This window comes from Colletotrichum fioriniae (assembly GCF_027942845.1).
Source record: "Colletotrichum fioriniae strain IMI 355084 chromosome Unknown scaffold_3, whole genome shotgun sequence".
Lineage (NCBI taxonomy): Eukaryota > Fungi > Ascomycota > Sordariomycetes > Glomerellales > Glomerellaceae > Colletotrichum > Colletotrichum fioriniae.
In genome coordinates, this window is record NW_027076839.1 from 1,836,177 (window position 1) to 1,958,072 (window position 121,896).

The 121,896-nt window shown below is 55.0% G+C and overlaps 30 protein-coding genes and 2 non-coding genes across 32 annotated transcripts in view; 16 read left to right on the plus strand and 16 right to left on the minus strand.

Annotated features, from left to right (window-relative positions):
* Positions 1–1,579, minus strand: part of CSE1 (importin-alpha export receptor) — a gene marked incomplete at both ends in the record, with an annotated part of 3,081 nt that extends 1,502 nt beyond the window's left edge. The window contains 2 exons of the mRNA XM_053191168.1: positions 1–1,421; positions 1,510–1,579. The exon at positions 1–1,421 is cut by the window's left edge and continues 457 nt beyond it. Of these exons, the coding sequence (XP_053051593.1) occupies positions 1–1,421; positions 1,510–1,579 (1,491 nt within the window). The remainder of the gene's footprint in view (positions 1,422–1,509) is intronic.
* A 1,882-nt stretch (positions 1,580–3,461) lies between these two features.
* On the plus strand, positions 3,462–8,366 carry TSC2 (Tuberous sclerosis 2-like protein; the record flags this gene model as incomplete). Its single annotated transcript, XM_065756824.1, has 1 exon — positions 3,462–8,366. One exon carries the CDS (start codon positions 3,462–3,464, stop codon positions 8,364–8,366), a length of 4,905 nt encoding a protein of 1,634 aa, XP_065614591.1.
* Positions 8,367–15,371: 7,005 nt separating this feature from the next.
* On the minus strand, positions 15,372–16,988 carry N0V96_003394 (uncharacterized protein; the record flags this gene model as incomplete). Its single annotated transcript, XM_065756825.1, has 3 exons — positions 15,372–15,418; positions 15,469–15,612; positions 15,668–16,988. 3 exons carry the CDS (start codon positions 16,986–16,988, stop codon positions 15,372–15,374), a joined length of 1,512 nt encoding a protein of 503 aa, XP_065614592.1.
* A 4,574-nt stretch (positions 16,989–21,562) lies between these two features.
* Positions 21,563–24,060, plus strand: N0V96_003395 (uncharacterized protein; the record flags this gene model as incomplete). The annotated part of the gene is made up of 7 exons (XM_065756826.1): positions 21,563–21,644; positions 21,705–22,080; positions 22,132–22,203; positions 22,275–22,383; positions 22,431–22,607; positions 22,667–22,934; positions 23,144–24,060. 7 exons carry the CDS (start codon positions 21,563–21,565, stop codon positions 24,058–24,060), a joined length of 2,001 nt encoding a protein of 666 aa, XP_065614593.1.
* A 654-nt stretch (positions 24,061–24,714) lies between these two features.
* CAF16 (CCR4-NOT regulatory complex component) lies at positions 24,715–25,554 on the minus strand (the record flags this gene model as incomplete). The annotated part of the gene is made up of 1 exon (XM_053191173.1): positions 24,715–25,554. One exon carries the CDS (start codon positions 25,552–25,554, stop codon positions 24,715–24,717), a length of 840 nt encoding a protein of 279 aa, XP_053051598.1.
* An 809-nt stretch (positions 25,555–26,363) lies between these two features.
* On the plus strand, positions 26,364–28,132 carry cdc1 (DNA polymerase delta small subunit Cdc1; the record flags this gene model as incomplete). The annotated part of the gene is made up of 4 exons (XM_053191174.2): positions 26,364–26,407; positions 26,485–26,800; positions 26,880–27,822; positions 27,897–28,132. The coding sequence occupies 4 exons, from the start codon at positions 26,364–26,366 to the stop codon at positions 28,130–28,132; spliced, it is 1,539 nt and encodes a 512-aa protein (XP_053051599.2).
* Positions 28,133–28,548: 416 nt separating this feature from the next.
* On the minus strand, positions 28,549–30,186 carry N0V96_003398 (uncharacterized protein; the record flags this gene model as incomplete). Its single annotated transcript, XM_053191175.2, has 1 exon — positions 28,549–30,186. The coding sequence occupies one exon, from the start codon at positions 30,184–30,186 to the stop codon at positions 28,549–28,551; it is 1,638 nt and encodes a 545-aa protein (XP_053051600.2).
* Positions 30,187–32,439: 2,253 nt separating this feature from the next.
* Positions 32,440–33,536, plus strand: CHA1 (catabolic L-serine/threonine dehydratase; the record flags this gene model as incomplete). Its single annotated transcript, XM_065756827.1, has 2 exons — positions 32,440–32,525; positions 32,579–33,536. The coding sequence occupies 2 exons, from the start codon at positions 32,440–32,442 to the stop codon at positions 33,534–33,536; spliced, it is 1,044 nt and encodes a 347-aa protein (XP_065614594.1).
* Positions 33,537–33,701: 165 nt separating this feature from the next.
* Positions 33,702–34,600, minus strand: MSM1_1 (methionyl-tRNA synthetase; the record flags this gene model as incomplete). Its single annotated transcript, XM_053191176.2, has 3 exons — positions 33,702–34,379; positions 34,429–34,435; positions 34,596–34,600. The coding sequence occupies 3 exons, from the start codon at positions 34,598–34,600 to the stop codon at positions 33,702–33,704; spliced, it is 690 nt and encodes a 229-aa protein (XP_053051601.2).
* A 385-nt stretch (positions 34,601–34,985) lies between these two features.
* On the plus strand, positions 34,986–35,101 carry N0V96_003401. Its single transcript has one exon. It is a non-coding gene; the product is annotated as a tRNA-Ser (tRNA).
* A 304-nt stretch (positions 35,102–35,405) lies between these two features.
* Positions 35,406–35,506, minus strand: N0V96_003402. The gene has a single exon. It is a non-coding gene; the product is annotated as a tRNA-Ser (tRNA).
* A 356-nt stretch (positions 35,507–35,862) lies between these two features.
* MSM1_2 (methionyl-tRNA synthetase) lies at positions 35,863–37,742 on the minus strand (the record flags this gene model as incomplete). Its single annotated transcript, XM_053191177.2, has 3 exons — positions 35,863–36,171; positions 36,225–37,495; positions 37,556–37,742. 3 exons carry the CDS (start codon positions 37,740–37,742, stop codon positions 35,863–35,865), a joined length of 1,767 nt encoding a protein of 588 aa, XP_053051602.2.
* Positions 37,743–38,047: 305 nt separating this feature from the next.
* Positions 38,048–38,629, plus strand: N0V96_003404 (uncharacterized protein; the record flags this gene model as incomplete). The annotated part of the gene is made up of 2 exons (XM_053191178.1): positions 38,048–38,093; positions 38,163–38,629. The coding sequence occupies 2 exons, from the start codon at positions 38,048–38,050 to the stop codon at positions 38,627–38,629; spliced, it is 513 nt and encodes a 170-aa protein (XP_053051603.1).
* Positions 38,630–38,910: 281 nt separating this feature from the next.
* RAM2 (CAAX geranylgeranyltransferase alpha subunit) lies at positions 38,911–40,779 on the minus strand (the record flags this gene model as incomplete). Its single annotated transcript, XM_065756828.1, has 3 exons — positions 38,911–39,791; positions 39,879–40,592; positions 40,728–40,779. The coding sequence occupies 3 exons, from the start codon at positions 40,777–40,779 to the stop codon at positions 38,911–38,913; spliced, it is 1,647 nt and encodes a 548-aa protein (XP_065614595.1).
* A 457-nt stretch (positions 40,780–41,236) lies between these two features.
* On the minus strand, positions 41,237–42,811 carry ERG12 (Mevalonate kinase; the record flags this gene model as incomplete). Its single annotated transcript, XM_053191180.2, has 2 exons — positions 41,237–42,520; positions 42,602–42,811. 2 exons carry the CDS (start codon positions 42,809–42,811, stop codon positions 41,237–41,239), a joined length of 1,494 nt encoding a protein of 497 aa, XP_053051605.2.
* A 3,913-nt stretch (positions 42,812–46,724) lies between these two features.
* Positions 46,725–47,516, plus strand: N0V96_003407 (uncharacterized protein; the record flags this gene model as incomplete). Its single annotated transcript, XM_053191181.1, has 1 exon — positions 46,725–47,516. The coding sequence occupies one exon, from the start codon at positions 46,725–46,727 to the stop codon at positions 47,514–47,516; it is 792 nt and encodes a 263-aa protein (XP_053051606.1).
* Positions 47,517–48,058: 542 nt separating this feature from the next.
* RPL38 (60S ribosomal protein eL38) lies at positions 48,059–48,746 on the minus strand (the record flags this gene model as incomplete). Its single annotated transcript, XM_053191182.1, has 4 exons — positions 48,059–48,114; positions 48,296–48,424; positions 48,592–48,625; positions 48,717–48,746. 4 exons carry the CDS (start codon positions 48,744–48,746, stop codon positions 48,059–48,061), a joined length of 249 nt encoding a protein of 82 aa, XP_053051607.1.
* Positions 48,747–49,424: 678 nt separating this feature from the next.
* Positions 49,425–49,767, plus strand: N0V96_003409 (uncharacterized protein; the record flags this gene model as incomplete). Its single annotated transcript, XM_053191183.2, has 3 exons — positions 49,425–49,460; positions 49,514–49,526; positions 49,583–49,767. 3 exons carry the CDS (start codon positions 49,425–49,427, stop codon positions 49,765–49,767), a joined length of 234 nt encoding a protein of 77 aa, XP_053051608.2.
* A 274-nt stretch (positions 49,768–50,041) lies between these two features.
* Positions 50,042–51,455, minus strand: STE24 (zinc metalloprotease; the record flags this gene model as incomplete). The annotated part of the gene is made up of 2 exons (XM_053191184.1): positions 50,042–50,461; positions 50,511–51,455. 2 exons carry the CDS (start codon positions 51,453–51,455, stop codon positions 50,042–50,044), a joined length of 1,365 nt encoding a protein of 454 aa, XP_053051609.1.
* Positions 51,456–51,941: 486 nt separating this feature from the next.
* N0V96_003411 (uncharacterized protein) lies at positions 51,942–52,409 on the plus strand (the record flags this gene model as incomplete). Its single annotated transcript, XM_053191185.1, has 2 exons — positions 51,942–52,036; positions 52,094–52,409. The coding sequence occupies 2 exons, from the start codon at positions 51,942–51,944 to the stop codon at positions 52,407–52,409; spliced, it is 411 nt and encodes a 136-aa protein (XP_053051610.1).
* A 1,183-nt stretch (positions 52,410–53,592) lies between these two features.
* N0V96_003412 (uncharacterized protein) lies at positions 53,593–54,148 on the plus strand (the record flags this gene model as incomplete). Its single annotated transcript, XM_065756829.1, has 2 exons — positions 53,593–53,716; positions 53,985–54,148. The coding sequence occupies 2 exons, from the start codon at positions 53,593–53,595 to the stop codon at positions 54,146–54,148; spliced, it is 288 nt and encodes a 95-aa protein (XP_065614596.1).
* A 36-nt stretch (positions 54,149–54,184) lies between these two features.
* Positions 54,185–54,975, plus strand: N0V96_003413 (uncharacterized protein; the record flags this gene model as incomplete). The annotated part of the gene is made up of 2 exons (XM_053191187.2): positions 54,185–54,345; positions 54,411–54,975. 2 exons carry the CDS (start codon positions 54,185–54,187, stop codon positions 54,973–54,975), a joined length of 726 nt encoding a protein of 241 aa, XP_053051612.2.
* Positions 54,976–55,249: 274 nt separating this feature from the next.
* Positions 55,250–58,141, minus strand: N0V96_003414 (uncharacterized protein; the record flags this gene model as incomplete). The annotated part of the gene is made up of 4 exons (XM_065756830.1): positions 55,250–57,115; positions 57,280–57,499; positions 57,552–57,723; positions 57,889–58,141. 4 exons carry the CDS (start codon positions 58,139–58,141, stop codon positions 55,250–55,252), a joined length of 2,511 nt encoding a protein of 836 aa, XP_065614597.1.
* A 3,588-nt stretch (positions 58,142–61,729) lies between these two features.
* N0V96_003415 (uncharacterized protein) lies at positions 61,730–62,858 on the plus strand (the record flags this gene model as incomplete). Its single annotated transcript, XM_053191189.1, has 3 exons — positions 61,730–61,879; positions 61,934–62,049; positions 62,105–62,858. The coding sequence occupies 3 exons, from the start codon at positions 61,730–61,732 to the stop codon at positions 62,856–62,858; spliced, it is 1,020 nt and encodes a 339-aa protein (XP_053051614.1).
* Positions 62,859–64,102: 1,244 nt separating this feature from the next.
* RAD16 (DNA repair protein rad16) lies at positions 64,103–67,440 on the minus strand (the record flags this gene model as incomplete). The annotated part of the gene is made up of 3 exons (XM_053191190.2): positions 64,103–64,331; positions 64,388–67,271; positions 67,377–67,440. 3 exons carry the CDS (start codon positions 67,438–67,440, stop codon positions 64,103–64,105), a joined length of 3,177 nt encoding a protein of 1,058 aa, XP_053051615.2.
* Positions 67,441–69,070: 1,630 nt separating this feature from the next.
* On the plus strand, positions 69,071–71,100 carry RAD7 (UV-damaged DNA-binding protein rad7; the record flags this gene model as incomplete). Its single annotated transcript, XM_053191191.1, has 3 exons — positions 69,071–69,216; positions 69,266–69,293; positions 69,349–71,100. The coding sequence occupies 3 exons, from the start codon at positions 69,071–69,073 to the stop codon at positions 71,098–71,100; spliced, it is 1,926 nt and encodes a 641-aa protein (XP_053051616.1).
* A 783-nt stretch (positions 71,101–71,883) lies between these two features.
* On the plus strand, positions 71,884–73,690 carry PFA3 (palmitoyltransferase for Vac8p; the record flags this gene model as incomplete). The annotated part of the gene is made up of 3 exons (XM_053191192.2): positions 71,884–72,031; positions 72,085–73,529; positions 73,664–73,690. The coding sequence occupies 3 exons, from the start codon at positions 71,884–71,886 to the stop codon at positions 73,688–73,690; spliced, it is 1,620 nt and encodes a 539-aa protein (XP_053051617.2).
* Positions 73,691–74,452: 762 nt separating this feature from the next.
* N0V96_003419 (uncharacterized protein) lies at positions 74,453–77,728 on the minus strand (the record flags this gene model as incomplete). The annotated part of the gene is made up of 3 exons (XM_053191193.1): positions 74,453–74,641; positions 74,697–76,911; positions 76,962–77,728. The coding sequence occupies 3 exons, from the start codon at positions 77,726–77,728 to the stop codon at positions 74,453–74,455; spliced, it is 3,171 nt and encodes a 1,056-aa protein (XP_053051618.1).
* A 1,518-nt stretch (positions 77,729–79,246) lies between these two features.
* YTM1_1 (ribosome biogenesis protein ytm1) lies at positions 79,247–81,389 on the plus strand (the record flags this gene model as incomplete). The annotated part of the gene is made up of 6 exons (XM_065756831.1): positions 79,247–79,414; positions 79,468–79,786; positions 79,852–80,022; positions 80,072–80,229; positions 80,276–80,576; positions 80,698–81,389. The coding sequence occupies 6 exons, from the start codon at positions 79,247–79,249 to the stop codon at positions 81,387–81,389; spliced, it is 1,809 nt and encodes a 602-aa protein (XP_065614598.1).
* A 65-nt stretch (positions 81,390–81,454) lies between these two features.
* Positions 81,455–82,276, plus strand: YTM1_2 (ribosome biogenesis protein ytm1; the record flags this gene model as incomplete). Its single annotated transcript, XM_053191195.2, has 2 exons — positions 81,455–81,638; positions 81,726–82,276. 2 exons carry the CDS (start codon positions 81,455–81,457, stop codon positions 82,274–82,276), a joined length of 735 nt encoding a protein of 244 aa, XP_053051620.2.
* A 4,642-nt stretch (positions 82,277–86,918) lies between these two features.
* On the minus strand, positions 86,919–90,065 carry N0V96_003422 (uncharacterized protein; the record flags this gene model as incomplete). Its single annotated transcript, XM_053198539.2, has 1 exon — positions 86,919–90,065. The coding sequence occupies one exon, from the start codon at positions 90,063–90,065 to the stop codon at positions 86,919–86,921; it is 3,147 nt and encodes a 1,048-aa protein (XP_053044075.2).
* Positions 90,066–104,907: 14,842 nt separating this feature from the next.
* On the minus strand, positions 104,908–105,222 carry N0V96_003423 (uncharacterized protein; the record flags this gene model as incomplete). Its single annotated transcript, XM_065756832.1, has 2 exons — positions 104,908–105,157; positions 105,191–105,222. 2 exons carry the CDS (start codon positions 105,220–105,222, stop codon positions 104,908–104,910), a joined length of 282 nt encoding a protein of 93 aa, XP_065614599.1.
* Between the last annotated feature and the right edge of the window lie 16,674 nt (positions 105,223–121,896).

Consider the following 121,896-nt stretch of genomic DNA (forward strand, 5'->3'; position numbering starts at 1 on the left):
GGGAGGGAACGCGAGCTTCCATTGCTCTTTTGTCAGTTGGCTGCGGAATGTGTGCAGGTATTTGATGGCGTCGACCTTGGAGATGGGCTCAACACCTCCGCTGGCCATCAGATCCGCAGCAATGTGCTGTTCGAAAAAGTCCACAACGTTGACCAATGAGTTGACCGTCTTGACACCTTGAGCGGCGGTAACGGAACCCTTGGCCGCGATGGAGATGAAGAGGTACACCGCCGTGTCCTTCGCCTTCCAGTCGGATTTACCCTGCTCCAAGTAGTGGTTGATGTACTTGTACACGACACCAGTGACGAGTTGCTCGTACTTTTCCTGGAGTCTTCTCAAGAAGTCGGTCGCGGACCGGCGTCTCGAGTCGGTGTCTGAGCCCTCCAGATCCCTGCGGATGTACTCGATAGGCTCATCCTCAAACAGCTCCAAATCAGACTCGCGCAGGGCAACGTTGGGCAGGATAACCTTCTCGACCACCTGGCCCAGGACGTTCTCGTCCGCAAAGACACCCGAGTGTTGCGAAGTGCCGGCGACAGCGGTCAGGAAGTGCAAAGCCTTACTGACCAACAGGTCATACTTGGTCTCGGATCCTGTGCTGGAGAGCAGATTCCAGGCATTGGTGATGAAGGGCTCCGTGTATTTGCCAAAGTCCTCGTCGTACTTGAGCGTGTAGAGCTCCAGAGCCTCGCAGATGTCGGCCTTGACGGTATCGATGACGCTAACTTCGGTATCATCGTCGGTTTCGAGGATCGGGTTCGTGTATGTGAGGTACTTGTGCAGTAGTTCTGAGATGGAGGCCAGGTGTTCCTCGAAAATGGGGGGCATATCGTGGGACGAGAGGTCGTAAAAGATCTTGATCATGAGGCTCAGAGACTCGAACCAGTTCTTAAGGGCATCCTTGTTCTGGGCGTTCTTTGTGATTTGCTCGTCGGTCTGGACAAGCAGTTGCACAAAGGGTTGCGCAAACGTGCTAATGACGTGGTTGATCTCAGTGTATAGGTCGTCGGTTCTGAAGAGAGGACGCCAGCGGACGAAAATGGAGTGGGCGACTTCGAGGACACCAATGTTGACCTTGGGATCGACGGGGGAAAACCTCTCGACAAGCTCCTGGGTCAGTGTTTGCCAGCGCTCCCAGAAATCTGAATCGGCAATGATGCTGATAGCATCGCCGAGCTGGGTCTGGATGGTTGGTGGGCAAGAAATCATCAGCCCGATGAGCTGAGACTTGATGGTGTTGACCTCATCGGCGGGGAGCTTGTAGTTGCCATCGGCGTCGACCCAGTTGGAGCGGATGAAGTTCTTGAAGGCCAAGGCGGCGGCTAGACGGGTCTTGAGAGGAAGAGAATCTGAGGCAACAATGTTGAGGAGGTTGAGAGAGTATTGCGGCTTGGCTGCCTCTGCCTTGAGGGCTTGCTCGGCTGGTTTTCACGTTTGTTTATTAGCATACAAACAAGGTTGGCGGGGTACGAGGCAACGGCAACAGCAACGGAAGGGCGAGGGTGGTACCTTTTCTGTGAGTGCTGGGATCTAAAGTAGCGTCCAGCAGCTGGGCAATGGTGCCCATTTGGGAGGCCATCTTGACAGAGTTCGCAGCGTCGGGGGAATGTGTGATTGAGGAGTGGCGGTGGAAGTTTGTCGTAGTGATGGCTTCTTTTTCCAGCGCTGAACTTTTTGGGATGGGGGGAGTGTTGCTGTGGGGGACGAGGCTCCGTGCCGTACCTTAGCTGACCTTATGGAAAAGAGATGGAAGGTGCTGTGGGGCGCTTCCCATCATTGGTTGTTGACAATGACAGACACTGACAAGCGCCAGCCAAAGGCGACCGAGAGCTTTGTCAGAAAAACTGCAGGGAGAGGTAGGTACCTACGAATACACTGCCTACCTTACAGGCTGCCTGTACGTATACTGGGTAAGGTAGGCAAACGCCTAGGCACCAGGGCAAGCGTGCGATTGGTCTGTGCGCTACAGAAGATGGAGAGACCTTAGGTACCTTAAGGTAGGGCGATTGGAATGAAGCATCCGCCAGGCTTGACGCAAAACGGGATAGAGACAAAGCTGCTGCTGAAGAAAGTGTTTTACCTTACCTGTCTGAGCAGGCCGGTGAGGTTTTTGATTGAATTCGGACCACACTAGGAAGCGTGCCATAGCTGAGAAGGAAATTCTACCGCACGCCTAACTTTTGCGTTGGTACGGAGTACTGCGCCTCCCACTTGTAGAGAACAGTTGCACAATCAGTAAGGTACCTTACCTTATAATAAGGTAGAGTCTACGATCAGATGCATACTACGTATGGCACGTCTCAACCGTCGGATGCCTGACTTGAGATCTTGGTCCGGGCCGGTGCCGAGTAATACGGGGCATGTCCCGGAGTGCCCCCAAGAATCCCGTCATTTGTACGTTGGACGCCGACGCATGCTGTCACAGTCAAAGCAGTGAGGTCCTTTGGTAGCTCTGCAAACGGAACAGCATTGGTGCGAAACAAGCAGGATCAGCTGGCCATCCCAAGTGGGGCTACAGCCTACAGGTCCCTTTAGCAGCTACTAAGCTACCTAGGTAGGTAAGGTGCCTGCAACGGGGGAACTGCACATATGTTCCAGGCCGTGTCGGGGGACCAAGCAAGCCAATCTACGGAAGATTGAGTTGAGCGCCCACGAACTGTTGGTTCCTGCTGCAGGTACTTGCCGCATAATCTGCCCCCCTAAAAACCTGCGCACCTGCTACCTTCACCCCATGCCACCCGACTCATGGGATCAGCATTCCGTCAGCTTTTCTACCCCGTCATTTTTTCTACGACTTGCACCACCCGCCGAAACCTCCAAAGGCCCACGATGCGATGTGATGTCGTGATAGCGCATTAGCAACTCCCGCTACTTGGCACAACGGACACAACCCGATCAAATTTCAACCCTCCCACCCGGCACCAACATCACACAGCAGACCACTCTACGAACTAGGACCACCGCACCGTACCACTGGCACTGGCCTTGTTCTCTCGTCAGCTCCCGTCGGCAACCATTCCGAGGTCCTCTCTTCCCGCCGTCTCGCTAGCTCTCGACTGGTTCCATTTGCGCCGGGGGCCTTGCTCACCCTCACACGCTCTACGAGCCCGCCCCCTCCACCTCCCACTTCCACTTCGGGACTATCGACTATCTGGCCTGCCTGCAGCTCGCCTCGTCGGCCTCGTCTTGAATGGGGTGCATCAGACCGTGGCGCCTTCCTGATTGCCTGCTGCCACCTTTCCAGCTGATCTGAAAGCCGTTCTGCCTGTGAGTAAGGTGGTCGTCCGCAAATACCATCCATACCTTTGCTCGTTCTTCCTCTCTATCGACAAATCGCAAGCTGTGGGCCACCCAAAGACTCGCATCCTCATCATTCGCAACACCGATGACAACATCAACCCACTTTCGCTATCCGACGCTTCAAGCCGATATGAAGATTGCTGCATTACAACATAGCTAACATGCTTCGTCGCCTAGTCTCGTCCAAGAGCGACCACCCAGAGTCCGATCAAACCGACGAGCACATGTCACCTTCGCCAGGAGATGCGCCCTCTTCGCCAGACTCGAGTCGCCCGAGCGGCCTGGCGAGCGTTTTCAAGGGTCTGACCGGCGCCAAATTGACAAAATCCCCTCCGCCGAGCCTCAAGTCCGCTTCTTCGATCCTATCCCCCATTGCTGACCACGTCAACGCCACTCGAACAACCCTCGCCGGATGGTCGCCGAACCACATGGAGTCCTTGCAGGTGCTGAGAAACGGCAACGGCCCTGTCGGAGAACGTGTTGCTGCTGCGAACTCGCTCAGATTTGCCGTCGCGGAACACCCCATGAACCCAGTGCTGGAAATATGGGATGTCGCAAAGACAATGATTACGCAGAATAAATCGGATGCGGAGCGGATTGCTGGCTGGGAACTTTTGTCAGAATGCGTCAAGCACAAGGCCTCTACCGATCTGGAGCGTCAAAGTTTCTTTGAAACTCTCAAGGCCCCTGCTCACGCCAACGACTTTCATCTGCAACTCGCTGCCGTTGAAGATCTCACTGCCCACGGCCGCGACTTATCCGGGTTCGACTACCAAGTAATTCCGCAACTTGAAGTGTGGCTTCGCGAAGCCTACCAGGCAGTCAAAGCGGCAAGGAAGCAAGCTAGCCGTGATGCCAAGAAGAACGCTGGCAAGGCAAGGTTCTCTGCCGCTGGAGAAGAGAAGAACCTGCACCAGCTCTTCAAATTCATCGGCGATATTATCAAGTTCAGTTCCAATGTGGCCAACGAGAAGTCCATGACTGATCTCATGAAAGTTCTGGTCGCCGTTTGTCTTACCACGACCATCGAAGAGGATCTGAAAGCGTCCATCAACGTCATTGACACGATTGTAACTTTTGGTGCTTTGCCCACTGCAAGCTTCAAGGAGTGCGTCCTGGTTCTGGGTTCCATCTTCTGCCTCGTGCCGAGCTTGTCCAAGATCGCTTGGCACACAATATCCATTCTCCTAAAATCGCACAACGGCCCTGCAGCAGTGAGGGTGCTTGTAGACCTACTACGGAATCTTCCAGCGGATGGAACCAGCAAGGGGAAAGACACGAGAGATATTCGAGGCGTGTTGGCTGTTCTCGAAAAGCTATTGACGAAAAACACGGAGAAGGGATATCCGCCCGTGCCTTTTGCACTCCTCCTCGATGGATTGGTCGCAGCTGTCCACAGCACCGACTCCGGCCGAGTTCACTGTGCTGTACTCAAGCTGATCAATTCTCTTTTCCGGGATGGCGCCGGCAACATTCACCATCTGATCATTGAGGAGGACTGGTCGACGCTTTTCAACATTGCTGCGGAATGCTCCAAAAAGGCACCGTCGGGCATTCTCGTCAACAGCGAGATGATTGCCCTCGCAAATGAGCCTGACCGTCCAGATGGCGCAATAGGGATCGAGTTGCTGAAGCTCATTGCGCGCCTGGAGGAGTTGGCTGCGCAAAAGTCGGGTGATTTCGTTCCGCGACAGATCATCATAAGATTCTTCATCGATATCCACACTAGACTTCCAGACTCGGCAGCGCGCTGCGTTCTCACCTACTTCCAGGAATTCAGATGCTGCTCGCCTTCGGACTTACAATGGGAAGAGAATCTGGCTTTGGTCCTTAAAGAGTTCTACGCAAACAGGAGTCGCAGCTCCGAGACCCGCCTGTTATCTCTCCAGGCCGTAACGGAGTCCTATGATATGCTGGACCTCATTGGTGAAGGGCTCGGCGACGACGACTGTGTTCCGAATTTGATCAAGGACCTTCTCAACAATATTGCCGATGAAACCAACCTCCTGGTGCTCGAGTCTGTAGTGGCTTTCATGGTTTCTGTCGCCGTTTCCTCAGATTTGGAGCTCTTCAACTACATTACGGATACCCTCAGAACAATTGTTGTCAATGACCGTCTCTTATCGCCCATCGCGTCGTCCGCGTCTCGCCCAACGACTCCCGTTAGTGGCGAAACAGTGACTCCTCCCAAGAGTTACACGTCCTCCGGGGTCGTGACAAGAGGATACGTCAAGCTATTCATGCGTTGTATGAATTTGGACGGACCCAAGACCCTCAAACTCTTTGACACACTGGTCAATATCGCGAAAACGAGCCATTGCAAGACTGATGCCCGGCTGACTGCCATGAAGCTACTATTCCGACTTCGAGCGGATTGGGCAAATCGAGTTTTCCTGATAAACGACACAGAATCCGACGGTCTCGCGGCGGCATTGCTCCACACAGCTTCTTCTCGGGCGAAGAAGCATTCTGAAGACGCATCTCAACCTTCAAGACCCAGTAGGGCCGACATGGGCGCTGTCTCCCGTTCTACGAGAGGAATATCCTTCAGTAGTTCAGGAACGCAAGAGAGAGTATTTCCGATCCGCTCCGCCAGCGGGGCAAAATCATCCTATCCATACAAACAACTTTGGGCGTTGCCTGACCCTGAGGCATTGCCCGAGTCCCCATCGGCGATTGCGAGCCCTATCTTGGTATCATTCGTCGAGGACCTAGAGCCAGAGGCCACAGAAGAAAACGAACCATCCACCGTGGAGACGAAGCAGATCGCACTGAACATGGACTCTTGGCTTGACACGATTGTACACATCATTGAAAGTGGCAGTGAATGGGAGATCTACAGCATGGTATTGGTTCATCTGCCTTCGCAATTGACCAACCACGCCATTTTCCGCAGTGCGGTGCCGCAGATTCAAGAGCTTCGACGAGTAACATGCGAGCAAATCAGGACGAACAACTTCCAAGAACCGCCAAACTCTACAAGCCTGCGACGCGCCGATGTCGCTATTTGTCTGTTCCATACCTTGACAATGATTCTCAGCTACCACGAGTACTTCCAAAAGGACCAAGAGGACGAGATTGTGCAGGCATTCGTCAAGGGTATTTCGACCTGGGAGCGATGCGCAAAGTATTGCATTCACGCGCTGTCAATTTGTTGCCACGAGCTGCCTCTGTCCACCAGCAAAACCTTGGTGCAGATGTTGCAGAAGATGGCACAAATCATTACACAGCCCCACGTTGCAATGCACATTTTGGAGTTCCTCGCTTGCTTGAGCAGAATGCAAAATCTCTATGTCAACTTCAGAGAAGACGAGTACCGCATTGTGTTTGGAATTTGTGTTCGCTATCTCCAGTACGTGCGCGACAAGAAGCAAACCCAACGAGGCAGTCTACATAGCGAAACAGCAACACCGACGGGGTCCACCTCGGACCTTTTGCATCCGAATGCTGCAGACGATCTGCCTCAGTATGTGTATGCTTTGGCGTACCACGTCATCACGTTCTGGTTCCTGGCTTTGAAGCTTCCAGATCGTGCCAACCATGTCGGTTGGATTGCCAAGAACCTGCTCAGCGACGTTGACGGTGGGCAGAACCCTGAAGAGCAAGCCCTTGTCACGCTTGATTTCATGCAAAGGGTCGCCTACGCAGACGCCGATGAGTCTTGTGAGGACCTTCTCTTTACTAAGGAGCGGTTCGGGGAAATTTTGAAGCGAAGATGGTTAATGGGCAACAGCATTGTGACGATTGAGCAATCGACGACGACTGGGTGGTCACAAATCACGAAGCGGCAACCATCGGGCACGTCCTCCTACATTGTGCATGAGAACTTCCGACCACGCCCAGCCCACCAAGCCCAGTACATCTCTGATGTCTCGAGAGACGGCCAAGTGACCAATAACAATATCCTTCCCAGCCACTTGATGGTGCAGTTGATGACTTCAACGCCTCAAACGCAGGATACTGCCCGGCCTATTCCTCTCCCCAACGATGAACCGACCCAACGAACGGTCCGTCTTTTTGACCGCAGCTCAACCGTAGACGGCCACAAGGTTGGAGTGGTGTATATTGGTGAGGGCCAAACAGAGGAGACGGAGATTCTTGCCAATGTCTCGGGTAGCAGCGATTATGTGGCCTTTCTCAACGGTTTAGGCGCTCTGACGAGGCTGAAAGGGTCCAAGTTCAATACCCAGGGACTCGACAGAGAGTACGACACTGATGGCGAGTACACCTTTTGCTGGCGCGACAAAGTAACCGAAATGGTGTTCCATGTCATCACACAAATGCCCACCAACCTTGAGCGGGACCCTCAAGTCATTATGAAAAAGCGGCACATTGGCAACGACTTTGTCAACATCATTTTCAACGACTCTGGTATGCCCTTCAGATTTGACACTTTCCCGAGTGAGTTCAACTACGTCAATATCGTCATCACTCCAGAGGCAAGGGCGTCATTCCTCACCATCAGAGAAAACCCGCCGAGCGAAGGGAAACATCCGCCGTTTTACAAAGTCCAGGTGATGAGCAAACCCGGCTTTCCCGAAATCTCGCCAGCCTCTGAGACAAAGATGGTCAGCCTGAGGGCTCTGCCAGGATTCATCCGACTTCTGGCCCTCAACGCCTCCGTCTTTTGTCTGGTGTGGGCAAACCGCGAGGGTGGCGAGCATGTCAGTTCCTGGCGCAACAGGCTCAGAGAGATTAAGAAGTTGCGAGACAAACACGGCCCCAAGAATAACACTACCACCGTCCACCAATCGTCGCATCCACACTTGAGCCACCTGAACAGTATCTCGACACCTTCGCCGCCGCCTTCGTCATTGGGCGGCGCAGTCCTGGGCAATAATCACCTCATAGCACAAGGCGTAGATGCGTCCAAATCTGCGGCCAATGTGCGCGACAGCTTCAGCAGTCTACGCAGGTCCTCGGTCGCAACCTTTTTCACGAGCACCAGCGAGCAGACCAGCCACCGGAGCTCTATGCTCTCTACCACTACCAACGATACGGAAGTTTCACCAGTAAACGGACTCGATGCCCTAGTTGAATCCGTGGACTTCTCCAAGTGGGCATAAAGCACGGATATTCTCAAGCTTCTACCTTTACCTTACGAACAAAAGAAAAAAAAACCAGGCGTGGGCACAAATTCGGAATGAAACCTAATGGCGGACGAGAACACAAACGAAATCCAAAACATACGGAGTCTTTGACGACTTGATTGACAAAAAGGAGCGAGGGGTAAAAAAGGGGTGTCGGCGGATCCTTGGGCTCGAATACCATCAAAAGTTATTTTATTTTTCTTTCTCTTCAATGATTCTGCGGGATCTTCCGAGTACCCGTTTGTGTGTAGGCTACTTTGATACGAAAAAAAGACCCTTCCCACTTCTTCTTTGAGGATGGAATCCCATGTGTGTATTGTGTGGCTCCACTGCTAACCCGTACCATTATTCACTTGGTCCTTGGGCCACGGCTCTTCTGTTCATAACGAGGCAGCTGCGCTTAATTTACTTTTACAAAACCGCGAGGCTTCATTTCCATGCAAGGTGGAAGGTGTACCGAATGTCTTCAGCGCCTGAAAACCAGCGCCGTTCGCGTCATCATCTCTTTACCAGTGAGGATTATTCGGTTGATTTCCCGGGGCGGTTTGCTCTGCTCTCTCCACAAAAGATTGGAAAATTCAATGAAAGCTACCGCTACGGTTTTGGTGGCAACTGCGACTCCAAAACTTGAGAAAACCGCGTTACCACACAGTTGCCACAACATCGACAGGAGTCTTTTGTGCGACCCGGCGACGTTACTCAATCAACTTCGAGGCAAGGTCCAAGTACTATGAAGAACAAATCGAGCGCATTCGACAGCCACCTTTGACGTACTTCACAGTTTCGGATGGATGAGGGAATATAACGAAGCATCATACTCGAGTCAGCTGTCGGCCCATCAAACGGTAGAGAAGTCTGCCTTTGTATTCCCCCGCCCACGTCCAGAATGATTCGCAACAGCACACCGCGGAGGCGAAGAGCTACCAGATGTTGCAGGTTTTCAATTTCTTTCAAGCCCATACGCCAAGTAAGAAGATGCAGTAGCGACGTGGATCGCTCAATGGGGCTTCGCTTCCGCCTTGTCATCGTAGACAAAATGCGTAACCATCAGTCATGACGCGGCATCGCGATCAAGTGAAGATATTGCTTCAGTCTTCATAGAAACAGTCGTAAACATGGCTCAATTAATCTGAGTAAGTACTGGACAGACGACTGATCTGGGTAGTAACTCAGCAACGTCCGAACCCGATCGTCTGGTATAGTGTACGCTTCCGCCACATCGTCTTGGCGCTGGTCGGAGGCATACTTGACAAGGTTGTAATGGACTCGATCATAGGGGAACCAGCTCGGCTGAGACAACAGCTGTAGCTTGCCTCTTCCGAAGCCATTGTCGCGCATCACCAAAGTTCGTGGAGAAACACCTGGACGATCCGAAGTGGCAATAAATATATGCCTGCTTAGTATTCCGCATGCTCAGTTTCAGCCTTTTCGTGGCTGACAGCCACCACAATCGACCACGATTGATGCAACTTGATAGATGTCCAAAACAGATACGATCGAGGGCAGACTACCTCAATGACGGTCATCCTACTCCAATTCTAGCCCCCTCAAATTAGTGTACCGTTTCTTTGGCATTCGGCTTCAACCTAAACGTGCCCACTTCCTATGTCCTCTGGACCAGAACATCGGGTTTGGACGTTTATCCAGCAGACACACCGCCATCGATTGAGAAACAAGGGGATTGCCGCATTCAAACAATGGAGTCATGGTTCTTGGCGTTTCAATGTTTCCTACTTCAGTCTTCTAGACGCTGCTCTCTCGCGTGCTCTCTCGATTGGGGTATCGTCTTTGATCGCACTTCATCACAGTATCGCATTGTGATCCGATTGCCCATTCGATGCCTCTTTGTCTACTACCTTGATACAAATGCCGCTAGGTCGATGGAGACTTCCCACCTGATAAAGATGTACTACATGCCTATTGGCATTTTGGACCTTCTCCAGAGCCACTGACTACGAATCCACGGCGAGATGACTCGAGAAACACCATTGAAATCCGGCGCAATCGACTCTACAAGGGAGGAGAGACTATCAACATCTTTTGCATTGTGAAAGTAGATCATCGGGCCTTCTTCACAGGATGTGTAGGCTTTGAGTATCGGTCAAAAATACTGGCAACTGCGATAGCAGCAGAATCTCGCATCACAATTCGCATAGCAGGTCTGCCGATTTCGTCTTTCCTTTACAATAACACCGTCTTGTATACACAACCATAATTTGTAAACACATGGTCAAATTGTACAAACCTGCAAATCGACAGCTTGCGTCTCAAAGAGCCATCTGAACCGAAAAGGCGTCAATCACCAACTTCTGTGACCGCAAGGGTACTCAATCGAGCGACAAGAAAACCGACCAAGAAGACCTTGCTCTACAGCTTTCTCATTCCCCCGACCAGTCTCCCGTCCTTTTTCTCCTTTGCCCAGACTATATCGAAAAAGCAACGACCCGCTAGACAACATGAAGGCGTCTATAGGATCAAGTATACAGAACAGCTGGGACGAAAGCCAAGAATGCCACAGACTCCAAACTTCAAAGCTAAACGCCACCCAAATTCCCACGATCAATGTACAGGCTACCTGGCAGACCTCGCAGACCTCTCTCTCTCTCTCTCTCTCTCTCTCTCTCTCTACCCCTCCTCTCAATTACACACGTAGCACACGAACGATATCGGTCCAAGATACAATAGACCACGTTCTAGGCCCGTGGTCCAAAAAAGTCAAAATTGTATAAATCGACGTTGTGATCCCGCACCCCCCTCTCCCCTCCAACGCCCAGCCCATTTTCATCCATCACGACGCTCATTGGCTAACTAATCCCCCCCTCGACCGCTCTAGATTTCGCAAATGGTAGGACAAGGTTTTTCTTCTTTCAGAGAACGTGGCTTTCGAGATAAGACCTCCCCCTCCTTTTTTAAAAAGCCTTCTCTGGATAAGGTAGGTAGATATAATGGGGCTGTCTTTCAAAAGTGTATGTAGCGCACTAGGCGCCTTCAAACGCCCTCGGGCATATCCCACCAGATTCAACTCACGATGAAGAACACTTTCAATGTCCTACCGGCCCAACTCGATCCAGACCCAGAGTTGCGATTTTAGGCTGCCAAAAGGTCGGCAATCCTGCCACGTAACAAACCGCGCCAACTGTTTTATACGGTTCGTACCGAGTCAACACCGTTTTTCGTTGGTCCATGGGGCTTGGCGTTGGAACGTTGTATCAGGGGTAAAATCTCAATGGAACTCTGCCCTGAAAAAAATAATCGGATTTCTCATCCACAACAAGACAAACATTTGCATTTCTAGGAGAGAGAGAGGGAGAGAGAGCTTTGCGAAGAAACAATGATTCCATCACTCAACTGTCTTCCTTCTTATTCTGTTCGATACGGGGGATTGAATCGAGTCCTACCTTTACAACTAAGCGTATCTTAATTAATCCTCATGAGGGTCTCTCTCTGTAGACCTATTAACAACCCCTGCTTCGAAATTAAGTTTTGATACCATATAAATGTTGTTGGACTCGCAGTAGTATACTGCCCCTTCGCCGAGGGTTTCCTCAATACCTCGCCTTTTTCTTGACAGCTCGAAGATTCCATAGTGAGCTATCACTATCTGTTTCTGGAGCCCTCGTATCAGTATCCTCTGGCATAGACTGCCACGACGCCAAGGAAAAGAACCTCACAGCCTCCATTTGATCACGTTTGAGCAAAGATGATAACATCTTGGCGGCTTAGTATACAGGGTACGCAGTTTGATCTTTTGTTCAACCTTCTACCTTGGCAAGAGTGACTACCACTCGAGTCCATGTGAACTTGTGAAGGAAAGCCCTTCCCCCCTCTCCCTTTCTCTCGGCTTCACATCAAACCTATCAAAGTGATGACGGTCTCCTTGCATCTGAGACCTCTTGGTCATTCATATCAGCTTTGACTATCTTAATCTCCGGCACTGACTCAGTCGTCACGATGGGAGCATAGCTATTTAGATAGGCAAATGCATATGCACATTCCATGCCGTCGTCCGCTTTCAGCTTTCAGCGTCCTGCAAGGGCGTTCGGCTACTCGGCAACCCTCCGATTCCATCTTCGGATACCGACGTCAGGCCCCCATTTGTATGTATACTCTGTTCACGAGGTGATGATACAGATCGATCCCTTCTCTTAGATGATGGAAACGTCTAAACCAAGGGCAGATGCCATCCTGACTTTTGTCCGGAAGATGCGCCTCGAGGATCCAAGTATTGAAGAAAAACGGGCTTTGTGCAGTGGCCAATTACGTCCGGCGACGGTGCGACATAGGTAGGGCTCCCAGCTCCTCGGGATCTGGAAAGTCGGCGGGAATACTTGCCAGTAGACAACTGAAGATGGAAGACAGTCCCGATTCTCCTTTGTGTTTTTGTGATTGAGGGGAGGGAGGGGAGGTAGGCAGCTGGTAATTCGATAGCGGCGCAAGATCCGCGCCCACCAGCCAGCTTACCATCGGAGACTCCTTCCTCCATGTGCTTCTAGCTACCACGGCATCTCTCGATCGACAGTATTGGGGAATTATCTACACTACCTACTGCATAAATAAAGAGCCGATAACGTCGTGCCCGCTTTGCCGCATCAAGCGCCCGATCCTATGGAAGTCTCTGGTCGCACAGGCAGATAACCCAGTGGGTTGCCGAGCATTCCCATGGTGTGTTCGTGGCGGTCGCTCAAAGGCATGCGGCGGCATTGCCCACCTTTTTCCTTCCCCCTCCTTTTTCTCACCCACAGGCCGTCGCAATTTCACCCCTGGCTTTTGCGCTCCTGCGCGTCAGCTTTTCGTCAGTTTGGTGCTGGCTGGGATAGGATGGCCTTCTTGGTGCGTCGGTAAACATGAAGGAGAAGTAAGTCCGTCACACACACACACGCACGCGCGCGCGCGCGCGCGCACTAGTCCGCTTGATAGAGCCGTAGCTGGACTTGCTATTTGACGATTACACCAAAAGACGTGCTTGGATCGGCGGTGAGAGTAAGAGGCACACATCGACGACGCCCGAGGTTTATGGGGCTTTCCCGACCTTGGCTGTGCCGCTTGGGGTCTGAAAAAAAAAAAAAAAAAAAAAGAGCTTCGTCTCCAAAATTTCTGGCCTGCCTCTGCGACCACGTCAGCAAGTGTGCCTATTACGCTACACCACTCTGCGCCAACAGAAGCTGGGTTCGTCAGCCGTGTGGTTCACGGTAGGCGTTCTGGCAGGAGTGGACCGGTTTGCGGCTACCGTTATGTACGCCTTAGGTAAGTTCATCTTCATGCCAGACCACTTAGAAGACGCAAGTTGTAGGCTGTCTGGCGTTGAAGCTCGTCGAGTTGATACGGATATAAACCCTAGTGAAATCATGGTCAGCTTCCCGGGGACAAATGGCGTTAAGTCAACATTTTTACCTCGTTTTGTGCCGGATACTATATCAGGCTGCGCAGAAGCTGGGAATGTTTACTCGTTATTCGGCAAGTTTAGGCGAGGGGGGCCAATTGCTTAACAGGACAAATTTACTATGCCGTTGCTGGGTGTGATCCAACGTGCATGCATTTCTGACACCAAAAAAAGACGGTACCTGTGACCAGGGATCTGGGGAACCAGGGTAGTCGGTTGGTTGCCATTTGCCAACTTGCCATATTACTCAAAGGGACTTGTTGGGCCGTGAAACGGAGATAACCCCGCCGACATGACCGGGATAGCGGACGCTAAAGGAGTTGTCGGTTTGGTTCGGCTGCTCCCGGTCAACAATCCACCGAGTTTCTCTTCCCCCTTGAACTCTTAGTCGAAGGAAGTCAAGGGAGCGTGGAAAATCTGCAGTTTTGCATATCCTGGGCCCGGGGCCCATGCAATGGAAACCGGAGGGTCTGTGTGTTGGAATATGTCGGACCATTGAGTCTTCTCTTCCTTCAGTTGGCTTGGAGCTCGAGGGTCAATCTATTCAAGACAAGTTTCCCCGGTATTCGGTCTGCGTGATCGACGGTGCCAACACCATGATGCTATGGCGCACCTGTTTCGTGATCGTCGGTTGGGCGTCAGTGGCCTCCTACTCATTGTGGTTGACAATGTGAAGATCAGAGTTGTGCTTCAAAAGCTGCCCAAAAGGCCTCTGATAGGCGCCGGTGAGATGAGCTCTTATCAGCGCATTCAGTTCGGTATTCGAAATGCCCTCCGACTGAGACTGTGCTTCTTTTGACATCGAAACGTTCAAGAGGAAGTTCTGAGGCTGGGTGGTCCATCTTCATCGGGATAGTCGGAACAGGGCTAAAGGTTGCGAATCAACCAATTAGCTGTTTAGCATGCTTGACCAGTCGGACGTGCCTTGTGCTCTTGGACCCTTGTATTGTCGACAAGCTTCATGCATATGTAGCCCACCAAAGACTTAGAAAGAAGATCGCGCTACACGCGTGTCTTTGATCTCAATGTAACAATGAATAAAACGTGGCGCGGGGAAGGTGAGTTTTTTGGAGGGTGGTACATGGATGTTCGACTTGAGCAGAGCCAAAAAGGAGCATCTACATCCGAAAGGATGGCCATGATAGGTGCCACGAGTGCTCATGATGTGCCAGTGTCAGACATGGTCAGCAAGCCAAGAAGCGCGATTGGGCACTCTGCTGACTATCGCAAAGTCCTCTGTCTGAAGTCGCATTGAAAAAAAAGTCACGCCGTTGCTGAATTTATAAATTTTTGCTGGTATTAATACGCAGTATCTCGAACAGCAGTCCTCGATTTCGATACGCGTTGGTGGCTGGTGCCGATTTGACTATCCAGGCCTCCTTCAATACGAGCCAATACGAACTGCCAATGTTTATCAGCTTGCGTCGACAATGGCTCGGTTCCTCCATTGAAGGTGGAAAAAAAGGTTCGGGATTTGACATCCTCCGGTCTGTAATCTTGCGGCGAGGATTTCAATGACTGCTGAGTATCTCCTGCAAAGCTTTGTGGGATACCGCATCTTGGTGTAGCGTTTGCTGGCCGACGGGATTCATAGGCATATATTAAACCTTTCGCCAAACTTCCTTGTATCGCGCCCATTGTCGAAAACCTTTTTGGCCAATTTAGTAGGATGCTTTCTCGCACAATCATTGCACTTACCCAGAGATTGAAAACCATCATCCCCTCCCTTCATGCCGTCGATGAATAGTTGTCGCATGCCTTGCTCAGCCAACAACTTGACACATGTATCGAGCAGCCTGATCATCACAGAATCCCGGCTGTTCACCATTTCCGGATGGTCATCTGAATCCAGAGTCAGCAGGGAAAGCCACTAGAGATCTTCAGCGTGACCACAGACCTATGATGCAAATGCAGGTTACTCCCCCAGCATCCGCGCCAATGGATTTCGCCCACGGCAGGTCGTTGCCGGCTGGACTCCCAGAATTGGGAATGTAGGTCAAAGCAACAGCTACAATAGTATCACCTTCCATACCAAGGACGATGTCCTCGACATGAGGCGTGCCGTCCAGGTTGTAGTATTGGTCGTACCATCCCATATTGTCTTTGCGAGCCGCGTCTCGACTGACGATTTCGAGAACCTGGTGGTACTCCATCATGTCGCATCGCCTGAAAGTCAGTCCAGCTGACGAAAAGCTTTTCGCGGGCATGTCTTCAAATTTGAGGAGCCAGTCTGAGACCTCCTGCCCTTGGCCAGGTTGAAATCCATCCATTTTCCAGCCTCGGCGTGAAAACCAATCTCTTGAGAAAAAGTCAAACGGCACGCCGTAGAAGAGACGTGGAAAGGCTGATCCCAGTTGTAGCCTGTTGACGCCCCGAGTTCTCTGGAGCTGTTTTAGGGCGTAGTTATAAAGTGTTAATCCGATCCCCCTTCCGCGAAATGAATTCTTGACAATCAACACGGCTAGCGAGCCGAGCAGATTCTCTTGGCCCCCATCTGGATATGTGGTAAATGTAGCGCAAAAGCCCACAATCTGCTTGCTTTCTGGTTCGCGCACGACGTAATGCCTGGAGAAGCCATCTCTCTGAAGGAGCAGGACAAGCTGATACTGCGGAAGGTGAAATTTGGGCGGAAGGCATTCTGTCCACAACTGATGGACAGGGCCCATATCGATACCACAGACTTCGACATCCCAAGCTCTTGGGGCGATGATGAGGTTCTGTACGGGAACTGAGCTGATGGTTGGTGGACGAACGTCGTCAAAGATGATAGAAGCAGCAGATTCCAGCTCAGATGGCGAGTAGCCTGCGATTTGCACAAGCGTAGCAAAGTGATCGACGTGGAGGTTCTGGGTTTGGAGGTTGCAGCAGGCTACTATGATCTGCGGCCGCTCGTCTGCCATAGTTCGTGCGGCGTCGGCCAAGTCTATTTGCGAGACATCATCGTCCACATGGGCTCCAGAGATAACAAAGACGATTGCTTTTGCCCTTTTGATGAACTCGTAGTGAATATTGGTGATGCCGCCTCTTTTCGTGTATGGAACATGGCGGACCAATGAGTGCCGCGAAGCAATGGCACGGCCCAACGGTTCGAAAGGATCCTTGTCGTTGTCTGCGAATCTGTTGTGAGGAACAACAACAGGCGTGAGCAGGACGATTACGTCGTCTTCTGATAGAATTCTTCTCAAGGGGATGCAGTCTTGTCGGTCCCATAGTAACATGGTTGGAGTGGTTTGTGTAGACTTCGGGCTTTTCTTGGACGTGACATGGTGATCGATCTGCATTTCCGGAGAATACCTCATGGCGGAGATAGTCAAGTGCGGTCTCTTCAGCTCATCCCTATGTCAAGTCAGCGCGTGGTTACACAAATTAGCGCCGTGTAAGGTGAGTAAGCGTCAGATTAGGGATCGAAGGCTTCTGGACTTACTAGGCCAGCGTAAGAGGAATTCCGTGCGAACGGCATGAGACGATTCGTTTGCTGCTCGTCCCGTCGCTAGGTCCACCCTGCTACGATGTTACGAACCAGCGCACGATAACTGCGGCTCCTGACGATGAGCCGACCCAGAAGCGCAGTCGTCTGATATCGAAGTGGTTCTCGGCTGGTCAAAGAGACAGTCTTAGGTAGAGAGGTTTTGAGTAATGGGTTAGATGTAAGACGATAAGCACTAGGGCACGTCAAGGCGAGGAAGACGTGAGTTAGAATGGTCCAGTGTGTTCTCTGCGTTGCTAGAAGAGACCGGGATAAATGTCGATAGCAGGTTACGTATGAGAAGTATATACTCGATTGTTCGATATTGTCGCGAAACGCTGTCTGTTGTTGGCCTCCAACTTATTCAACGAGACTAAACGTCAATCAACTCGATGGCACCTGGCATTCGAGCGAGCAAGTCTTGAGGGAGTAACCAGACTAAATGTTAGAAGACACATATTTCCAAACGCGAGGATTGGTTACACATACCTCGAAGGGCTGGGAGCAGGGGCGGCGTCTAAGAGGGCGATAGACTCGACAGAGATCTTTAACTTGATAGGTGTGGGAGGAAGTGCATGAGGGCAGCATAGAGAGAGTGGGGTGTGCAGCAGAGGCGACCGGCCGATGGCACAACAAGGCCGAAGGGACAGCACAGCACAGCCAGTCAGCCGGATTTCGCACAAAGATGGGGACGGATGGGCGACATGGAGGGGGAAATCTTGAAAGAGGATATGCATGGAGGCATCATCAGCGGATGCATAACTTGAGTGCTGGGAAGAGATGGGTATGTGAGAACGAGCAAGGCAAGGTAGGACACGAGGTGAAAAGACGCCCAGTGGTTAAGGTCGAGGTCGAGGGGCCTACACGCTTTCTCACCGTGGGTGGTGGGTCTTTGTAGCAGGTTACCAAATCAAGGGCTCTGTGGTTCCTGGTCTGGGGGACACTCGTCTGACTGATGCAATAGCCAAGTTGGTTGTAAGGATAGAGTGTGTGTACCCGTGGGATGAGGAATGGTGGGAGGGAGGGAGGGAAGGATGAATGGACGGATGGATCCAATGTAACCGGCGCGGTACGGAGCGGTGATACGTCCGTCTCCCTTAGCTTACTAGGTACTCTGGATGAAGTTGCTCTTGGATCATGGATGGGAGGGGGGTAACGGAACGTTGGCGGACGGATCTTTTCCCTCAATGTGCTGACCACCAACCGAGCCTTGCAAGTGCCACTTAGCAACATGAGGGTTATTAGAGAAGGTTACACAACGTTGCCGCAGACGAAATTGGCGTCCGGCATGCGGCGCGCGGCGTATAGTGACCACCTCGAGGTAAGGTATCCCGTAAGGTGAGGTGAGATGGGCACTGCGGTAAGCAGACGCCACTACACATGGCGGCCGAAAGGTGACACAGAGCCAAGCCCATGACAACGATAGATTGGACCTCAAGGCACACTACGCTGTCATAGAAGGCCGCAAAGCCCCCACGACAGTGGGTGAAGGTGGTCCGGTCAGCCAAGGAGAGAAGTCAATACGGAACAATATCAGCTATCGGTGTATGCGGTCTGTCTCGGCCATTCGCCCAAGCAAAGTCGCTGCTACTAGTGGAAGCCCGCTTGCAGCTTGCTATCGTCGCGTACCATCCGTGGCCGTGGTTCTTGGAGCTCTCAACCAACAAATGCCCTGGACAGGCCCGCTGAAAGTAGAAGGTCCAGGGAAATATAGGAGACTGCGTAGTTCTGGCAGGGCCGGCTTTGGGGGGAGTTTGTGTGCTTGTCAGGGTGTGAAAAATAGGGTTTACCGGGAGAATCCTACCGACGAAAAGGGACGAGGAAAAGGCGGCACAAACAGGGGCGATGCCCAGGTTCATTCGGTCCTCTCTCGGCTGTGGAGACATCGGGCCGCGACTGATAATGATATGTGAGGCACAGAGCCAGAAATTCGAAAGACATATGGCGAACAGAGTCGTCGCTCCAATGATTTGGTCAAACAAGGGAAGGGAGAGACGTAACATGGCGTACGAGAAGTTGGAAGAACTGTGAAAGGCCCGGAGATGGCCAGTCTGTCCTAGGCAGACCAGTCTGTTGTAGTAGGCAGTAGTGATGCGGACCTGGAACGATGTCAGTGACCAGACCAAAGTGCAGCGAGGCGTCATGAGACCTGAATCGACACCTCGGTCACCGTGGTCTTGTACGAAACATGCGGTCAGGAGTGGAGGCGAGAATGACCTCGCGCACCCAGGTGGAGGTTTGTAAGAAGCACTGGACCTCAGGAAAGGATGTGACGGGGCCGGAGGATAGAAGGATTCTTGCGAGGCATTTGGGTAGCCGGTTTGTGGAACGGCAGGTAAAGATGGCACTACTGCGTAGATTATGTTAGGGATGAGGCGCTTCTGACGCCTCGGTCAGCGAGCTTGACCAGATGAGGGCAATGTTGGAGCCAGTTGTATTTTCTGCAGGATGCGACTGTTGGAGGTTGCAAGTTGTTTCGAAGCAACCCTGTCATCGAGAGGCAGCTACACCACGCAGTAGTTGTCCAAGGTAAGGCAAGGTAAGCAAGCAGTGTTGGTGTTACGGTGAGACCGTGAGAGAGACGTTGGCGAAAGCAAGGTAAGCAACTAAGGTAGCCGTGGGTAGTAGGCGCGAGGTAAGAAGTTACGCAGGAACTTGGCGGGACGGAGCGTCGGGATGGAGGTATACAACGGTGAGCACGGGCGTTTCTGGAACGGGTATGCGGTACGGAAACGTACGCACGTACGTACGGTACCTAAGGTAGTTAACCGTCCAAGATGTCATCTCTTCGTGCCGTATTCGTACCTATCCGTAAGATACACAAGTCTAGGTACCTACCTACCTTGGACATCAAGACTTTTTGCCTGTTCGTCGCATAATCTCACGCTCTCCTCGGACTTTCCCTGATGAAAAGAAACAGAGTCATTTGTCTCCATGCCAAAAGACGGAAAGCCATGTCGAGGTACCCTGACATACATGGGCATCATGCGCCTTAAGGTACTGTGTAAGCAAGTCCACTTTAATATCTTCCTACCTTACTGGGGCCAATGCCTCTCTCTCTCCCCTCTCTCCTCACTCCTAGTAACTAACCAGTTGCAGACCGCGGTTGCAGCAAATGATACTTTCAAGTTGCCTTGTGTAACCCCAAATAAGACCATGAATATCCCTCTTCCTTCCCTTTTGCCATTACCCTGCATGTGTACCTGCCTCTTGTCGATAGTTCTTACCCGAACCCCGTAGCCGCGAAGTAAAAGTCAGGCGCAGGCCGGGTAGAAACGACATGATTCGCATCCCGAGCCGAATCGTCCTCGTCATCTTTTTTCATGAACCTGCTGCAAGCCTGCAACTCTCGACTCTTGGATGACTGCACCTCATATCTCACATCAGTCCCCCCGCTATGGACCCCAGAGACCAAATGAGCGGCAGCCATGGCAGCCAAGACGGCATATGCGCCGCTTACGGTCCGGAAGGTTTGCCACGACGTCAATGGCAAGCAATTGGATACTCCCAGACCGATGAGCGTCTTTTGCAACTGCTGAGGCTTGTCCGTTTGCTGTTCCCCCCCGCCCATAGAGACGAAGTTTTGGGGTCCAAATCACCAAAAGGCCGTATTCGTACCGAAGCAGATATCCATCAATCAGCACGGGGGCAAATTCAACGGTGGTCAGATTCTCAGGTCATGGCATGCCTTCTCTGCAGGCTCTTCATTTACCCGCAGGACCTAGACACTGGTGCAACAACACAGGGGCTCTCGCCTGGCCTCGCCCGGCCTCGCCCAACCCTTCACCGAGGCGTGCTGCTGCTGATGCCTCCCTGTCCTGCGCACATTCGCGCTCCTTACGGACACTGCTGACCGAAAGCACCCCCACATCGAATCCGGCACCTTGTAAGGAGTACCGTTGTACGAAGACAGACTCCAGAGTAGGACCACGCATATGCTGCTGCTCCGGCTCTGGGTCTGCATCTGTTTTAGCGAATTGCTGAGGATGGAGCTTGCTCCGGCCACTGACCCCGGACGCTGGGCGCCGAAGAACGGACCCATACCGGCTCCATGCAGCCAATAGGGGAATGGTCCCACAAAAGAGACAAGGTCCGAGTGCACGGTGCAATTTTCCCGGTCTGAACGCGCTCACCTTGATCTTCACCCCCGCGACGCGTCTGTCACTTTCACTCACCGTTCAGGACAGCTCGGGCCCGTCACCCATGCTGCAACTTGACGACGCTTGACCCGCCTGCCTCATCTAATGTCGCCACACTGTATCCATCCATTGGAAATTCGGCACAAAAAGAGTGTCGCAATTTCAAGACGTCGACGTACCTAATAGAATGGCCTCGCCCACCAACGATGCGTCTATGAGTATAGACGTTGACCTTGATGTTGACCTCCTGGTTGGCGACGTCGTGGAGGGTGAGTAAAACCCTGTCAACACATGCAGTCCGTGTATTGACTCAATTTGAATTTCTATAGCGTCCAAATTGCCTACGAAACGGCGGGCGACCAGTATCAAGCCTACTGTTGAAAAGGTCGCGTCATACGCCTCTGAAAATGGCCTTCTTCCGGAGCCCTTGAGCGAACTCATTGACCTGCTCACGAGGCCAAATCTGTTGGATCAGGCAAGCTTGAATACGATACTCAAGAACCTCTACCCCGCCACTCGGCTATCCAGTGATGTCGTCCTGAGGGTTGTGGGATGCCTGGGCCATGGGGAACTGAAGCCTTCCCTGGTATTGCAGTCGAACATTCTAAAATGGCTAATCATGGCATACCATGTTATCGAGAAACCTGGCATCTTGTCACAAGCATACGCCGTTTTGTTTAACCTGCTAGATACGGCAGCTATTCGGTAGGGATTTTTCCTCTGTTGCGAACAGAAAAGGGGCTAACTTGACCTCAGGCCGCAACTTTGCCATCTGCTCGCCTTGATTACACGTAGAAAACACGTCCGGCCCTTTAGGATCCAAGCTGTGTAAGTTGGTCCCTTTCCACTCGCAAGTGGTTCCGGGCGCTAATGACACATCTCAGCCTTAACCTCTCCAGGCAAACAGGAAATGACCCAGCATTGACAGGGCTCCTTCGAGTCTTCAAAGACTACTATCCTGAAATCATCGTCAGCGATGCCTTGAGGGGCAGGGCTTCGGCATTCAAGGTGAGAGGTGCCCCGACATTCGGGAGATACTCGTACTGACTTGGTAGCACCCCGACGTGGAATGGCGCGAAAGGTTAAATGAGATCCAACGAGACCATTCTCAACGGACTGCAGAAGCAGCCGGTCAACCTCAGAACGGCTTCAGCGTCAACCATCAGGCTCTACGGGCCCGCGGCAGCCGGTCGTCAAATCTCCCTCCTGTCTATACTTCAGAAGCCACAGAGGTAAGCTGTCGGAAGAAACACAGCCAGATAATGACGTGCGTGGCTAACAAGTACAAAAGACTTCTGTTACTTTGGAAGAGATTGACAGCGCCGATCGTCTTGCTCAGACAGTCGAGAAGATTGAGCTACCTAACCAGCTTGCGGCTGTGCTAGCGGACCCCCTTCTGCAGAAATTCGTCGCACTGAAAAAGGACGATGCTGCTTCGAAGCGCGTGGTTCATTGGATCAATGCCGTGCTCGAAGACGTGCTCAACGGTAATGCCGATGACAAGTCGTTTGCGGAAACGATGGAAATGCTGAAGGAATATGTGGCTCGTGTCAAAGTAAGTATGGCAATCGACCTTGGCTGAGTCTCGCTGACTGTGTAGGAAACTCCACCGGTCGTCTTGCAATTCTTGACGAAACTATTCACGACATGGAACGGCGTCGATGCTCGGGATTCCATACTCGGCATTCTCCAGTACGCGCCTCTCGTGGCGTTTGATGGCAAGCGGTCCAACCTCTCATTTCTCATCCACTTGCTGACTATGTAACAGAGTTGTACAATGTGATTCTGAAGCCATTAGAGAAGTGCCTTCCTCCAACGGCCGAGTCACAGTTGGCACTGCTCAAACTCTACCAAAACCTCCTCCGCCGCTGGACCTTTGTTCTCAACTCACTCGACCAAATACCCAAAGATGCCCCCGTCAGTGCCTTTTTCGCAGTCATGGAGCACGCAAGCATCATCGCCCTCAACATTGTCCAAGCCTCCCCCAGCGCCGCTGTTCATGGCGGTGTCCTCGACCTGTATGAGCAGGCTGCCGCCAGCATCTCTGACCCTACGCTTCAACCTCTCCTCCGAATTGCCAATCCGCCGGCCCAGCTCATCTACCTTCTCTTCTTCAGCCACTCCCTGGCAAACGTTTCGCGCCTGAGCACCGTCCTCGCCATATACAAGAAGGGCTTTGAGATGGCCATGTCCAGGCGGCAGCCGACAACGTATGCCCCGAGCTACGTGAACCATTTCAACGGGTACCTTATGGACATTTGCAACTGCCTATGGCGCGGCAAGGCCTTCAACGATGGCGATAAGAACGCTCTCGGTTGCCTTAGCGCGGGCCCCGTCACGCAGCGGCTGCGCAGATATGTCGAAGACCTGGGTACGGACCTTGCGCTTCCGACGCTGTTTGGGTTCTCCTACTCGCCGCTGTTGAGCTTGCAGGCCATTGAGTGTATTCGCGAGCTAGAGGATCGCGAACTAGCTGCAAACGAGCAAGCCATATCTACGCGACACGCGGGGCCGGTGACGTCAAGCAGTTTGGCGAGATTGGCAGACGCAAGAGGGTTGCGCATCACTTGGTCCGAGTATAGGATCATTGTGCTGCGAGCATTGGAGGGCAAGGGATTGGGCGGCATCCCATCGCTGATGAAAAATACGATGAAGGTCCTCATGAGCTCTAAGAGTGCTACCTAGAGACATCAGGTTTCTGTAGCACGACTAGGCTCATGCCTGGCGGGTACTGTGTCAGGAACGGGCTCGGAACGCATGCATTTATGATACCCCCCTTTATCGGAGATGAGTAGCGCAACTTTTGAGTAGATGTCTCTCCGACATTCTATTGCATGACTTGTTCATATCTGTCTAGTTGAGTCGACAGTTGATCCTCCTTCCAAACGTCACGCCCCCCTTTTTCGGTTGAAGACGTAGGGTATCTCTAAAGCCGTGGAAATCCTAAAAGAAAATAAGCCCATGAGGACTGTGCCCGTCCCCTCGTTGAAGAGTTCTACTATATGACCAAACGCCGCCGTCGAGCAAGGCCGGTTGAGAGTGCCTTCTCTTGTTTTCCCCCCTTTTTTCGCTTCGTCCGTACCGTAACCTCGTTGCCTTTCTCTGTATGCCGTGGTCTAAGTTGAAAGACGCACCGATGCGGTGATCGACCCCTTGGTCGCTGCATCAAAATGTTGAAAACCAAAAACAACAACGCACAAACGCCGTCCCTGATGCAGTTGAGTGCCGTAGACGCCGTTTTCTCTAGCAAAGTGCAGACAGAAATCTTGAAATCCCAAATTGTTGAATCACACCAATCACCAGCCGAAATCGCCCGCCGCTCCGAACTTGGAACAAAGCTTATTTCAGCTTGTCAGATTCGTCGCCGTAGCCTCCAACGCCGCCAGTCGCGTACGTCTTGCCTTCAGGCGCGACCCTCGCCTGCGATCTCGGGCCGCGGTCCTTGAGATCCTTGCGCAGCCAGCCGAGGACCAGCTCGCCGAGGGTGCTGTTGCCCGTGGAGCCGTCGAGGCCCTCGATGAACTTGTCGGCCGTGTCCCACTCGCGGACGGTGCCGAGGTGCATGTGCACCAGGTGGGTGGGCCAGCCGGCGAGGTTGTCGAGGATGTGCGTCGCGTAGACGATGGTGCAGTCGCGGATGTCCGTCTCGCGGCGCAGCCAGGCGAGGAACTCTGCGCGACTGAGGACGTCGAGGTCGACGGTGATCTCGTCGAGCAGGAGGATGGTCCAGGGCCGGATGAGGCCCATGGCGAGCTGGACGCGGCGGCGCTCGCCGTCCGAGACGGCGTGCATGCGCCAGGCGGTGTCGATGTCGAGGACGCTGACGAGCTCGTCGCGGCGGTCCGGGTAGGCGTCGCCGCCGACTGACCTAAGAAGCTCGAGGACGCCAATGTCGGTGCGGACGATGGGGTTGAGGACCCATTCGAGGCCGAGGTAGGTGACGCCCTCAAGGCCGTCCTTGAAGGGGTCGATGCCCGCGATGGAGATACCGCCCTGCGGGGCGAGGCGCTTGCCGGCGAGGAGGCGGAGGAGTGTGGTCTTGCCTGCGCCGTTGGCGCCGATGAGGAGAGTGCGGGAGCGGGAGGGGACCGAGAGGGAAATGTTCTTGAGGCCGGAGCTCGAGTCTTGGAAGTTGTAGCTGAGGTTTGTCACCTCGATTGTGGGCGATTTTTGGGCCATTGTGAAGGTTTTGGGGTATCGAGGATGTCGACAATGAAATCTAACGACCGGTGTAAGAAAGTAAATACAAATGGGAGAGGAAGAGTGTACGAGTTTGGTCGTGAAGAGATGCAAAATATTCAAGGACGGGAGGAAGAGAGGGAGGTTTAAAGCAAGGGCTAAAAGATCATTCACACCGCTCACAGACTGAAGGCGTCATGACCTGACCCTCCGGCGATACTACGGGAAGACGGAGACCGAGGGGCTGGGCCCATGATCAGGACTGCAGCCCAGAATCCGAGTGTCTTAACACTTTACCGCGCATTGGATTAGCAACCAAGTTATGGGTACGGTCCGGAGGGATGGCGGGGGAAGAAGAAAAAAAAAAAAAGTGCCCCTCATTCTCATTCCAGAAGGGCGACTGATGACACACACAGGGAGCAACTTGCAAGGGAACCCCGCCATCCAATTGACTTTCAGGTTGGGTGAACCACTGGAAAGTGGACAGACGGAGGGCACAGTCCCTGAACCGTCTCTCCGGGCCGCTCCAAGCACCGGGGCGGGGCTCTTCCCCGGGGGAGCAAGCCACAGCCCAAGGCTCCTTAGGTACCTTACAGGGAAGCAACCCCTCCCAACCACAATTAACGCCAAAATTCGCGACTTTTGCCAGCCCAGAGTCGCCCGACGCGTCGGGTGTGCGCATTCAATTCACATCCCAGCTTCACACGTCCACCACGCCCATTGACGCTGCCCAAAGGCTCTATTTAGCTCAGTAACACTACATCAACCGTCAGCAAGCATCAAAAGAAACACACGACGCATTTGCTGCAATGGTCACCCTCGAAGAAGCCACCGCGCTTCTCCAAAAGCCAGCGTATGTTCAATCTGCCCCTCCCTATTGATCTTCAAACCCAGAAGTTCGCTAACCAGCTTCGTCCCCCCCAACCACAGCGACGCAACCGCATCCTCGTCGAATCTCGCCCGCGCCCCGTCATCCTACAAACCTCTCCGCACCTTTGACCTCCCTAAGGATCGCTCATACCAGCAGCAGTATGCCGACGTCTACTTCCTGCGTCTCACGTCCATCCGACCCGCCGTCGACGCAGTCGCAGCCGAGGCCTGGGACGGTACCGTCATAGGCGGCGAGGAGGCCCGCCATGTGGACCGTGTCCTTGACGTCCGTCAGGGCGAGCTGTGCTGGGTAACGGGAACGGTCTACATGGACCTTGCGCTGAAGCCCAATATCTTGGAGGACGTTTCCAAGGATGTACGTCCCATGACATCTCTTCTCCCCCTCTCCCCTCCCTGTTCAACCTAAAGTCTTGGGGACTAACGAAGAAACACAGCGTTGGATCTCTGCTCCCATCTCCACGGACCGCTACTACTCTGACGAAGACAAGGACACGATCATGCTCGAAGACGACTCGGGCCGCATCCGCCTCGTCGGCGACATCCTCAAGTCCATCCACCTCGTCACAGGCACAATCATTGGCGTAATGGGCTCCGAAAACGCAAACGGCGAGCTCGAAGTCATTGACGTAAAGTTCCCCGATGTCGCGCCCCAACCAACCCGCTGGACCCTCGCAACCGACCCCTCAGAAGACCACGACATGTCCGGCACCACCCCCTCCACACCGTCCCAAAAACGGCCCTCCTCCAAGATCGCCATCGTCTCGGGCCTCTCCTTCTCAGGCACAGACGCCTCCTACGCTCTCGAACTCTCCCTCCTCCAAGAATACCTCCTCGGCGAGGCCCTCTCCCCAACGACCCAGTCCGAACTCGCCACCATCTCCCGTCTCATCATCGCGGGAAACTCCATCGACACCACCACGGCCACAGCCATGGCCGACACAACCACAACCACAACCAACGGCAGCAGCAAAGCCTCAACCACCAACAAAAAGTACGGCTACGACGCGAGCGCCTACAACCCGCTCCCGAGCCAGCTCTTTGACGACTTCCTCGCCGACCTCCTCCCCTCCCTCCCCGTCACCCTCATGCCGGGTCCCCAGGACCCGGCCAACGCGAGCTACCCGCAGCAGCCGATCCACGCCGCCATGTTCCCGCGCTCGCGGCCCTACTGCGCCGCGCCCGACGCCAAGGAACCCGGCTGGCTCGACACCACGACGAACCCCTGGGAGGGCGAGGTCGACGGCTGGAGGGTCCTCGGCACCGGCGGCCAAAACGTCGACGACGTCTTCAAGTACGTCGACAGCGACGACCGGCTGGGTATGATGGAGGCCATGTGTAGGTGGCGGTGCAGTGCGCCGACGGCGCCGGATACACTTTGTGAGTCTTAGCCCCTTTTCCCCCTTACTCCCCTATTCGACGATGACCATTTGACTAACTGCCGTCATTTCCAGGGGCCTATCCCTTCCAAGACGACGACCCGTTCGTCATGAAGAATGCGCCGCACCTATTTTTCGTCGGCTGCCAGCCCGAGTTCTCGACAAAGGTCATTGAGGGAGGTGACGGGCAGCAGATCCGTCTCATCACCGTGCCGTCCTTTGCGGAGACCAAGGAGCTGGTTTTGGTGGACACGGAAACGTTGGAGGTTTCAAAGGTCAAGATCACGGCAACTTCAGCAGCGGCATCATGATGGGGAAAGAGAAAAGGGAGAGAGAGAGACAGAGAACTGGGAATGGCTGTGAAGGAGAGCATATAAAAAAGGTTTATGATTTGATATACCCCCACCCTCGAGCTATGAAGGAAGAAATGCAAACATCTCCATGACGGAGCGGAGATTCTGAGTTAATGGCTTCCACTTTCTTAAGGTCTAAAGATGAAATTCAACGCTGTGGAGGGTGCTCTATGAACCAATCACCCTCTCAAAGGTGCTGCAGGAGTAAAATCTCCCTGTGCATCTGCGAATCCGAAGAAGAACCAAATGCTGCCGTCTCTCTCGACCTGGCACCAAGTTCTTTCGTACGCCGACGGAGAAACGCACCGCGAACCAAAAACCAAAATCAAGAAGCCAAAGCAAACCCCTTCCCAAACGCAGCAAAACCCACGCAATCAAAAAGCCTCGTCCTGAAAAAGAAGAGAATCCTCCCAGTTCTCGTAGCAATAATCGTCCTCTTCATCGTCACCAAACTCGTCCCGCTGACGGCGCTTGAACTGCCCATTCGAGGCCTCCCAAATCTTGCGAATGGCAGCCGGCAACGAATCGAGCTTCTTCTGCGCCTCGCCCGCCTTTGCGCTGCGGTACGACTGCATGATGCGGTCGTCTCGCCAGGGATCGTTCTCGCCGCGTTTGGAGCGCCGGATGTTGGCCGCGTACTTCATGTTGAGGATGATTTTCTCTTGGCCTGTTCGTTTTCCTGGGTCAACACTACCACTACCACTACCACTACCATCACCGTCACCGCCGCCACCGACGCTGACGCCCGTGTTGACGACAATCTCGATAAACTGACACGGCAGGCCGCGCAGCGTGCGTACGACCTCGGAGGACCGCTCGAAAAAGTCGAGAAAGGAGACGTCACCCGTGCGCGGGTCGCGCTGGGGCGTGATGTCGATGGTGAGGGTGTGGATGCGCGGGCGGATAGGCTGCAGGCTGCGGAAGACGTTGATGGCGTTGGCCATGCTGAGGCGGTAGGGCGCGTTGGCGCGGTTGGCCTCGGCGACGATCATGAGCTTGCGGAACTTGTGGCCGAAGCGGCGGACGTCAATGTCGGCCGCCGCATGACCTTCAGCCAGGAATGAGGACGACGAGGGCCCGTTGGTGACGTCGTCTTCGTCAGAGTACTCGTCAGCGCTGTCTGCCTCGTAGTCAGAGAGGGCGTCGTTGTCGGTGGCGAGCGGGTGTTGGACCACGATCTCGTTCTCGCCCTGCGCGTTGAGCGCGGGGAGTTCGACGGCGTCGCGGAGGAGGTAGAGGAACGTGTTTTCGCCGTAGAGGGTGTTGAGCGCCTCCTTTCTGACTTGGCGGCACGTTCGGATGAGGTCGGTGCGGATGCGTGCTCTGTTCCGGGGGTATACTGCGGACCAGCCCTGCCGGACTCGGATGGGCTCGTCGGCGACCAGGATGTACTTGTAGATGTCCTCCCTGATCTCGAGGGGGATTCGAAGAAAGGGGCAAGTGTGGCTCTTGGGCTGCGGCTCGGGCTCCGACTCCGGGGTGGCTGCTCTTGATAAGAGGCCACTGTAGCGGCCTGAATTGGGTCTCATCTGCCAGCTTCCGGGACGAACTACCTCTTTGCCCTTGTTGCGGGGAATCGCGGGCTCATTCTTCGGATCGGACTGAGCAGATTGAGACTGAGGAGGAGGCATCAAAGGAGCGCCCCAGGTGAAATGGGCCGTCGACTTCCTCGCAAAGGTTGCTCCGTAATCACGCGGCGGAGGCTTCTCGCGAACGGCGTGGTAATCGTGAGCGTTAGTGTTGCCGCCCTTTCTGCGCCGTTTGCTGGGTTGAATCGTGCCGTCGTCATTGCTATCTTCTTCAACAACAACAATGGATCGCTTGTGGCCTGCGACGACGATTGTAGTCTCAGCTGGCTTGGGAGTCTTCGCCTTTTTGGCCGAGGCGCGTATCTTCTGTTTCTTCTTCGAAGACGCGGTCTCGGCTGTCTTGCTTCGAGGTGCGCTTGCAGTAGTCGGCTTCTTGACCACACGGGAAGTCTTGGCCACGCGGGAGGCCTTGGATGGAGGCATGTTGCAACTGAGATTAGGTCCGGGACTGATTGTGTCCGAAGTTAAATCAGGTACCCCAGGTATCGGCGGGAGAATAAATGCTTGAGATAGTTAGGCGTATGTCTGGATGAGTTTCCGTAGCAAATGACTTGAAGTTGGAAGAGCCCCCCGTCGAAGCTGGTATAGTTAGTAAATGGTAGAGCTTACAACCCTCTATCCCAATATCAAAGCCTGCTTACCTTATTAGACTGTGCTTGCTTTGACGGAATCTTCAAATTGTTGTAGAATGAAGTGCCCGAGAGGCAAGTCTCGTTGTCTTCAAAATATAAAGAGCAAGTCAACTGCAAATCAGACTGAGGCAGGAGCTATGAAGACTCTTGCTTTCTTTGAGAGAACGGTCGTTCTTGGGGCAGTAGATGGTGAGGGAAAGAGAGTTGGGGATGGTCGTTGTATCTTCGTGAAGAACAAAGCCACTCAAAGTAGCAGCCGAAAGAAAGGTAGTTGAGAGCGAAGCCGTTGCTTTGGTTCTCTGCATTGGTTGCGATGGCGATTTGCTATTATCTCATGCTTCATCAGTTGGAAAGGCTGTTCGGGGAAGAACTCTGTGAAGATGGAAGAGGAACTATTCTGGTATTGATATGGTGGTGAAATAATTGAGGTGGCAATGAGGTGTTGGTGGTGAAATGGAGTTGGAGGACAGACTCGTGAAATAAGCACTGGATATCTTTTATACGGCCCAGGGAGGAAGGAAAGAGGGATCGCTAAATGCGCAGAGAATGAAGAGGGAAGGCGTACCTCTGAATTGCCCAGAAAGAGCTCTGCCAGCTTCGTGAGTACTTTCTTGCGAGTCGATCAGATAAATGTTAACGACTTCTGCAAGAGTAGCTGGATAAGATGCTGTTGAGAATTGGACCATTGCCAGATGAGGAAGTCTTAGTCCCGCGAAATGGGTTGTTGCCAATGTAATATTCCCAAGCTACCGAGCAGTGTAAAGGTTTAAGTAAAGAGATCCTAGAGAGTCAAAAAAGAGTTCACCCCTCGGTTCTGAACTGGGGCTACATCTCTTGGTGCTCATGCTGGGAATCGAACTCGGAGCCTGTCGTCGAGTAGGCCGTGGGCGTAATTGATGATTGTTGACCTTTAACCACTCCACCACCCATCCCAGTTTGACCTGACCTCCCGACCTAGAGAGGCGCCTGCTGGTTGGTAACAGGAATGGACCTGAGGGGGTATATGAAGGCATTCCCTTGTGTATTCAAGTAAATACATAGGTACTAGGCAAAATGGGTCTTGGGAAAGTGCTAGACGGGACGAGGACGAACAATCATTCCAGTCAATGTTATACCCTGTCAGACCAGTCATATTGACAAGGCACTTGGCTCCAGTTGTTAAAATGACGCGAGGATCCAAATCTATTTCTCTGATCAAGGACTGGAAGTCGAGTTTCGTTAGTTTGAAGGCGTCAAAGGGCTCCAATGCCTCCCAAAATCCCTTCCATGCTACCGTCTCATGCCAACGCTTCTCCTCAAGTACTCAAAAGCTAGTACATTACATGAGGGCTGCAAAATACCTTTTCCTAGAACGCACGTGACGACGATGTTTCTTTGATTTGAGGACCAAGAATTATATGTTTTTCCAAGATGACGGCCTGGAGGTCGGCTCCGTTGCTATCATCATGTCCGGAGGCCGGGCATGTTAAGGTGCCCCGGCTCGGCTTCCGGCCACCGATCGGCATGGCTCCCGGTCGCCGTCGGATCCCTGTTCCGGCCCCGTGCACCCGCATCCGCAAGTGCGCCCTTTACTTGACTCAATGCAGTAACTTGACACTCTTAGTCGGGCCAGCGCGCCCTGGCAAGTTATCGAGAAGCTTCTTTACCGGCAGTCATCAACTTATATACATAAAATCCAACACAAGATTGAGGTTGTTTCCCGACGTTGCCAGAATCGTACGGATTGGTTCATTTGTTACGCACTTAACGCTGATTGAGATACATTCTTTGTCTCAACCTCATAGAACAAGTTTCTCGAAGTAGGCATCGGTAACTTTTATCCTTTACTTTTTCAACTCACCAACATCGTCGAGATCTGAGCTTCATTTTCTCATAGTTGAAGGCCCATCGAAAAAGGAACTTATGTGTGTACCCACTTGCTACTCCAACTTTGCCAAATTGTCCTTAGAATAAATCCCACCGGCTAACTCTATTCAGTTCGCAGAGGTAGTACCAGAGAAGAAGCCGCCATCACCAAGCCTCCATCTTCGTCAAATCCGCCGCAATGGGTTCCCTCAATTCAGACACCAAGAAGCCGTGGATCCAGACACCATGCATCGCATCAGCCACTCTATCTCGCGCAGCAGGATGGTCAGTCGTCCCATGACACCTGCCTACCACCCTCTCAACTGACACCACTCCAGCAACATCTACCTCAAACTTGAAAACCTCCAACCCTCAGGCTCCTTCAAGTCCCGCGGCGTAGGCAACCTCATGGTCCACGCCGCCGCCGACGCGCCCCCCAACCAAGAATCCCACTTCTACTGCTCCTCGGGCGGCAACGCCGGCCTCGCCTGCGCGACCTCGGCCATCGCCCTCAACCGCAAGGCCACCATCGTCGTGCCCATGACCACCTCCCCGCTCATGATCTCCAAGCTGCGCCTCCTCGGCGCCGACGTCCGCCAGATCGGCGCAAACTGGGCCGAGGCGGACGCTCACCTCCGCGAGGTGATGCTCGCCAACGACCCGGCGGGCGTGTACGTCCCGCCATTCGACCACCCGCGCATCTGGGACGGCGCGGCCACTATTGCCGACGAGCTCGTCGCGCAGTTGGCATCATCATCATCGCCGGGGAATGAGGTCGAGGTCAACGGGATCGTGTGCTCCGTCGGCGGCGGCGGGTTACTAGCCGGTCTCGCGCAGGGCGTCTCGCAGAATCGGTGGCCAGGCGGCAAGGAGCCGCGGCTGATGGCCGTGGAGACCGTCGGCGCGGACAGCCTCAACGCCAGCGTGCTCGCCGGCGAGCACGTCACGCTGCCGGGGATCAAGTCCATTGCGGGCTCGCTGGGTGCGGTGCGCGTAGCGAGGAGGGCGTGGGAGGTGGCGAGGGACACGCCCGGATTCCAGAGCGTGACCGTCACGGATAAAGAGGCGGCGCTGGCGTGTGTGCGCTTCGTGGATGACGCGCAGCTGGTGGTTGAGGTTGCTTGTGGCGCGACGATTGCGACGGCGTATAACGGCGCGCTCAGGAAGCATTTCGGTGCGGGCATATCGGATGAGGAGTGGGCGAAGCAGAATATTGTGCTTATTGTATGCGGCGGGTCAAACGTCACTATGGAGATGTTGAACGAATACCGTGCAAAATATGGCGATGCTTCATGAAACCATCGCGTCAGTAGGGAACAGAGAGATGGATAACATAAAAGGAGGAGCCAGCTTGGGCATACCCTGAGGATAGACTCTACCCTGAGGATTTGAGAAAGGGACAAGACTAGACACACATGATGGTAGACAGCTGCCGGGTTATATTCTTCGGCATCAAAACCCCTATCTAGAATACGAGACCTCATGATACTCATCCGCAGCCTTCCCACCAGCAGAAGACGCCACAAACTCGTCCAAGTCCCCAAGAACCATCTGAATCTCGCCAAAATAGTTCACCTCCCCCTTCTGCACGAACCCCAACCGCCGAAACAGCGCAATGCTCGCGGCATTGCCCTCCTTGATCTTCACCATCAAACCCTTTAGCTGCGCCGCCGCCGCCGCCGCCGCCGCCTTCTTGGTCGTCATCTCCTTGCCCTCCTCCTCTCTCTGGACATACTCATCGAGGATCCGCGCCTTGTTTCGATGAACGTACGTCAACAGCGTCGTCACGGCGGCGTGGCCGATGCCTTTGCCGCGGTGCTCCTTGGACGCCACCATGACGTCCACCTCGCCGACGTACAAGCCTTCGTTTGCCGCAGCAGCAGCAGCCTGGCCTTCTTCATCTTCATTGTCATCGTCGTTGTCGTAGGGATAAATGAAGAAGTTGATATCCCCAATCATCCGCTCCGATGCATCAACCTCACCAGCCTGCACGGCCTCGGTGGACGCCATCGCCGACGACGAGTCGAAAGGCTGGCAGATGATAAAGGTGAGTTTGTCGTGCGAGGTGCGCCACGACTGCTGATTCTCGCACTCCTCTTCCAACGTGAGCGGCTCCGAGGCCGTGGCTTCCTGGATATCCTATTTCATAAGAATCACACAGTTAGTCCTCTTTCCAACCCGTCTGCACCATAAATCTGTATCATCACTGGATGACTCCAACTAAGTGCACTTGTTTGCGGGCTATTGGGCTGACCGGATCGCTCATCCACTCATGATATCGCTCCACATGTCTTGCCTCGTAGGGGACAAGAGTCACCCTCGGCGTCACGATGGCTATTCCGCTTGTAAGCGCACACCATCACAACAGAACGGATCGCGCCACATCTCTCGTCTCTCGTCTCTCAAGAACAGAACTGGTGGCGCGCGGGTGCGTAGGTACATGCCTGTATGCTCATTCAACCTCATTTTGCACTTTTGCATAAATCGTTTTCAAGCTTGCTTTTCGTCCTTTACAAGTTCACAACTGCACCACTCCGCAGTTGCTGTCGCTCTCACAGGTTCCACTTCGAAAAGCCAAAACGTCGCCCCGCCGGTCTCGCCCACAACAAAGCTCCTCTTCTCTCCTGCAGGCGTCCGAAAAGAGGGGAAAGAAAACCTAGGGTACCTGCGGCTGAGACAAGTGTACGATGTGTTCAAGGATGGAGTTCTGGCCTGGACAATCCACAGTTCACAGCTCCAAGCTAAGTCAACGTGCCAGAGTGGTTAATGGGCTGCCCTGCTACGGATCCATCAGGACTTGTCCTGTTCCAGCTGTTGAGGCAGTGACTTCGGTCGCGCAAGTTCGAATCTTGTCGTTGACGGTGTTCTCTTTTTTTGCTTGGTCTCAAAGATTCTCGAGACGTTCGAGGCGGGCTGATGTGTGTATGAATGTTTTTGTACAGAGTTCCCAGAGTTGTTGCAGCTGTGAAAGCCTTGGGAGAGCTCAGAACCCGGCCCCACTCTGAGTTGGATAGCTCACTCATAGCTACCACGTAGAACCAAACAGCAAAAGCAACAACCATTCCGCGGTTTTGAACGAGAAAAGTTTCGCAAAAGAAGATTCGGTCATCGACGAACATGATAGACACAGGAAGTCATACCAAAAGCAAAAGATATATGCGCATGCGTCAAGGACAGGATTCGAACCTGCGCGACCGAAGCCACTGCCTAATCTGGAATCAAGGTTTGATAGCAGGGCAGCCCATTAACCACTCTGGCACCTTGACTAGTGACCTGTTGTTGAAGTTCCCCACTCTCTGTCGTCCCAAGTAGCGCTGGGCTCTAGCGCGCGCAAACAAACCGCCCGTAACAAACGCCCTCTCGACCACACCTCACAGCTCGCTCTCAAAAGGCAATCTCTTGGGGGCAACGTAGATGGTCCCTGAAGCAATTGGGTCGTCTTCCGGGAAATTCCCCTGTATCGCACCCCACCTGACACAGGCCATTTGGAGCTTCGTTTCGTGTAAATACACAATATCTACACACCATCTTACACACAACATCAACAGCGGAGATAGTACACAAATTTACATGGGACAAAAGTCCCCGTCTCACATAGCGTCCCGACCAAACGTCTTCCCACTCAATTCTCAGCCGGTTGGGGGGGAAATAGGCTGTTGAACTCGCCGGGACGTCCCAAGTCGACCGCAGGCGTTCCGTAGGTCAAATCCTTGCCAAACACCGCATGCTCAAAGCGGCGCTTACCAGCCTCAACGCCCATCATGTCAAGCAGCATACCCATCTTGGTCGGCATCACCGGCTGCAGGAGGATGCCCGCGGAACGAACGGCTTCCGACGCGTAGTAGATGACCTCGTGCTTCGCGGCCTGGACCTCGGGATCCGTCGAGTTGGCCAGCTTCCACGGTTCCGCGGCGGAGATGTACTTGTTTGCCTGGACACGTCGAGTCAGTATTATATCATGCAGGCATGTGTGCTCCATCATACCTCGGACAGAACGTGGAGAACGCTCCGAATGGCGGCGTTGGGATTCAGCTCGTCCATGTGCTGCGACATGGTCGGCGCCATCCCGTCAACCAACACCTTCAACTCCTCGCTGCCCTCGACCTTGTGCCTCGTCGGCGCACCGCCGCCGCTCTTCTCCGCCGCCCACACCACCGAATCCCTAAGCTTCCACTTCTTGCTCTTGGCCACCCGGTTCATCAGGTTCCCCACAGTCGACTGCAAATCCTTCTGATACCTTGCAATGACGAGCGAGTTTTCATAATCCGCATCCTTCTCGATCCCGCCGTCGCGCATCATAAAGTACCGCATCGTGTCCAGACCCCACCGGTCGACCGCGAAGAACGGATTCACCACGTTGCCCAGCGATTTGGACATCTTCTTCTTCCCCAGCGTCCAGTGCGCGTGGCTGAGCAGCTGCTTCGGCAGCGGCAGGTCTAGCGCCATCAGCAGCGCCGGCCAGTACACGCCATGGAACCGCACGATATCCTTGCCAATGACCTGCACGTCCGCCGGCCACCCGCCCTCGTGCTCGCGGCCGGGCCGCCACCCGGGGAACCCGGCCTTTGTGATGTAGTTGATGAGCGCGTCGACCCAGACGTAAATCGTCTGCGTCGGGTCGTCCGGCACCCGCACGCCCCAGTCCAGCCTCTGCACCGGCCGCGAGATGGACAGGTCCTCGAGGTTGTTGGACACCCACGCCACCACCTCCTTCTGCCGCGCCCTCGGCACGATCCAGTCCGGGTTCGCCTCGTAAAAGGCGAGGAGCCTCTCCTTGAGCGCCGTCATGCGGAAGTGGTAATTCTTCTCCTCGATCCACTCCACCTCGTTCCCAGACTCGATGGCCGCCATTATGGTGCGCCCCGTCTGCGGCTCGACCCGCCGCTCAATCTCGTTGTTGCCGTAAAAGCACTCGTCGCTGACGCAGTACCACCCTTCGTGCTTGGATTCGTAAATGTAGCCCCTCTCCTTGAGCAAGTGCCAAAAGTGCTGCACCGCCTCCTTGTGGTCCTGGTCCGTCGTGCGGATGAAGTGGTCGTTGGCCATGCCGATGGCCTTTGCCAGGTCGCGGAACTTCTCGGCCGTCGTGTCGCAGAACTCCTTGGCCGGAACGCCTTGCTTCGCCGCCGCCTGCTGGACCTTGGAGCCGTGCTCGTCCGTACCGGTGCAGAGGATCGCGGTCCGGCCTTTGAGGACTTGCCAGCGCTTCAGAACGTCTGCCAGGAGCATCGAGTACATGTGGCCGACGTGGGGTGCTGCAAGAGCCAACATGTTAGCTTTGGCCTAGGACAGTGGTCCACGGGAAGCACACATACACGCATTGACGTAAAAGATGGGCGTCGTCACGTAGTATGGCTTGTCGCCCTTGCTGTCGGAGCTCGCGAAACGGCGTCGCGATGTCTGCCCGTGGGTGCACGAGGGGCAGACCCAGGGCGATCGCATCGCCGGGATATGGCGGCGGTTGCGGAACGCCGAAGCTGGCGACAGCCTTGCTGGTCTCATTGAGTCTGTTGTTGTCGAGCTTACTGCCGGAGAAGCACGCCGTCGAGAGCTGGGATGGGCAAGTTGCGTGAGGAATCGAAAGCTTGCAATGCTCCTCGCTCCAAGTGCACCGTACGGATTGTGTCGAACGATAACGGCCCAGAGCTCTTATCGGCGCGCGATCCCTGTCTGCCCCGCCAAACTTCTTCCCGAGTCCTCTCAACACTTGCATTGTTGCGACAACACCGCCGAGTACACAATACGATTCCCAACTTTCCTCTTCCAACACAACTTGGACTGAAACACACGAACAAAGTATTGCAATCATGTCTCTCCCCTCTCGCGAAACAGAAATGAGGGCCTCGGCCGACGGTACTTTCAACCAACCCCCACCAAACTCAATCGTCACCTTATGGTAGAACTAACACAAACCCTCCCCAGCGGCCTCAAACTTCGCAGACGCCTACTACGAAGCCCTCAACCGCCGCAAACAAGGCGGCACCCTCGAAAAATTCTACACGACAACCTGCTCTAAATACCCGTCCCCACCCGACATCTCCATCAACGGCGCCGTCCTCCAGGGCGGTCCCGACGAGTACGTCGCCTTGCTGGACGCCCAAGGCGTCGACGTCCACCACGAGGTCGAGTCTCTCGATGCCCACGTCGTCAACAGTGATTTCTCGCTAGGGTGCCCGGAGCACCTCCAGCGCGGCGACGAAAAGGGCGCAAAGTGCAGCATCATGGCGCAGGTCACGGGCAGGGTGCACTATGGTAGGGGGCGGGATGCCCCCGCAAAGACGTTCAACGAGGTGTTTGTGCTGGTGCCGAATTGGGATACGTTTGGCAAGAATCCACCGAGGGGCGCGAGGCGGTGGTTGATTATGAGCCAAAACTTTCGCGCGTTGTGAGATGGGGAAGTCTGGAATGGGTCTTTTGGGATTATAAAAGCGAGAGCGATGATGACGAGCGACACGACGTGTCCTATACGGCATATGAATAGAGGTGAGATTTGCCTTGTCTTCTCTTCTTTGTTCGCCTGCTGACTCCGAGACAGAATGGACTTGACCTGGGACAGCAGGCATAAGCCTGATGGGATGTATAGAAATAGGCCCGACGTAAGGCGTCTGCGCACGATCAAAAAGGGGTGTCTCGATTCATAGAAACAGCAACGTCGATAGCAATGCAAACCTCACGCCCCAAGCTGCTGCTTGCGGTACTTCCAGTATCCCGCCCTCACAGGATCCCACTTGGCCGCCAACCGGTCCAGGTACTTGGCCGCCTCCTCCTTCTGCCCCTTCTCCGCCAACACCTCGGCCAGGAAATCCAGCGCGTGGCTGCTGCGCACCTCCTCCTCCTCCTCCTCCTCCGCGCCGACATTCTTGACAAACTGCCCCGCAAACGCCTCGGCCGTCTCGAGCTTGCGCCCTCCCTTGACCAACACGCCGCGCAGGTAATTCCACGCCGCCTGGTTCTGCGGCGCCAGCAGCGTCTTCTCCTCGACGTAGCGAATCTCGCGATCGACCACGTCGGCGGGCACCTTGGGATCGTGCTCGGTCGCGTGCGAACCCTCTGTAGAGTTGGCCGGGTCGCTAAAGACGAGGAAGAAGCGGTGCGACCATGCCGAGTTGTTGCGCACGTCCTCCTCGACCCAGTTCTGCGTCGACAGCAGCTCCTGCAGGTTCCACAGCCCCAGCTTGCGCACCAGGTACTGCCTATAGCTCCAGACGTGGTAGTTCTTCGTGTCCTCCTCGAGCATGCGCGTCAAAAACTCCGTCTCGGACCGGCCGAAGCGCTTCACCTCGTCGGGCGTCGCCTTGATGCCCTCGTAGTAGTGGTCCAGGAGCAGCTGCCGGTGGTGCCAGATCTGGTAGTTCTTGATGTGCTCGAGCGAGACCTCGTTGAGCCACTCGATCTCATCGGCGAGCGGGGTCTCGAGGGCCCGGACGATCTTGAAGCGGTACAGCCAGACGGTGTAGTGCGCCGGGTTCATGGAGATGACGTGCTCCGTGAGGCGGAGGCATCGCGGGCTGTATTCCTCGGCTACCATGACGGCGCGGAGGTAGCTCATGACTGGAGGACAACAACGGTGTCAGTGGCCCAGAATTGTAGCAGCTTGCAGCAGCCAGACAAGGATGTAAGAGATTGTGAATTATTTACCCTCGGCGTAGTCCTCCGGATAAGCAATCGTAGCCAGCGCACCCTCGGGCTCCTCAGCAGGAATCGGCACGACGTCGTCCCACTCCGGGTCCGTCGCGTACGGCCCCATCTTGTCGCCGTAAAGCTCCTTCCTAATGGCTGACATCTCTCTCCGTCTCTGCGTCTCCTCCTGGATATCCTCTTGCGAAATCTCCTCGAGTTTGCCCGTGGCGGCGTCCGTGACTCCGGCGCTCGCAAGCTCCCTCCGCTGAAGGAACCTCCTGTGCAGGATCTCGAGCGCGGTAAGCTGAGCCTGCTTGGCGGCGCGCGCGGCGAATTGCTCGAGGGGGTACTCGCCCACGTCGCGGCCGTTCTTGTCCCTACCCCAGTCGTAGACGCCGGCGGCAGCACTCGCGGCACCACCTTTGTCGGCCTGCGTCTTTTGCCGGTCGAGGCGGCGGATGGGCGGGCTCTCGCGGTTGACCTGCTTCCAGAACTCGCGCTCCGCCTTGTTGTTGAGGCAAATCTCCTTGCTCGCCACGCGGCGTACGAGGCTCGCGTTGACCCAGGCCTGTCGCTCCGCGGGTGTCAGGCTGTTGAGTCCGCCAGCCTCCTCTCGCTTTCGCTCGTGCGGGTTCGTCTGGTAGAAGCGGTGGAGGGACCGCTCGTTGACCGTCTTTGGTGGTTCTTGGGCTGCGGCTTGGGCGGCGGATGATGATGATGGTGTTTGCTTGCCTGCGTCGGGGGAGCGTAAGTCAGCATGCGGGAGGAGGAAGAAAGCTCGGAACCAGAGGTAGTGAGCGACGAGGAGGGTCCAGAGAGAGAAGCTGTATGATCCGACGAGGAAATATACGGCTGATGCCAACGTACTCTTGCTCTCAGCTTCCTTGGCTTTGGAGCTGACCTTTGATTTGGCGGGCATGTCTGCGGTTGGCTTTGGGTTATGGCGGGGTTGAGCTGGGCCAGCCGAGATCAGACTGTCTTTGGGCTGTGGAAAATGCTCTCCAACGGCCGATACCCCACCACGGGAAGATGCCCCCTGGACTTTTTGACACCAGATTTCTCCCCAAGACATATTTCAGTTGCAAAAAGTACCGCTAGGTCCAAGACAATTGCAATTGAGGATGCATCCCTCGTGCGACAGTGTCAATCAACAAAGCATTAATTTAAGCACCGCAAGGTGGACTTCTAAGCTCTCAGCGCCGATTAAAAATAGATACATGAATCCGCACCCAAAGCTGTTCCCTTCTCCTCCTCATATTATCATGTCGTATGGCAAATAACCCAATGTAGCCAGTAAATCTTCCCCGCCTTGCGCCATGGCACGGCTGGTTGGAAAAAGGTAGTGTAGAAGCAGATTGAAGCTTGTCGCAACCTCATCAATGGCTCTCGACTCGCCAGAACTTCCAGCCTTCTCGCTCGCCTACGCCCCCGTGAACGCCCACCAGCTTCTCGACGCCCTCGTTGCCGTCGGCATTCAGGAAGCTCTCTTGGTCGATTTCCATGCCGCCATCATTGTCTTCGTCCATTCCGTTCTTGAGCACTGCCGGCCAGAGCACGCCAACGCCATCACCGCCAAGCGTTGTCTCGAATTTTTCGTAGCCTTCGTCCTCCAGTTGAGTTTCCAGCCGGTTGAGCTTGTCCTTGGGCACATCGGGCTTCAGCAGAGTGATGGAGCAACCGCCGCCGCCAGCGCCGGTCAGCTTCGTCCATCCAATGCCTTCGTGATCCACCAACTCTCTTATCCGCTCCAGACGCGGGTGGGACACCCCCAAAGAGACGAGTAATCCGTGGTTGATCGTCATCAGCTCTCCCACCTTCCGTAGACTTTCTTCCTCCTCGTTGTCAAATGTTTCATTTCCAATCAGAGTGTCTGCCGCACGCGTAACTTTGTCGATGGCATCCAGGATACTGCCAACCAGCTCCGGGTGCGTCTTCTTGAGCTTGCCGACTTTGGCCACTTCAAATGCCGTCGACTTGGCCTGCCTCGTGTCGACGAGGAGAAGGGGGAGCTCGGGGAAGTCCCAGAGAGGTCGCACGGCCGGGGGTTTGTTGTAATCTGTCCGCTGGAAGACCACAGCCTTGCCTTGAGTTGAAACGGTGTTGTCGACGCCTGAAGGGTTGCCGTGTATGCACATCTCGCAGACAAACGCCCACCGGTTGATTCTCTCCACTTGCAATCTAGCCTCGTCAGGGGGCTGATCTGGGTGTGGGCCTGACAATGTGCGCAGCTGCAGCAAAAGAGCCGCTGCCAGGCAGACGGCGATCGACGCGCTGCTGCCCAGACCAGCACCGATGGGAATCGTTGATCGCAGAGTGTAAAGACATCCTGTGAAAGACTGGTGGCCAAGCGACAGGAAGATGTACAAGAAGGCCGAGGCCGAGTTCTGGTGCACTTTTCGTACTTGGTCAGACTTGTGTGGTGATATCTCGGCGAGGTTTGGTTGGATGGCTGCAACCAGGTCCGGGTCAAGCTCCGTCACAAGGTCGTAGTAGGACTTCTTCTTTGAAGGGTGCTGGAAGGTGGCCCACGGCAGGTCGTCGATATTCCATGTGTGTTGGAGGTCGATATCTGGGAAACGGAGGGAGACTGTTCTCCTCGACTTGGAGAGGGAGGTGACGAGAAGGTATGATCGCAACGAGATGGCAGCGGCGATTGCGGCCTGTTGGTCCGACGTGGGTCAGTAAGAACATGGGCCAAAATGATGCAGGGGAAAAAGGGGGGATTTTGGGCGCAAACGTACCTTGCCGTGAACGACGGCGTGCTCTCCAAAAACGATGACTTTTCCAGGTGCCGAGACCATGAAGGCCGGCATCATGGGCGTGGACTGTTTGCGTTCCATTTTGAGACGATGCGCCAGGTTGCCGTTGCCATTTACATAGGCGGCGGGTGGTATGCCATTGATGGCAATGCTGTCAGCCCCGTTTCGCGTTTCTGGAGCAAAGACAGCCATGTGACGCGTTGCTCGGTGGTGCAAATAGTCAAAAGCCAAGGTGCGCGAGAGAAGCAGATAGAGGTTATCGGTATCGTGCAGTTGTTCGAGAGCCGTGCTAGAGGTAGCGCATAGGTAGCCCAACCGTCAGGGTCGTCTAGGGGGTGCCGAATGGGTGGTGCTGTGAGGGGTCAATTGGTGGGTAGTAGCGGTAGCGGAGCGAATCGAGACAATGGCTGCAAGATGGGTCGTGATAGAAGGCTTGACGAGGCGGGTGGGTGTTGGCGCAAGTGGTGGAGAGCGAGAGGCAGAGAGAGCGAGAGAGGGTGGTGAAGCAGAAAAAAAAGTTGTTGGGAGAGAGTGTGAGAGAAGAGAGGCGGAAGCGGAAGCGGGTGACGATCAGCGGCGCGTGAGTAGGTAGTAAGAAGATAGACAGGAGGATGGATGCAGGACTCCAGGAGAACTTGAGAAGGAGTGGTCTAGCTCGTTGGTAATACAGTAATCCAAGGACTTTTATTAGAGGACGAGAGAATGGGACGCTGGATTCAGTTAGGCAATTTAGCTTTCCTAGGTTCCGGGGGGTGGTGGATGGGCAAGCCGCAAATTAGACAACGTGGTTGCGCAGCTGCTGGAGCTCGACGTGGACAAGGACAAGGAGACTGGAGATGGTCTCGACGGGTCACCATCAGACAGGAAACATGGGGAAAGACGATCACCAGAGGGGGGTAAGAGCAGGCAAGGTAGCGTGCCTACGGGATACTTTTGTTGTGATGGATAGTCCATACTTGGCGAGAAAACTGTGTCATGACCGACGGAAACTGGGGGTGTGAGGTTGATTCAAACCTGCTCTGCTGTTCGAATGCCTAGACACCCGAGCTTGGGGGCTTACGGTCTCCCTACTGCTTGGGAAGAACCTTGACGGACAGAGAAAAGACGGTATCGCAATTGAGACTTGATTTAGATGCCATGCGGGAGAACGGGGGTCCCAGTCCGGGGGTGGAATGTTTCCAGATCCCGTGGCGGTTGGTTGTCCAGCCACAAGAAAAACTTTTGGAAGCTCTCAGGGTCGACTCGATTCGATGGAACTAATGGAAGTCCACGCCCACGCCCATGCCTAGGTAAGTGCCTCGTTGCTCATTGGGCCAAGTGCACGATGCAGGTCTTGTTGGGACTTGGGACGAAACGCAGCTCCGGGAGAAGCACAATGATGTCCTCGAAACGTTAGGTATGTACTTGGTAAGTTGCTAACCTTCCACAGTAAGGGCTATGCTTCCGTCTGGCGCGTGACGGCTTTTGATGATGTTGCCCGTCAGTCATTACGCTTACTTGTCATCAATAATGTTACTTGGGGGTCCAACACAACGTAGCCAGGGAATAGACCGTCGAATGGCCTATACTTGGTACCTTGCTTCCTTGCGGCACCACGCCGTGCCAGCATGACGGCTGTGCTCCTCCATTGGCTCGCTCTCTCGTCTATCCCCTGATGACTGATTATGTTCCCGGCCTGGTGGGCGGGCAGTTTCCCGGCAAGCACCCGATTGCCTTGACAGGGATTGCTGCAGGTGGAATCCGTGGAACGGTGGAAGGAGGGCAGCCATCAATGGCGACCTGCTTCTTGCCTTGCACTAGCTCTGTCACCTGCGGTACTTGTACTTGTCTGTGGTACGGAGTACTTCGTACATGGCACCTCACGGGCAGGTTCCTTTGCACAGGCACTTCTTACCTTCAGGATACATTCTGTCTCCTGCACAGCCCTGATGGTGGGGGACATGACTTGAGTACACCAAGTTGCCCAAGTTGGGAACAGGAGCTTTTGATAGCGCCATATCCAACGCCCAGCTGCTCGAGACTGACGTTTCGCATGCGAAGCTGACAGCTTTGGAGCTCTCGAGCTACTACCTGAGTGGTTCCAAACAGCAGCTGAATCGACTCTTCTCTCAAGGCTTCGATTTAATGCTGACTGGCTGCCTGGTACCTCTATTGCCCGTAACTGTACGGTAACTGTACGGAGTACGGAGTACCTAATATGTCTTCCATTCAAAGCGATGCGAAGCAACAAGCCTCGCGGCTCATTACCAGCAGTCTCCAACAGCACCATAAGCAAATCAGGCTTGCAGGCAACAGCTATGGGCGTCTCCAAGCCACCGCCGAGAGCTTCGAGCTTACGACGGCAGAATAGCCCAGAAGTGCCAGACTATTTGACGACGACCCCTAAATCGCCAACTATGTCATTAGGGCGATCGAGCGTCGTTTCGTCTGATGCCTTTACTCGTTCGTGGTAAGGGCTGTGGTAGCACCGATCTGCTCCAAGGGCGTCCGTCTAGGCAATTCACCCCGGCCAAGAGCCTCTGACCAACATGGGCAGTCCGATGCGACCAACACCACCGATCACGGACTCGATATGCGTTCACCCAGCCACTAACGAAGAGATTGCATCGTGGATGACACAGAGAAAGAACCGAGACTCGAGGCGGTGAAGCATCGCGGCAACTACAATTTCAGGGGAAAGGGAGAACGAGCGCCAAGGGGTTACGACAACCCGTCACACGAAGCCCTCTTGTCTCTCCAATTCGTAACACCTTCATCGTTTGGCAGCGCCGTGTCTCGGATTGGGAAACGGTCTGCATCGCCGCATCATATCGAGAAGGCTCAAGTCAACTGTCTCGATGCCAGCTCTCGTGAGGCTCGTCGAGAAATGCAGCGGCGGCCGTACCTGGAGCACCGTTTTCCACCAGACATCAACGCTTACCGGCAGGCAGTGGATGCCGCGAACACAAAGGTTGGCTTATCGATACCCTGCCGTTAGATCCCTCGCCGGGCGTACCGGGGAGCTTTCAGCTTGACCACCGAGGCGCAGACTGCGCAGTGCATTTGCGGGTCTATCTCCTCACCTAAGGAGACTTGTCGATCGCCGAGCACGATAACCAGAAACAAGCAACCGCTTGGCAGGAACGGAGGCCGATGATGTTCTCATCTCGCCAATGCTTTCAAGCGCCCAATTTCAGCAATCATGGCTACATGCTGCGTTTGCGGTAGTATATACCAAGGAATGACACCGCTGTAAATGACTTCGCATGGAGCATTGTGAAGAATATCGCTCTCAGGCTCATGGACAGCCTCTACTCTGCGATTGTCAGATCTCAGAGATGACCCAGAAACCGAAAAGCTCAATATGCTTGAGCCATTGTAGGCGGATGCTCCACAACAAGCGACGAGATGCCGACTTAACCAGTGTCTGACCACATCAACGTGCCATGGGAGCCAACTTTTTCGTATTGCGACTTAGCTCAAGTAACGACGTGCAACCTTGCGTAGAGCTATCAAAGACTTGGAACCTTTACCTACAGACAACGGGCAAAAGTATAATCCATGGAGGAAATACTGCAACGGCGGGGTAATCGTCCAGGAGAGCCAAAGCATTGAGGGGAAGTTCGAGCTTGCTTGGCCTCTTCAGACGGAAGAACAATGCATGTGAGCTTTAGGCTGTCACACAATTGAGCCTATCACTAAGCTACCGGCTCCTACACTAACCTAGGACCGTCACGTCTGTGCCGCTCCTCGCCGGGCGTCAGCGTCACTCGCCCTGCAACGGTATCATCCTGCAGCCTCGCCGCCCCGCCATGTGGACTTTCATACTCCATTATCTCCTCGGATGCTCCGATCTTGACTTGAGCGGATAGAAAACACAAAGACTTTGGCAAGGCCTGAAATTCTTCCCGAGACATCATCTCGAGCAGAGAGAGGCCCTCCCCTGTATCTTTATGCTCGAAGCTCCAAAGTACCTTTGTACTATCCCCCGGCCCGCACCGAACCCCGCGCGAAGAGCTTCCCGCTGACCCCGCGAACCCCGGAATTGCCGTCTTCAACTCGATATCTCTATCTGCAGAAGAAACCAAACTCGCCCTCGCCGTCAAAATCGAACAAGCTCGCAACTATGGCTGTGACGGAGCTCGCCCTTCTCCAATTCAAGGGGCCCCTCACCGAGGAGGTCAAGGAGCTCATGGACTACTGCCAGACCGTTCAGGACACTTGGGTTCTGCGGCAGAAGCCCGGCCTGCCGCCGACCCGGATAGAGCGCGGCACCGCCATCCTCCAGCAGGTCGAGGACCCGACCGTGGTACTCCTGGCGGCGCAGTGGGATTCGCCGCAGGCGCATGGGGAGTGGATCGCGTCGCCCGAGAACCAGAACGTCATGGCCAAGCTGATGCCACACATTCACATCGAGGGCCCGCGAAGCGTGCTATTTTTTCACATTGACGCGCCCGTCTTTGCGAAGTCTACATCAGCGCCACCAGAGACGAAGGAAGGGGCTGCGGAAGCGGAGACGGACTCCAAGGGCAAGCAACCAGAAGCGACGGTGCCCGAGGTGGAAGAGAGCAAAGTAGAGGGCAAGAAGAAGGCGCAAGACGAGCCGCCATCCCTCCTGACGGCGCCGGTGCTCAGCGTCGGGCGGTTCGGGGTGAAGTCGGAGAAGAAGGAGGAGTTTGTCAAGAAGTACGCCGAGGCCAAGTGGATTGTCGAGGAGTCGTCGAAGCCGTTCCCCGTCCGCGGCGGTTGGCGAATCGAAAAGGCCGCCGAGGACCTCGAAGAGTATGTCATGTACTGCGGCTGGGAGACGGTGGAACAGCACAAGGCGATCGCGGAGCATGAGGGGTTCAAGGAGTGGGCTGGCATTCAGGAATTTGTGACGGGGACGGACATTTGGCACTACAAGCGGCTCATGTGAGGTGCCTGTGATGGCAGAAACGTCGATAAACCAGAGACACGGAGCCTTTGGCGTTTAGATGGTAGATGGCCTCCGAGAGTGTTATTGGCGCTGTCCGGTTTTTAAGGGAGCATAGCCGTTGGGGAAAGGGGGCACGGGTGGTGACAGTCCTTTGTGTTCAATGGTTTCTGCGTTGGCGGGAAATGTCTGACTAGCAACAAACGTTGACACAGTCTCCATCTCATCTCGCAAATTGCCTAGGTGATATTCCTCGACGCCATGTATGTGGTGACACAGGTTGCCTCCCCCGTTCCCGTACCATTCAAGGTACAGGTCTGAGGGAAAAACAAGCACTGCGCTTTCAAAACCTCATTTTCCCCAAGTAGACCGACCGGCGAATAGCCCCACGAAAAAAAACACAGAACCCAGGGTTGTTGGGGAACAAACAAGTCTTCATTCCATTGACCTCATGACAGGCTATCCGTACTCATGCTTTTTATATCCCCATCGAAGCTAAAAGTTTTTTGACGGTTTTTGTTTCGAAACGTTTTTACGGGAATCCCTTATGCGGAGGACTTGCCCTTGGGGTTCTTCTTGGGGACGTCCTTGATCTGGAGCTCTGTAAGGGGGGTCGCGGTTAGCATCAAGCTCTGTGATCTGCGAATGGCCCCCATCTGCAGGTTCTCCTCCTTTCTCTCTTTTCTCGACTGGGAGTAATGTCTTCCTGAAAGGCGGGACTCAGGGAGGGAGAGAGAAGAATGCGCCGGGACAGGGACGGTGTAGGAGGGCTCAAAACGTACGAGGGGGAAGGGACTGCTTGAGCTTCTCGGCCTTGTCGGAGTCCTTAAGGACGAGGGTGTAGAGGTGGCGCTGGCAGCGGACCTTGAACTTGATCTGGGAGTTCTTGGTGCTCTTCTTGATGCGAGCGGCTATAATTTCGGTACACGTTAGAAAATGCTGTTCCTTTCTTTGAGGTTTCCTCTTTTTTTTTTTTTTTCTCTTCGAAGCTCGTGGGTTCGTTGCGTTCAGGCAAACACTATTGTTTGTTCGGCTTCGTCGGGCAAGTAGTAGGGAGGAGATTTAGGTCATGGCATACAGGAAGCGTCCTTTCTCCGGGCAATCTCAATGAACTATAGAAAACAGCAATTGTTAGTCAAATTTCTCCCAGGGAATTTTCAAACGGACAGCAATTCAGCGTTGCTAAGTATTCCTGCGACATACCTGCTTGATATCACCGATTTCGCGAGGCATCTTGGCGGTATTTTTCGGGGGGGATTAGCGACAACGGAGGGGGGGGTCTTGTCTGGTCGGATTGAGTGGTTGCTGTCGTGAGACTTTCGTGGGCTTTTTTGGATGGAAAATTGATTTTGTGGGATGGACCCCTGTGGCAGCGAAGCGCACGGGCCAACGCTTTGCATCGAGTGTCGAGTCAAACTGGGGAGGGGGATGCATCTCTCGAGGCTCCGACCTTATCTTATCGGGGCGTGCTGGAACTCCCCAGGTCGTCGGGGGAGGTTTGTCACCGACCACACCGAGAAGCGGAGTCGGGTCCCGTCGGGTCCCACGGATTTTCAGTTTCCCTTTTCCTCCACAGCCACAGCCACAGGCAGCAGCAGCAGCACCACACCATTTCAGATGGGACGTCACTGTGGCACGCGTCACATACCCCCGAAAGCTCTCGGGGTAGACGTGGCGCTGCACCAAAACCCTCGGCCTGTACCTTGCGCATGGGTTGACGACGCTTCAACTCAATCCAGTTTGTAAACGAACACGTCGCATAACACGTTACCAAAAGTGTCCTCTAAGCTTTTCGCATGCCTTATATTTAGTGCTCTTTCTACTTCTGTTCGCAGCGTTGAAAACCTAAGGTTCCGGCCATTAGTAGCACAAGACCACCACACTGTCACTGCACCGCCACATCTACTCACGATGCCTACACCACTCGACAATGCCATGAGATCCAGGGTCCGTATATCCCACCGTGGTTGCATTTTGTCACTCTGCTAACACTTTATTAGAATGCCGTACTCGGTAAAGCCACATATCGTTACGCCCAACGAGAGAACTAATTGCTGACAATTCACTAGCATTCGGCGGCTTGGTCACGGCGGTAGCTGTGTGGGCCATCTACGGCGGCGACATGTTCCCCGCGGGGCCGGATCCCACAGGCAAACCTGAGGACTGGACCCGAGAGGAGATGAGGAGGTGGCTTGCGGCGGTATTTGCAGCTCTGTTCTCCGTCTCCGTCATTGTTTACTTACATGTATCATAGCGAAACCTGTTTCCGCAGGACAACGACACGAGAGAGGAGCTGCTGGCACGAGTGCTGGCCAACATGAGAGCCCCGAGGCGGTGAGCTGTCTCTGTGGGAAGGAAACATGACTGGTTTCACTGCGTAAAACGATTTATTTCATTTGCTTCCTTGACCCGAGGAGTCACCATCCCGTTCGTTGGGTGACCTAGTAGTAATACAAATATGTCTGCGGAGTGTGAACCCCGATAATGCTCTTGAAAGACGCAAGCACTCTATTCAATCAACTCCCCCTTTACAACTCGTCTCTTCCAGAGGTCTTGCCCACGGTAGGCTCCTCCGATGTGACCTTGCCCGTAGACTTCCAGTTGAGCGCATTAAGGCGCTCTGACAGGTGCGGGTGAGAGAAGTGGTAGGTCGCGTACATCCAATCGGCGTCCATGGAGCTGAGGTTCTGGATCTGGAGCTTGAGGAGGGATCTAGCCAGCTCAGCCGAGTATCCGAGCTTTTGGGCAAAGGCGTCGGCCTGGAACTCGTACTTGCGGCTCAAGATGTTCATGAGCAGCTTGACGACGGTATCCATGGGGGAGAGCGCATCGGAGAAGAGGATGAAGCCGATGATGATGGGATGCTCCGTGAGGAAGCCAAAGTCGGCATACAGGGAGTTATTGCTGATGAATACGGAGAAGAGGGCAAAGATGTAGAGGAAGTGAGCCTATCGTTGTTAGTATATGATGTTACGTCGATTCATGGTAACGGCATACCTGAGAGATGCCAAAGAGGCGCGTGGTGTGGCCGAGACTCCAATGGCCAAGCTCGTGGGCCAGAACGGCAACAACCTCCTGCGTCTCGCTCTTCTCAATGAGGGTATCGTAGATGACAATGTGCTTCTTCCAGGGGAGACCAAAGAAGTAGGCGTTGCTGTGGGCGCTGCGCTTGCTTCCGTCAATCACATAGAGCTCGTGGAGGGGAAAGTTCAGGCTCTTGGCAAGACTCTCGACACCGTTCTTCAGCTCGCCCTCTTCCAAGGGCGACAGCTTGTTGAACAGGGGCAGGATGGCGACCGGGTAGATTGTGATCATGAAGACTTGGAGACCGGCGGCGAACGCCCAGAGGTAGAAGAAGAACTGGTTGCCCGTCTTCTTCACAATGGAGAGGAAACCGGCGAGGATCGGGGGAGCGAGAACAAAGGCGAGGAGCTGAGACTTGATCATGTCGGTGATGAAGAGCTTGGGCGTTTGCTTGTTGAAGCCAAACTTCTCCTCCAGCACAAAGGTCTGGTAGATGGAGCTGGGCAGCGAGAGGACCTGCTGGATCATGATAAAGGCGAGGACGAAGACGATGGACTGGGATATCTCGCCGGTGAAGCGCGCCGGCGCGAACTTGAGCAGCAGGTGACCGGACCATGACCAGAGCTTGGGGAGGACGTCGAATTGGATAAAGGCAATGTTCTGGACCTGACCCCAGAGACCGCTGATGAAACCAAATTCTGCTTTGGCGCGACCGTAGGCTTGAGACTTGTCGAAAACTTCCTGGGAGACTTCCTGTTCGAGAACCTTGGGAGGCTTGGTGTTTTTGAGGACCTGGTACTGGCGGAGCGAGAGGAAGCTCTCAAAGACGAACTGGCCGACCGAGAAGCCGAGAATGAGGCGCTTCCACGGGAAGAGTGGTCGGTCCAAGAACCGCGCGAGGCGTTGAAGGAAATCCATGTTGGCCTCTCTTTGCTTTTCTTCGGATTCCGGAGGGGTTGCAAAGGAGGGACAAGAATGGAAAATATTGGGATTGGAGATGGAAAGAAGCAGGGCCAGGCTCCGGACCTGGTCGCAAGCTGGGTCTGACAGCTTGTGCTTGGGTACGGAGTATTGTTAGCTCAGGCAAGCTGTCCACAGTGAGCCGGCGAATGGAACCAAGTGGGGGCGGGCAGGTGCGGTTCGGGGCTTGCGGCTGCCGGCAGGGTCGATCATTGGCTGCGAGGACTCCAGCTTACCCCAACTTTAATTGGCTGAAACACCCGCCTCATGCAATGTCTTGCGTGCAGTTGAAGCCCCGTCCGAACGGTGGAACCCCGTTTGATGCATGAGCGACGGGAATTGCCGTTCGACTGCAGGAAAGTCTTCCCGCAAAATCTCGAGGCTGTCGATAGTGTCACTTTGAGCTCCACGCCGCTCGACGACAACCACACAATTGCCGCCAAGATGATGCGTCAATCCATCACAGGCCTGACGAGGGCTTTCCTCACCCGCCCGGCTACTCAGCCGGTGCGCGTCGTCACTCAATCGATATCACAAAGGTGCGTTTTGTACCCCTAACAGCAGAGGTGGAAGACAGCAGCTAACCGGCACCATAGGACATTCTCCTCCTTCCCCTCGTTGCGTCCGTCCATTACACCTCTCACATCCGCCTTCCGCCGGCCGAATGCCGCGCCGTTCACTCCCTCGACCGTCGATGGCGCCGTCGCCGACTTGGTCCCCACGAGCGCCATCACGGAGCACCCTGCCCTGGGCGCCATGCAGCTCCGCTGCGGTCCTCGCAACACCATGAACCGCAACACCCGCCTGATCCAGAAGCGCAGACACGGCTTCGTTTCCCGCATGAAGACCAAGGACGGACGCAAGATTGTTGCACGGAGGCGCCAGAAGGGCCGCACAAAGCTCGGCGTTTGAATGTGGCGTGGGAGGATAGAGCTACCGTCGTTAAAGGGAGAAGATGCCATGGCTGCAGACGAGGACAGAAGGGCACGATCGCCCCAAGCAGAATTCTCGTGGTACGTTTAGCCGGTACAGGGGATGGCGTGGCCAAGGTCGGGCTGCAGAAAAACTCAAGCATTAGAGCCTCCGCGAGAGGTAGTGTTCAATATGTATCAATATGAAGCCAATGTACAACATTCACCAGTGGGTTTCAAGAAGTACGTTGAGTTCTGCAGCAATAGTCAGCAGGGCCTCGTGAGGCTGCTCGCTCAGCGCTGACATCTTCGGTCTCGCGCAGGCCGCTGCAAGTACCGAACAGTCATTGCTACGCAACTGTCTGCAAAGTTCAGGTCGAGGCTGTGGTTCTCTATGCCGAGAGTGAAGAGATCATGTTCCCAGCGACGCCCTCAGATGCATGCTCTCGAGCACGGCGAAGGTGCAGCTGGCTCTGAGAAGCAATGAATGAAGCAACACATTCTATTCGGTCATCCTCGAATGGGCCCTGGCAAGTTCCATGACATATACCACTCTCTTGGAATTGCTAGCATCTGTTCAAAGCCATTGTGTCGTGCCCGCATCCTTTCCAACTATACCCGTACCAGGCTTAAAGGGAAGAAGTGGCGAGCAGCGGTCAATACAGGCGGTTGCCCGGTCCTAGCCCCGAAGCAAGGCGGACTTATTTCCCGCACAGCTGGCTATATCATAATGTTTCCCAGACCTGCTTATCAGTTTTTGGAAGACCTTTTGCTGGCTCTTGGGCCTTGGCTGTACTCCTGCTAGCATGGACAATACAAAAAGAAAGAAACGTTATCTCGATCAGCCTGAGTGTCACATGGCACGACGCGTCCAGGGATGGAGGGATCCGTGGACCAGATCAACATTTCGTCATACTCAGGGAAGCTCAAACGCGTTCTGCGCGCGTCGTCGGATGGAAAGGCAAAGAACTTTTAGCTCTGCAACTTTTTTGACTTTCGAGAGTGACATCGGTGGCTCGCCCCCCCCACGGACGTCCAACGACTCTTAAACACGGCTCCCCTTTCATAGTGCCATTGAAGGAGCTCTCATCCTTCCTATTTCCCACCTACTAGTAGAATAGCTATTCCTGTTAGACTCACTTATACCCATCCGTGCCACACGAAACAAAATCAGAGAACGTATAATGCCTCCTGAAAGACGCTCAACCGGAACGCCGTCCGGTGCCAACAAGAAGGCCAAGACTACTGCTCCCGAGGCCGAGGTCTCTTCACCTGCACCCGCATCTGCCCCTGCCGATGACGACCGCGGTAAGAACCGCTGGCCGGCCAAGAATACCCGCTGATTCAACCGTCTCGGCGTCACGTAACGCCGATGAGGATTACAAGAAGGCCTGCAAGGAGGTTGCCTATACCTTTGAGTACGTAGTCCGGTGTCCCTTTGGCACCAGGCACGGCAATGACGAGGACAAGGAAGAGTAGGAAGAGGAAGAGCCTCCAGTCAAGGGCAAGGGCAAGTCCGAATCTAAAGCAGCTGACAAGAACAACAACAAGAAGAAGAACAACGCACAAGACTAAGACAGCCGCGAGCAGCACCTCGCCTTCGTGGAACTCGAGAGGCAAAAGCCCAAGCAGAAATGCGACGGGGGCAAGACGTGCCTCTGCACCAAGCCGGCGGCCAAGCACCCGGACGTGCCCTATGTCATCACACACGCCGGCTTCCGCAAGCTCATGAACCAGTAGGTCCACTGCCAGCTCTGCGACCCGGACAGCTTCCGCATGTACACGTACGACGACCACATGGCCTATAACGTGCTGCAGGTGCTGCAGAACCTCGTCTTCGACTACGAGGAGGCCAAGGGGAACTGGCGGGAGCAGTGGGTTATCTGCGAGGCGCTGTGCCCGTTCATCTGGTATCTCAACGGTGGTGACTTTGCCATGTAAGTCTAAAGCCACGATGGACCTCATTCTCTGCTTGCATAACGTTACTGACATGTCTTCTCAGGGCCGACGACGGCGAGTTCGTCGACGAAACAGCAAAACTCATCGGCAACCTCTTCCTCGCAACCCTCGCCCGCCTCGAGCGCGAGGGCGTCCTGGCCCCAGACTCGGAAGTAAAAGACCTAGGCTGCGTCATGGCCGGCATGCTCAAAGTCGCCTCCGCCTTCCGCGGCTTCGACCTCTTGCAAGACGAGACCGTCTACAAAAAGTCCAAGAAGCGGCCTTTCCCCTTTACGGCGGAGAAATTTGACAGCTACGTCGCCCTCTACGCCAAGAAGCACGGCATCACCCTCAAAGGCGTCCCTGGGCTGAAAGCTCTCGTCGACAATCTCGACGATGAGGAGGATGGAGAGGAGCTGCCAAACGCCGAGGAACACGGCGAGGACCCTTGGGGGTGGGCGGATGCGCTAGCGTCGTATAAGAAGGGGAGGAAGATTGGCGGGGATAATTTGGATATCACGTCGTGGACGCCCGCGAAGCGGAAGCAGCATGCTTTTAATAAGAAGGACCCGCTTGGGAAGAAGGAGATTGATGCTATCAAGAATGGTATGGTTATGATGCTGGGCTAAGAGTTGGGTTGATCGTGTTGGATCGGGCATAGGTCTGGGAGCTGCTTCTTTGCGTTTGTAGTAATGAGAGATACCACCCTGTATTACTAGACTGAGACTACCGTGATCAAATCCGAAAAATTAATAATTTGACGACAGTCACCATTGACGCCGCTCTTTCTACGGGAGATTTGATCCTACCGTCCTGTTCGCTACCGGTTGATAACGATCAACCAACCCTGTCACATCAACAATTCTAAGGAGAGTTCAGAAGAATAAATGCACAATGACAATATCAAACAGGGCTGGCCAGTCCACCCTCACACGTCTTCGTATCCGTATAACAAGCCAAGAACAACTTGTCACTCGCCTCCCCGATCCAAATCTTATACCTCCCAGTGGGATTCGGCACGATCCAGTTCTGGCTAACCACATCCCACACGCTCAAATCCCGCCTCGTCAGCTGCAGTGTCACGGTAGCGCTCTCCCCAGGCGCCAGACTCTTCGTCTTGACAAAGTCGCGCAGCTGAATCACCGGCGTCTCGGGCCCGCCGCCGGGGAACTGCACGTAGGCCTGCGCGGACGCTTTGCCAGAGTACTTGGTCCCCGTGTTGGTCACCTTGACCGACACGGAAAAGACAACGTCAAAGAGGGCGGGGTTGCCGCCCTGCGCGCCGCCGGCGGGGGGACCGGGCTTCTGCGCCGTGCTGTACCCCGCCGGGTACGGGTACGTCTCCGTCTTGGAGGCGGCGACGGCGTCCTTGGCCTCGGACTCAGTGCACCAGGAGTAAATGTACCGGAAGATCTTGTTGAAGCCGGACGGCGCGACGCCCTCGGTCCAGTCGGGGATGGGCGCGGTGTATGTCAGGATCCCTTGCTTCGCGGGGCGGGCCGGCGGAGACGCGGTGAGCGCCGTCGCGGAGCTGATGGTGGCGCTGGTGTAGGAGAAGGCGGTGTAGCTGAGCCCGTGGCCAAAGGCGAAGCGCGGCTTGATGCCGTTCTTGTTGAGGTAGCGGTAGTCGATGTACAGGCCCTCGGAGAAGGTGTCCTGGGGCTGGCCGAGGGAGCCGCCGACAAGCTGGGTCACGGAGTCTGGGAGGTCGGATTCCTTCTTGGTCATGCTGTAGGGGAGGTGGCCGGAGGGGGAGGCCGCGCCAAAGACGATGTTGGCGAGGGACTCGCCTGCCTCCTGGCCGGGGAGATGGGCGACCAGAACGGACTTGACGCTAGGGAGATCGATCCACGAGTCGACGACGATTGGTCCGACAGAGTGTATGACGACCACGACGTTTGAATACTTTGCGGCGGCGTCCTGAACTAGCTTGTTGCCGTTGTGCCAGGCGTCGAGACCAGACGAGCTGCGGTCACCGTTGTTGCCCTCGACGACGTACTGGTTCTCCCCAGAGTCCGAAGTGATGAAGACAAATGCAACATCGTCCGTTGTTGGAGCCGGCACGGAGGGGAAGGAGTCGGTGTTGTAGAACGTCACGTTACTGGCCCTCTTCTTGAACGCGGTGATGGGATCGTCGAGGTAGACGTAGTCGACCGTCCCCGAGCCCCAGCCAATACCGAGCAGGCCCTTGTTGCAGGATCGATCGGCACAAGCGTTGGGACCGTCTGGGTTCGTGATGGCATCGGTGCCAAAGACCTTGATCGACGCCGACGTAGCGATGGGCAAAAGGCTGCCATTGTTCTTGAGCAGGGTGATGGCCTCCTGCGCGATCTGCCTGGCCACGAGGTAGTGGTCCGCCTGCACCTGAACCATCTCGTTGACGACGCCGCTGGGGGAGAAGGGGAAGGCTCCAGGATATAGATCTCCCACCCTGTTGCGAGTTCCCGTCGCGAAGTTGAGCGCGGGAAAGCCCGAGTCCTGGCCCATCTGGTACCAGCTCGCCAATACCCTGGTGGCCATGTCATTGATGCGATCCACGGGGACGGATCCGTTCAGCACCGCCCTGGTGAGATCGTACATCCAGTAGCTGTAGCCCGTCAGGGGAACTTGCTGGTCACCGGGGGCGTTGAAGTCCAGACCCGCGAGGGCGCTGCCTACGCCGGACATGTGTGAAAGCCAGTCGCTCATGACGAAGCCTTGGAAGCCGAGCTCGTCTTTCAGGATTCCATTGATGAGATAGCTATTCTGGCTGCATGCCGAACCGTTGACCTGGTTCCGTCAGCTTAAGTTTCAACGATTTGCACAGAAGACTTACCGCGTTATAGGCCGTCATTACAGACCCTACGCCTGCATGTACACCATCCGCAAAAGGCCACAGGTAGAGCTCATGAAGTGTTCGGTCATCTGTCGTTGTTAGTCAACAGACCAAGCACTGGTTCTCTCTCTGCCGTCAACGTACCAATGTTGGAGCTGTAGCCCTGCTGCAGAGGGTTATACATGCGATACATCTCCTGCTCGTTGCCGATGAGGTGCTTGATCGTGGCGATGACGCCCTGCTCCTGAACACCCTTGATCGTCAGAGCAGCAGCCTTGCCCTGCAGCGCAGGATCGGCCCCGAAGCCCTCCCAGTTTCGACCACCGCGGGGCTTTCGACTGGTGTTATGGTTAGCTTCTTCATGGCGACATCATCAAGTGCAGAACATACCCTATGGGACCCACGCTCGGTCCTAGGTAGACATTGGCACCTTTGCCTCGGAACTCCTTGCCTATGGCAACACCGCGAGCGTACATCAAGTCCTTGTCAAAGGTGGCACCAGTCGTGATGCCAGACGGGAACACCGTCACGTTGTCGGCTTGACGGAGACCGGTTGCCGAGTCTGCGAGGCATAGCTGGGGGAAACCGACACGGAGGGCGCTGCCAGAGTTTCCAACGCAGCGGCTTGGCTATAGTTAGCAGGAGTCAAACATTCTGTGGCTGATAAACGTACCCTATGCATGTCAGTTGAACTGGTTGTACCATATCACTCATAGTCAAGACTCACCCATGAAGATGCCAGTTCCGGACGTGATATTGGTCTTTTCAGCCAACGTCATCTTATCGACCACAGCTTTCGCCCTCCTATAGCTGTCTGTCCAGTCCGAGGCCCAGCCGCCGTACGGCGCTGGGTAGTAGGGCGCGGCGACATATCCGGCAGGCACATCGGATCTCACTGATATCACGGCGGCGTCGCAGGACGAGATCTGACTGGTGAGGAGCGCTACGGCCAGGGACTTGACAGAGAATGTGTTTGCCATGGCGGCGGTCGATTGGTCTCGTTACCGCAGGGCTCTTACAGGCTAGACTCGAACCAATGATATAGGTCACGAGAGAGAGCTACGTCAACACAAGCGGACGAACAAGAACTACAGAAACCGCGGCATCGCGAGCACCACCATTCACTTATATACTACGCATGGGATATCCAGCTACTGGCGGATCGGTAGCTCTCACTTATCATTATGACTATACACGCCAATCACGGGCCCTTACAGTCCGCGTGGTATAGGAGGCAAGTGACAACAGACGATCCGCTTGGCAGCTCTGTGGGCTCTACTGACCGCAGGGATATGCAGCCATACCTGACAGCTCATGATGCCCTGATAGCTACCAGAAGGGTCCAAGAGCATTAGAAAAGGGCAGATATTGCAACGTATCAAGGTTGTGGATTGCTCCCTTTGGGCAGCTGTGCTGGATTGTTCGGGCCTATGCTTGTCAGATATGAGCGTTAGAGTGGTCGATCGACATGTCGCGTAGACAAAGTATGGGTTGATACGACAGCGCCAGCGATAAGTCAGTGCAAGGCGGGGGAAATACCACCCTTTCGAGATTCTGTGTTGTAGTTTTTTTGGTACAAAGGATCGATTCGGTGTCGAACCGGATTAGCGGCCGAAACCGCCTCGCTTCGGGCGGGAGTTGGTAGGTGGGAACCTGGGACTTGGAGTTAAGCGACGGCATTCGCAAGTCCCCGGGGAACAATGACAGTTCAGTTGCCAGCGAGGGCGTCGACTCTGGTTGAGAGGAGCGGTGGGTATGACAAGATTAAGCCGTGAAGAAGACCCACGCTCGAGGCCCAAAGGGTCGACAAGACGGCGATAATAACCGCAAATGTCGACATGGCCGATCCAAGGTGGCATGCAAACTGGATGTGAAGATCTCCCTTGTTACGTGCAGGGTGGGCGCTTGGTGGGAATGCCTGGCGAGCTGTGAGCGGTCAGCAAACTGTAAAAGGGAAGAAATACTGCTCGTCCGGGCTCGGCTCCGACGCGGGGAGAGCTGTCAAATTGTGGCCGGGCGTTGCATTGCGCGCGTGGTTCACTGGGCAGGCCGCAGATGTCTATTTCCTTGAATAAGTGCATATGCAGCATGTAAATGGGTGTGTACCATCGGCGCGGTGGTACAAGACGGACCTCGTGATACCCCAAGAGGTCTCTGCTTGGGGTCTGCCTCGTCCACCAGATCGAGTCTAGGGCACTGCTGAAATTAGGAAACTCGCAAGCGAAGAGCACCAGGCGGTCGGAAATCCCAAACTCGGTCCAGCGGCGAAGATCGAGGAGCAGGGGTCAGGGATGACGGAGCGCAGATTTCGGCTCTTGTTCTGCACAGAAAACGGGAATCGATCAAAAGGCAAGGTCGATGGAAGCGGCACGGCATGAACGGCAATCTTGGGAAGAAAGAGGTCAAATGTCGGTTCGAGAGATGGCGCAGTGATGCCTGAATGAGATGTGTGGTAGTGTCCGGTATGTCGTAGCTGATGGCTGCAACATCGCCGGGTGGTCGACTCGTCGTGAGGGGGAGGCATCGAGGTTGTATTGGCCCAAGAGACCAAGACCAAGAGAAAGAGACCAAGAGACCAAGTGGTGGAGGGCGAGGAAGAGGTCTCGTGGGCGCGGACTCCGGATGACAGCCCTTCTTTCTAGAATGTCTCAACCCCGCGTTGCTAGGTCGGCATCTGATCATCAGGTACGGGTAGCCCGGTGGGAAGAAGGGACGAATCGACGATGGACCGTTGACCGTTGACCGTTGGAGGTGGGAGGGTGCGGGTGGGTGGATGAAGGAGGGAGAGTCTGCTGTAGACAGGCGTAGAGAGAAGCTGGCAAGGACGGCATCACGGCATGCGGCATGCCTGATGAAGCTGCAGCCAGAGTCTAGAGACAAGAAGGAAGCTGCGAGATTCAGCTCCGAAGCTCCCAAGCTCCCAAGACGCGGCAGGAAGCAGCATGACATAGCGCTGCCGCCGACCCCAACTCCCCAAGCATTTTCATCCCACCTCCATCTCACTCTACTGCAATCTAGTGGCTTTGGTGTTGCATCTGCCATCCATCTCAGCTGCATCTTCCCGTCTTTAATCACATCCACATGCTTTTTTCTTTGCAAATACTCTTGTCAATAGTCTGTAGGTGTACCTTAATGCCGACAACTATGGGCGTGATGCTCTTGGAACTTGTTCTGCCTGACCGACCTCCATACTCGATTGGGAGGAACGGACCGTGGTACGAGAGAGCATTCGTCCGCGTGATGCCTCGAGAGCAGCTCTCCAGCGTTAAGGGCCGCGTATCACTACACGAGAATCCCGATTCGGTTTTACGTATCATGGTCTTGGCTTTTGACTCGACTTACGACACTAATCGGAAAAAATCAAACTCGCACAAGACCATATTGGCAGCATTTTGTTGAGCTCTTGCGGGCCTCGTCCGGGGGGCCGGCGGGCTTCTTCCAGCAATCGGCCGACCGCAATTGACCACCAGTTCGTTCGGACAAGGACCATTCGGCCAGCTTCATTAACAACTTCTTCCCGGTGCGGACGCTATTGTTTCGACAGAGCCCAACAGAAGTGGGAATTGCCCAGCTTCACCCCGGCTCGTCGCCGTCCAGGGACCATCCACTCAGTCGTTGTTGTTCAATGAGCGGCAAGCCCACTATGGGGATGCTTGGCTCACGTGGCGCCAAATGACACCCCAGGATCGCAGAGTTATTGAGCAGAAACTCGCATTGCTTGTCTCTGTCAGTCTGTCTTTGCACTATCCGTACGGATACCTACCCAAGGATCGAGATGTCTTGGTCTCTGTCTGACCGCACGGGCGCTTCCTTACCACCTTGACGCTCCATCAACCTCATCACACCCACGTGGATTCTGTTCCTCATGGTTGGACTGATTCAAGAACCGATATCACTCGAGGCTTGCTACTAATCACTCCGAACCGCTGACCTGCCACCAATACTTGGCTATAGTGGCCAGGACCAGGTCCTGTCCTCTTGTCTGTCTGACGAGGCCACCCAATGGCCAAAGCCGTCTATCCCGCACTGCCGCCCCCCGGTAGGACCTCTTGAGCTTGGCCCCCTGCTAGATGGAGTATGGAACCGCCTTCTCCAAGGACGCATCTCTTCCATTCGCAACTGGCGCTTCTAGTGCCGATTTCCACCGCTCTGTGCCTGGCGAGATTGCTCCAAGAGGCGGAGGAACTGCCAGAAACCGCAAAGTCTTGCGTATTGTTTGCTTTAGCGTGAGAAGTCTCACCCTGGCTCGCATATCCCCAATATCGAGGGGAGTTGGTTTGCTACCGGCCCCCAACCTCGCCCGAGCCATGAATGCTTGAGTTGGAGGCATGGTGGACACTCACCGCAACCCTTACAACGGACCGTTGTCTGGGGTGTACGACTCGATGTTGATCCACTGGCCTCTTTACCCCGGTGCTCCGTTCGTTGCTCTCTTGATTATGTATAAGACGTTGCGGCAGCGTGAGGACGATAGCCTGCCTTGTCTCTCTGTTCGTTGTGCCCCACGAGAAAGTCCTCGAGTTCCGTCTCTGTTCCTGTTGTCTTGAGTTGCTTCGTCTACCGTCATCATGTTGGCCAAGTTGTCTCTTCTCCCTTTGCTGTCTGCCGCGATTTCGGCGTCTCCCCTCCTCGATGCCAGGGCCCCGGTGGCTGCTCTCGACGAGAGAGCCGTGACGGTGTCGAGCGCCGACCTGTCCAACTTTGAGTACTACGTTCAGGTAGGACATGCCCAGACTTTCCGACTTGACCGCATGTGCTAACATGTAACATAGATGGTGGCAGCAACCTCTTGCAACAGCGAGGCCGCCGCTGGTGCATCAATCACCTGCAGCGCCGATGCTTGCCCTGATGTCACCGCCAACGGAGGCAAGATTGTGGGAACCTTTTCGTAAGTTGACCATATACTCCTGACTTCTGACCTAAAGGTAGCTAACACACTCCAGCGGTCTCGTCTCTGGCCTCGAGGGCTTCGTCGCCACGGATCCCGTGAGAAAGAACATCGTCATTGCCATCCGCGGCTCTAGCAACGTTCGCAACTGGATCACCAACATCCTCTTCGGCTTCGACGACTGCGACTTTGTCGACGGCTGCAAGGTCCACACCGGCTTCGCCAACGGCTGGGACGAGATCAAGGACTCCCTCCTGGCCTCCGTCAAGTCCGCAAAGGCCGCCAACCCCAGCTACACCATCGTCGGCACCGGCCACTCCCTCGGCGGCGCCGTCGTCACCATCGCCGCCGCCGACCTCCGCCGCGACGGGTACCCCGTCGACATCTACACCTACGGCAGCCCCCGCGTCGGTAACGCCGCCTTCACCAACTTCGTCACCGCCCAGGCCGGCGCCGAGTACCGCGTCACCCACGTCGACGACCCCGTCCCCCGCCTGCCCCCTATCCTCTTTGGCTACCGTCACACCAGCCCCGAGTACTGGCTCTCCACCGGCAACGCCACCACCGTTGACTACGCCGTCGCCGACATCAAGGTCTGTGAGGGCGCCGCCAACACAAAGTGCAACGGCGGCACGTTCGGCCTCGACGTCGACGCCCACCTGTACTACCTCCGCAGGACGGGCGCCTGCAGCACCGACGGCTTCGGCATCAAGGAGAGGGAGGAGGACATCTCGGACGAGGACCTCGCTGCGCGCCTGACGGCCTGGGCCCAGCAGGATATTGAGTACGCCGCGTCGCTTGAGGGGTAAGGAGGACGACAAGGGCGTGCCGCATATACGAAAGAAAAATCAAATGTCATGACCATGTTATGAAAGGCAGGGAAGCGGGCTTCTGGAGTTTTTGGGGGAAGCATCATCATCATCATCATCAAAAGGATACCATCAAGGAATATCACCAAGGCATTGCGGCTGAAGGAGATATCGTCAAGAATATTCACGTACATAATTAGTATAGTACATAATCCACGCCCAGCGTCAAGCTGGGGCGTTGAACCGCAAACATCTACTCCCTCTGAACAGCTGTGAATACCAATTGATTCAATGCCGTGTGTCAATGGTGGTGACGGTTAAAAGAGCCGTACCATGACGATTCCACGAATCGACGCACCCCGGACGGGGTACCGAGTCCGAACACACACACACAAAGCACACACCCCCGTCATCGACTGACTCGCAAGTTCTATCAACCAAAAACCGCGCGGTACCCGATCGAGCAAAGTTCGTATCCCAAATTCCCAATCTAGCGTCCTTTTTACGGGAAAACCGCGTGTTTTCCGTTGTTTCAGTTCCCAGCCGTACTAAGAATGGCAACGGCGCGTTGGAACGGTTCTGTTACGTATATATTGATCGCTTGGCATCGCGAGCGAAGTGGTCCTCTGTGTCAGTATGGTTACGATGGTACAGGATAGAGTTTCCCAGAACGAACATTTGATTCACCTGAAGCTTGTGGGGATTGAGTAACCATTTGGGATATCTTTCTGGGATTTCAATACTCCGTACCCTGGTACATAACGCCCCTACATAACCCGGCACCCACGTGCGGAGTTTGCGGATCATGGTCCCATGGATGCTGACATTGCTGACCGGGCAATTCATTATACGGCGCTATATGGCTCCTCACTTTGGCATTGCGTATCAATAATTGCCGATACCTCATTTCTGAATGTATTGTCCAGATGGACCTCTTTGGGCAACAAAGAGCCACCTGGCTGAACGCTGAGAGTATCTACCTCAGGTAATGGGTCATGCCCATACACACAAAAGACGTTCCATCCGTGAACCACGCCGTATTTGCAAATCGAAAAGGGGGGTATAGGAAGAAGAGAACGACGCACGCCCGACTCCAATGATGGGGGCTGGGTACTACAGTCCCAATGTCCTTATCCTTTCCGTGTGCCCTGCCTGTCCTCAACGCCGCCCTGGGAAAGCCACAGAAACCCACTATTTGCGGGAAAACACAATGATGAAAGAAAGTTTACAGACAACCCAAAAGTCTAAGAACCACGGAACAGGAACTGCATGTCCTCGGGGCTCAGAGACTCCATGGCCTTGTCGTCGGCGTTGACGGTAGAGTTGATCATGTTGGTCTTCTTCTCCTGAATCAGCACCATGCGGCTCTCGACCGAGTCCTCGATGCAGAGACGGGTGATGGTGCAGGGGCGGGTTTGACCAATGCGGTGGCAACGATCGGCGGACTGCCACTCGGCGGCAGGGTTCCACCAACTACATGTAATGTTAGCTACCCTAAGTAGTAATAGTATTGAGACGTGGGGACTTACGGGTCAACGATGAAGACGCGAGACGCCTCGGTGAGGTTGAGCGCGACACCACCGGCCTTGAGAGAAACGAGGAAGCACTCGCACTCGGTCTTGGTCATGAAGTGGTCGATGGACGCCTGGCGCTGCGCGGGGCTCATGCTGCCGTCGAGCATGACGGTGGTGATACCGGCGCGACGAAGACGCCACTCGATGAGCTGCAGCATGGACGAGAACTGCGAAAAGATGATTGACTTGTGCGAAGCATTGTCGGAGCGAAGCTTGTGAAGCTCGTGGACGAGAAGCTCAATCTTGGAGGAAGAAGTCCATTCTTCCATCTTGATTCGATTGATAATCGAAGACTTCTTGACATCGGCCTCATTCTGCTCAATCTCGGGCTGCTCCAAGTCGATGGCCAGCGCAATGTGGCAGCGGGGACAGTCAGGCTCAGCGGAAGACAACAGGTAGCTTCTAGCACAGGCGCGGCAAAAGTCGTGCTTGCAGCGGCTCCTGATGGCATCCTCGGCCGGCTCGTCACATACGCCGCACATGAGTGTGTTCTGGCCGCCCTCTCCATGCTTGCGAAGGATCAGATCGGGATGATCGGCCACCTGGCGCATCTGCATAATGAGACCAAAGATGTTGGCGTAGTTGTTGAGCAGGACACCCTGGGCGACGTACGTCTCGAACTTGCGCTGGCCGTTGGTCATGATGCTGTTGGCGAAATCATTTTCCGCTTCACCAAAGAATTGGCGGTCAACGTAGATCTCCTTGACGGGGAGTTCCATGGAGTTGGTGTGATCCTTCTTCAGGCGACGAAGCATGATGCGATCGGTCATCAGACGGAGCTTCTGGAAGGCTTCGCGGCCCGGTCCAAAGTTGCCAAACTTCTGAATGGGGTTGAGGAGCTCCTGGTTGAATACAGACACGTGCTGCATGCCGGCGTGTCCGCACGAGTGGCAACGGTGATCGTCGTCCAGGTTCCAATCCAGGCCGGCACAGGGGCACTGCTTGCACAAGTACGACGCGAAAGGCGCGACTTGAAGGAAGCGGATCAAGGAGAAGAACTCGCCAATGCGGTTCTGGAGCGGCGTACCGGTGAGGCACCAACGGTACGAGGTCTTTAGAGCAAAGCAAGCCTTGGCCGTCATGGTAGTACGAGTCTTGATGCTGTGGGCCTCATCGAGGATGATGCGGTGGAAGTCGACCTGGTGGATCAAGCTCTTCTCCTTGTGTACACCGTCTTGGCGGGTGAAGCCTTTCTCCTGCTTTCGGTACATGGACTCCAGACTGTTGTACGACATCATGATGACATTGTACTTCTTGAGCTCCTTCAGGGTCATGTTCTTGGCGTTCTTCATAGTACCGTGGTAGACAAAGACCTTGAGGGTGCCGTCCGTATAGGACTCAATCTCGCTCTTCCACTGCATCAGAGCAACGGGAGGGACCAGGACGAGGGAGGGCTTCTTCTGGGGATAGTCGGACATGACCAGGGACACTGCCTGGATAGTCTTGCCGAGACCCATCTCGTCACCCAATAGGCCGCCTTTGTAGTCAGTCTTTTCCATCTCCATCATCCAAGCGACACCCTCGAGCTGGAAGGGCTTGAGTTGACGCGAGATCTGCTGCGGCTGAGCAATCTTGTCGGGCCTGAGGGCCGGAGACGCCTCCAAAGTCTGCCACATGGTGAGAAGCTCAGGATGGTTGTTCTCCAACCTGGCGCGTTCAAGCATGCCGCGGCGCTTGGAGCCACGTTGATAGGCGCGGCGACCACGGGATTGTGCCGCCACGGCGCTTTGGAGACCGCCGTCACTATCGGCTGCGTCAGAGTCCGAGCTGTCAAAGTCGCCGCTATCGAGGCTCGACAAAGCATCGTCATCGTCTTCAGGAAGTCCCTCAGAGGCCGGGGGCAGCGTCGAAGCAGAAGCTCTAGTCCGTCTGGCTGGCTGCTTAGCCTTGCCCTTTGCCTTTGCTTTCTTGGGGATCTTGTTGCTATCATCGTCCTCTAGTTCAGAAAAGTTGTCCGAGAGATCGCTAAGCTCATCGTCCTCCGTTGAATCTGCGGGTTCATCCTCGTCATCCGACTCAGGAACCACAGTCTTCTGCTTCTTGGCGGGTCGCTGCAGAGGGGCGGCGCTGTTGGGGGGTCTACCTCGACCCCGACCACCAAGCTTGGACCGAGAAACAAGCGGAACGTCTTCAGAGTCGGCGTCGCTGTCCTTTACCGCGGCCTTAGCAGCGGCAGCAGTCGCACGACGACCGCGACCGGTGGCAAGAGGGACATCAGACTCATCCATTTCGTACTCCTCTTCCTGGAGACGTCGAGCAAGGGCGGCATCAGACAGGCTGGTGGAGGAAGTCGATTTCTTGTTCTCTTCTTTCTGGAGGCGGCGGGCGACCAAAGCATCCCGATCATTGTCAGATGGCTCCTCATCCTCTTCATCGTCGTCGTCGTCATAGTAACCACTCCCAACCTTGCGCTTGGCTGGCTGCATGGCATACTGGCTGTGGCGCAGAGCACGCTCGTTGAGTTCACCAGAAGTGGGAAGCTGGACCTCGATTTTGGATGCAGACTGAGATGCTCCGAGACGGGGGTTTCTCAAAGCGGCAGGCAGCACGAGAGGGACATGGCCAGAGCCAGAGACTGAGGGAGCGGGTGTAGCGACGTTGCTGGTAGCAGGAGTGGAGGCTTCACTAGCAGAAGTGAGGTCGGCAGATGCCGCAGCAGACGCAGACGCAGATGAGGATGCCGAGTCGTTGGCCAGGGAGGCTCTGCTGGGTCGACCTCGACCTCTCTTGGCAGTCGAAGGGGCCGAAGTCACAGGTTGAGCCGCAGCTGTAAGGTTACGGCTCGATGCAGATCTAGTGAGACGGCCGGTACCAGCAACAGACAGAGGGTCAGGGGAGTCTGTCGGGGGTGTTAATTATCAATTCCATTTTGCGCACACAATCATCCATGATTTGATGGTGATGAAATGTGCAAGCCGAAAAATGAATTAAATCAACGACTTACTGCTTCGGGTGGAAGCCATGCTCTCTCTCTGAGCGAGAGAAGGGCGACCACGACGGCCAGTCATCTTGACGGTGATGATAACCTTTTGGTGCAATGAGGTGGATTTTGTGCACTTGCGACCTCAATTTTGAGAAAGTGAATTGAAGTCTGTCGGTAGTTTCCACACAGAGGTGAAGGTTTGGCGTCGGTTGACGTGAGAAGAAAGTTGGGATGGCCGGGACAAAGCTCGGCAAGTGGTGGCGAACAGTCTCAGCTTATCGCCGAAGAAGCTTGGAGACTGTGCACCAAGGGGGGTCGATTGGGGTATCTCGGTACCTTTTGGTGAGGGAGGGGAAAGGGACGAATTGGAATTGTAGACTGCTCTGGGGTAAGGTAGAGGCCACAGTCTGACGGTTGGTGATGTGAAAAAGGGAAGAAAAAAAAGAGGCAAGTGGTGGTGAAGATGGCCAAGGGAAAAAAGAATTTGGACTTGCCACTGGCGAACTCCTTTTCGGTCAGGCAAAGCTGAGAAGGACCGCCTCACCTCAGACAAGAGGGATGGGGAAGGAGGGGACCTGGGGAGATCAAGGACGCGCCCTTCAATGGCGGGCTCTGTACACGAAGTCACGTGACCTCTTTGTCAGGGATGAGAAGGCGCCCAGACGCAGGGGCGACTGCCTAAAGCCTGAAGCCAGTCTGGAAATGGGAAGTTTTTTTTTTGTTAGCTTGGCTGGGATCTAGGCGCTGGTCGCTGGTCGCTGGTCACTGGTGTGAACATTAACGTTCTGTCGCTAAGATGATGCACACGTTCCATGACGGGGGTTCAAACTAGCTTATCAACGTATCTACTGCGTAGCAAAGCGAATGGCTTCCTGGCTGCCATTTGAAAAAGGACAAAGGTACTTCCCACTTGGCATACAAAAGCATCGTCAGAAATAGTTTCATCTGCCAGGGGAACACATATCACGACTGAAATGGCAGCATTGGATGCAGAGGCAGATGGCCGATCTCCATATCCCTGGGGCTCCAGTGTGACGATTCGACTTGGGCGATCGATCTGCTCCCCGACGACTCCGGTACAGTGGCTCTGTGGCTCCTTCCATTCGAGTTGGCCTTCCCCACGACGGGACTGCTGTGGACCCACTTCAATTAAACCCCTGCAGCTGTCTACCTCTCGTGCCTGTTCAAGTCCCCTGGGCTGTCACTTGCATCTTCCACACGGTGCATCCTCACCAACATCCTTGCTTCCACCCACGGATTTCGAGAGATTGGCAATCACCAGTACAGTGTGCCGCAAACTTCACCCTCCAACACCTGGTCTGGGCGTATCGATCCAGGAACCAGACTCCAGAAGACACTACTTCTTTGTCGCCTCCTTTCAATTTGCCCCCGAACCAGCGCATCACGGCATTGTCAACAATTGTGATTTTCGCAGCTTGGTGTCTGCCTTTTTCTTCAACCAAAGGTCTGGACTGTGGCCTATTTTCAGCGCAGCAACCTGCCGGTGGTGTCCATCGTTCCTACCCCTTGGCTAGTCTGTGATTCAGACAACTTTGCCACACCTATCCGGAAGGGATTTCTCAGTCACGACTCGCATCAACACCCAAGGATTGAACTTCATCACAACTGTAGCTCTAAAAAAAGGTTTCGACTTAACTCGTCAGGTTAAACTCATCCAACACTACACACAGAGACTGGAAGTATCCGTCACTAAAATGGCGAGACCATCTCGTCGATCCCAGGTTCAGGCTGCCCATGCCGCTCAAGGCCAGAACCAGAACCAGACTCCTCAGCAGGGTCAAGCAGCTCCTCAGGATGGGGCCGAAGGCACTGTCCGTATCACTCGCCACATCTCTGGACCGTGAGTTCTTCTACTCCCCATGCGCATCTCATCACTGACACGAATCTAGACAATCGGCTTTGACCGACTACCTTGCCGTAAGAATCTCGACTAAACTTACCATCTGTGCAAACTGACAGTGTCCTTTCATAGGCACACAACATCTCTGCAAACCAGATTCGCCGGGATGCAGACCAGCGTCGTGCTGCTGCTGCTGCCCAGAACCAAGCAGACAATGCCAACGGAGATGACGATGAGGAGACCGAGGCCGGCCCTTCAACAGCGTCTGCCGGGGCTGCCCAGTCCGGCCGCAATGAGAATGCAGCTGAGAAGGCGAAGCGTCAGAAGAAGGAGCAGATGGCCATTGCAAAGATCAAGGCCTCCAAAGCGTTTAAGAAGCGCAAGCACCGGGGCATGGAATCAGAGGATGAGGACGACATAGCACGCGCCCTCTTCGAGCAGATGGCCCAACCCTTGCCAGGCCAGATGGATAACTGCGCTATTTGCAAGAAGCGCTTCACCGTCACCGCCTACTCTCTGAGTGGCCCTGAGGGTGGTCTACTCTGCGCGCAGTGCAGCAAGGACGAGGCTGCCAAGAAAGGCAAGGGCAAGCAGAAGCCCAAGAAACCCGTAGGTGGCCAGGGTAAGCGTCGCAAGATGCAGAGCAACATCCTCGACGGCACATACCAGACTGGCGCCAAGAACTTGACCACTCTCTGCATCGAGACTCTGGCCAAGAATGTCGATCTCGCCGACAGCTTGGGCGATTTGCCGGAGCAGGTGGTGGACAAGATTGCGCGACTCTTCTCCAAGCGTCGACTGCTCAGCCCCGTGACGCTGCCTCTGTTTGTGCAGCCGTCGACCACGGTCCTTCACATTTACGACGGCGCCAAGCTGGGCTCCAACGAATTCGAGAGCATCTTCCAGACGGCACCCAACCTCAAGAGATTCAAGGCTCGCAACTCGATTCAGTTCAAGGACGAGGTCATGGACTATCTTCTGAGTCGCGATATCAAGCTTACGCATTTTATTCTTCACGGCGCCAACCTCCTCAGCGATGAGAGCTGGACCAAGTTCGTCCAGCAGAAGGGTGCCCATCTGGAAGCCATTCAGGTCTACTACACGGACAAGCACGTTGGCGACGAGCTGCTCGCTCTTCTCCCCGAGACTTGTCCCAACCTGAATCGCCTCAAGGTCTACCACAACCAAAAGGTCACCAATGTCGGCGTCAAGTCAATCGCCGACATCAAGTCTCTGAAGCACCTCGGCCTTCATCTGCAGCACGATATCACCTCCAAGAGCCTGGCCCACATGATCCACGGTGTAGGCAAGGATCTGGAGACGCTTTCCTTGAAAAAGATGCCCACGGCCAACGACGAGGTGTTGACTGCGATCAGAGAAAGCTGCCGTTCCCTCAAAAAGTTTCGCATCACCGACAGCGAGCACATGACGGACGAGGGATTTGCGGACCTCTTTAACAACTGGGAAAACCCCGGTATCGAGATCATTGACCTCCAAAAGTGCCGCTACCGCGACTCGACCAAGCCCCGCGAGAACGAAGACGGCATTGGTCTCTGCTCCGACGGATTCCGTGCCCTAATGAAGCATTCCGGCAAGAAGCTGAAGAACCTCAACATTCACGCTTGTCGTCACATCAAGCGAGAGGCGTTCGAGGACGCCTTCTCTGAGGAGGACCAGTACCGCAACCTCGTCAAGCTCGAGATCAGCTTCATCGAGGAGGTGGATGATTTCGTTCTCGGACGCATCTTCCGAAGCTGCCCCAACATTCGCGAGATCAATGTCTTTGGATGCATGAAGGTCAAGGATGTCCGGGTCCCCAGAGGCAAGGTCGTGGTTGGCGTTCCGAACGCCATGGGAATGGTCGTTGAAGGTCGCGATGATTAACTGCAGCTTTGTAAGGGATGGTGGGAGTGCAAAGGATTGGTAAACAGTCGTCGATCGCCATGGTCTCTGGCAGCTAGCCAGGCTTCCATGTTTCTTAGGGTCAGGCTGAGGCGTTATGGTGGAACCTCGGGTACGGGCGTTCAGCCGGATTTTCTCATTCAAAAGGACAGGTCGGCCGGCATTCAAGTTCACATCAGGTAGATAGTTGGCGAATACCAAATCATCAGAGTCAGTCGTGCGATAGAAAAGCGAGGTTTTCTCGGAAGCAAATCGATATGCAGGTCGGCGCGGACCAAGCAGACGGCCCACTGTCTCCTGCGGAACACGGGCGGGAACTGGGGCCAGTGACGGGGACTAAAACACCGCCACAAGCTGCCGCAGGGCGGAGTGGGGCCAGCCCGGCTCAGCCTCAGCTCCCTGCGTAAGACGGCAGCGGGAGGAGACGCTCACAGCTGGATGCCACGGATGCGCTACGCCGCCAGCAGGTTGCCTTGCATTCCACGCATCCACAGGGCAGTTCATCCACCCAGGTCCCCTGCTCATGCCTCTAACCTCCCCCTGACTATCCGTATCACAAACCAGGCTTGTTGAGCTGAGCCAACGCAGCAGTTTACCATTTCGTGGGCCCTTTTTTCTTTTCGTGGCCATCGATCAGCAGCAGCAATTCTTCCGTCCCTGACCGCCATGGTCATTTCCCCTTCTTAGCTATCCTCTTTCTCTCTCTTTTCCCTTTTGAGTGACTGGATGGATCTCGCTTGTCCACAATCATCCTCTTCCGAAATCATGTCTCGTCGCTGGGCGCGAAAGCTTGAACGCTGCTGTTGCACTTTCGCGACCTACATCCCTCTGCTCTTCGTCTACGGCTTGACCACCTGGGCCGTCTGGGTGGATGTCACCATCGGGTCCCTGCCTTCCAAAGCTTCATGGCTCGGTAAGTAGTCCGCTCATGCATGCCCGCCGCTTCCTGACGATACATCACCATAGGATCCGCGTCTTCCGCCGGTGCCCTCCTCCTCTACGGCCTACTCAACTGGTCCTACACCACCGCCGTCTTCACGAGCCCCGGGAGCACGACAAACGATAATGGCTACAGTACGCTACCGACCGAGGCGCCCCCGGCCGCCACCTCCTTCACTGTCAAGTCCAACGGCGAGCTTCGATTCTGCAAAAAGTGCCAGGCGAGGAAACCCGACCGCGCCCATCACTGCTCGACCTGCCGCCGCTGCGTCCTGAAAATGGATCACCACTGCCCTTGGCTGGCGACCTGCATCGGCTTGAAGAACCACAAGGCCTTTTTGCTGTTCCTCATCTACACGACGCTCTTCTGCTTCTACAGCTTCTTCGTCTCCGGCAGCTGGGTGTACATGGAGGTCATCAACAACACGACGTACGTGGAGACGCTGATGCCCATCAACTACGTAATCCTCAGTGTCATCGCCGGCATCATCGGCATTGTCGTGGGCGCCTTCACGGGGTGGCACATTCTGCTCGCGAGCAGGGGCCAGACGACAATCGAGTGCCTGGAAAAGACGCGGTACCTCTCGCCACTGAAGAAGCAAATGAAGCACCAGTTCGTCGCTCAGCATAACGGCGAGGGTATCCCCCTGCCCGCCTACGGCCAGCAGCTCCTCGACATCCACGCAAACGCCCTCCCGGGCATCACGCGACCCGAAGAAGGCGAAGAATACCGCGGTGGCGGCGGCGGCTCCTCGAGGCCCGGGGGCGGCGCCACGCACCAGTCGTACGAAGAGATGGAGCGCGAGCGCGCGAAAAAGCGCTATGAAGAGTACCTCGACGAGCAGGACTCTGAGAAGCTCCCCAACGCATTCGACCTCGGCGCGAAACGGAACCTGCTGCACCTCTTTGGTCCCAAACCCTTACTGTGGTTTGTCCCCGTCTGCAACACCACCGGCGACGGCTGGGCCTGGGAAGCCAGCCCCAACTGGTTAGCCGCCCGCGAGCGTCTCGCGAGGGAACGTCAGGAACAGCGCGCACGCGAGATCAACGCCGGCTGGGGCACCGACGAGCCCCCGACGTTTATGCGGGAAGCGCCGCCCACAAAGCCCGACGGTGCGGGCCGACACTATCTAACATCGCCTCCTCCCCCTCCCTCCGGCGCCAACGGTGGATCGCGTAAGACGCCCTCCAAGGCCGACCGGGTCCTTGGCCGCGACCCGAACCTCTACGCCGACGGGTTCCAGGAGTCGATGCCCATGCGGAAGCTCAGCCCACGCGGGCGGGCCCTCGAGGACGAGCTGGACGACAGTGACCTCGACATGGAGGATCCCGCGGCGGCGGAGCACCGCGCGCTGAATCTGGTGACCAACGGCGGGTGGGGACGCAGCGGGGCCAGCGGGTTGTTGAGGAAGCCTAGCCCGTCTTCGCCGTCGTTTAGGACCAGCCCGAGAACGATGATGATGTGGATTGAGGTGGCGGAGGAAGATGAATCAGAAAGAAAGAGAGAGAAAAGAAACCTTTTTTTTCATTCAAAACAAGGGCAAACAGAATGAGCGTTTTAGAAAGTGATATCCAGAAAGCGTAATCTTCATGTTCCGTCAACAAGGACGATTGGGGTTCACTAGGGGTTTAGAAAGTGTATAACGCATTTCATGTACGGCTTTTTTTTTTTTTTTGTAACTTCACAAGGGGATCAAGGCACTCGGATTCTGAAATGTACATTCTTCAAGGTGTCTCTCTTCCAAGTCCAAGATTGGTGTTTTGGGTGTTTTCTGGGCTTCCTGGCTGAGGGACTGGGGGAGAATTCCCTCCGCCTCTGCTGGGAACGGATGATGATGTTTTCTTTGGTAGCAACTTTTTTGCGAATTGAATCTCTCTTCGTTCAATGGATTGGGAAACTGTGCTGCTCTGGTTGAAGCATGAAAAAAAGATGAACCCCCCCCCCCCCTGAACTCGAATAGGCTCTGCAAGACTATGGGAATTGATGGTGAGTCCTCAGAACTAGGTTCACTGTGGTCGTACGTTTGCCCCTTTCAACTGCATTTTTAGCAGGAAAAAAGGAGAAGAGAGAAGGAAATTTCCCAGACGTCTGGAAGAGAGAGATACGGCTGGATCCAACTTCGTGGGGATCTGTAGGAACACTCTGGAAGGGCTTACCTGGGGAGCGCGCATGTGGCTTCATTGGATTATCCCACGTCGAGAGATGATCCCCCTGGATAACAGCTCTGGCCAAAGGGGGGCCTGGCTGTTGCCAAATTCGCAAGGATGGTTGAGACTCCTTCTTGTGTCTTGAGCAGACGTCTCTGATATTCTAGCCCAGACGCGAAAGGTCCTTTGGCTACCAGCTCTATCAATGCTAGTTCTTCTTCTTCTAACATGGTCTTTTCCCACCGCCTTAATCCGACTCTTCATCACTGTATTCGCCCTCGCTATCATCCTCCTCGTCATCATCAAACTCGTCATCCTCATCTTCTTCAAGCTCCTCCTCGTCCTCGTCGCCCTTGAGGCCGTAGTCGTCGTGGAAGTAGGCGAGCTGCTGGACATCTGTTTTATACCCCATCTCCTTGAAGGCCTTTTCAATGTTCTGCAACCACAGGTCAGTAAATATTCGCTATAAAGCTATACCACAAAAAACATACCTCTTGCAGGATCGGAGCGCAGGTAATAACAACGTTACTCTTGCCCGGCTCGAAAACAGGCATGACGAGCTCCTTGAGCACCGTCTTGATTTGCTCGTCCGTCACGTCCCGGACGTCCCTCATGACCTTCTTGTGCCAGTCCAGCGGCAGGCTGCGCACGACGCCGAGCATGAAATTCTGCGCCGCCGACGACGCCATGGTCGACTGCTCGTCGGCGAACTGCACAACGACCTGGCTGATGGCGCCCTCCTTGAGGTGGCGGTCGATCTCGACCTCGCCCTCGGCGATCTTGCGGATCGTCTCGCGCGATACGGAAAAGGCCTTGCTGGCGTCCGGCGAGCGGTAGACCTTGTACTGGATCACGCCCGTGTCGAGCTCGCGGCCGAAATACGAGCCGTACGCCAGCCCCTGGCCGCGGACCGAGTTCCAGAGGGGACCCTCGGTGGTCTCGAGGTAGCCGATGGCCACCATGATGGCCGGGAGCCGGGGGTCGTCGAAGGAGGTGATGCCCTTGGCCGTGCTGACGCCGTAGGAGCTCTCGGCCGTAGTCATGGGCACGATGGTGGCGCCTACGGTGCCCGGGTTCTGGCCCTCCTTTGTGAGCAGGGTGTGCGGCTTGATGATGGGGAGCAGCTCGTTGGAGCCCTTGAGTTGATTGCTGAGGATGTCCCAGGCGGCCACGGGCTCGGGCAGGCGGGCGACGTCGGCCGTGACGAGGATGCGCACGTTGTTCGAGGTGAAGAGGGACTTGCGCAGCTGCTCGAACCAGGAGAGGACCTTTTCCGGGTCGGAGGCAATGAGCTTCTTGAGGCGGCGCAGGTAGATGGCTCTGACGAGTGCGCGCTTGGCGACCGAGTAGGACTCCTTCTTCATGTGGATGGACATGTCGATCTCAGACGCCATTGATCTGCCGTCACGCTTCAACTCAGGAATATCGGCCAAGTGCTTCTGAACGCCCGCCTTGAGGCGCTGGATGTCAAAGACGCTGTCGAACATCATGGTGCGGATCCAGTTGATGACGGTAGAGTACTTTGCAGGCTCAATCTGGAACTGGATCATGACGCCGTCGGGGTCGCCGTAGTCTCGTGTAGAGCGCAGACCATAGCTAATGGTGTCCTGCTCCAGCTCCATGACGACCTGTTCGAAGCCGACCTTCTCTCCATTGCGCATGATGGGAGTGTTGAAGAAGTTATCGTTGAAGATGGGCAGCAGCGGCTTCAGCTCGATCGGCACCTGCGATGTACCGAGATAGACCGTCAGGTGCACAAAGTTGGTCGGCACGCTCTCAAATTGGATGAAGAGGGGGTCTTTTCCTTGCTTGGCGCCGTCAATGACCTTTTGTGCCGCGTTGTCGACGAGCCCGAGGCTCTCGGCCTTTCCAGACCTCGCCGTGTCAGACTCGATGAAGTGGATCGATTCAGTACCAGGGACAGCCCACTGATCGATCACGGAGGCCGGGATGGGCTCATCGTTCTTGGCCTTGGCAGCCTCGAGGCGTTTCTTGAGGTCAGCCAGACCCTCAGCGCCAAGCTCCTCCTTTCTCTTTGCAAGTCTCGCTTCCTCTTCGGCCTTTTGCTTCTTTGCGAGCTCGTGGGACGGCTTGCCGAGGATGGAGACGTGGGGAGCATCAGACAGCCACTTGCGCAAAAAGTCTCTCCATTGGACGTCGGTCCACTTCTCGAGCTCTTCGTACTCAGATAGGGACTGCAAGTCCTTGAGTGTCGAACCATCACGCTTGCCAAAGAGGTAGTCCGTGATGATGTTGTTGGAGTAGAAGCCCTCAGACTCTTCGGCCTGGAACTTGACCTGAAGGCGTTCGCGGTGGATGCATGAGGTCAGGTATGTCATGTCCAAAGGCTTCGATGCCACTTCCTTGAGCAGGTCGACGAGCCTCTTCTCGACAAATTCCAGCTTGTCCGTCTCGACGCCAGTCGGTTGGAACCAAATCACAGAGTTGGGCCTGGCATCCCACCAGTAGGATACGGAGCTGGCAAGCTCCTCCTTTTCGACAATGACGTTCTCGAGAATCGACACAGAGGAACCGCAAAGATAGGTCAGCAAGACGTTGAGTGCAGACGTCTCGATGGTGTTGGTACAGTTGGGGCCGTAGAAAGCCACAGTGATCTCGCCGACGGACTCGTCTTCTTCCGGGAATTCAGCTGTCGTGATGATGGTCTCCTGGAGCGCTGGGGGCTGTGCTGAGTCGATCCAAGGTCTGCAAACTCACGTCAGCATGGTGTTATTAGGCATGTGGGACTGAACTACCTCTTGAAAGGGGAATCCAGCGGCGGAAGGTCGTCCTTGATGCTCTCCTCGAACTCGTCCAGGATCTGCAGCAGTTCGTTGTGGTCTGCTTCGCCAATTATGACCACGGCGAGGTTGCGGGGCTGGTACATGTCACGGTGGAACTGGCGGATGCGATCCGGGGTTAGGACCCTGAGGGCCTCCGTCATGCCTCCGGTCTCGTATCGGAAGCCCACGTTCTCCGGGTACAGCAGCCTGCGCGCGCGAAGATCCATGATCTCGGCGCTCTTGAACTGGACGGCCTGCATTTCTGAGTAGACAACACCCGCATCATTGCCCTCACCGTCAATATGGTGCACTTCGGTGATGCATGCCTCGTCCGTGATGACGGGCACGATGACGTGCTCGAGGTACACTGGCAGGATTTGGGAGAACCCTTCCCAGCCGGCGCTCTCCAGCGTGTACGCGGTGTGATCCGTCGCAGTCCAGGCGTTGGTCCCAGAGTAGGCTCGGGAGGCCAGCTTGTCGAGAAGTCCCTTGTAGCGGTAGTTCTTTGAGCCCATGAACACCAGATGCTCAAGAGTATGAGGGGCGCCTGAGTCGTCAAAGATCTCGGTTGCGAGAGTGAAGTAGCCGTTGGTCTTGGGGCCCTTGCGATCGGCTACAATCACCTGCATGCCGCTCCTCTCCGAGACATACTGGCTGATTTGGCAAGGGGCGTAGTCCGTCTTGAAGCTCTGGACCTTGCGGAACCGCGACTGCGGCTTGGGCTGCTCCTCAGGCGACATGGTATGCGGCTTTGCTTTACACAAGCTTTGGAATGATCTGACAAGATGGTCAACGTGGTGTCTTGTGTGGAGGCATTTGTAGGAGGTTCTTATAGAGGTACGGGAAGGGGCACAAGAGCACAGGGGCTGGAAAAGTCATGGGCAAATAGTTTCATGGAACTTGGGTAAGGAGACAACAAACGCAGCTGAAGCAGGGTGATACGAGTCTCCTGATGAAGCTCTTCACCGGAAAATAGGAAGTAGCTGTTGAAAACGGGAGGGAAAGATAACCAGACAGCGGATAGATGCAGTATTTCGTATGACAAACGGTCATACGTCCGTGAACACCAGGACACCCGGTCTGGGAAGAGACATACCCAGCTCTGTTGGATAAGATATGTCCATGATGGGGAACAAGACAAGCCGCCAGAAGCGCAACGGCCACGGCAAGCGCCACTTGACTGGCTCCAAACTTCAACATGTCGACGTGTCAGACACGGGAAGGATGCCCTTAGACAGTCGTGTGAAGCTTGCAGCCTCGCAATGGTGCAGCGTAATGCGCCATCGTAAACAAGCAGTTGACAGGCGAAGAAGAGAAGTAGAATGACAAGGGGCCAATCGGGGGAATTCACTTCAGCCAAAAAGGCTTGACAGAAAAGGACGAGTAGGACGGACAGAAGAAAAAGGCGCAGCAGCTTACCGTACAGAAACCGGCTTTGCCAGCCTGATGGTCAGAGATGAAGAAGACCAATGAGGCTTCCCGAAGCGTATTGACCAGCCCGTGATAGGGAGCGATGTAGCGGTTACCTAACCGCCGCCACGATAAATGCTGACTCAAGGATGGAGGGGTATCGACAGCACTGGAGAACGAGCTGATGCTGAGGCTTACAGGCGGTCCTCAGGACTAGGTATATATGGCTGCTTTGGTTTCCCGTGGGCGCTGCGTTTTGCGAGTTGCCGGGTTTGTTCGCTTCGTCGCGGGGCACGAGAACGTGAGAGATGTCGCTGGCCGTACAATGAACGCACTAATCCATCTGCCCCTCCAAAGTCCAGGGCAAGGGACCAGTGGAGTTTATCTTTATTTTTTGATTTTCGCAAAGTCATCGGCGGGGTGGTGACTCCCGATTGGCCCCTTGCCGCGGGAGACCACGTTTGGTCCAGCGCCAACCGCTCGGCACAAGGTCGGATCAGACGCGAGGTACGTACTGGGGGCCGACATTGAATTGTGACGTGGGTGCTTTCGGGACAGCTATGCAATCCAATGTCATAATTGCCCGTAGCTCATCGCCCGGTTTTATGCGGCATCGCTTCGAACACGAGGCAAAGTCCTCCTGTCGCCCGTTTCTTGGCTACATATTTGCAGAATCACGACGCTCCTGAACTCTAGGCAAACCCTCCAAAACCTAGATCCACCGCATTTCATTTCCTGCCTGCTGTCCGCCCTGACTCCTCCTGGCGCCCCCGACCGAAGCGGCCCCGCGATATTGAGAGCTTCGAGGAGCTACACGTGTGACCGGCGCACGGCAGTGGAACGAGGAGATGGCCGTCGAAACAGATCAGAATGCCTCTGCGCAGCTCGGAGAGGCCGTGGTTGCCTTTGCGCTCGAGGGGCGCTTCCCCGACGAGCATGTATCATCGCTGTCGCTGTCCTCCTCAGATCTGTCGCCTGCGATTGATGCGCTGGAACGAGCCAAGGGTGATTTGGAGGTAATGCGAGGCCCACAGCGAGCGATGCCAGCTTCTTACTGATGCATGCGCAGTCCGAAATCCACACGATAAACGAAGAGACCAAGGGGGACGTCAGCTCGTGGGTGCACAATGCGAAAACACTACAGGAAGACATCTTGCGGTCCAAGAGGCTGGCCGATGACATCGTCCGACAATCGGAAGCGCCGCAGGTTTCGGGAAAGGCCATACAAGATGCGGAGGACCACATTCAGTTTCTCGAGAAGGAGGTGCTATACACAAACCAGCTGCACGACGCCCTCAGGGGAATCCAGCATGTCAACGAGCTTTTGGGGGAGGTGGAGCAGGCGATGAACGAGCGGCGCATCATTGATTCGCTGCGGTGGCTGGAGAGTAAGGACCGAAAAATCGAATCGGCATCAAGGCAAGGGGCTAATGCTGTGCAGAATCTTGGACAGAGCTCGATGCTGTCCCAGTCAACAAGAAGGCATGCCGGATCATGAGGCTCCTCGATGTGAGAGCTTTTGAGCTAAAGTCACATGTTCACGACGTCTTCGACCACGTCTGGGCATCGCTTGTTCACACAGATATCGAAGCCGGCACCCTGGCAATCTACAACAAGTTGGATGGTATTTGGTACCCGCCTCGTTGAATCCACAGGAAGCTAACAGAAGATAGACGAGCAAATGACGCTGCCAGAAGCCATCATTGGTCTTCAGGCCTACAAAGAGGTTGAAGACCGCATGTCTAAGCTGTGGCACGATGTTGACAAGGCCATTGTTTTCCCGCGCATGGACACTCAAGCCTCATCGCTGCCTTCCATCCGCGAGACTGAGGTATGTCCTAGAGATGATGTGGCGGCCCAGTTGCTAACCTCGGTAGAACGTTGTTGAGTTGAATGGCCAAGCTGGAAGATCAATCGACGAGCTCTTTACGGATCTCCAAAAGGTGGTCGAGTTCCTAGCCAAGAGACTGACGCCCGATCTCCTCATGTTCTTCAGCCCCATCATGATGAGCGACCTGGTCCCGAGGCTCATTTCAGTCTGGCTCGACTCAGAAGTGCCTTCAAATCTCAAGGATCTTGGGAGGTTCCAGGCCGTCATCGAATCTGCACGGCTCTTTTGCGAGGTCCTTGAAGACAACGGCTTCACTGGGTTTACGGAGCTCAAGGAATGGGTCGGCAGTGCGCCGTCAATATGGCTTGCAAAGTGCAGAGAAACAGCCCTTGATTCGGTCAGGGTGCAAATGTCAAACGGTCCGTCACCCAGTGTATGCCCACTCAAGATAGTGCTGACGTTACGTAGGTCTTGGCGCGACAAAACAAGTGGAAAAGGTGGAAAAGCAAATGGTGTCTCGCTCAGAAGGCAAGGAGTTGACGGCGAACGGTGTAGCCGGTACCGTTGCAGAAGATGACTGGGGCGCGGAATGGGGAGTTGACGACGACGAAGAGCCACCTGAAGCCAAGGACGACGCACAGGAGGAAGACGACGGTGCCGATGCCTGGGGATGGAACGATGAGGAGCAAACTACAGAGAGCACACAAGAGGAGACTGCACAGGCCGAGGACAAGCCGGCAGACGATGAGGACGACGCAGCCGACGCGTGGGGTTGGGGGGATGATGATGCGACAGAGCAAACAGAGTCAGACCCGAAGCCCCAGGCACCAAAGACGCAGACGAAAAAGCACAAGACGGTGTCTGCTGAACCAGATGAGAGCAGGGAGATGGTTCTCAAGGAGACATACCATATCTCCTCCATGCCGGAGCCGGTGCTGGAGCTTATACTGGCCCTTCTGGAAGACGGCGCAGCTCTGACACAGCCCGAGTATGTTGCGAGCCCTTGTCAACACGGAGATCCTTCTAACATTTGCAGGTACGAAAGCAGCCCAGTGGCAGCCGCCGCCCCGGGTCTCTTCAGTTTGCCGACGTTCGCATTAGCCATGTTTCGAGCAGTGTCGCCGCACTACTACTCACTTGACATTGGCGGGAACATGTAAGCGCCGATCCTGTGGGAGTATACTTTCGAAGCTGACCAAAGTCAAGGTTCCTCTACAACGATGCCATGTATTTGTCCGAGAAGCTGGCTGATCTGGCATCAACGTGGAAATCACGCGGGGATCTCACCACACGCGCCCAGAATATGCTGCGCATAGACAACGACATCAAGAGCCTGCAGAACTTTGCGACGCGCGCATACACTAACGAGCTTGGGTTGCAGAAAACGGTGCTGAGAGATTTGCTAGGAGGTACGTTGTGCTCTAGCCTGGGCTGAAAGCACTTGCTGCAGACTGCCGGCAGTCAGTATGACTTTGGAGCTAACGCGAGACGCACAGGCGATCAAAGTCTCATGCAGCAGGATGAACTGGACAGTTGCGTGGACTCGGCACTAGCGCGGGTCAGATCCATGGCGGTGACATGGGAATCGATTCTGGCGCGGTCGGTGTGGTATCAGGCGGTGGGGTCGCTCTTGGATGGGCTCTCGTCCAAGATTATCGGGGATGTCATGGACGCTTCGTCCATCGGGCAGGACGACGCGTACGGGATCGCGAAGCTCATTGCCAAGGTCGCGGAGCTCGACGACCTCTTTCTGCCGTCGCGAACGACAGGCGTGGCGGGGGCAGCGGCAGTGGCAGCGGCAGCGGCAGCAGATGAAATACCGACAACGGCGCAGTACGCGGCCACGTGGCTCCGTCTCAAGTACCTGAGCGAGGTGCTTCAGTCCAACCTCAATGAGGTCAAGTACCTCTGGTGCGACAGCGAGCTCAGCCTGTACTTTTCGGCGGACGAGGTCGTGGACCTCGTTGAGGCTAGCTTCGACGCTAACCCGCGGATGAGGGAGACCATCCGGGCGATTCGGGAGACCCCAAGCCCCGTGCACGGCTAATGGAAGAGGGGACGGGAACACCGGACGGTTGAGCCGGAGGGCCCGGGCGGCCGGCGCAAGAGCCGGAGCGAGATGATATGGGATGATGGCTCCGCTTGGGGTCGGGGTCATGGCCCATACGTGACGGGTGATGGGGGGCGAGAAGAAAAAACTTTTCCGACGCGAAAGAAGAATAACATACATTTAGCGGTTTTTGTGTATTGTCCAATTTCAAGGTGCTACATTGCTCTCCGAACATCAAGCGTTGTTATCCCCCCCAATTCGATTCATCCATCCCAAAACGGGCTTGTGCTCGCCGTGCCCTTCCTCTCTACCAGTCGCTTTAATCTCACGCCCGTCCACCACTGTCTGTGCACACCCTCCCCCTTTCTCTCTGTTCCTTTCCCCCACACGCACGCCCCTTGTACACTGCAGGTTGCAGCTCGGACGTCTCCACATTCTCCAACGTGCAATGCTGAACCCTGTCGGTCTCGGCACCTTCCACCCCAAATCTCCACCTTACCCCAATTTCTGGTATTTTTTATTTTTTATTTTTTCTTCTCTGGCTGTCTATCTAAGGTATTCTGCCCCATTCTGTCTGTTTCTCATCTCTCAATTTTCCTCTCTGGCATTCTTCTTCTGGTCTCATGACTTTTTACACTTTTGCCCGGCTTCGCCCATAGCGGTTGATTATACAATTCTTGTGGTGAACCATCAGCGTGGCAGTCACACAACTGTAAATCATCAAATTCTTCTTAACCTGAAAGTCGGGTCCTTGAAACCCCCCGGGAAAGCCCATCGTGATCGTCGAGGAGGAGCCTGGCCTGGCCTGGCCTCTTGTAGCGTAGCATTCTGGCCAAAAACCTGGAATCCGTCCGCCCCATGCCCAACGTCGCGTTTTCTGAGCATCTCTCTTGTTCCTTTCTTTTCTGTCGATCACGATCTAGAACATGAAAGATTCATTGCGCCCCGGTCACCCCTTTCCTCCCCAGCAAGAGACAGGATTTCATCGACAAAATACTCCGATGGAAAAGAAAGAAGCCTGAGAAATTATTTGGCAGCAAAGGAAATTGACTTTCTCCTTGCAAAACCCTGTTTGACAACCACCAAGGCCCTGTGTACTTTCGTACGCATGCTTTTCCCAGAGCAGTTCTTCCCCCCCCCCTTGGCCTCAAACCATCTTTACCTTCACTTTTCTTCCCTTCCCCTCCCCCGGCCCCCTACCGCGTAAGGTAAGTCACAAAGAGAAAGCCAAGAGGAAAGCCACGGTGACGGGTTGCATACTCTATTCGTTCCATGCATATACTTTCTTGGCTGCTCTCGCGCAGTGCAGCATCTTTCACCACGGCACAGCTAGCTAGCTAGCTACTGATCCAGAGGAGGGGAAGGGGAAGGGGAAGGGGAAGGGGCGCAACGCAACGCAACCCCTCGAACAGGATTTGAGATTCTGCCTTGCTGCGCTGATCTCCGCTGCCCGTCAACATCCCTACCCTGTCGATTCTCGAATCCACGTCTTCTTTTCTTCCATTTTCCACCCAGGGGGCTCATCGGTTGCGACACGCGCCCAGCCCAGTCAAATCATGGCCCCCAATGAATGGCTTTCTTCCTCACCCCTCCCCGCATCGTCGCATTCTCCTTCGCTTCCACGTCGTAGTTGGCTCACCTTACGCGTAAAGGACGTTTCTCTCCGAATAAGGTAGCATGAACTGCTGCTGCTGTGGTGTATGGTGTAAAACTACATCGCGATACCTCGCATCTGGTGGAAACGTAACTATGGCACATACACACCCATTCAGGAAGACCTTCTCCGCATCTATCTTGCTTCGTCCGTCCACTTCAACGGCTCCCACATGTCCCTCTACTCTCCGCACGTACCCAAATCCCATCCATTCCTCCGTCTGGTCTTTATTTCCATCCAGCCACAACTCTGACAGTGACCTGTTTGATCGCGTCCCTCCTCCCCCTCTTCCTACCCTTCTTTAGCCCCAAAGCATGTGCAGGCAACACAAGCAGCCATGCCAAGCCAAGCGGGAAAGGCAAGTTTCTGCCCTGCCTCGATGTTTTGTTGTCTGCGCATCCTACGGAGCCCCCTCCGGGATGCAGCTCCGGAAGACACGGCAAAATCGGATAGCAACTGGGTTTGCCAACGATTTGACTTCCATCATTGGTCAATTCCCCTTCCATCCAATTCCTCCAGAGTCCAGAGTCCAGAGTCCACCACCTCTTTGGCCGAGCTGTCTATTCACTACCGACAATGCCGTTTCTCTCACAGTTTTCGGTCGGGTTGCATTGATTTCCCTCTCTAGAGTCCACGCCACGGCCCGGGGGAGCTCTCTTGTCTCTCCAAAAACCCCTGCCTTGCCTCCGTCCATCCTTCCGGATCCTTGGTCGACCCATGTCCCCAGCAAGTGAATCCCCCCCTGCAAATCAAATGGAGGAAAAAAATAAACACTGTATCTCTGTATATGAGACAAGTCTCTAGTTTTGTAGGAATTCTGGCGTGCAACAACGCCCCCCAGCAAACAGGAACACAAAAAAAAGGGAGGAACACAAGAAAATCTCCAGCACGGAGATTGCACATGTTACACCATCCAAACCCCAAGGAATAAAATTTCCACCACATTTCTCCCCCCTCCCTCCCTGTCCTTTTTTCCCCTCCTCTTCCTGCACCCCGGATCATCCAGACCACACACACATGCTCCCGTAGGTTATGCACAGATGCATGCGTAGTGTAGTTACACACCGTGACACCCAACCCACTTGGGAAAAAAAAGAAAGGGAAAGAAAAGCCCGCAACAAATCATCGAACCACCACCCATCCCATCCAGTCAACGACGAAAAAAAAGTCTGGAGAGAGCTTGAGCACGGGACACACACAGCACACACGCAACTTTGCCTGCCATCCGGCCCGGCCGCAGAATCCCCACCCACTCCATCCGGGCCCCCGTTCGCCATGCCGACCCCCCTCACACTCTGATCTTCTGCAAAAACTGCAATTGAGAAAACCCCAAGTGAGAGAAGTAGAGAGGATTGAGACTCTCAAAGCTTAGTGCCCACCCATAGTTCCATACGCACGCCAAAAAAAAGGAAAGAAAAAAAAACACACAAAGTCATGTCATGTCATGTCATTGTTCAGCTCCACACTCCTCTCCTCTCTTCTACCTTGGAAGTTCCACAGCCAACTGCCCAACTCAACCTTTCAGCTGCAACTTTACCTTACTTTTCACTTATCCGACATCGATGCTTTCGTCTTTGGTGTGTCCTCCTCTGGTGACTTTCTTCAACCCCCGCCGCGTACACGTATTCGCAAAACAGTTCGCCCCGTCACACCCAACTCTGCGACATCTCAACCCTCCCCCTTTCTCTGCCCCTATTCAGTTTAGGCCTCCCCCAAATAATCTGCCAAACCTTCTTCAACAAGGGCTAATACTGCTAAGCCTATTACGACATAAACCCTCCTGCTCTTTTCCAAAGTACTGAAAAAAAGGCAGAGTAGGCAGAAAAGATCCCACAACGACCCTTGTGACATTGTTCATGGTCCATGTCACCAAGCCGTGGTCCACACAGACATACAGACAGACAGACGGATAGGACAGCAGTGTGATCATCAGGGTAATCCGTTGACATTTGGCACCAACTTTCTCAACGAGCTTGTCCACAGCAAACTACCTTACATTCCAGTCCCCCCACCTCTGTTCGTTCGTCCGCCTATGCCCCCAAAGCAGCCAAACAAAGATAGCCCCCCGCCCGACCCCATCCATTCCAGATGATTATGCTTCATGTTCAATGCTTAAACATATTCCCCGTCCAAAACCGTGCTAACCCGGCCGGGACCGTCCTGGTCCTCCGCTTGTCCCCGTACCTCAAGGCAGTGAGCAAATTCCTCCCCGTTAATCAACAAACACCTCTCACAAACTGGCCCCTGGGGTGATGCAATGCTTGAAAAGATGAGTGGTAATGGTTCTTCCACCATCGTGTACTGTGGATCCTCTTTCAAATCGTCAGAGACAAATCGTGAGAGAAACAAAAAAAAAAAGAAAGTTTTTTTCCTATGGTCTTTTCTCGACTCTTGCTTTCATCATGTCGGATTGATCCCAGTTCTATAATATTCCTGTCCCTTCCTGACATGTGGTATATGCTGTGTCCTTTCCCGTTTCAAAAGTCGACCGCACCCCCGGGCATCAGGCCTCTCGGGGGTGGTGACGGTTATGCCCTTATTCGCCGTCCCAATGAATAATCCCATGAACAAATGAAATAATGGAGAAAAAAAAAATAAGGTGTCCCGTTGGTATCCCTAGATAAAAAAATGGTCCTCGCATCCTTCAAGGAGAGCGGGTGAAGCGAAAGAAAAATAGTCGTAGACTACACCAGGAAGTTCTCCTTCATGCCAATAGTACGCCGCAGTCGAATGCCAAAGGGGGTATTGATAGCACATTAGATCCAAAAAAATGGGGCGCGCTGGGAATTCTGTCTTTTTTGGGTTCGGCCGTGTCGTTTCGCGCCTCAGGGGGTACTCGGGCCCCCCCGGGCATATGTCGTTAATTGTCTGTCGATACTGATACAAAACTTGGGGAATAAAAAAAGGAAACAAATTTATGCCAAGAAGCGAAGGTGGTAAGGCCTCAGCATGATATAGAGAGGATGGCCATGTGATAAAGCCGTTTTAAGTCGCCTTCTCCATGCTGGACTTGGGGCTAATGTTGTTGGATCGAGTGCCGAATGTGTTAAAGACTCGTCCGACGCCACGGGACTTGCTGGTGCCCGTAGATTCCAGGTCGTCGTTGTTGCTGAGCAGAACAGTCTGGACGGAGTCAATGTTGACGCGGCAGAAGAGGGTGGAGAAGAGGTACTGTTCGCCGTTGTGATCAAACAGGGGGAGGGTTCGGTAGCCGCGCTTGAGACCGTTGAGCTTGGCAGTGTGCGTCGCCACGGGCTGGCGGTCGTTGTAGCTCTCGCCGTTGTGCGAGAGTTTAACCGACCAGCGAACAAAGATGAGTTCGGGGAACTTGGTCGTAACCTTGAAGGTGAACTTCTCATTGAAGATCGGGTTGAAGCCGTTGCCCGCCTTGATCTTGGTGCGGAACATGAGGGGCGTATCCGAAAGCGAGCCCTCGGCGTCCGTATCCTTCTTGTCCCTCTTGTCGCTGGAGTGGAACACCTCCACCTCGACGTACGGATCGACCGTCTTGTTGTTGGGCATGCCGTTGGGGCGCATGAGCTGCTGGGCCGAGATGACATCAATGGTGAAGGTGACCTCCTGGCGTTCCCGGTGATGGCCTTCCCATCCGGGGGGCATCACCTTGATCTCGCGCAGCTCCTTGGGCTTCAAGACGTAGCCGGATCTGTCGGTGCCACTCTCGTACATGGCCTGGTTGAGTTGCATGCCGAGATCGAACGTCTGCCAGTTGAGTGCGGCCATCTGCACGCCCTTGCGCCAGTAGCCGATCGGGTTGAAGTTGTTGGACGTGATTCGCGTGCGGTCGGGGTAGACGCGCATGAGGTACCGCATGTTGTGGAGCTGAATGGCTCTCTTCTCCTCCTTGGACCTGCTGTTCTTGTGGAAACTCGACTCCATGAAGGAAAAGATGTGGTTGTACGCCTTGGCCTCGGTGGCGTCGAACCCACCAAACTTGAGGCCGGCGCAGTACACACCCAAATCTCCGAGGACCTTGACCGTCTTGTTCGATGACCGTCTAGGGGGCATGCGCTCGCCGGCGCTGTCGTTGTCGCTCGTGCTGCTGCTCAGGGCGTCCTGGACCTCTCCCTCAGTGATGGTGTTGACACGGCTCTTGCTGACGAGGCGGCGGGATGAGTGGCTCGGGCTCAGGATGGGGCTCTGAGGCAGCGACTGCGAGGGGACGATGCTGTTGTCCAGCTGAACAGGCTTGGGGTACGGAGAACTCAGGCTGTTACCGCGTCGGCGACCGGTCGACTCGGCCGGCTTGGTGGGCTCCGGGGGTGGCTGCGGGCGCTTGACCTTGATGAGCACTCGTTCCTTGAGCTGCTCGGGCGACGGGAACTTGTCCGAGGATGGGTCCAGGGGTGCGGTGACGAGACGAGCGCCAAAGGTCTCCTTGATGATGCGGGCCATCTCGGCCTGTTGCGCCGGGTTGCAGTGAACCTCAAGGGAGATCCAGAGAGGGTACTTGGTCGCAACAAAGGCGTACTTGTTGATCGTGGTCATGGTCTCCTGGAAGCTAATCGAAGTGGTGAGCGTGCGGCCGTGGTTTACCGTGGGGTTGCCATCCGGTCCATCCCAACAGTCGACCTCCACACAACGGCAGCCGCGGACGAGCGCGGAGATGTAGCCCTCGACGCTCGAGAGACCGGCGACCTGTCGACCCATCAGGTAGGTGTTGTGAGAGCTGGAGACAAAGTACTCGTTCAACGGACGGTCGAGGGAATAGGTCTTGGGCTCCTTGATAGCGGGCAGGTTGTAGGTCGACGTCAGGTAGGCCGCAAAGGCGGCGTCGCCCATTCGAGGGCCGTCGCTCCACTCGGAATCTTTGGCGTGCTTGCGGGCCAATCTGTTATACGCAAGCTCCCAATACGCAGGGTCGGCTTCGACGTTTTCCCCCTGTGTGTCACGCAGAAACTTCTTGAACTCGTCGAAACTGAGGCCGGCTGCTGGGTTGGCCGCGACCTGGTAGTAGATATGGCGGATGTCGTCACGCTGCTTCATCAGACCGACAAACTTTTGGAATTCAAAAAAGTTGAGGCGACGATTCCCGCGACCAGTGTCGGTGCCAGTGGCCGCCTCAAACTTTTCGGACAAATCCTGCTGCGAGGCGTGAATGTGTAGGTTCCGGCAGACGCGCTGGACTCCTTCAAAGTCAATGTCACCGACGTCGAGAGACAGCGTCTTCTCACCACTTTGCCTTGCCATCTCGGTGAGCCAGTAGTCGCGAATGGCTCGGTCGTTAAAGGCCATCAAGGACGCCATGAGATCTTGTCGGTGCTTGGAGATGGCCTCAAGCGTAGTCACCCAGTTGTGGAAGGTGCTCTCGTCGTCGGCGACCAGGTGCATCATCTTGGTCTTTGACGTGTTGTGCTCGACGTACATGATGGAGAACCAGCGGGCCTCTTCGGTTTCCGGCACGCCATAGTCGAGACGGTACTGTCGAATGTCGGAACCGGTTCTAATCTCCTTGATGTCGTCAATGTAGAGCTGCTTTTTCGCCCAGGAGATCTTGGCGGCGTCGGGCTCCAGGACCAGGATGAAGCGCTTCTTCCAGTTCTTCTTGGAGACCTTCCTAATCCAGGTGCCCTTGAGCAGCTGGAAGGGGATGACGGGGCCGGCAGTGGTGTTGGAAGGCGAGGTGGAGCCGGCCAGAGACGCGGTGGTGCTATTCGAGGACGACTCTCTGAGAGCCCCGTCAAGACCACCAATCAACGACCTGAGATCGTCCATCTCATCAATGATTTCATCGTCAGAGTCGCTATACGCGGCAAGATCGGGTGGGGCCGTGTTGTTGCTATCACTCCTCCGGCGGAGCATACCGGGGCCAACGCTGCCGTCACGGCTGTTGGGGGCAGCGGAGGAAGTCCTGCGACGGGTGAACCTGGCCGTGGCTCGGTTCGACAGGCGCCGAATGATGTTGTTGCTTTTGCTGACGGCCTCTGACATGGCACTGGGGCTGCCAACCAAGGTCTGTCCGAGTGAGTTGTCACTCGTCTTCCTTGAGATGACAGACTCGGGCAGAGAGAATGAGCCGGCCGAGAACTGGTCGTCCGCAAGCTCACGACCCCGGTGCTCAGGAGAGGCCTGGAGCGAGCTGTTGCTCGTCATGACGGCGTTCTCTGGGGACATGACGGGCGAGCCCTGTTGCGAGCTGGAGGCCACGGAGGAGGCGCTTATTGCTGAAGCTGGTACTGTGAATTGTTGCTGTTGCTGTTGCTGTAGGTGTTGTAGGTGAATGTTGGAGGGGATGTTTGTCTGTACATGGCTTGGACGTGTGCGCCTAAACTGAGTAGACTGAGGAGGCATAGTGGGAGGTTTTGAAAGGGGTAGAGGTGAGGGCAACTGAGTTGAAGTAGAAGTGGGAGACATTGTGAGAGTTCGTGGGGGTAGCCTTCGCTACACGCGGGTTTGGAGAGGTCCCCGCGGCGAGATCCTAGGTGGATGATCTGGCGTTTTTATGAAGAAGTAGTAGCTGCTTGAGACGGCATCCTTGGAGAGTGTGGTCGTGTGGAACGGCCCGTAGAGGGATAGAGAATGCGGGGGATGCGTGGGAGGAGGTCGATCCTGAGATATGAAGGTGGGCGTTCCACACACACGGGGCTGTCTGGCAGGCAAGGGTTCGGGTCCAAGAAAGAAGCAGCAGGCCGTGGGGAGAGGTGATGATCTCTTGCTGCAGAGTCGTGTAGGTCGCCGCGCGGTGCGATGCGATGCGGCGCACCAGAGGTCCTGACAGACCACACGGGTGGAAAAGTTATGGCGCTGGTGGTTCGTACTGGTACACTGCAGGCGGACCAGCAGTGAATCAGGCGTAGACGTAGAGATGTAGGCGTGGCAGGGCGGACGAAGCAGGGTCGGACTGGGCCAATCGTGATCGCAGGTGTCCGTCGTTTCGTCTTTTGGGAGTTCCGGCCTCTGGGTTTGGGGGTTGGTCGACAAATGTGCGGGCCTGCGCAGTTGCTGCGATGGCTCTCAAGGCGAGGTGTGTGATGTGGCAGGTGTTGTATGCAAGTGACTGGTTTGGGTCTATTTCCAGGTTGGGGTCGACGGGACCGACAGCATTGGCAAGCCGCTATGCAATGATCCCGCAGCGGATGCTCGTTCGTTTTTTTTTCTCCGTGTCTTTCTTGACACCTTGCGTTCGCTTCTGGCAACTGGTTGCAGTCCTAGGTCGCGCAGGCTCGTGTCCGGCAAGAAGAATCGAACGTTGAATCGGGTGGGAGGTGGTTCGGCGCAACAAGAGAAAGTCTTGGGTGGTGGTGGTTACTCGGGAGAGTGCGCACGGCGCAACAGTTGCAGATGAGTCAATGGGCAGATTCCTCGGGTCGAGTGCCGGGCGCGCAACTATTGAACACAATGAGTTTTCTGTTATTTTCTTTTTGCAAGTTGAGTAGTGCGGGTGGTTGTGTGCGTTTGTGCGTGTGGTGAAGAAGAAGGGTTGTGGTCTGTTGTTATGTAGTTGAGCAAAGCAGCAAAGGAGCGTTGCAGGTCAGACGTCGTTGGCAGTGGTGGGTGTAGTAGTAGTAGTAGCAGCAGCAGGAGCAGCACGGGTGCGGTGCGTTGCGTGTGAGACTGACTGGGCTGGTAGACGGTCAGGACGGAAGGTGTAGTGGTGGTGGTGGCCAGTCAAGTCTTATGTGGGCGGGAGTGGTCGTTGGGGCCCGGGAAATTATGAGTAGACGGAGCGGGAAGGAGGCATAGCCAAGAGCTTTATTTTGGAGTAAGGGCAAAGACCAGCACAAATAATGTCAGGGTCAGGAGAATAGAGGGCGAGGGTGAGGGTGGAAACGAAGGGAAACGAGCAAGAGAGTACGGGAGGACGGGGGGTCAAGAGGTGTGTGTACTAATTGGAAGTACCAACCAAAGTATCCTTGAGGTGTACGGGTACGCAGGAAAGGTAAGGTCTGGTCAGGTAGACAGACAGGCGTGTGTGGACTTGCGGACGGTGGTGCTGGGCAAGGTTGAGCAGGGTAGCAAGTAGAGAGAGTCAGAGAGAAAGAGAGAAACCCCAGGTGAAGAAAGGTAGAGACACCGAGGGGAGTATGGCGTAGAGTGACTTGACAGGGCTCCTTCAGAGAGCGAGCGACCGAGAGTGGGAGAGTGGGAGAAAAGTGTGGGAGACAGAGACCAAGAGGGACTCAGTTAGAGAGACAGAAACAGAGACAGACAGATACACACCTCTCTGGGTCAGCAAGGAGAGAGAGAGAGAGAGTGTGTGTGTGTGTGTTTGCAGGGAAGGCGTGGAAGTAAAACGGGAGCGAGCCAAGATGGGCTGCCCAGATGGATGGGTAGGAATAAAGTAGCCTACATGGGCATCATCAAGTATTTCTCCGTATAAAAGTGTATAGGAAGATACATGTGTACAGCGCACACGCCGGGCGGGAGGCAGAGGAGCGTGGATGGGCGCGCAGGAGTGTGGGCGCAGGGGCGTGGTGTTCCTGATGGTGTAAGGCGAAAGAAGCCGGGGGGAAGAGCCTGAGAGAGGAGAGGTACAGAAATGGTCCATGGACAAGACAGACCAGCAATGCGTGAACCGTGAAAGGCCCCAAGGCCCAAAGGTTTGTGGGTAATGAGGAGGGCCGACGAGGAATGCGAAAGAAGGATACGCGCATACGCGGGCCAAGGGCCTTTTCCAAAGTGCAAGTTACGATGCCTTGGCTGGTTAGGCAAGGTACCTTATTTCTCAGAGGCGACTATTTCCTCCTTCACAATTCCATCCGCCTTAGTCCGTCCAGGCATTGGAACCTGAGCTGCCTTCCCAGACTTCCTGTACTGCTGTTAGGCCACTGGATTCGTGATGGAGGCAAGAGAGAGAGAGACTTATGAATCCACGACACAGACAGACCGACAGCAAGAGAAATAAAAATAATAAAAAGCGGAACACGAAAGGGCAAAAAAGGCAAAGGCAAAATAGAGAGAAGGGAAATGGGAGGGCGAACAACGCCGCGACGGGGGCGTGAACTGGGAGACGGCGCTAAGCTCTTCGAAGCATCTTTAGGTACCTTAGTGGAAGCTATCCGCAAAGATACGTATCTTTTTTCTGATCTCAAGGTGAGGTGCTGATGAGGTACGTACCCCCAGAGGTCAGCCCCACCACGTCCGTCCCGTCACTTTCATCCATCCGTCACCTCCACGGAGTCTTTGCAGTGTCTCTCCTTTCTTCCGTGGCATCTACCTAGGTAGGTATCTTGATGTGTTTATTGTTGTGTCTCCTCCGGGTTGATTCCCCTTCTGTTTTCCATTCTTCTCCTGAGATTGGACTCTCGAGAAAGCGGAGATACGAGGCTGGCCCGATGACGAGACTGGACCGGCTGGGCTGGAATTGAGGGGCGACCACGGAAGGGGGGGAAATGGAAATGGGAGAGTAGTAAAAGGGAAAAAGAAAAAAAAATCACAGTCACGTAGCCGTAGCGCACAGGGCCGAGATGGAGACGCTGGGCGTCACTTTGCAATCGCAGTTTGGGGGGGACATCAAAATGGGACATGAACGTCTCCTCCCCCAGTGGAGTACGTACCCGGGCTAGCTGACGCCCTGGCCCTGGGACGACGCAAGGTATCCTCGTACCATGGGACCTTGGGTACCTGACCAAGTACCTGGGGGAAGATGGAAGAGAAGAGTCCAATTCCGACAGGGGGCAGCAGGCTGGCAGGGAAAAGGCACGAAATTGAGCATATGGGCTGCACCGCTGCAGGGCAGAAAGCTCAACAACACCCAGTGACCCAGCGCGCATCCGTAAGAAATACCCAGGACTGTTAGTATGTACTATGTAGTGCAGCAGCAGCAGCAGCAGCAGCAAAAGGGCTCATGCGCAGAAGATGGGGAACTGGGCAGAATTCAGAAATAAAGAGGAAGCTTTCCACCGGGGATTAGCATCCGTAGGGGAGAGAGAGCACCAAGCCGAAAGACAGCAAAAGAGAAAGGGTGTGTCGTCATACAGAAGCAAAATGGGGTGTGTCGTTAACATGACGAATAAATGAATGGACGGACGGGGCCTTGGAGAAGAAAAAAAAAGACTGAGAGTGAAGGCGAAAAAGACAGGAGAGGGCAAGCAGGGAGACGCCGAAAGAGACGGGGGCCACCGGTCCTCCCACCAGCCCAAAATACAGAAAACCTAAGGGGACAGGACAAAAAAAAAAGACATCAAAAGAAGGGGCAACACAACGGCAGAAAAATAAAATAAAATAAAAATAAAACCTTCAGGAACATGGAAGTCAAGACAGGGCCCATGACAACCACCTCAGGGCAGGCAGGGAACATGGCATTCTCTACAAGTACGTACCTCTGTAATTCCCATGCTGCTGCGTCTTCTCCCCCCTTCCCGGGCTCCGTCATGTCATGGGCAGGCCACAAGCCGCAAGCAAAGCCGCAAGCAAAGCCGCAGGCCGCACGATGGCCTTCTGGGGAAACCCAAGGGAGGCCTGATGTGGAAGGAAAAAGAACAATTCCAATACCAGGAACCGCTGTTGCTCCGGCTCATGCTGGCTCTGCTCTGCTTGCTTGCTTGCTTGCTGCGCTGCTCTCTTCCCTCCTGAGGATACGCAGTAGGGTAGGTAAGGATCAGGTACGTCCCGGGCGACGACAACCTCCAAGGTACTGTACCGGCCGGATACAACGCCATGTGCACCGCTCTCGTCCAGAACAGGGGTCCCGCTGGCATGGAAAAGGAGGGAGGGTGTGCGAGATGGATGACTCCTCTGTCTCTGTCGCTGTTGCTGTTTCTCTTGGAATGTCTTGTGCGTCGTCCCCCGAGACCACCGCCCGGTGACAAGCCAGAAGCAACTGCCAACGCCAAACCCCAACGCCAGCAGCACTCCATACCCAACACACACGCCAGAATCAGACCCGGCCCATGTCCCTTCATCCCCCAGGGCCCAAAGTCCTTGAGTGGCTCTCTCTCTCTCTGTCTCGCCTGTGGCACAGTCGTTCGCGGCGCATCTCGCCACGTTTCCACCTCATTTGCCCCCCCTCAGGGGCTGCGTGCGTATTGTCTCTTATGTCTCGTCCTTTTTCTTGTATTGCCTCGCCCGTTGGATCATCAGTGACACCCCGTTTGACAAACAATCTCCTCGTCCCGTCTTTGGTAATCTTGTATTCTTCCTCCCGGGCAGCAGGATTTTGGCACGCACCCACGCGCCACGGCAGGAATAACCTCGACGGTTGCCTTGTCTTGTACTCCCGGGTTCGTACCGTAAGATGCAGGACAAAGTATGGCATGGCAGCATTCCCGCCTTACGTTGGCCTCGTCGGATCCTGCCAGCTCTGCCCTGTCTCGTGCAACCATCAACGTGACTGCGGCTGCTGCTGCGGTGTGTATCCATGTCGAATTCAGCGTTGGCGGCGCCATACTATCGCACTTTTAACTTGACATGTACAAGATGACGGCAGCCAACGATGCACTCATCCGGGTCCTGCGAGACTCGAAACTTGCCCCTTCTACGCCAACAAAAAAGGCTGTCTCCCGTGCGGCGTGCGGTGGTCTCGGCGGACGACGCAGTATACCTCGGCGCCTGGCTCGCTGTGAAATGAGTAAGGTGGGATCAAGTACTACCAAAGCTCTTTACTGTTGAGGCGACAAGTACCTGCGTCAAGCGTTGGAAATAGCCCAGGGCAGGACTAGCCCTTTGCCATGCGCGCTCTGGGGAGATGAAAGCCAATGCTCGGGCATCTCAACAAGGCTCAAGGGACCACAGAGTTGAGCAAAGGATGTTGAAAAGGGCCAACTTTCCGATAACTCGGCCCATGGACCGGTACATTTGCGATGTAGTGCCACAACGTATCTGTACGCAAATAGGCACCGTCTGTACCCAGGCATTCGATGGCAGAGATGATGCCTGGCTCGACGGCCAGAGCTTGCCATCCAAGAAACCAGTAGACGACAGCATCAACAGGTACCGTCGGTGACGAAAGGGCCTGTGAGGTCAGTCTGACATGATGATCCCATGTTTGTCGTCCGCTAAAACTAGGTGCCGAGGAACCGTAATTGGTGTCTTGTTTCCCCCAGACTCTATTACGTCGATGCCCTTTCTGCACGCGCCATGGCATGCCCGCAAGGTCGCTTTGATGCGTTGTGCTCTGTACTGTAGCCCGGTGCTCGCCATTGCTTGCCCGTACCGCCCTATCTCGACTGCCGTTGCGTCGTGCCCTGGCCTTTGGTGACGATGCGTTAATGCGATACGTGTCACCCAATTTCCCAGGCCTTCTCGCTGGTCCGTCACCCATTCAGGAAGTGTGTTTCTCGTCTGATTTTGGCATCTGCTCTCGCGTGCCGAATCCCCGCCCTTCTGCCGTAGTCCTCATCCTCGTCGTCCACAGGGAACTTGGAGCTCTCGTCCCAGCGTCTCTGCCTTTTGTCATGTCCAGCTGACCTCAACCTTTCTCCAAATGTTACAAAAGTCAAAATGTACGCAACTTTGCCCTTTGATTCGACCATCAAGGGATTTGCTCATTTCGATACAGGATCGGCGCTTGATTGTTGCTCATCAACAGTCCAAGAACCTGGTAGACCCGGTTGCATTCCAACGTTGGACGTCGCCGATGGCTCAATGTTGATCTCGGTCGTTGCTGCTCGCAGCCTGTTCTCTTCAGACGCAGCGAGCGGTCATCGTTGGCTTCCTGCGAGCAGTCCTCCGTCCGCACATTCCGCACCGGAAATATTCAGCTGGCCTGCACCACCCGCACTCGGACGGCCTGGTCAGCCGGCCGTCGCATGCGGCCGTGGGGGCGTGAGTGACATTGTGCGTACCCAAGGCATACTGAGCTGGAGCTGTCGCTATCGAGTGGCCGACGTCGATGTACAAGCTCGCTGCAAGCCAGCTAGTCCTCCACGGCGATGATAACGCTCCTCTTCCCATGACTGGCCATCGTCTCCATCCTTGAACCATTCCATCGCGATCCTGAGATGCCGTCTGTGATACGCAATGCTGAGGACCGTTGGGCAAGGATGCTCCTCCGAAGGCGCCGCAACCAGTCGAGGTGACTCCCTTATGCTCAGCGGTGACCCACGCCCCCATCTCTCGGTGTACCGGGAATGCCTCATTACCTCAGCACGCATTTGCTCTTCCCCACTACATTGTTCCTGTCCGGATCAAACGTCTGGGTGTAACGCTTCCGAGGTGAGCACTTGAAAGCAAAGCGGTTGCCTACAATGGTTCTCCAGCAGGGTACACCCTTCGGCGCTCGCTCCGGACTCACGTTGCCCTTCCCCGTAGTGCTTTGGGGCCCTCAACCCCATAGTCTGGAAGCGTCGGGACTAAAATCGCGGGAACGACGGAAGAGACTCCTGTAGACTAGTTTCCTTGTTGCAGTTTTCCCTCATCCCAGTGTCCCAGTGTCCCAGTGTCCCAGAGAGTACGTGACGGGCATTTGCAAGAGTCTTAACGAGCTCTGTAAATATGCAGCCAACGGAGGACACCCGAGACCTTGAGACGACCAAGTAGAACTCTAATTGTCCACTTGTGTTGCATCCTGTGGCAGTAGCGTGTGGCTGGTCATCGCAGACCGTGGCACACGGCCAGAGACTCACCATCAAGAAATGAGAAAAGGGCCCTGATCATCTGCGAGTCCGAGTGGTTATCGAGCCGTTTGATTGGTGTCCCCTTCTCATCCTCGACTCCCTCGACCAAAGATAGCAGCGAGTGCTTGAGGACGGCGACCCTGACTTGCCCCGTTGCGAGACGGTGAGACCTGATCAACAGAGCCGCTCCAGGGGTGCCATCTTGTGTGGTTGTTTGAGTGTGGCTTCCGGGGCCGGAACAGCCACGCAGCTTTTGGCGACAGGCGGCGCCTCCATGGGATTCCACCGATCAACATGGGATTATGGACATTACGGGGATTTCGACAGCAGATCGCTGTCCACTGGCGCTGGTGGGTAGCGGTCGCAGGGTTGGGCGGTTTTGCTTCATCCTCCCCCATCAGCCTCCATTCCCCTTGTGAGTCACGACCGTTTCTGTTTATTATTATTCTTTTTTTTTTTTCTGTTTTGGAGGTTGAAAGAAAAGAGGGTTCTTGATGCGTAGACGGCCTCTTGTTCTCAACCGACCCCATGGTTGTTGAGTCTGCGAGAACAGGGGTAATTTTAGTTGCAGCTGCTCAATCCGCCCGGTTGGGACTGCGGTGATTGTCGGGCACTTTCTCCATCTTGGCTCCATATAAGAGTGATCCATCGCTATGGATAGCAGTCGCCCGACCGCTGTATGATTTGGGTGTGCTGCACCGCGGTGCAATGCGTATGGAAACTTGCCAGCAAACCGGCTGAGCCCCGTGGTCCAAATACAGACGAGAGGATGCGTGCGAGAGAGACCACAAATCTCCCAGGCCTTGCTGTGTTCTACATTGCCATCCCAACCCTCATCCTTGGCGAATATTCATCATGCGTGACGTGGCGTCCAAGGTAGATTCAGCGGCTGGCTGATATGAAGTCAAAGTCGTTCAACGTCGGGAGGCATATCACGCAATCGGCCAGTCGTTAAGACATCCACGGGCTGAACGCGGCGGGGTTGTGAGTTTGACAATGATTCACTGCCACATCAAGGCTTCGCAATTCCTCCGTCACGATTAATCGTTCTCGGTCAGATGCAGCCGGACCCGTGATGGGAGACGTGCGGTTAGGCACAGCACGTCGTCGTTGACATTACGATTTGCTCGAGTATCATGCAGCAGAAGAGCCGAACTGCAAGCTTGGTAGGGAACCGTGGTTGCGCAGGAATGCGAGTTGTGGGGTAGGTAGCGTCGTACAGAGAACTCGGGCAAGGGAGGTTCGTTCTGACTCTGCTCTACTCATCCCCCTCAAACGTTGGTAAATGAGAAAGCAACGGCCGCAACCAGGGCGCCGGGGTCAGAGCTTGCGCCGTCATTAATCCCGAGTGCCTTGTGTAGTGCTGCCGCTATTCATGATCTTGGTGCGAAAGCCACTCTTGAGGGGCAGAAGGGGTTTCGAACGACTAGAGCAGGGCAAGCCACACACTCTCTTCCAAGAATGGGTGACGGACCGCCACCATCAAGGATGATCAGCACGCGCTGCTTGACAGTCCGGCTGGCCGCGGAGGCGGCGCCGAAGCCATTGGGGCCAAAGAGAAAGAAAAAAGTTGGTGACCTTGGTATCCGCAGAAATCGTCATACTGCGTTTGCGAATCCGGTCTGCGAGCATTGTCTCGGTTGCCTCAGCACGACCTTGGCTGGGTAATACTATCAGCTCCCTCTCTCTGTACCGAAGGCGGCTGTTCGGATCTCAAGCGAGAGCTGGGCAAGCAGTTGGCAATTGTGCTAATTCTGAGGAGCTCTGGGCGTGCCTCTGATGGCATTCTTCGAATCAAAACTTGGCCAGCACAGCAGAGGGAGGGGTGTGCGGCTATCCGAGCCAGTGCTCCTGTTTCAACGAGTAAAGATGTGGTCGAAGGACCATTGCGAATGGTGCAAGTACCCGTCCAGTACAGTACTTTGCGCTGCCTCAAACATTGAAGCCCGCTTTGCCCAGCGAAACCATTCCGCATCGGAATGGCTTGGAGGGCCAAACTGAGGTCGATCAGGAGGGAAAACAGAGGCGCGGTGGAGATGAGACTTGACAGGTCCCGTCAGATGGCTGACCGTATGCCGTCTTGTCATTGCCCGTCACTCTGGGCTTTTTTCTTAATCTGCATCGTGTTGCTGATGCGAGGGGGGGGTGGTTAGTGGCTGCTCGACGCCTCCACCAGACTCCGCAAAACTGCCCTTGCGAGTAGCACTGTCAGATGAGACTTTGGGGGAACGTCTCTTCGTGGGCACCACCAATAACGCAACGGAGCTGCAGCATCGCATCTGGGGGACTGCCATATGCAGCCTTGCCCGCGGCCCCCTGCTCACCACGCAACTCCGCATCATCGGCGCCGGAGGGGCGTCACCTGAGCAGAGGGGATTGGTCAAATGGCGCTCGATGACTGCTGCGAGGGCGGGTACACACATCTCGCAGCAAATCTGCTGTTTCTGATGTGCTGCTGGATTCTGTTGCGTTGCTGGCGTGTCTGAGGCGCGTCTTGGTTACCCTGCCCTGATGCGATGCGACGATCAAGACACGTTGGCTGTGCTGTGAGCAGGATAACCAACGAGCTGACGAGATGGCCGGCCGCTGAACCTGGTCCCTCCTGCAGATGACTGTCTTGCGGCGAGGGTGCTGTCGTCGTCCTTCACTGCCTCGTGTCTTGAGCCTTGGCTGCGCTCACCTCCAATAAGCATAACGCAGAGGTCAACGAGAAACCGATCAAAAAAGGTGTTGAGTCGGAAGCTACGGCGCTAGCACCGCGCCCGTCGGGCTCCTATGCGGCGGGCATGTCTTGCTAGTCCCGGGGGACCGACCTGCTGCGGGGTTCAAAAAACCGCGGGCTATCAGGGGCGTGGTCGAGGAATGCCGAGTTTCTCCCCAACTTGCGATTTGGCTGGATGGGCGCTGAGAAGTGCAACACACCGACATTTGCTTTTCGCGAACGAGACAGGTCATGCGGTGGTTTCTGTCAACATGCCTAAGCAGCCATTTGCCCGTACAGCACGATGGTATGCAGCAATCAGTCGCTTGGCGATGAGAACGCGGCCCGACGGTCTTGACTCCAATGGATGAGCTAGCAAGCGCTGTCGTGCCCCAATTTCCAAGCCGTCGACAAGTCAGTAGATGCATTGCACGCCAGCGTCATGTATGTCATTGCCTGTCGCACCTTGCTGCGTGTGCCAAACCTGCGATAGGGATGAGACGAACGCGGGTTAGACCGGGTGCCAATGGCTTTGCGTTGGAGGTGCAATAGCAATAGCGTGAGCATGCGATTGTGACTGCTATATCCTGCTGAGCCGGTAACCGTCTTTTCCGATCAACCGCCCAGCCGCCAGGTAACGAAACCCCACCCGGCCGAGGAGTGGATAGCCGCCGGATGGTTCCCTTAATTGCGAATGATATTGCGAACGACAATAGCTGAGCCCACACAACACTCCCTGTCTGTGTTGCATTTGGGCAGGCCTGTCGACTCGTTGCTCTTCTTTTTCATTGATTCTCCATTGTTCGTGTTTGATGGGCAGATTGACGTTGCGTCTAACATGTCAGCCGGCCACGTTGGAAATCAATCGGCCGAGACGACCCCTGACGGGGCCACCCATCTGCCTGGGCCTCTAACGTCCCTGAGCGCACACAGCGAGTCGTCTCGCACAGCGGACCGGGTGTCGGAGTCATTGATTTTTTTGAGCCTCGTCCTCTCCCGTTATTAGGGGTCCTTGTCTTGTGCTTTTTTGTGGACTTGGAGCGTGACTGGAACACAGTGGTGGTGTCTCATGGACGCTCGGAGTTTGTCTCCGTAACCAAGGGTCGGGACCGGTAGACTGCTCCCGTGCCTGGTTGTCCCTTATTTGGCGCCGAGACAGAGGGTCGGCTCAGTCAGGTACGCGTGGTCGAAGCATGGGAATGATAGGTACGGTGAGAGAAGGAGGGTCAATACGGCAGAGATCCGGGAGGGCGTGATGCGCCGATCTTGACTGTGAAGGTCGATATTGTTGAAGAAGAGTAACACCGTCGCCAGATTCAAGGTGTGCGGTCAGATGGAGGGTCGAAGCTGGTTGGTCGATTCCCTGGTCATGCTCTTTGGGCCCCTGCAATGGGTAGCGTTGCTGCTCACCGCCGCCGCGTTGGGAGCAGAGCCTCTCGAAGATGTGTGGACTTTGCAACTTTTGGAGCACTTTGTAAAGCGGTGACCACACCGGCGGTAAAGAGCGTGGGATATGGTCAAACGCCTCCGGCCACGATGCCTTGGTCGATAACAGGACAGGAGCAGGCGAGTGATGGAGGCGACTGGCGGTCCCAATCACACCACAGGGGCGGAGATAGCGTCGAGAGCTGGGGAAAAGCAGTCAGCGTTGGGCTCCCATTGGGTGCGGCCCCCTGGAGTGACGTAGTTTTCTCGAAGCCGGTTCGAAGGTTGAAGACGCGTCGAAGGGGCACACAAGAACCCCAATCCCGGGCAGGGACAAGCTGAGGCGGACAAGGGGGAACAAAGAAAAGGGCACAGAGGCCAAAAAGGGATCCGCAATCTGGGCCAGTGGTTTCTGGGTATCCGGTGCTGAGGAGAATCCCGGGCCCCCGAGCAAGCAGCAAGCAAGCAGCCCTGCGCTGCACCGAACCGCTGCCGAAGGGGCCCCCTCCCCACGTCGGGCTGGTGTTCGAGGGTCCCTTGTCGAGGGATGGTGTTTCGTTCTTGGGGTGCCGTCATCACGGTTGGGACTTGAAGGTTGCAATTTTTGAGAGGGAGGATGGTGGGTCGTTTGATTAGGTAAGTCTGTCTTATCTAAGCTGGATATGTACGTACTGTGAACTTGGTGGAAGGAAGCAAGAAGTACGTACACTAACAACGGGTAGAACGAATTTAGCAACCGCTAACTTCAGAGAACCCCTCCTTCCCGCCTCCACTGCGTGCAATACGCTACGAGGTACTTTACTACGGGAGAAATGTGCGTCGGACTTCACATCACCACATTCTTGGCTGATTACGCGCGACATAATGCCTTGGTCAAAGAGGAGAACAGTCTGTGTGATGTTTCCCGCGTGGATGGAGATGGGATTGAGACGGCAGTCCCTTTCCCGCCCACCGGCGCGGTACGACGCGAGCGGTGTGGTGTCTTGCTTCCATTGGCCGGTGTACAGCAACCATCGCGGCTTCTGAGATTGAGAATCGCACCTTTCAAGTGCAGACACCAGACGAGAGGGTGACGGCGGCGCCGAAGTTGCCCATCTCAACGGCAGGGGTGAGCCATTGGGCTATCGACATGGGAGGACGGATATGGAGGGGGGGAAGGCGCACGCAAGAGAAGGAGAAACCCAACCCAACGTCTTTGCTCGTGTCGCAACAATCATCTTGGGACCTTGGGCTCTGTCTCTGGGGGCCATGGCTCCCGTACTCCGTACCCTACGCAGTCTAAGAAAAAAATTCCAAAATGGGGTCACGAGGGCCTTTCCCAAACACAACCACGTCCCCGGTCGCCTCACCCAAGCAGACGCTGTCACACTTTTTCCACCTCGTCGCTCGCTTACTCTCTGGCTACGACAAATCGGATGCCGACAAGGCAGCAAATCTCCCGTCCTCCCTATCCCTCCTGAGGTGCTATTCTCCCGATTCCTCCGTCTGCTTGGCCAAACGCGCACACACACTCGTACAGAGAGTACAGCCATTCTTCTCCCTCGACCCAATCGCCAGGGTAGAAGACGAGGGGGGGTGGCATATCGTATCTCTGAATCGAGGCCATGAACCCCCCTGCTCTCGTCCAAATATCCCATTCCGCCCATCTAGTTAGATACTCACCATCGGACACTCTGCCACACGCGCTTACTTGTCTTGCGTCCTCATTTCTTCGGCGCTGTCGGGGGCTGCTCACATGGGCTCTCAAATGCACCTCGCACCTCGGGCCCAGGCAAAGGGAGAGGAATGGGAAGGTATCATGGTCTACGGATGGTCGTCCATTTGTCACCCTGGTCTTTGACCACAGAACTAATCACTCGCCCCCAAGTCTACTCCAATCCGCGCCGTGCCACGCCACGCCATGCCATGCCATGCCATGCTATGCGATGTTGCTTCGCAGCTTCAGTCTTCTCCCTTTGGAGAAGAAGCGAGTCCGACGAGATTGCCCACGCGCCAGCGGAAGAGGCCCAGCCCGAGTGCGTCTGGTCTGTCTTTCTGCGATTCTTTTCGGCGTGTTAGTCGGGACGATGATGCCCGAGGAAATGGCGCGGTCCTCACTTCCCGTTCGCCCTTTGGACCGCTCCAGATCACAACTGCTGGCATTTTGGGGGCAACAGCCGCTGCAAAGTCGACTGGAATCAGGCTCTTGAGCCGAACACTCTTTGAACCCTCACGGCCGGAATGGTCAGATGGGAAATGTCGCTATCGCCATGCTGTCTTTCTTCCATTCGCTGGAAGCACACGCCCACCCTGGATTGTCCATGAAGAGTCAGGCCGTGACAGCTGAAGTGCGCGCCATCTTCATCTCCTCTGTCGCAGCTTGGGCAGTCTGGGGTCTCACATTGCGAGCATCCCCTTTGCGGCTCGGCGCTTGCCCCATGCCACTGGGGCTGCCCTAAGCGGAGCAGGCATTCTACTTTAACTTTTTGCCTTTTGTGTTTCCCTTTTTCCATTTTTGGGCTGATTTGGAGATATTTCTTGTGCTACGGAGCATCTCACACTTCGCCCCGTCTCACCGCCAGCCGCCAGCGCTGTGTCTGATGTGGGGGATGGTCCATGGACGACACACGTGCTTCTCCCCTGAGCCTCTGACACGGCGCTACTGACAAGCCTCAACGAGATACACACATGTCCTCGGAAGTTACCAGGCTGTGCCGCTCGAAATTTACCAACCGCAACCGTGGAAATGCTGGAGCCTGGAGAGATGGAGTTGCGCCAGAGCCCGCGGATACGGATACAGTCTCATCGGCTGCTACCAACGAAGCACCCCGGCCCCCTCGGCCTTCGTCTACGGAGCAGTTGTACTCTGTACCGTAGTCTGTACAGTGCTCTGTGGTCTGTACAGTAATCTCCATCCATGAATGGGTTTGTGGGCTTGTGGTCCACATAGAGACAGTTTACGCTTTTGCTACACACGCGCGGGGTGGATAGATGACAGGGGCGCCTGAGATGTACGCAGTAGGGAAGTCCAACACCGGCTCTGTTAGCATTCTACCGCGTGACATTACACAGTACACATTAACGGCCATGGCACGATTAGGAGAATCTGAGCTGGCAACGAGCCCGTTTCATCCGCCCGTTGCCAAGCATGACGGCAGGATAAACCCGCTAGCAAAGATGACCAGCTGTGAAGCAGAAAACAATTCCGGATAATGGCCGCAAACCGGGCGGGGAGATGGCTTGTTGGAAAAGAGTCGAGCATCAGCCAACAAAACGAACAACTCCGAGTTCCTGTTTCTTCTGCCCTATTCACAGACTCACAGGCCCGTCATTGTCTCGGGCTCTCGACCCGCGTTTACTCCAGTTTGCCGTGGGTTGACCTCATACCGATGGACGATCCCTCCGTGGTCGCCTTGACCTCGGCCACGCTGTCGTCTTGCTGGCTACATTGGGGCGACGTCTCCGTTCCTCGCGATGCCGACTTGCCGTACCAAGCCTTGTGGTTCTCGCAAGAGCCAAGGTAATTTGGAGGCATGGTCGCGCGGGTGCAGCCCGCAGCCCGCTTGCCCTCCACCTCGCTTCTGCCGCCACTTTGCAGTCTTGACCTAGGAGGAGTTGCGAGGGACTGCACGGCTCACTCGTCGTCATCAGCGTCGGTACAGTCTTGCATTGTCTGGTTTTGTTCGGCGCCCTGCCCGACGCAGTAGTCAGTACCTCACCCTGTACAGACAAGTAGAGCGCTTCTTTGATCAGGACGACCATTGAGTTCCCTCCCCCCGGCCCGTCTCGTATCATCAGCCGCAGCCGCCCAGCATGACAACCGCACCCGCGCATACCCTAATCTTACAGTGCCTGTCTACGAGAAGTCAGATACAACACCAGACCCGGGCCCCCAGCCGACACAAGCACAATAGCATGTCTTGTCTTCTGGCGTGCGCAGGATAATCGGCATCCCTGTACATATCGTAGCCCGGCCGGTCAGGGTATCTAGAGGCACTTTTGGCATGCGCCGTTGCGAAAGCCAAGCTTTCCAGTCCTGCCCTGCTGTTTCTTGGCACGTTTTGCGCGGGTGAGAAAGAAAGCGGTGTCTCTTTTCTCTTTGCTGTCGACTCTCAGACCTCGTGTGTTCCCCACGCAGCATATCACTCTGTCGAGGGAACCAACAAGGGGAAACTCTGTTCAGCTAGCTAGCTTTTGCTGATCGTAGCCGGCGAGCGAGCAACTCGGCGTCGACGATGGTGACACGAGGCTGCAGTCTCGTCGAGTGCAATCTCAATATCCTGTCAGCTAACCCTGGACAATCTGATATAATTTTTTTTTGCTACGAATCAATTTACTCGGTCTTGGGCGTTTCACGCGCGCGGGCCGAATCCACCCCCCATCAAAGAGGCTCGAAAAGATTGAGATTTGAGCCAAGAGACTAGAGACGGAGGGAATCAAGCGGCCGGGCGGTGGACAAGAAACAGAGACACTGGTTGACTGCATCGCATGATGGACGGCGGATCCGAATGGTTCCCGAACGCCCTCTGATTCGGTTGCCTTACAGGACCGGCAGCAAGGCAATGCCTGTTCCGTAACAGCAAACAAAAGAGAACAACAAAACCTATCCAACGAATGTGTCGTGGATTTGCATGTCTCGCCCTGACGGTCGAGGGTCGTCTTGTCCAGCTTGCTTTAAACGATCGGCGCGCATTGAGCATGATGACCAACAGTCTTGTTCATCTCGCGAGCGGGCTGGAGAGGCTCCCTCCGAAGACGGATACTTTGGTTCTCGTCTCCCTCGAGTCCCCATCCACCGAGCCATCAGTTGCGGAGAGTTTAATGGTTGGCCTGGCAAGCCTTGTCACTCACCTTTTTTCTTCGGTATGGGTTGAGTCGGACTCTCGAAAGACCCCATCTCAGTGTTTCCACTTGACCTGGTTGCCAAGCCCGGCTCCTCGTCTCATTGCTTGCTGTGGCTCTTTGATAGTAATGTCTCTTTTTTTTTTTTTTTTTTTTTCGTATCCGGCCGTTTCCGTAGAGTCTACCTAATAATCGCCAAAGGTTAAGTCTCGTATGCGGCTTACTGATCTACTTTCTTGAACAGCTCGCATCTCATCTGGAAAGGTTGGTTCCAGGGTTCCCGTAGTTCAGCTGCCCAAGCTTCAAGGAGAGAAAACTCTCCCCCCTGTTTGCGACTCGCCATTCGGATTAGTTACAACGGTTGGCTCAAGGTATCTCTTGTGTCTCTTGGACGCGTATCCTGACTCTCAAAATCGAAATTGATTCCAGGAGCCCTGCCCTGCCAGACCGATGATTCGGAAGGTTTGCTCGCATCATTGTTCGCAGTCGTCCCGGTTCCTGGCTGTTCCCAACATCCTTGCCTCATGGGGAAAGAGGCCGTTCCGATCAGGCACGGCCAAGGACAGCAAGCACGGTGTCCCGGAGGCCGGTGCCTACCTTCCCAAGTTCCCAGTGCCAGTTGCGCATCTTGACAGCCTGACACCTCTGACAATGGAAGGTCCAGTGTCCCGGTTCCTTCCTTGCAAATTTGCTGGGTACTTCTTCAGGTACCTTACTCCATCTCCATTGCATGGATCCGATGCTTTCTCCCGGCGGAGCCTCACTAAAAAGCAACAACATGAACTTGAACATGCCATGCCCTGCCCCATTTGCATGTGCATGTGGGCTGGAAGAAACAAGCCAGTACGATGACTTCACCCATGACGGCAAAGCAACACGACATCAACATCACTGGCCAGTCCATCCTAGGTCGCTTGGGTCCTTGATCTCGTCACCGTGTCGCCGTGCAGCTGGGACCGTGGTAGAAACGCACTCGAAATAGCTTCTTCTTTCAACCTGCGACGTTCCTCCAGCCCATCCTGACGCCACAGGCAGTTCAACCACGCGTGGCCCCCAAAAAGTGATGCCGCGGGGTTATCCTACTCGAAACTTGGTCGACTGCCTCGCCAGCTCACGTCGTCGACGTGACATGCTTCGCCTGCGCTCCCCAACAGTGTCAGACGCAGTGATTCAGATGGCTGCCGGCATAACGTCCCACAAAGTACGGAGAGCACCACCAATATGCGTCAGGCAAACTCCATACTCGTTTGGCCAACGCATCCATGCTACAAATCCCACCCATCCTGACCTCCGCTGCTCGCACACACTACGCGCATTCACTGACTTGGGCGCGGGAGACGACCTTGACCATGCATCACTGCACCCATCTTGAGAGGGGCTTTCTACCTTAGTTGGAGAAAGGCCCAGTCGGCCTATCGGGATGCCACCGTAACCTTGGGCGACGCACCTGAGGTCTCACGCGCAAATCGCAACGCTCAGCTTGCCCTGTTCGCCAGGCGGGGAGGGGAGTCACCTCGAGAATTCTGCCCACCCCAGCAGGCTACGGAGTCCTCTCTCTTTTTCTGTCTAGGCGAGCAACGAGCCCACAGCGATTGCTACGGCTTCAAACACATTGTTCAGCGAATGTGGTGCTTTTTCGCCCTCGCTGATGAGATCGGCCACGCTCCTTAATCTGACCGACGTTGTACGGATGCAAGCTTGCGCGCACATCACTCGCGGGAAGGCCCGTTGTCTGCTTACTCCGGACTGCGAAGGGCGGGACATGGCCTGCCACGAGCAGTGACACTTGGGCAGTCACATCACAATCAAGCCATCGGATGGCTCTCTGGCCAGCCTTGATTGCACATCGAACGGGTCTGACATTGCGATGCACGTCTTGTCTGCACTTCACCGCATACCGTCTCCTTGGTGTCTTTGGAAAATTTGCCCGCACCTCGATTCATGATGCGACGCTGTCACCTCGTCAGACACACCCGCCTGCAGGCTCGTCGCATGTCTCTGATCGCTGGCATGTCACTGGTAACCCCTTTGGCCGAACAAACAACACCAAGACCGAGGGGATGCCGCCATATCCTGAACAGCATTGCAATCTCGTGTTCACCCTCGATTTGCTGCCACCAAAGCAAGAGCAAGACGCGACACTTGCGCGCGAGAACCAAACAAATACTCCTTGACATTGTTCAGCTACCGAAAAAGATCAAACGAACCTGTCCCTGTCAGATCATTCCGGCTTGAGCCTCCGGAGAGGGATGATCCCTTCAGATACCTGCGGCCTTTGAACCACACGGTGGTGTCTACGCAGGATTATTTGCAGTGGGGCCATTCTCTTTGTCTTTGGTCTTCTCCATTTTCTCTCTAGGATACCATGACAACCGTCGCTCCTATGGATATGGTCGCGATGCGACCACAATGAGGAGATTCCTGTGGGGGGTCACGATTGACTGTAATCTTTGCGCCTGCAGGCCAACATGGCGAAATGCAGCGAGACGTAATCGTCACGCAAGTCGTGCCTCTGATAACGAGAGCTTGTGGGGGGACAGGACGATACTGCGGACGGTATCAGTCGTCCTCGACGGAGAACGCGGGTAGCGTTAATTGAGAGAAAGAGGATCGTCTGGGGGGGGGAACACCCCGGCTGCATGATCCTGCAGGGACGACAGCGGACATCTTGGAATCGTCGTGGGATCTTCACCTGCGAGGTCGAGTCATCAGTGCAAGGCAGCACGCCAAAGCATTTCATAGGACCACCGTGGATCCCGACGCAGCACCATTCGCGCGGGTCGCTACAAGCCAAGTCACTGCAGCTGATGGCGAGCACTGGGATGGCCCCAATCTCGGCGACTGGCGTTCTCTAGCTAAAAAATCGCATGCGTCTCGGCGGTACTCTGTTCCTTCGATTCAACTCATCTTTGAGGAATACGATGGGCGCATGGTCGCATGGGTCGTTGGATGGAGAAGGATGGACGACGTTTCATACGCGCCACAATGTCTTTACTGGACGACTTGCCCGATTAGGACTCGAGATGAGGCACCAGCCTGTCAGAACGCTCGCAACGCCAACCCCCTGTGTTGCTCCGGAGTTCGTCTCGGACTGCTCGGGCGTGGTACTGACACTCACAGCGACGGCCGGTGTCACTCTTCGGTTTGGGGCAAGCCGCCAGCGTGCCAATTTTCCCCCTTTTCTTTGCACCTCGGTGGAAATTTGCCCCTGTGCTTCGAGTTGTGTTCCTTTTTTCCATGGGCGAACTCTATTCGATCAAGTCGCATGGACCTCGCTGCACATCATTTTGCGTTTGGGCATGGGTGGCACGGCGCAAGCTCTCACCCTCAATAGGGAGTCGTCAAGATTGTGGGGATTGAGCACATTGTGATCACTCACTGGAGACAGCTGCCTGTCTTTGATCTTCTGTCCGTACGGATGCCTCTCAATGGCTCCATCAGCCATGGGAAAATAGGATGGCCATGGAGTCGTTTCAACTTTTGGGCACTTTCCATGATCATCGCAGTTTGGCAACGGCTCGTGACTGACACGGCGACTGGCACAGACACGCGCCTTGTGCTCAAAAGTTTGGTCGATCCTTTGGGCTGTGCCTGACTTTCCCCAGATTTTATTGCGCCCGAGCAAGCAAACCCTCGCACACTGCGCGTCGTTCCGGTCTTTCCTCTGCATTGTTGTCTCGTTGTTTGCCTTCTATTCTGGTCGAATGGGTCTATGAAGGAACCAAGGGGCGCGTTCCAGCTTCTCGGCCATATGACAAACACGTTCGCATAGAGGAGCTGCATGGTTCATCGCTTGAAGCCCAATATCTTCCTGTCGGCGCGCGTTGAAGTTACAGACAAAGCGTCCGCGGATGCGCCCCGGGAAATCCTTTGTGAGAGAACAGATGGCACCCGCTCGCGAACCACCAGCCTGCGTCTCACATCACCCTGTCTTTGTGCCGTTCGTTATTGCGACCCAGGCAGCCGGGTTGACGGGAAATTTCAAACAGTGACCCTTACCACGGCACGACCGAGTCTCGACAAACAGCGACGAAACCTCCGTGAGGTATCTGGCATCACTTTGACGATCCACGGCGGCTGTTTTTCTCCAGCCTCCAGGAATAGATGTTGCCCAGTGGCGGCCTACGGGTGCGCGTCTCACATAGAGTGTGGTTGGTGGCTCCTAAGCGATCGCAATCACACGATGCAAACGCAGGGCCAAAATGGAACTTAAGCAACCTTGATTATGGCCAAGGGTGACTGGCCCAATGCTTGACATTGTCACGATATAAACAACCGGGGGCTACGCTGCCAAAGCTTCAAGCAAACCGTTGTCAGCTATAAAACGGTAGCGCTATACCGGTGGACTGACTCAATAAACAACAAGGCGATGCCGCGTCGCGCCGTGTCCGCGCATCCGTCCCCATCAGGGTTGGTGGGCATTTGTACTGCAGTCTACGAGCTGTCGCCGCGATGGGTCGGCTAGCATGGAGTTGGACCCGGGGAACTCTGGAAAGCTGGGAAACGGCATGTTCGGAACGAGGGCTGTTCGCCGCGTGCCTGACACCTGACAAGTGTGCCAACAGCGAAGGTCCTTGAGGGCAAATGGGCGCAGGTCCTTCCTACTCGTCCTCAGCCTCGCTGGCACCGCCGAATGGGGGCAGAATGGGTGCAGAATCACGCGTGGTTCCAGTACCGTTGCAGGAGTATCCCAGCCACGACTCGCGATAGGGGCCGCGTTGCTCGGCATTGCAGCAAGCTGCTCGTGCGCCCTTTCCCACTGCTAAAGCGGCAGAAGCAGCGGGAACTTTGGAAGATAGGGAAAAGAATGCCCGCGCAGTCGAAACGGCGAGCGAGGTCCCCTGAACCCGAGCAATAGACCATACGTGTACTCGTACAGAGTACCTTGCTGATTGTCGTCTCGGGTTCCTGAGCACGCTCGTTGTAACTCCTTGCGACTATCAAACGATGAGCACGCCATCCAAAAGTACGATCCTTCTAGAAGGCTTCCATCCAACGTCTCGACGGCTGGGGGGACTCGGCGAACCTCAGCTCCGGACCCGACCCCCGGTCAGCTGGTGCAGATCACTCCGCAGACGGTCCTTTGCCTCGGGGCTGCCGTTGTTCCTCTTGTCGTCTTGTTGGTCTCCGTGGACGAATTTCTGAAGCTTTCTTTTTTTGTGATTGATTGTGGGAACCCAAGGTAGTCCCCCACTCCAGACGTTCCCCCTTGGCTTTTGACTCCTCTTCAGCGAAATTTCTCCAATTCCCAGTCTCCATCCACGTCTGGAAAGGGTAGGCGGGCAATGTTTGAGGAGTGTGGAGTGGCTGATGTGCGGCTAGGGAATTTTGGGGCGGCCGAGGATCCCGTCGACCGCGTCTCACGGCGCAACGCCGTTATCTGCTATGAAGAATCGGGCGGGATCGTGGTGGACACCTTTCTTCGAGGCCAAGTTCCCAGGGCGGCTAGCGTTGGGAGCTACTCGTGTTCTCGTCGTTTTTTTTTTTTTCTCTCTTTCCAACCTTGCCCCAAGCAGACAGCAAACATGGCAATCCAGGGCGCACACATGAATTCGCCCGATAGCTCCATACGAGGGCTTGACTGCGCGGCGTGCCGCTGTCTTCGTCCGCCACCCCACAAAGTCGGTTGTGTTGTACTGTACAATAAGGTCTTCCTTGGAGATGCCACCTTACTTTGCCCTACGCTGCTACATTGATGAGGAGGAGCATCAACAGGCCCCCCGACTATGCATCCGGGATGGCACGGGGCAACCTTTGCTGACAGAGGACCGCAGCTCACGAGACAGGGCTTGACCCGAATTGCACGAGCCCGGATGCTGCTTGCGGGTGGCCCTGGGCAATATCACAAAGGAGCCACTGCGTTGGATAAGGTACAACCAGGGCGCGATGCGGAGCTGACTGCGGAGCGCCTGATGCTATTCTTGTGCGATGGCTTCCATCTTTGCTGAGTGGGGATTCTCACTCCTACGTCCAGGTACACAGCACTCGAGATGACCAGATTTGGGGGCGTCGAATCTGAGTTTCCCCCAGCTTCGTCGTCGCCGGTAGATCATGTTGCCATCCGCACGGCACAGCGGTTCTGACCTAAGCAGCTTGTCGGCTGTATCACCATCCCGCATCTGATCTTTCTCACATGAGACTGCATCTGTCTGTCAGAGTACCTACATGCTGACGCCAGGCAAAGGTAAAGTTGTCGCACACATCCATCTCTCTTCGAAATTGGTACTAATTCCTACGACTTGCCTGGTGCCTTGCTGCCCGCTAACGATAAGCGGCGGCCCTACCTTCAGACGAAGTCGCCCCAAGGGGGGGTGTATTCGGGCACGGCCGAGCGAGTCAATCCTCTAGGATAAGCGTTGTGTGCTCAGTAAACTCTCGTCAATCAAACCTTTGGTCAAGCTCCAGTGCTCCACGGGTCGGCCAGGCAGGCGTGTTCCGAGTTTAGTTTGGCTCACTTATTCGTCGCACTGCTGCGGAATTACGATGGATCATGGGTGCTTTCCATGCTGGTCATGGCCCATTGCACTCGCCCTACCTTGAGAGCCTTGAAGAGGCCATTCGCTGATATAGACACGTTTACATTGGGCCCCTGAATTCGATATGCCACGATGCGGAAGCGAGCTCTCAAAACCTCGTGCCGTTATGCTGTGGCTGGCCGATCCTGGCTGTCTGGACATACCGGGCAACGTAGTCCGTTTCCCCGCGTGTCCCAGAGCAGCACAGCACGACTGGCGGAGGGCAGTATGGGATGGCATGGCCGTTCTAAAGGCATGGATGGACACCTGTGCGTGCGTGGTGTACATAATCTTCTGCTGCACGCACCATTGAGCTTCTCCGAGCACTCATCTCGGACAGAGCCAACCCTTGCCGTGGAGATGATCGCAATACAGGAAACCGTACGATCCAGCTCCAGAGTCAATCACGTCTCAAACGCCGGCTTCAGTCTGCGATTGCGGGACGAGGCGGCCCAAGACAACGCTGACAGATTGCAAGGTGCACTTGTTCCTCCGTGGACCATGCAAAAACTGGCTGCAAGCAGCCGACTGCTCCCAGTCCACGATTCTGTGGCGTCCGCCCTTTGCAGCCCACCTCGTGAGGACGGGACGCTAGAAGACTCAATGGACGGCATATGCTTTGACGCCCCAATCCTCGTTCCTCCAATGTGGTTCCGCCGAACAAATTATCATTTGCACCGGGCGCCGGCCTGGACCGTAGACGGCCGGGGAAAACGGAGCTGCCGGCCGCCGCCGTGCCGTGGCGCCGAGTGGGACTTCACGATGGCCTCACGTGCACGCCTCCCGACTACACTACCAGCCTAGCTAAGCTCTGAGGGACTCTCCCGCCACCACTGCTACTATGTGCACCTCAAAGTCAATACCTGCCGCCGTCGCGCCTCTTAGCAAGAAAACACCGACCGCCGAATCAAATGGTCAGTTGCCACGCTGCAGCAGCCTGCCTGCATTGGCCGAGCCCCTGAATCCGGTAGAGTCCGTTCCAACCGCAAGGCGCACCCCTCCGCCCACAATCTCTATTCCATGCCGCACGAGTCTCCGGATTAGGCAACTCAGGCCAGGGTCTCCGGCGTCCATATACGGAGATCGGTAGTCGGCTCGCACCACTCGCACCCTACCGGGCCGGCCCCTCTTCAACGTTGCTTCGCTGGCGACCACGGTGCCGTTTGGGAGCTTTGCGACATGTCATTTTTGTTTCCTTCTCGACAGAGGGGATGTTCGCAAACGAGAAGAGGAGGCGCCGTAGTAAGCCTGAGGGGCTTCAGAGACACGTTGCTACGCCGGTCAGTCTTGGAATGTGCAGCTGTCCCGATGCGGTCGCTGATGGTCACGACTTATTGCCTGGTACGCTGCGGACCGCGTCTCATGGTGGCTCAGGTGTCGTTTCTACGATGCAACGGCTGCTTGCATTTGAATACCTAGCACCTTGCGCCGTTGTCTGCAGCGACAAGCCGCCCAAGCTTGGTATCCAGTACGGCGGGCATCTGCAGCGAGAAAGTTGTCTTCCTACGCCTCTCTTCCGCCGCCGACTCACCGACGTCCCCCTCCCACCCTGTCTGACAATCCTCCGCCTTACTGCTTTCTTCACCTCGTGCAGCCTGCAGATGTACTCCAGCGTCACGGGATCCGTTTTCTGCTGATTACGCTATTGATCTCATTCTAGCTGCGCTATTGCCGTTGCCCTGGCCGCCTTTTGCTAACCAAAGACCGGGGGGTCAAGGTTTCAGTGCACGTCGGTGAGGCGGACGACAATCCGCACTCTTCACCGAATCACGCGTTGCTTTTCCTCATGCTTGTACGACCTGAGCTGTCAGCTCCAAAAACCACCGCTCCTTGGGGCCACCAACCCGCATGGCCCCCGCGTCTCGTGTTGACGATAGTGGCCTCGAGACGATATTCTCCTGGGCCAGTGTCACCTGAGGATGCCTTCACTTCAGCCTGGAAGTCTAGGTGGCTCAAGCCGAGAAAGCAGGGACTCCAGGCCTCCTCGGAAGCGAATTGGCTGACCCAGCTACACAGCATAATCGCATCTTGTCTGCCTCACGCATGTCAGCAAGGATGGGGGAATTTTGGCCCCCTCCCCGTGGATGGTGTTTATGAGTTGTCATATGGCTAATTCTATGTCTTCAACACCTCGAGGTCATCAAAGAATGGAACCGACTATGCAGCTTTTCCCTTTTGCTCATCATGATCCCAGATGAGTGAGAGTCGGTTCAGCAGGCAGGCAGCGACGCATGGGGAGAAATCTGCGGCGGTCTGCATCTGGCATGCTCGAGTAGCAGTACCTGTCGAGGCAGCCTGCTGATAATGCTCGTGGATTCATCAAGAAGGCGGACTGCCACGTCACAAGACGGGTGAGAGCTGACCCGTCGCTTTGTTTTTCTTTTTGTCTCTGGTTCGAGGTCGTTTCTTTTGCGTATTGTTTTTGAGACAGGTCGGATCTGACACTCGTCCGACACCAGGTCAGTAGCAGAGAGAGCGCGGGTTCTTCGTACCATTTGCCGTTGGCAGCGTTGCATCACATTTGCTGAAAAGGCCGTTTGATCGTTACACGACTGCGATCGCCCATGGCGGACCATCTCGCGGGCCATTTTGTTTCTTGACCAACCACCAGAGCGTGGGCTGGGCGGACGACGAGGGCGGCGGAAGTACCACCATGACAACAACAGCTGGCCGGAAATAGAGAACCTTTTGACATTGCGTCCCGGTAAGACTACGCGATATGGGCGGCGGGACTCTCCTGCTCGACATCGGGGGCTTTCCCCTCTCAGGGGCCATGTACATCGGGTACCGGGATCGCGCGGTGGTCTCGATCGACACCGACCGCCTGGATGTTGGTGCCCCTATCTTCTTTTGGAGAGGGCATGTTGCCATGATTAGGACACTTCCTGCCCCCCAGCCACCTCATCGACAAAAGCACCCCCCTGGCGATGATGAATGACCATTCGTTCACGTGAGCATGTCATTGGCAGTACGAAAGGAGCGGGATGGATCCTGCCGAACAGCGTTCACTGCGAGTTCCCTCAGGAGCGGAGCAGCAGCAGGGCAGACATGCACTGCATTCCTACTCATGCAGAGCCTCACCTCTGATGTGAGAGTTGCATTGAGGCACCGGTGGTGCGGAGCGCGGAGCATCCCTCCCTCCCCTCCCTTTTCTCTAGTGCTACTCTTCTTCAACGACACGTGCGGCATAAGAGCTGCCTGATTACACGGCCGGGAATATGACGGTAGGTCACAGGAAGGCACGGACAATGACAACGGGAAGATAACGACTACGGATACGCAAGAGCCTGCTGATGAGAGAGAAGGGGAGGCAGCCCGGATAGTGGCCGCAATCCGTGGCCTTTGTTCCTCTGCTGAGGGCAAAGCACAAAAGAAGACCAGTTTGGACAGTTCCTGATGGAGGGTAGATGCAGGCCGGGGGGGTCATGAGCAAGGGGCAATGTTGGCAACGAGGGTTCTGCGGGCTGGTCCTTCTTTAGCGAACGGTTCCCCTAGTGCTTTCGTCAGCTTTTTGGGTGTAGCAACGGTTACACAGCGCCGTTATCGAGCAGGGGAGGGGGGGCGATGGTGCCAATAGGGATGAGGAGGCCTGGGGGGTATCGAAAAGGCAGCCGTTTGGCAAGACTTGCCGAGGAACGGCGCGCGGACGCGTCTATTCGAGGTAGGATGACAACTTTTGGGCGGGCGGGCGATGGGATGAGGGTACGCAGTAAGCCTTCGATATGAGTCGACGTTGGACGACAGAGCCTGAGGCGAGGGATATGTCGGTGAGAGGGTTACACCTGACTGCTCACCTTGGGGCGTCGGGGCCGTCTGGGGGCCCTTGGGACCGCTGGGTATTCTGGATGGTTGGACAGGGGTTTGATGACATGGGTGGAAAGAAAGAGGCTGGGGGGGTAAAGGGCCGCTCTCTGAGCTCTCTCTGGCTCGGCACATGGATTGGGTGAATTTCTCGTTCCGGACCCTCGTCCGTTGACCGCACCTCGTCCGCGCCGCCGCCGCCTCGCCGGCAAGTTTTGTATACACACGCAGGAGCAGTGCTCTCCCCCCTCCGTTGCTGATGGGGCTCGTGGCACGGATAGCCTGGTGTTCTACAAATGTGTGCCGGGATTCACGTGGGAATAAGGGCAGTGGCGGCGGCGGCGTTATTGTGGAGGGGAGCTTTGGTGGTACGGATACAGGCACAGGTACAGATGCAGAAGGAGAGGACAGGGCCTTGGGAAGAAGTTTTGGTGGTTTGGTTTTTGAGCTGTGGGCGTACTGCCGGCCGGTTCTTGGGGCGATGTCCAGGGACGGAATATGGTTGCCTTTGCTCCTCCCGGCAACAGAGTGATGTGAGGTTTGATGTGAGGTGAGGTCAAGGGAAGGTCAGAGGTATGCAGGTTGAGGTAGTAGCAGTAAGATTGAGAGTAACTCGGAGCTCGGAAGCTGTTGGCGGAGCTTGGGGGAGGAGGGCAGGGAGGGGGTGCGGTTCTAGTAGAAGCTGAAAGGGAATGTATCGCGAATGTATCGTGATGTCAGGCAAAGTAGACAATGTAGAAGAAGTATCTTGAAAGTCACGAATGTCACTGATGTATGTGATACTGTTGTCCCGCGTTCGCGTGGGTGCGCGGGTTGAGCTTCGAGCTTCGAGCTTCTCTGATATCCAAGTGCTGCCTCTTTGGGAATGGTAGCAGTGTTTGTTTTTGGGAGCGTGGGTTACCTTACCTGGATATGTCTAGGATTGAGGAGGGTGTGTGCGTGTGTGTTCTACATGCAGGAGTTATGTGGGATGATGATAGTCTTAACGACGATGACTGGGGAAGGGTATTGATATCCCGGATGTTTGCCGAGCATCCTGGGAAAGAACGACGACGAGAGGGGAAATTTTGATATCTGATGCTTCTAGATGCCTGCAGATGCTTGAAGGGTGTGTGTTGTTGTCTATTCTGTTTTGGTTTGGGGGCTCATGTGAGTGAGACTTTTTGGATTTTCAGATATCAGGTTCCCGTTTGTCTGCCTACGGGCGAGTGAGGAGGATCAGCGGGCGGTACTAGGATTTGCGGATTTGATGATGTGAGCCGGCTGTTACGCGCGTGTTAAACTTGTCCGTCTGGGGATCAACCTTGTGTCTCTTGTGGCGTTGTGTATCCCTTTCGAGTCAAGACAGGCGTGCGATCAAAGGGGAGAGAATATGACAGGCGGCCGAGCAAAAGAGATGAGGCACGGATTAGACGATCAGGCGGTTGATGGCGCCATCTAGGTTGGACATTGTAAGAGAGAGAGAGACAGAGACCCCGTCGTCATCCCCCAACGGCCGAGAGATGGATAGGCTGGAGAGGGCTCGGAGGTAAGAGACGTAGAGACAGAGTGGGATGGTGTACTCCATATGGATGTGTACGAAGTATGTGTGTGAGATGTCGGCTAGGGGGTATGTTCACCGGTATGGGGATACGTTGTGGAGCAATGGGGAGCTTGTGTGGGTATCTGGGAATATGTGGGAACGGTGGACAGCTTTTCTTGGGGACTCTGAGAGGGACTTCGTTCCTGTTGGAAGTATGCTTAGCAGAGTGCAGTCTGCTCCTCGTCGGGTGGTCTTGTGTCCCCCCCCCCCCCCAGTGTTTTGACGCGAGTGGTCTCGGCGGACTTGTGGTTGAGGCCCGGGGAGGAGAAGAGCCCGTTGCATGGAGCTTGGGGGGTACACAGTCGTTCCAAAGTGGAGATCATGGGCGAGGTTTCCCGTGCATTGGGCCTTTGGAGAACTCGGCTAGCAAGACGTGAGATGATGTCTGATAGTTGAGGGTCGAAGATGGGGATGGTGGATCATGGTGCTCCATGAGCTCGCGTGGGAGGCCGTTGAACGCATGGCTCTTTGGTACGTTTTGATTTTTTTTTTTTTAGTTTGCAAGATGCTAGCTGGAGACTGGTCCGAGATGGAGATTGGTTTCTGCCCAGATCGATACACACCCGTCTATCCTCGTCCTCGCCGTCTGGGAGTTTCCATCCGTTGTGGCACAATGGCGTAGTTCGAGGAAACGCGCATGTGAAATGAGCAAGCCGAGGTGGCTCAGCGATGCTACTACAGACATGTCTTAATGCTCACCAAAAGTTCGCGTATCTATCATGCCTTTACAGTTTATCTAGCTTTCCCTTGAAGATTTCGACATTGATCTGTAGTGCCGGGACCCGCATTCGAGGCAACAGAGGGGGACATTAGGGAGGGATAGACTCGGGCGATCAATGTATTCGGTGCGCTTAATTTTGCATTTCTTACCATGCCGTTGCTCCCTACGTTGATAGCCGGATACGCCAAGGTTTTCTGACATCTCAAATGCCGTTGCCGAGCGATATTGACGAGATGCGGAGGAGATGAGATGTCGCATAGCATGTTTGGGTCAGTTTGTGTACTTGTGGCCCTGTGGGAGATGAGATGCCATGGTTCATGGGTGTCTATACAGATGAACTCGCGGTCCAACTCTGTGGGCAGCAGGCTTCCCAGAAACAAGGACCGGGACGGCGGAACCGGAGGGTTTTCCATCACTTCCCCCCAAGATGATGCGGTATGATCGCGGTGGGTTCAGTAGGAAAGGCTGTGGGATCGTTGGTGAAGCATGTAGATTGCGACCGTGAGGGCATTGTGTCCTCTTCGCCGTTGTGAATGGTCCCTTGGGGCATGTCAGCTCGCGTGTCTGACTTTCCGACAGAGAGTGCTACTCCCAGCCTCATCCTCGTGGTTCTAGCACTGGGCGTGTGGTAAGAAGCTACAGTTTTGTGTTTGCTCATTGTGGAGGCTTCGCTGGAGATTCGCTGGCCGCGCGGCTGGCATGGACGGACTTTCCTGCCGGGTGCTGTATATCTTGAGTGTGGTGTCGCTGAAATTTCGAGATCATGGGACTTTCGGCCGTTATTCTGATGGGAATAGCCTCCGATTGAAATCCGGCGAAAGGTCCGGCGGCCGACTGGGTTTGATTTGCATGTCCAATTGTCTCAGCAACACGTCTCGAGCTGTGGCATCAGCGGACAATGAGGCCAAGAGTACACAATGTCTGAGGGTGCGGCAACACACAATCCAACACGCAAGTTTGCCTACGTAAGTTGACGCGTTGGCGTGTTTCGTTTGAGCGACGACGACGAGTAGGGGAGATTAAACGGAGTCTTGTGTAGATGGAGGTCTCTACTTCCCCATCGGCAATGAGTCTAGCGGGGATGAGGGATCATGGGGAGGTTAGGGAAGCGGACTATGGCTGGGATCATGGGTTGAGGATTTTTTTGGGTGTTGCTCGGTTCGATGGCCTGCTGTGGTTACGCTCATCGACGGGATGTGGAGTCCACGATGTTGGAGGAGGGGCGGATGTTGGCGTGTAAGAGTGATACCGGGGGTGTGGAACGTGGGTTTGTCTTTTGGCGGAAAAAAAGGGGGATATGTTTGAGAATTATTAATGTCTTGAAGCGTTTCTCTGGGTCAACGGTCGACGGTGTGGGTTTTCGGAGCATTTTTTAATGACGGGTTGGGGGCTCCGATTGATGATGTGTGGCTAACGGAATTAAGAATATCAACGGACGTTTGGGTTTGACGAAGATCAGAGGGTGTTCATGTAGGCTGGACGGAGATCAATGGGTCATTGAGTTTTGGGATAGTTGGGGTTTATCAAAAAGACCAGGCTAGTTCGTCCCTGAAACTGTTGGTTTGTATATTGCAAAAAGAAAGGTCATGTTTGCTTTTTGGATCGGATGGCAGAAGTTTGTCCTCGGAGTATTTTTGCTTTCTTCTTTTAGAAGGGGGGGGAGAAGTCGAAAAAGAAAGAACCTAGACCCGGTCTAGACCTCGAGGAGCAGAGTTGGATCCTTGCGGGAGTTGCGGGAGTTGTGAGATGGAAACGAGAGGGATGACTCGGATGGACTGATGATGAGCTGACTCGAATGGGATCTTTTGTCCATGTTGCAATAACCGCATTGGCATGGTGAAGGTTTCTTGTCTTTTGAACTTTGCTTTTGGGGGAACTCGATGCGAGGTATGTGAAAGATAACGGATCGAACGGTGCCGATCGAGAGACATCGTTTGCTCGTCGATACAGACACTCCATCGGAATAAACCAGCTTAAGGTGGGATTTGAGAGAGTTTCATGGCGAACTTCACGTCATGGTGGAACTCTGACTTGTCTGCGATGAATTGAGTCGAGCTGCGTTGGTAAGACAGTGATAGTCCGGCAACGAGAAAGTCTCGCAGATTGATGTGTGATGTTTATGGCTGGGAAGCAGTCGGTGTCTGGGTTACCTTTTGGATCGAGGAAGATGGAAAAGACAACAGGGGAGCTTCGATATCGGATTTCTCGGCTTGCCCAGAGTCAACTTGTCACTGTATGAGTTGCTCGACCTATCGCTGGTTCTATCCAAGCCGTAGTCTTGGGGGATTAATCATGAAGTTCCTGAACGGAGGCCTCTATCAAAGTCAACACGTTACTTGTAGATATGACCCAACTTGAATATGTACACTCTTTCAGATGGTCTTGTCTACGGAAAGAGGTTTACTGAGATCACTAGCTGCTGTATCAGATTTTGAGCGAGAGCAGGGAGAGGTACTATTGTCAGCGAGACTCTGGTCGTCTGTATCCTATGGCCAATATGTAGCTACCATCTTTTGTTTGGGCCATCCGAATTCACATGCGAGATCTGATCGACCGGAAGTCAAGGTCGTGCTGGTGGAAATAAGTGATTGAGGTTAGACGGTAGAAAGTACAAGGCCTGACGAATGACAAACCCGCAGAGAGTCTGTTTTCAACATGTGTGCCAGAAACCACGTCTTTGAAGCAGTGGTATTTCTACTCAGCCCATCCGTGTTGCAGTGGTGGTCAATATCGAAACAAAGTATCCGGTCGAGATGCCGATATTGCTGCTTGAAACCCCAAAGGACTTTTTAGGATACCAGAGTCCCTCGCTGTATACTATTAATTACAGTTTCAAAGGGTTGCTGATGCAGCGGCAGTTCATCTCGTAGTGAGTAGCCAGGA